We start from the raw sequence: 144,179 nt of genomic DNA on the forward strand, positions 1-144,179 counted from the left end.
TATGATTAAAGATAGCAAAAAAGAACTAAATAAATGGAGAGCTATTCCATGTTTACGGATTGGAAGACTCAATATTGTCAATATAGCAGTTCTTCCCAACTCAATCTATAGATTCAATACAACTGCAATCTGAATCTCAGCGAGTTGTTTTGTGGATATTGACAATTTGATTCTAAAGTTTATATGGAGAGGCAAAAGACCCAGAATAGTCAACACAATATTGAAGGAGAAAAACAACGTCAGAGAACTGACACTCCCTAACTTTAAAATTTACTATATAGCTATAATCACAAGACAGCACGGCATTGGTGAAAGAACAGAAAAATTGACAAATGGAACAAAATAGAGAACTCGGAAATAACCTACATAAATCTAGTCAATCGATCTTTGACAAAGGAGCAGATGCAATTCAATGGAGAAAAGATTGTCTTTTCAACAAATAATGCTGGAACAACCGGATATCTACATGCAAAAAAATGAATCTAGGCACAGACCTTACACCCTTTGCACCTTTAACTCAAATTAGGTCATAGACATAAATGTAAGCTGCAAAACTATACGACTTCTACTAGATATCATAAGAGAAAATCTAGGAGACTTTGGGTATGTCAATGACTTTTTAGATACAACACCAAAAACACAATCCATGAAAGAAATAATTGATAAGCTGGACTTCATTAAAATCAAAAACTTCTGCTCTGTGAAAGACAATGTCAAGAGAATGAGAAGACAAGCTACAGACTGGGAGAAAATATTTGCAAAAGATACACGAAGGACTGTTATCCAACATATACAAAGAACTCTTAAAACTCAACAATAAAGGAACAAACAACTCCATTAAAAATGGGCAAAATTTCTGAACAGACACCTTACCAAAGAAGATACACAGATGTCAAGTAAGCATATGAAAAGATGTTCAACACCCTACGTCTTTAGGGAATTGCAAGCAAAAAGAACGAGATATCACTACACACCTATTAAAATGGCCAAAATCCAAAACACTAGCAACACCAAATGCTGTTGATGAAGCGGAGCAACAGGAACTCTTGTTCATTGCTGGTGGGAGTTTTAAATGGTACAGCCACTTTGGAAGACAGTTTGGCAGTTTCTTATAAAAGTAAACATACTCTTACCATGTGATTCAGCGACCATGTTCCATTGTATTTACCCAAGTGAATTGAAAACATAAAACCTGCACACAGATGTTTATAGCAGTTTTATTCATTATTGCCAAAACTTGGAAGCAACCAAGATATCTCCCAGTAGGTGAATGAGTAAACAAACTGTAGTACATCCAGACAATGGAATATTATTCAGCGCTAAAACGAAATGAGCTTTTAAGCTGTAAAAATACACGAAAGAAATTTAAATGTATACTACTGAGTGAAAGAAGCCAATATGAAAAGGCTATATCCTGTATGAGTCAAGTATTAGATATTCTGGAAAAGGCAAAACTATGGAGACGTTAAAAGATTAGTGGTTGCCAGTGGTTAGGAGGGAAAGAGGGATAAATAGCAGAACACAGAAGAATTTTAGGGCAATGAAACTATTTTGTATGATACAACAATGGTGGAAACATGTCATTGTACATTTGTTAAAATCTATAAAATGTACAACACCGAGAGTGAACCCTAATGCAAACCACAGACTTTGGGTAATTCTGATGTGTCGGTGTAGGTTCACTGACTGTAATGAATATACCGCTCTGGTGTGGGAGATTGATAGTGTGGGAGGTTGTGCCTGTGTAGAGGGCAGGGCATATTATGAGAACTCTGCACTCTCCAATCAATTTCACTATGACTTTAAAACCGCTCTATAAGTTATTTATTAATTTTAAAAAAACACAAAATCATTGCCACTAGTGGTGAAACTAATTCCTTTGGTTTAAATCTTTGTATCTTCAAAATCTCTTAATAAAATGAAAATATGTCATTTGAGATAAAAGCCAATCATTGTAATATTAATAACCTTTAACATATAAGCAGAGATTGATTTTTATTATATTATACGATTTAATTGACTCATATCCAGATTTAAGGGATTGGGGATAATAAGCCATAATGAAAGGGGCTCCAGTTTCTCCAACTGGCAAAAGGAAGTACAGATAAAAATTATAAGATTGCAACACAAGGCTGTCCAAATTTAAATTAGCACTATTGCTTAAAAATTTTAAAGTTATTTAGGAAGTTTATAAAAGCCCATAAATTATTCATGTTTAGAATTCTATGTATATGTCTCTTAGAGAATGGGTGCTTTTACTCTGATTACACACTCTTATGTGACATGCCAGGCTTTTAATATATATATTCTAGTACAAGTCCTTGAATAAAGGTGTTAGGAACCCACAGTTCATATTTTCAAGTGTTAAAAACTAGTTATTCTCTTAGTTGTTTCAACAGTTGTATTTAGGCTACTTCAACATCAAAGGAGAGAGATTAGTTAAAATCATCAAAAGATGATTTCCAAGAACAAGTCGGTCTTTTTCTAAGGTTAAACAGGATTAGACAATGGAAAGATTCAAAGCAAAATTTGAAAATGAATGCTTTCATTTTAAATTTTCATTTCAGTGTATGGTAGATTTATAACTTCTTTAAAGTCTGTATTTTCTAATGACCCTGCTTATAGATATATACCTAATGTGTCCATCAGTTATAATTTTATACGTGTACATTAAAATAGTATGATTTTTAAAATGTGTTCGAATATTCAGTAAAGGGATGTTTGTGCTGCTTTTACTAATGTACGATTTTTTTCATTATTCAAATAGTGCTGAAAATAATTCATAGTTGTGAGTTTAAAAGATTGAAAAGTATGCCAGCAAAGAAATATAACTTCTAGAGTAATATTTAAAAGGTTACTGCATGAGCAATCACAGGATATTTACATGGTCTAATACTAAAAGTAAAGAATCCGTTTCATTTCTCACTCAGGGAAAATTTAAGCTATGCTATTGACCAAGAGGGTAGAATTTTTTCAAGATAACTTGACACATCAAAATAACCTCTTTACTGATAACATGTTAGTGGCTGAAAAGGTGAAACTGTTCACTTAATTAGTGGCAGAAAGAGAGGTGTAGATGTAAGACCAAAAAATATCGAAAGCCTGAGAAAACACATCACTTTGAGAGAAAATCAAAGTATGAGAAATGCGTGTGTATAGAAGTTGAAAAAAAAGTGGAAAAATGCTAGAACTTGACGAAAACAGTAAAGAAAGCAGAATAAAGTCTAAGATGCTACAAAGAATCTGACCCCAGTTTCCTCCCAAATTACTGAATTGTAACATTTCTGTAGCTCTGGATGACATGCTTGCTAGGGTGTTGAGGGATTAGCTAATGAAGTTACTGGAACCCTGGCAATTATTTTTGAAAAGTCTTCTAGAATTGGGAAGGTGATATGTTGGAGAACCACAAAAAAATAGAAGCAATTTTATTTCTGATAGTCAGAAAGCACAAGAGCAATAATCCATAGGCTTGTTGGCCGGTTAGTCCAACTTCAATTTTATAGAAAAAAGAAACAAAGACAGACCATCCACTACCTGTATTATTCTACAGTGTAAAAAAAAGAAAAGAAATTTTTGACAGTTAGCAATCTGGGTCCATGCAGGGAGCTAGGGATTAGGAAATTTTTGTTTCCAAATAAATAGGACAAAGAAAAATGATAAATGACATGACATCATTTCAAGTGGGGAGGGGAAGACCAGAGGGATTGTAAAGATTGGTGTAAGGTCTGTTTGAATGTGATGTCTTCTCAAATGATCCAAGAGTGAATAGAAGCCAAACATTAATAACATCTGCAGATGATGTGTAAGAGGAAGGTGTTATAAACGCCAATCAGGACTGAGGCAAAATAACAATTCTTTTAAGGCCCACAGAGAACTGAAAAATAGGCAGGACATAAAAAATGAGGTCCAACCTCAAAAATCTGCGCCGATACATCAGCAGAAAAATATTCAGAAGTGAATACCTGCAGAAGGAAAAGTCAGAGCTATAGAAAGGTATTTCCACTAAAGAACATTTTTAAAAAGCTACATGCCTTCAAAGGTGGCTTCTAGTTAGTTTAGTGGGAAAATCCCACTTTACATACAGCCTGTCTTATTCAAAACTTAGTATCTTAACAATTCTCTCAAGAAGGGTTAAGAGGAGAGTTTATTACATTAAAGATGAAGATGACGTGCACAAACAATTGATTGGTTGTTTTATGGTTTGACACCTTTCTCCATCACCTGAAAGATGCGCTATGCTGTTAGGATCAATACATAACTAAAGTACGAATGAGGTAACCCATCCAACACACAGTTAACTGAGTACAGATTATGTGACATGTCCCGTTCTAGGAACTGAAGATAGTAGATGATTACAACACAATCCCTAACCTTAAAAAGCCAAAAAGTCTACCAGTATATAGTTGGAATGGGGATGGGGGTAGAGGACAGGTATCAGAGACATTCACCAACCTATAAGCATCTCTTTGCCAACTGGTGGCTGCCTCTTCAATTTAGATTATGGATATGAAGGATCCCTACTCTATAGATGCATGGGCTAATTTATGCAATCCATGAACATGAACTCAACCAAGTACAAAGTCAAAATTTAAACCACAGAGGGTAGCTACATGTGACAATAAAATGGGTTAGGGTGACTATCTGTAGATCAATATAGGTGAAAAAAAAAAGTCATACTGTATTCCAAATCCCAAGAACCTTTGATGTTTCCACAAATTGTTTCCAAATAGGATCAAGAATACCTTGGGAAGAATCAGGAAGCAGTCAAAGCTCCTACTCCTTGATGAGTTGTTGGGTGGGTGAATAGACATGAGTGCACTGTAAGAGCATTATATTTGAAGTTAAGAATTCCTCTTTGCAAAAAGGGAATCACTAGTGTTCATCTTGCCAGGGGCATCATTCTTCCTCTGCATATAAGCCTGGGAATTTCCCAGGGGCAAAATTATTGACTCTGGAAATCAGGAATAATCCAGACTGTAGGAGCCAAAAAGGGCATCCTCAATTTTGTCAGCAATCTCCCCTTTCTTCCCAGGTCTCTTGATACATTTATTTTGTTCTGCTTTTATTAAATTTGCTCTTGAGCGTTTGGGAGTCAGGGTCAGATGACTCCAGAGGGCAATCAGGCATTCCCCAGCAGTCAGTAGACCACATTTTATTTTATGTCCTCAATCAAGCATAGAATGAATTTTTTTATGTGCAAATGTTCCTTGATTTCTATATTACTAAAAGAAGACATTGTGGGGAAATAACTGCAAAGGGAATTAAGTCTAGGAGATGTGTACAGTCCGTATAATTTTCCATGTACGAAGTCAGAATTGTTAAGTATTGGATTTACATCCCAGCACTAGAACTGGGAGGTTTAGTTTCACGGATGTTATCAAGTTGACCATTTTAACATACATGCCTTTGGAAACCACTTCTTTATTGTATTGGCTTATATTTGTTGAGGATACCAGTATGAATGCAGTTTTGTGTTAAGCGCCTGGGGTTGAGATAGAGTGGAAAAAATCTAAAACAAATAGAAGCAATCTATTTCTTAAGCTCATCAAGTAGTGGGTAAGAGAGGCACTACAAATAACAACACCAGCAATAATAATAATAATATTTCTCTTAAGTTGCACAACAGATACTAGCAAAGCGTTAGAGGTACACAGAGGAATCAGGAATGCAGTCCAAACGTGGGTGCTGAAAGTGGAAGAATCAGCTTGGCCCTTGTTTCAGCCATCAGGGTCCAATCAAGAGACAGAAATCCCTCATTATTTTAAACAGGAAAAGTTTAATATAAAGAAGTATTAACTAGAAAGAAACATTATCTAAGGCACAAAGAAAAATCTAAAGAATACAGGAGTAGCAGATACAGGGAGCAGTCATTATCCCCCGGGCTTAGGCAGATTACCTACGGCAGGAAGGAAGAAATCTATGAGAACCCCTCACTCTGCCTTCCTTGCTAACCCTGGACTGACAAACAGACCTTCTTGAGAAGGGGCAGCTGTGGTCCAATGTCCAAGCTCACTGAGGTACCACACCAACAGAAATCATTACAAAGCCACCCTCTGGAATGCCACAGTAAACCATCCATGGGGAGATGCTGTGCATTAGATTCACTGAAAAACTGCAATGGATCTGAAATGTGACCACTGTTTCTAATTATATAATGTAATCATAATGAAAATTAACATAGAGCTTAAACTTAGAAGACTTATGCTCAAATCCTCTCTCTGCCTCTTAACAGATGGCAATTATTGACCTTCTTTAAAACCTGGGTTTCTCATCTCTAAATAATGCTAGCCACCCTACTCTAACCTCACAGTGTCATCATAAGGATTAAACGGTGGAATATCTGCAAATGTGCCATTAAGGATAAAGCTCTATATAAATACTAGTTATAAAAGGAGAAGAGTAAGTTGTGAAACTCTGCAAATCCTTACCCGGGCCTTCACATCCACTCTGTGGAAAATCACCAACATCTTCAACATTCATTCCTTAGTGGCAAGAAGACTTCGCTTCTCCGTTTACTAGCCTTTCCGTTCATTTCAGGAGGCCCCCATGGTGTCCTGCCTCCTTCTCACGCCAGCTCACCAAGCCTCTCACAGACCACACAGCCAAGCCTGAGAAATGAGTGGACACTTCACTGATCCACGTCCAATCTGAGAACAACCTCACACTGTTTACCAGGCCTCCCGAAAGAACAACAGTAGGGAACAATTGTTCAGCACTTATTGTGTACCTTGAACTCTTCCCAGTATCCTTTACATCTTTACTCATCTAATAATCACAACAGCACTTTAAGAGAAGTATTATTATTACCATCCCCATTTTACATGTGAGAAAACTGTGGTTTAGAGTTATTGGGATATCCTCCCAAGAGCCCACTGCCAGTTCGTTGTATAGCTAGAAATCAAACCCAGGTTTGACTTCAGAGACCATGCCCTTAAGCTGCCCCCAAATCTGTCTCTCACCTCCACTGTGAACATTGCATACATTCCATGAACCTGTTTGCCTGGACCCTTGAACTCTGGACAGTTTTCCTGAGCCACCCCTCCCCCTCCAGCCGTTAAAGCTAACTCCTTCCATGCTAAGAGGCTAGAACTTCTGCAGACACCAAAGCCCCCCCAGTAAACCTTACTGTCTCCTGAAAAACTTGAGGGCTCTTTCCACAGTCCCAGTCTATCCAAGGACTTGATGTGACTGAGTATTTTATAACTTTAAGAGCAGTTAAGTGCAGCATCTTTGTTCTTCTGGCTCAGTACCTAAGATAGGATCCCAGAATCATATGTCCAATCTCAAATTATTATCTCCATTGTGTTTTGTGTTTCTCCTCTCCTCACTCAAACTCCATCTCCAGCTTTTCTCTGGTGTTGAATGGAATCTTAACTCATATATTCCTTTCCATCCTCTCTTTCTTCGTTAAACATTCCTTTCATCTCTCAGTGTTGACAAAAACTTGGCTCACTGCACAGGGTACAATTAACATATACTTCTGAGGGTCTGGCTTTAGGATTCCTCGTCTTCTGCCTCCCTTTCCAGATCATCTTTCCTCAATTCTTATGTAAAATTCGCTGCTCATTTTCAGTAGACATCCTTAGGTATACACAGTGCCCCATCCCTTTTCATTGTGCAATTTGAAGAATTTGGTCGCTATCCCTCATTTATTAAAGATTTTGATATCAGACTTCTGGTTTTCCTTCTGTCATAAGCTTGTCAATATCCCAAGGCAGCCCAGTGTCTATCCCACACTTCGGGTCTTCTACAATGACCTCTTCCATTTTCTTTGGACACCACTTTCCATGGCCACAGCCGAACCCACTTGAAGCCAGTCATTACTCAGGACAGCCAAGTTTCCCAGTACAATGATTATTCATACTGTGGAAAGCTCAGCATGAAACACTAAAAAGAGAAACTGCTTTGGCAAAATAGAACAGGAGATGTTTCCTCTTTGATAAAAGGACAATTAATTGTCAAATAAAGGGTTACTGGAACAGAAAGCTTTTCCCTTCCACTCAGTAACTTACTAGGAAGAGAATAAAGTAGTATCATATTCATACTGGTATATTTTTCCTTAAAGAGAAAATTAAAAACAACAATAACTTCATACATTTACCAGGCTAACTTTGAGCCTACTTAGAAAAGTAGGGCCTGTCTAGCAAGAGCTCTAAAAATAAATGGGAGATAAATTAAGATTCAGTGTTTAGACTACCTCACTAAAAAGCTTCTGCACAGCAAGGGAAACCATCAACAAAATGAAAAGGTAACCTAACAGTTGGAAGAAGATATTTGCAAACCGCATATCTGACAGGAGTTAATATCCAAAATATGTAAATAACTCATACATCTCAACAACAAAGGAAGAAACAACCCAATTAAAAGATGGGCAAAAGATCTGAATAGACATTTTTCCAAAAAGGATATACAGATGGCTAACAGGCACATGAAAAGGCGTTCAACTTCACTAATTATTAGGGAAATGCAAGTCGAAACTATAATGAGATATCACCTCTCGCCCATCAGAATGGCTCTAATTAACAAGACAAGAAATAACAAGTGTTGGAGAGGACGTGGAGAAAAGAGAACTCTCCTACACTGCTCGTAGGAATGTAAACTAGTGCAGGCACTATGGAAAACAGTATGAAGGATCCTCAAGAAAATTAAGAATAGAACTACCGTATGATCCAGCTGTTCCACTGCTGGGTATTTATCCAAAGAACTTGAACACTTGATTGAGTAAAGATATATGCACCCCCATGTTCATCGCAGCATTATTCACCATAGCCAAGACTTGGAAGCAACCTAGGTGCCTATCACGGATGAATGGATAAAGAAGATGTGGTACATAAATACAATAAAATACTACTCAACTATAAGAAAAGTTGAAATCTTGCTCTTTGCGACAACATGGATAGACCTTGAGGGCATTATGCCAAGTGACATAAGTCAGATGGATGGAGAAAGTCAAATACTGTATGATCTCGCTCATAAGTAAAAGGTAAAAACAAAGCGCCAGCCTCATGGCTGAGTGGTAAAGTTAGTGCCCTCCTCTTCGGTGGCCCAGTGTTTCACCAATTCAGATCCTGGGCACAGACCCAGCACCACTCATCAGGCTGTGCTGAGGCAGCGTCCCACGTAACACAACTAGAAGGACGTACAACTAGAATATACAACTATGTACTGGGGGGCTTTGGAGAGAAAGAAAAAAAAATCAGCAACATCTGTTAGCTTAGGTGCAAAATAAAAAGATAAAAAGAACAAGAATAACCACAAACCAACACATAGATACAGATTAGGTTGGTGGTTACCAGAGGGGAAGGAGGGAGGGAGGAGGGTGAAAGAATTGACAGGGCACATGTGTTTGGTGATGGATGGTAATTAGTCTTTGGATGGTAAACATGATGTAGTCTACACAGAAACCGAAATACAATATGTACGTCTGAAATTTATATCATGTTATAAACCAAGGTTACTTCAATAAAAAATAAATAAATAAGGTTCAGTGTTTCTGGGCATGATGTTTACTAGGCAGAACACAATATAATTTTCATTTCATTGGGGACAACTGTGAAAGGGAGATGGCACTATGAACAACTATACTCTGACTACAGGTGTAAACTGGGCCCCTCCTGAAAAAACTGGGACATACAGGCTAGGTGGTTTTTTAAAAAAACATAATAGTGTATATATTCTGGCCTTGAAATGTCCCAAGGTGTACACCCCCTCCCACTGGGCACCACAGGGACTGTGAAATTTGACAACTTCATTCTCTCACAATGCATTGGTCCACATAAAAACTTTCACATTATTCCCTTACTGGAAATCTGATCATGTTACTGCTTTCCTTAAGATCCTTCAATAGTTCCCCATTATCCCAGTAGTTAACATGGCTCACAAGGCCCCTCCCTAAATCTTCAGCTCTATTTACTATTTGTATTACTCATAGCCTGACACACTGTACTTAAGCCACACCAAACAGCCTTTCTTTCTAAAGCCTTTGTTGTCCCCTTGACCTCTTTGTTTTACATGGTTTTCCATCCAATTGGGCCTCTTTGAACTTCATCTTCTTCTCTCAGTCAATTCATCATCCATGTCCATCAAATCTCACCTTAAACATCACTTCTGCCAGGGACTGTTCCTGGATCCCCATCTGAACTGCTGTTGTCTCGTCAGTAGTCCCCCAGCACCGTATGTCTTCTCTCAGAGAACCCAGCACTCTTTATTGATATTGCGCATTTAATTTTTGTTATATTTATGTTCATTACACAGAAAACTCCATAAGGGCAGAGGAATTTGTTTCTCCGGTACCAGATATAAGGATGAGGCTACTGAAAGATTAAGTGTATGAAACACACATTTAGTTGAGCACTTACTATGTGACAGGCATTTAATCCTCTAACTGGCCCTATAAAAGAAGTACTCTTGTTATTCTTATTTTAGAAGCAAGGAAATAAAGGAAGGGAAACTTTTAAATTACCCGAGTTCACACAGCTGGTAAGCAGTGGAGTCAAAATTCAAGCGCCCACGTCTTCAAACATTTGAAGCTTTCTATGTTTGTATGTATCGCCTTAATTTGTGTGTGGAGAGGTTTAATTAGGACTCTAAGGTATAACCAGTTTGGTATAAGTTGTAAGTAAAATCAGTTCAATATAAAGTAGATCCTTCAAAAAATTTGTTAGAAAAGATCAGTTGCCTTGTGAAGTGGTGAGCTCCTCACCATTGGAAGAGTTTATACAAAGACTGGTTAGCCTTTTGTCAGGGATATTTACAGGGCATTCCAGAATTTGTTAGGAAGATAGCAAGTTGACCTGGTAGTACTCTAAGAGTCCATGAAAATAATGGTGACACTTAAAGGGCAATTGAATGGCTGTTCAGCTCAGAGATGAAGCAGTCTTAGAGATGACCTGCAATTTTAGCACTTATCAAGCAATCTTCAGTCGCTGTAAATCCTACCCAATCGCCTGGCATCATGAACCTTCTTTCCAGTTAGTTTTGCCGGCATCCAAACTTAATTGGACCCTCAATGTTTTCCCTGTAGGGCTCTTATCTCGTGAACCAACTGCCTAATCTATTTTGGCAGATCCAGGATTCACAGCTCTTCAGGGAGCCGTAAAATACTTTTTTAAAAAAGTCAGCCTACTCCAGGGGGACAGCCTAGTGACAGACTTCACTTTCTATTCTGAAATTTTCCTCTTGCATGGTTATTATATTATTATGCAGTACTTTCTAATGTCTTGGAGTTTACTGCCATTTTATGATGTTTGAGCACTCAAGATATTTTTGTAATTGTCTAATTAATCTAATCAACAAAGAGAGTATAATTGGCTCTTAAAAACTATACAATATAATACAAGAGTAATATTTTTTTCAAATGAGATGAAATATGTTGAACCTTCAGCCATGTGGACTAATGGTAGAATTCCACAGTGAGAAAAACACTTTCCTTAAATCTCACTTCCTGTCACAGATTCATTGGCTGGAAAGAAATTCTTGGCAGGCCAAATACTCTATACTCTTCAGTGTGCCAGGATTGATTTTACTAGAAATAACTTATTGCTATCTGATAACGTTTCTGCATAGATTTAGTACTTTTTGTAAAAGAAAAGAGTTATTTTTGTTATTCTTTGAGTCATGACTTTTGGATCTGAAGCATCTTCTTCTCTCCAGGTGCTTAAATTTGTAGGGAGATTATCATTCAGAGTTGAGTAGCTTTCTCTTTCAGAAGGAGACCAGCAAAACTTACAAAGTTAAAACCTATGGGTAGGAAGCATAGAAAGAAACAAGAGCTTGACATGAAGCAAACTAAATGTGATGGATTTTTCTCTAAAGACTATAAGTTGTAGATATTTTTCTCCTTTTACTTATAAAGGTACTTCATGGTATGACTAAATGTATGGTATGGATCAACATTATAAACTATATCTGAAACACTACGGACATACAGCAAAATTATGATATAATCTGCATTAGATAGTTCTAATTAACCTGAGGTTAGTCAAACTTTAGTTATTGTTTACTAGTACTTTGGAAATAACTGTTGAGTGAACAAATGATTATTCCATATATTGAGCACCAAACTCTTGCTTTCATCAGCATTGCAGATTTTGAGTAAAGACAGTCAGGCTTAAGCACAACATAAGTTTATTCCATAAAACAAAACATATGTAATGTTTGTAAAATTTAACAGTCACATACAGTTTCCAAAACAATTCCTTTGTTCTTCCTATTAGCATTGCTGCTTAGAATAAATTAAGGAGATAGTTGAATAATGGAAAATAACTAAATATGGGGGGAAAGTAGAATCAAAGTTGAAACTTACAAATATTCCTACGAAAATTATTATTTAAAAAAAACAGAGAAAAGTAGTTAATTTGGATTCAGAGGGCTTGTTCCTCCCAGCATACCCCCCAAAAATGTGCTATTTGAATCCAGGAGAGAAGTTCGTAAATTCATTCTCTTTCGTTCTACCAAACCTTGTGCCCACTAAAGAATCACTCTGTTGGGGCGAACCACAGAAGTGGGATTTACGGACAGCCTATAAAATCCTGTGCTAAAGGGATAATAAGATTATCAGGAAGTGTTGAAAATTTCAGTCAGGATAAAATATTTCAAAATCTAGAGACCTCTGAGAGGGAATAATAAAACGATCACTAGGATTTATAGCATCCTATAGCTCATGTCTACTTCTTTCCTGTAAATGTTGTAGATTGACTACGTTTTCCAGACTCCCTCAACCTAAAGCTTTACACATGAGCATTGGAAACAATTCCTTTACTGTAGGACCATTTTTAAGTAATAATAAATACATTTGTTTACACAATTGGCCAACATCAGGCTAAAAATTTTTAGCCTCCCAACTTCCATGAGTCTCTATGATGCAACCTATTTCTGTGTAATGAAAAGAAATGGTATTCTGATAAAATTAAAAGGGAAGATCTTCTTTAAAAATATGGAAAAAAATAAACTAGCATCTTTTACACATTAAATTTCATGTTTTAATGTAATTAATACTTGTTTTAAATACTTCCAAATCTCAAAATAGTTCAGCATGAAAAGAATTTTACACAGGTCCTCTTCAGTCATCAGGCAGCGTGTGCTTTTATTTTGTGTGAACTTTTCTGTTATCCTCAAAAGAGTAAAGTCACAGAATTTAAGGAAGAACTACTTGCCTAGTTATTAGAATAGTTTAAAAGCTGGAAATTCTTGCTTCCAATATTATTTATTATTTCTGTGTGTTTGTTGGACTCAACATGGATGCCAATGCTCATAGGAGAAGCCAACCTCCTTAAACACACTCTCAGTAGAACTATTACCTTTTTTTTTACAGCTTACAAAATGAATACAAACAATTCTTAAATAAACAAAGTGATTATTATAATTGTCAGAGCTATGACTCTAAAGGTCTACATACTTATGATATATTTTTACTTAGTCCATATAGATCTTCACTACAATACATATGTATAAGTATATATATGTATTATATATACATATACTGTAGCAAAAGTACATGAATGAAAAGAATGAAAGGGAGAGAGGGCAGGAGCAAACACGAAAGTTCATTTATTTAATATAGACCTATTTTTAATGGATTTATTATCTGAGATGTTCGAAAACCTTAGACATATTGTGTCCTGTCTCCTGTGAAGTGGTCCTCCGCTAAGATGGTTCAGACCCTCCTTAGACTTGTGGAGTAGATTAAAGATGCCCGATTTGCCTGAAGTCTACACATCTGCTCAGGTTACTCCCTACCTGTTTCTTCCCCAGGTCCTACGACAGTTCTGAATACATAAACGTCCACTTCTCTTCTTTCCTACAGTTATATGTGTACAACATGTAAGCCATGGTTCTATTTTATGTTTTTATGGAACTTTTTATGGGCCTTATTTTCTCCGAGTTCAACCAGAAGTAACATGGGTTGGAGAAGTGAGATGTTGCAAGAGAGGGGCCCTACTTGTGCCCTTCCCCAAATCATCTGCAGAGGAATTCCTGCAGGATCAGTTTTTTCCATTATTATCAGAAATAGATGACACCAGGAAAGAAGTGAGGGGCTTCCATTCTGCTTTCCCGCATATTTCAATGACCCCCAGATCTGACAGCTGTCCTAGCTCTCACTGCTCAGGGCCACGCTGCAATTAGTTGGATGCTCTCTGGGAAGAACCATAAACACAAGATTCTAGGGAGTAAAACAGTTTGTCAGACTTGTAGTCCACAGGATTTCCAGAAAGCACTAATGGCCCTTAAAGGCAGAAGAAAGCGGGTGGGTGAGAGGCATCAAAACACTTGTTATCTTAGAAAGCACCTTGGGAGAGGATAGGACACAGCGTAGACGAATTTTACGTAAGTGTTTTGCAAAAATCTCAATGTAAGCCCTGAATTCTCTACTCATGGTACTAAACAAACAGACAGAAAACAAAAACAAACCGCTTGCTGCCTCAAGTGTTGCTCGCCTAACTAATTAGTCATAGTACCCCAACATCTACCATCATTGAGTCATCCCACCGGATTTTGAACAACATACAAAGAGGCAATGGCAGTGGGTATAAATTGTAGTTGTTTACATTCCAATCTGTTTTGTTGACTAGGATTCATAAATTAAGATTTAATGGGATCAAAGGATGAATTTATCTTCTCATGAACAGGAAGACATCTATAGGGTAGAATTGATAGGAATGGCTGCCGAACGCGTGGGATAAGAAAGAAAGAGTTGTCAAATTTGAATGCATCTTTCCTAGTTTGGGTTTTTGGGTGAATCGTGATTTCACATAGGAGAAAAAGTGATGTACTGAGTTCAAAAATATAGTAAGAGCTTCAAGCCTTCCTGAGGTTAGTCAATTTCTCCCTGGTTCTCCTGTCACAAAAGCTAGCCGTAGTTGAGACATTTTATCACCTACTAAAAAGAAGTTTTCCAAAATGTTAAGGAGCACTGTCTGATTATTTCCATTCCCCTGACTAGAAATCACTCCTTCGAAATGACCTTTCACCATATGCTGAATGACCTTTACCTTATGGCCAAGCTTAGGGATAAAATGCCAACCAGTCCTATTGCCTACTATCTGAAATGTCACTGTTCTCATCATGAACAAGATCTAGGCAGCCGAAGAATATCATTGATTAAAAATAAACCAAAACCAATGAGAAAACATTGAGACTCTACTTCCGCTAAGTTAACTAAGAAATTCCCCTAGCGCCTTTCTGGCTATGCCCTTATTGCGTATACAGATAACACTGCAGTCCGGGGTCTAAAATCTACTAGGCTTACCCTGCAGTTATGGCACCATACATTCAGCCTTGAAATCTCGTTCAGTGTTTGCCCAAACATTCCTTACGAATATTAATCACAGCGTTCCACCCAATGCCTGCAATGCTGACCTCCAGTTTATATTTCTTTGCTGCAGGACCTTGGCTGTACTTTTCCGGTTTCTCATATGCAATTTTGTAAACCTCCAAAAACCCTTGTGGAAAAAAGAAAGTGTATAAATAAATCAATACAAATTAGCCCTCGCTTTTGTCTTTGAGGTCAAACCAAGAGCTAGAAACACAGCAAATATCTATATGTTCACAAACAGGTTTTTCTTTTCATTTTAATTTGAGTCTTCATGTGAAAACTTTATGTCAAACAACAACCATCTGCTAAAACATCTGGAGCTACTTGTTCAACTGAAAGCCTTGATATCGGAAAACCTCCCAACCTTAACTTGTGGCTGTAGGTGAATCCCACTCAATATTGGCATTGTTCTGAAGACTAGTCTGTCTAAAATGATGAAGTGAATGTGGAAGGTGTGTCCAGTCAAAATTTGGCTGACATAAATAAATTCCTTTACAATCTGTCAACTTGAGTCATTTGTCCACAAAGGATACCATTTTTGGAGAAATTGTATTGTTATCATGGAAGACAATAATCACATTGCTTTGCCATACCATGCAGAACAAAACTTAAAATGTCCTTATGGAAACATTGGCTAGGTGCCATCACATATGAATATTTGGAGTGTATTATGTGGGTAGACACACACACACAGATAGATATCAGTAGCCAGGCTATTCAGCATACATTTCGGAAATTACCTACTTTTCAACAGAAATACTTGAAAAACAAAATATCTCAGAATAAGTCCAAAGGAAAGGATTATTTTAGGTAGTTTCTTCTAAAATGTCTAAGTGATCCTCTGTTAAATCAGTTTATTCAACAATTACACTCCTGTGTCAGTTACGCGAAATAAAATAGCAGCCATTTTTATGATAATGGATCTTCATTTACCAAAAAGCTTTTAAAAATTTGTATAAAGAGGCATCTTATTTACACTCTCACCGCAAATAAAGAGCCAGTTTGAAATGAGGATAGAGATGACCAAGTACAAACATCAGTTACTTCTTCAAGGAAATTAGTTGAGACTACCCATATTTCTTGCTTTAGCCCATCTTTCTTGCTTAAACATAAAAGTCAGGGCCCCTGTATTACACAACTTCAAGAGACACATAATTCACACTGCAGTCTAAGTGAATGGCACTCCCAGAAGTTGTGCAGTTCACAGCCTGCACAACCATACAGGGAAGTTCTGAAAGTATTCATTGCTGCTGAATGAAATCTAAGAACTGTTCTCAAAAATGTCTATTAAAATGTCCATATATTTTATTATAATAAATTGCTAAAATACAAAATTTTATTTATTACATTCTTTTGATCTGATAAAACCATAAAACTAAACTACCATGGATTCGTGAGGTCTTAGAAGCAAAGCCCTCAAGATATGGTCCAATTGACCAAGTGTCTTCTCTTGGAGGAGGTCAAATCAACAAAAATATGAAAAAACACCTTCTTTACAGCTTTCAAGCACATGCTCCTTTGACAATACCCCTGAAGTCATACTGGAGCTGCAAAGTAAAGAAAGCAATAATTCTTCTCTGGTAATTGTTGGAGTACAGTCACCTATAGGACTCATAAAGCAGTTCTCAAATTTTGCATTTCAAACAAATTTCTACATAATACTGATGCTCCAGCCTGCAGACCACATTTTGTGAATGACTGCTCTGGTGTAATATAGAGATCATCTAACCAATGAGAATCCATGTGGACTGAAACATGGTAAAATATTAAGATAAAAGACAGGACAAAACTTTTATGCATAGTATATTCCCATATTTTGTCCATTAAACTTGCAATAAGCAATATTATTAATGGAATGAAGACTGTTTGAAGTGCATAAAGTTGTTAATTGTGGTTGTCTTTGGGTATCGAGACCATGAAAAATTACTTTATATTTTCCACTCCATTTTCCAAAGCTTAATAAATTTTAATTATACAATAGGACAAACAGTAGCAACTTTGTTTTACAAGGAGAGGCAATCAAATGAGTATTTTTGCATTTTGGGGAGTATGGGAACAGAGAAATTCCAGAAAGATACGAGGCATGAGAGAAGGTTAGGACACCTTGGAAATAGGGTTCATTGCACAGCAGAGAGAGGAGGCAGCCAGGCATGCCTGAGGCAAATTGCAACCAACAGAGAGAAACATTAGATACATGTATTTTAGCTTAAAGTGAAGGCACTAGGGTGCTCCAACTCATTAATAGGTTTACTCTTTACATTCCTTAGAATTTTAAACCACATGGTTTTTGGTGGGTGGTTGGAAATCATTGTGTATTTTCTGTTATCATCATAATACTTCCCATATCCTGTTGCTAAATAATCTTTCTAAACTACAGTTCTGTCCATGCCACATCCCAACTCAAAGACTTTCAGTGATTTCTGTCATCTACCAAAAGACTTCCGCACTTTCTAGTCTACTCACAAGGTAATTACGTCCTATCTTTAGAGTTTTATCCCTGGGCACCAGTCAATTCAGTTTACTCGTCATCCTCTAAAGGCACTTTGTGGTATTCTAGCTTATTGCTTTTGCCCATGTCCTTATTATGTCATCATATAGTCTTCTCTTCCTCCTCTCCATCTACAAATATGATCATCTTCAATATATATTGAAAAGTGTATCCATTTATGACAACTCAACCATAAATACTTGAATGATTTCTTCCTCCAAATTGTACGTGGAACCTGTCATAGAAACTGTTTAAGTCATTCATCTCTCCGAGAAATCTAAAGATTCGACCATATTTTAGAACTTAAAAAAAAAAATAGATTTAGCACCATTTAGCAATTCAGAATTGCTTCACCCTTTACACCTGCTTTGATCACAAAGTAATCACTGTCATTTCATACATTTGGTTGTCCTATAAACCATTCTCCCCTTGAGGTGCCCAGGCAAGAGGAACTGATATTTCTGTCTTTACTTTGGGAGACCCTACGCAGAATGGTTTGAGATGGGAGGCCCCTTTAATCATTCCCTTATTTTATAAAGCTAATGTTACTTTAACATGTTTACAGAGCTGTAAACAGCATCTATATTGTTATAATAAAGTTAAAAAATTATATTTATCATATATCATAGAAGTCAGCTAAAACCATAAAACCAAACTATAGTGAGTTCTGAGGGGCTGGGGATAAGAGCACAGATGCAGCAGTAAGGTATTGTCCAACTGACTGTATTCTTTTCAGAGAAACTGAAATCAACAAAAATATGAAAAGCACCTTCATTGCAGCGCCATGAGGCTGTCTGTTGGCTTCTTCACGGTCTTTCCCCTCAGTATGTAATGCCCTGGAAATCTAACTCTTGACAGTGTCTTTAGAGAATTGCAAATGGCACCCTTTGCTCAAATACTCCAAATTGAGAAATGTTGAAAATCAAAACATTTAAGCAGTCTTCTTCACAGATTGACTAGGAGGCCCCAAGGAAGAAAATTAACCATACTCTATTCTGCTGGAGGGCTCATTCAGAGCCCCTTGAATTGAGGATAAGTTTCACCACTTTGCTGGATCTTCACGTAGTGTTAAGGCAGAGAGAGTATGTCACTGCTTTCCTGTGATGTTAATAAGTATTTATCACGGGCAATAGGAAAAAGGCCCTGCTTTTACATGTCTCATGAATATAATCATGTGGGGGTAAAAACAAGAACACTTTTCTACTCTTGCCTTGACTCCACTACTCCGTAGTTGTATGACTTAAGCTCTCTGTGTCCTGTGATCCCAAAACTGACTTGCCTAGAGCAGTCATTCCTAAATCTGGCTGAAGACTAGAGATATTTAAGAAACTTGTCAAAAATATAGCTTCCTGGGCCTCATCCCTGGGTGTTTTTATTCAGTAGGTCAAGGAATCTGTATTATAAGAAATTTCTTAAGAGATTTTTGAAAATTGCATTTGAGAGAATCACCAGTCCATATGATTTCTAGAGCCCTTTCAAAAACGTAAAAAATCTTTTTAGTTTGTCTCCTCTCCATCTCCCAGTAATAATGAAAAATACATTGTTTACACTTGGATGTTTATAGCAGCTTTACTGATAATTGCCAAAACTTGTAAGTAACCAAGATGTCTTCCAGTAAGTGAAGGGATAAACTGTGGTACATCCAGGCAATGGAATATTTTTCAGCACAAGAAATGTATGAGTTATCAAGCCATAAAAAAGCATGGGAGAAACTTAAATGCATATTACTAAGTGGAAGAAGCCAATGTGAAAAGGCCACATACTGTATGATTCCAACAATATGACGTGCTGGAAAAAGGAAAACTATGGAGACAGTAAAAAGATCACTGGTTGCCAGGGATTGGAGAGGAGGGACGGATGAGTAAGTGGAGCACCCAGGATTTTTATGTCAGTGAAACTCCTGTGTACGATACCATATCTTGTATACCTTCGTCCAAACCAATAGAATCTACAACATCAAGAGTGAACCCTAATGGAAACTATGGCCCCCGGGTGATGGTGTAGGCTCATCAGTTGTAACAAATGTCCCACTCTGGTGGGGGACGCTGATAATGAGGGTGGCTATGCATGTCTAGGAGATGCGGGTAGAGAAGAAACTTGTTACTTTCTGCTCAATTTTTCTGTCAACCTAAAAATGCTCTAAAAAATAAAATCTATTAAAAATGCATTGTACAGTACGCTAGGAGTCAATGAACATGCATTAATTTTTCATAGGTTTTTAGGGAAAGATAAAAATGATGCTGTAAGGAAAATCTTGGGTTTTTTTTTTTTTTTTTTTTACATCAACTGTGTCAAAGTTAGGTCCCTTCTCTAAGTTAGAGAATAAACACTGAGTTAAGGCAATTGATCATGGTTACCTTCTTCAGTGTATGCGATAATTCCTTACAATTCTAAAATAATAAGGGCATGCTTTAAGGAAACCTTTCAGTAGCTCAAGCAATATGAGTGTGAGAGAAAAGAATAGAACATATTTTTCTTGACTCGGTTTTTTTGCCTCTATAAAATTTAGTTGAAGGGTGCTCATTGAGTCCTCTAACACTCTCAATATAAAGCACATACATTATTCTTAATCAGTATGTACAGAGAAAACGCATCTCCCAAACTATGGTATTTAAATTGTTTTTTTCTTTAAATCATGCTTTTTCAGTCACCTTGGAAATATGTGCAAATGCAAATCTAAATCCCATATGCGGTAATGATTTGGTTGAAACAAATACTATTCCCTCAAGCTATGTCGGTTTGGGGAAAAAAAATGACTCTTCTAATGGGAAGATTGCAATGGCTCTGCTCCTAAGGGAAAAAGAAAAAAAAGCCCTACAGATAAGATGTTCTTATTTATAACATGTAACAAGATACGTTGCAAGACACGAGCATCTTTCTGATGACTTATCCTGCTGATCAGAGTACAAAAGAGTTTATTTTCATAATTACAACAGATGGAAAACAATAAAATTACACTTTAGGCTAATGCACTCTCACCCTTATTATTCTTTTTTTTTGTATGTGTGTCTCCCCTGAAGCTATTTTATAACAATATAAAAATTGCGGAAATATGGCACCGCAAAAGCCTGACCAGATTTCCTAATTATCTGTCATGACTCAAGACTGCAGTGAAAAATTAGCTCTCCTGGGAAAGAAAAAAATTTGATGGAACTTAAAATAATAGAAAGAATCTTATGAAGTCTCTCCTCAACAAGTTGAGAAAGAAATCTATCCATTTTTAGTCGGATTACCCTAACTAACGTTCTCTTTTCTTTATATACATATTTTTTATTTCAGCTACAGAAAAGTACGTTAATCATATTCCTCAAGATATGACATGTTGTCATGGAAAGATTCACTTTTGTTTCATTAATTAAATTTTATTCACTCCCAATTCCATTCCATTCCTGTCTTCTAACCACAAGCATTAATTAATGTATATAATGAATAAGATGTGTGCAGTTGGAGATCTATCTATCTATATCTATATCAGTCAACACACTCATATTCTTTATCTCCATATTTCCCAGCCTCCCTTGGACTTAGATGTGCCCACGGGGTTAAATTTTGGCCAGTGGAACGTGGGCAGAGGTAATACACACCTGTCCCAATATGCTCTTTTTTCGGTCTTTTGTCATCTTTGGATGGATAGCAACACACATGGTGAGTGCAGAGGCCACACATTGAAGATGACAAAATATTCATCAGACTGGGTCCTTGAATAATTATGTGGATCTTAGAACCCGTCTCCCAATACATGCCAACGATTATATCCTTACGTAATTAAGAAAAAGACTTCTAGTTCATTAAGCCATTGTAATTTTAAAGTGTATCTGTATTCCATTTACCTCACCACTTATTTCACTATAAGGAACCATCTTATTGGGTTCACATGGTCTTTATGTTGCCAAATTTTTCCATCAATTTCTGTCTTTTGTAATTCAGGTAAAGTGCCAGGAAAGCCAGTCTATGGGGGAGAAAACAATAGCCAGCTTATTTTTCCCTCTTAACCTGGCTCACAGTGACAGCGTTGGACGCTTAACTTCTTGAGCAGCTTGATGTCCTATTGACCACTCAACCATTAACTCCACAGTCAGAGTACTGAGCCTGCTTTAGGAGCTTAAGGCAAACTACCTCAACTAAAATAAGTGGCGTCAATGTGGCAATGTCATGTGTATTGAGTACTTGGAAAGCCAGTAGGTAAAAATAAGTATCCACATCAGCATATATAATAGTACCTTAAAAAAAAAAAGCAAAAGCAAACAAAACAATCTTTAATAAAAGTAAGTCCTCTATTAGACTAAATCACAAGAGTTTCTGTCAGACAATATCTACCCTACCCTAGACCCCTTTATTGTGCCTGAGGACCCCCAGATACTTAGATAGTTCAGGAATGCACAGAAATGTTGGACATGATAGTACTAGGGATCTCCATGAGATGGAGCTGATAGTGTATTTGTTTTTTTTACTTTTTACTAGATTTTCTTTTTTAGAGCAGTTTTATGTTTACGCGAAAATTGAGCAGAAATTACAAAGTTCCCACAGACCACTTCCCTCCCATACCTCCAGTTTTCCCTATTATTAACATCTTGCATTAATGTGGTATGTTTGTTACCACTGATGAACCAATACTGATACATAATTATTAACAAGAGTCCATAGTTTACATTTAGGTTCACTGTCTTGTACAGTTGTACGGGTTTTGTCAAATGCACAATGTCTTGTATCCACCATTACAGTATCTAACAGAACAGTTTCATTGTTCTAAAAAGTCCCCGTGCCCCACCTGTTCATCCCTCCACTTGAACCCCTGGCGACCACTGGTCCTTTTGCTGTCTCTAGACTTTTGTCTTATCCAAAATGTCATATCCAGTCATGTGCCACACAATGACGTTTTGGTCAATGACAGACCGCATATGTGATGGCAGTCCAATAATATTAGTACCGTGTAGCCTAGGTGTGTAGGAGGCTGTACCATCTAGGTTTGTGTAAGTATACTCTATGATGTTCACACGATAGTCACCTAATGCACTTCTCAGAGTGTATTCCCGTCGTTAAGCAGCACATGACTATAGTTGGAATTATACAGCATCTAGCGCGTTAGACTGGCTTCCTCTACTTAGCAACATGCATTTAAAGTTCTTCCATGTCTTTTTGTGGCTTGATAAATCATTTCTTCTTCTTCCTTTTTTTCTAAGGAAGATTGGCCCTGAGCTAACATCTGTTGCCAATCTTCCTCTTTTTGCTTGAGGAAGACTGTCTCTGAACTAACATCCGTGCCAATCTTCCTCTATTTTTTGTATATGGGATGGCACCACAGCGTGGCCTGACAAGCAATATGTAGGTCTGTGCCTGGGATCCAAACCCATGAACCCTGGACCACTGAACCAGAGGACACAAAATTAACCACTACACCACCTGGCCAGCCCCAATCCTTTCTTCTTATTGTTACATAATATTCTGTCATATGCATGTCCTATAATTTGTTTATCTGTTCACCTATTGAAGGATATCTAGATTGTTTCTATGCTTTGGCAATTATGAATAAAGCTGCTATAAGTGTTCATGTGCAGGATTTTCCATGGACCTATATTTTCAACTCATTTGGGCAAATACCTAGAAGCTGGATGGTGTGGTAAGAGTATTTTAGCTTTGCCAGAAACTGTCATACAGTTTTCCAAGTGTCCATACTGTCTTGGCTTTCCCACCAGCAGAAAATGAGAGTTCCTATTGCTCCACATTCTCACCAGTGTTCGATGTTGTCAGTGTTTTAAATTTTTGCCATTCGAACAAGTCTGTAGTGGTAATTCATTGTTGTTTTAATTCGCAATCCCTAATTACATATGATGTTGAATATCTTTTCATATGCTTATTTAGCATTTGTCCATCTTTATGAGTTCATATCTTTTGCCTATTTTTAATTGGGTTGTTTTCTTATTGTTGAGATTTAAGAGCTCTTTGTATATTTTGGGAACAAGTCATTTATCAGATACACCTTTTTCAAATATGTTCTTCCAGTCTTTGGCTTGTTCTTTTATTCTCTTAATAGTATCTTTCATGGAGCAGATGTTTTTCATTTTAATGAAGTACAACTTATCAATTTTTTTCTTTCATGGAGTGTGGTTTTGGTATTGCATCTAAAAAGCCATTGCCAAATCCATGATCACCTAGATATTCTCTATGTTATCTTTTGGTATTTATTTTATTTTATTTTATTTATTTATTTATTTGGTGAAGAAGATTGGCCCTGAGCTAACATCTGTTGCCAATTTTCCTCTTTTTGCTTGTGGAAGATTGTCCTTGAGCTAACAGTTGTGCTGATCTTCCTCTGTTTTTTTGTATATGGGATGACAGCACAGCATGGCTTGATGAGCAGTGCATAGGTTGGCACCCAGGATCCGAACCTGCAAACCCCAGGCCACCAAAGCAGAGTGCATGAACTGTAACCACTGTGCCACTTGGCTAACCCCTGGTGTTTATTTTTAATATTAAAAATAATTATAATTGTCACACCATTGGGGGAAAGAGAGCCATGAGTTTGTGATTTACATACCAAGTTTCATACAATTTTGATTGGTTCATCACATTTCTGACATATACAATACTTCCTCACTCTCAGAAATCACGATATGTTTGTTGAGAAGGGAATGCATGTTTTTCTCTTGGTAGCCTAAATTTGTAAATTCTTTTCTAAGTCCTTAAGGAACCTCTTGGAAGTGAGGCAGTAAATCTTTATTCTTAGGAGGAGAGTGTTAAGTGTGCCTTAGAATCATGACATTGGTCATTTATTCCTACAGAGCCATGGCCATTTTATATCTGGTTTATTGAAGGCTTCCTTCTCTAAGAGGCGAACATATTCTACCTGAATCATTGATTGACACTAGCAGTGGAGAAACTCCTGACATCTGCCCCAAGGAATAGCTCAAAGATCATCAGCCAAAGCTGGAGAAAGGCAGAGTACACTCCTCTCCAATATGACTCAAGAGAGGAGGGACGTCAAGTTAAAAAGAGTGCTAACCCCTCCAGTGACAAAGTGAATCTTTAAAGAGGAAGAGGCAGATATTAGTAATTGGAAAATTTCTGTTCCTAGGAAGTTTATGCTTATCTTTGGAAGTTGTGACTGTATAACAAGGAATAATAAGCTTAATTTTTCAATGTAGCATTCTGAAAAGCTACCGAAAATACTGACTTATTTCAAAGATGCTGCCATTGCTTAAGACACTCTCAGAACTATTCTTTGGAACTATGCTTTTCAAGGCATTTATAAGAGATAAAAGAAAAATAGTTCAACTTGCTTTTTAATCATGCCTCAAAGCAGTGATTATTGGAAAACAAAGAAATCAATGAAGTTAGTACTATAACCTAAAATCAATAAATAATTAACTTGACTTTTCTAAGATTTGAAATAGAATAAAAAGAACCTATGAATGCACAACACCAAAAGTGAACTGTAATGTACACTAAGGACTTTGGATGATAATGATGCGTCAATGTAAGTTCATCAGGGGTAACAAATGCGCCACTCTGGTGGGGGATGTTAACAATGGGGGAGGCTGTGGTTGGGTGGGTAGAGGGTATATGGGAAATTTCTGCCTTCCACTCAATTTTGCTGTGAACTTTAAACTGCTGTGTAAAAATAAAGTCTTAACAACAGCAAAAAAATTTAAAAAGGACCTATTTACCACCATATGATATGATTAATGGTTAAGGAACTTTAAGTTTTGCAAATATATGTAAGAAAGTACTATTAATAGATTTATTGAGCCTTTATTTTCCACCAAGTGATATGATGTATGCATTTTTCCTCCTGGTTCGTCATATCTTGTATCACATTTACTTAATTTTTGCTTTTTCACTAAAACCAGCAAACGCTTTTCCACCTCACCAGTAACTACTGTATAGGACAAAGTTCCAGGGCCTTATTCCTCCCTTAAATAATTACAAAGAATCCAACATTCTGTGCAGTTACCTACTTCCATTACAACACTGAGCTATTCTCCTAACGGAGTCCGTGCTATTAGAACTCATTTCCCTGAGGTCTACTTCTCCTTTTACTTTTTCGGTAGACGTTTAATCTCCCTCTCTAATTTGGATTATAAACTCAGGGGACGAGACTGTGTCTTACCCTATATCAGCCGGGTGTTCAACAAACATTATTAATTATTATTATTAAAATTCATAATGATGTCAGGCTTGGCCTAATCAATTTTAATTTAGCTTAATCTAGTTCAATCGAGTTTAATTTAGGAGGTGCTGCCCTGCTATATATATATATATATATATATATTTTTTTTTATGTAGCCTTTCAATTTAGCTCTGCGATAGGCTCCTCATTTAATTCTTTTTTTTTTTTTTTTTGCCTCATAAATTTCTTCTGTTGGCAAGACGTTTTCTTTGTGCTATTGCTAAGGTGAATTTCATCTGACAAATGCTTTTAAAATATTCTGATTTCCTTGCCCGTTCAGAAATATTACCCACAGCTTTTCAGGTTAAAGCTAATTTTTCTGCCAGTGAATTGAAAGAAGCTATCCTAAATAAACTCACCTCTGGGTAGTCACAGTGAATATTAGGAAAGTGGGAAGAAGCGCAGGGTGCCATATAATTGTTTCTGTGCTTTTGAGAAAGCTCCCTGTAGCAGTGTGGAAGATGGATGGAGCTAAGCAAGAGTGGAGACAACAAGATGTATGGGGAGACTACTGAGATTATCCAAGTTAGTGATGACAAGGGAATGCACAAAGCTCTGACAGGAAAGATAAAGAGGTTTGGGTGTAGGTATTGAGAGGGGTAGAAAAAAGAGCAATTGCTGATGAGCAGAAAGTAGATATGAAGGTGAGAGAAGGGGTCAAGGATAGCCAAGTGGCTCATTGCTGCAGGAGGTGATGTGGGAGGGGCAGCAGGTCTGTTGTGAGTGTGATGGTGTGAGCAGTGGGTATGATCCATTTAAGAAATGAAGATTTGGAACAGTTGGGAGCTACCTTTCCTAAGGAAAGGATGGTAGAGCCCCAAGTGGAAGAGTGAATAGAATACAAAATAAAGAGTCAGGGTTTGGATACAGAAAATGCCAATATTTATGGAGACAAAGAAAGAAATACAAATCAAAGACATATACTGAGTGAGAGTGAACAGAAAAATAGGACAATGAGGAAAACATCAGGTTATATAAGCCATCTGTTGTTTCATCATCAGTGGCTCGTGAAAACGGAACAGCACGTGATTTTGACCTTCTGGGATGTGCTGTCTCTTTAATAAACAGAGCTGATGTGCCTCGGAGGGGGTTTATTTAGCTGGTAGGCACTGGTACATCTCTATAGTAGTTTGAGGTTAGTATCTTTTCTGATGAATTAGCCTGTGCAAAGTATTTAGAATATCACTCCTAACTCTAAATGTAGCTGTGTCTACTTCCTTCCATCTGCTCTACCCATTGAGTTTATTACTCCAAGAAGAAAGCAGTTTCCCGCCTCTTGTCCCTAAGTAAGACAGCTCTGAAATATTTTGTGAAGGCAGCATGATGTAGCAGAAAGAGGAATTACACTTAGAGTCCCACATATGCCACTTACTAGCTTTGTGAACTTGGGTAAGCTATTTAAACTTTGTGAATTTCAACTATTTAAATACAAATTACGAAAGAAAACCCAAGAATGTTATAAATATTAAATGAGATGCCATGCATGAAACTATTTAACATATAACCAACATGATATAGGTACTCAATAAATGTTCATTTTTCTTTTTTTCTGCCAAGTTCTTCCTTTCAAAGATGTCTTTGTACCCTGGTATTCCTGAATCCTAAAATTACTAGTCCTTGTTAGGGTAATTAAGATCAGTGCTGTATTCTTTTTTTTTTTTTTTCTGCTTTATTTCCCAAACCCCCCAGTGCATAGTTGTATATCTTGTTGCAGGTCCTTCTAGTTGTGGGATGTGGGATGCTGCCTCAATGAGGCCTGACAAGCGGTGCCATGTCCGCGACCAGGATCCGAGCCCTGGGCCGCCACAGCGGAGCGTGCTAACTTAACCACTCAGCCACGGAGCCGGCCCATAGTGCTGTATTCTTAAATAACTCTTGGAAAGAAGCAACTCTTTAAAGAGGAACACAAGGGAACTAACACCTATATGAAACAATTGTACTGCTAATCATTCTTTTTTACTCACTCTTTTAAAATTCTCTTGCTTGTGCTTTCTTAAGCAATCTGGATAACACTGAGTCCTTCACTGTTCACTCCTTCATCCATTTTAGCCGTTTTCTTCTTATTCTTTAGGCAAATATACAGTGATGGCTCAACTGATGAAGTGTTGAAATAAACATCTGCTCATACACATCCTGTTAAAATGCAGGCTAAAGCCTCAAGCATTTTTAGCTGACAAGTTCTCTGTACATATGCAGCATTTTACACTTATCAAGAAGAATTCTACGTGCTAAAAGCACGCAAAAACGTGATCTCCAGCACCATAATGTATGAAAATTTTCCTTTGGGTTCTGTAATTTCCATGATGTTGTAACCATGTATAGCTCTGATGTTACAGCCTAAATTATAAGGCTTTTCATCTTCATGTGAGTGGCCAAAATGAAGTCATTTTGATTTTGAATAAAACAAACAACAAAAATTTGTGAATTACAGGAGTGATAAATCTTCAATTGAAGATGAAATGGATGAGAGAATTCATAAAAGAAAGTTTCAAAATAAGGATCTCACTAGGTTCATCTACAACAGAGATGATGAGAGGTAACATGCAGTAGTGGACAGAACATGAGATCGGTATTGAGAGTTGCGTTTTACTCCTGATTCATGTGTAAAAAGTTGAATTAATGCTTTTGACTCCACTGTCAATATCTCTAAAATGTGGGTATTGGATGTAAGAGCTCTAAAAAGAAACAATCTAGAGATACCTGGAACATAAGAAGTAGTCAACAAATCCTAGTTGCCCTCCTCAAATTATAATCTTAACATGCTATGATTTCAGAGCTATTAGTCACTTATAAATGTTCTGTTTTGGTTGACTCCACCACAGTGCATTTAAACAGCAACTTCATAGTAAATAGAACAATTAACTGTTTCATCCTCATTCATTACCTAAGGTCTTCATAGTAACAATTTTGAATGTAATGTTTTGACTATTAAGGAATTGCTGATATTATCTAAAGCCAGGTCATAAAATGGGCAAGCTTTTTTTTTTTCTATAACACTGCCGGAAATAACACTGTAAATAGTCTAATTAATAATTTCATAATAATGCAACCTCCAAGCAGTGCAGCTCAACTGATGTTACATACTGTAAAATATAAAGCAAATGGGTTCAAAAACATGCCCATACATTCATTTACATTTATGTTATGAGGACATACAATGTGTAAGCTTCTGAGTAAGACATAATCTAGACATGGAGTTTAAAAATAGTCTTCAAAGAGCACTTTGTGCAGAGCGTAAACATTTTGCATCGATTTTGTTGAGATGAATTGGAATCACAGAACCAAGTCCTAGCCCAACAGGCAGTAGAAGGCTGGGGCTGATTAGCCCATTATACTTTTAAAGTTCAAAGAGAGATTGTGGGTGATGGCTTCAAGGTTGATTGGTGGAGAAAACCTGCAAGGCAGTCAACAAAGAAAAAAAGAGAGAAAACTTAATAACAACTGAAAAGTAAAATCAAAGGTAATGCCTTGACCTGAGCTTACAGAGGCTGGGAAACTCAGCAATGATGTTTTTTACTCCATCCATAACACTCTGTTCTTCTCTGGGCCTGAAAATAGCATGTGACCTATGAAGCATCCTATTAGCTGTTTCAGGAAAGCACATTTTCTTTGTAAAAGAAATCGGTTTAGGAATCAAAGAAACAAGTACAAACACAAAACCAAACACACCGGGGTCTATGTTGGGCACTCATTCAAAATGTCATGTCGTCTGAACATGTCTCAAGTTTTTAATGGTGCTTCACTTGGGTCTAATCACATTCAAACCCTGCTGGGTTGCATGCTATTAAATGCTTTAAAAATGTGTAGCCAAGACACAACTAAAATGAAAAGCTCATACAAGCCAGCAGCTGAAGCACAGAAAGAAGACCCCTTTGGGATTGTACTTTGCCGGGTGAAACCGACTTACAAGGTCATCTCTGACTTGTTGTCCACCTGTGTCTCTGTTCCCTCATTGTTAAAATAAGAGTTGATCATTAGAAATGATTGATGATCCAGGTCTGTCATATTTATTTTCTTTAAATTACATTTAGGAGCCTGCTTTAGAAAACCAGACCAATAGCTCTTACTGTCTTCTTTCCTTTCTCATTACAACATGAAAGACATTGGGAAGACATTCCCAAACACCTATTTGTACCAGAATGTGAGCTGTGAAATTTCTATATTTTCCAGGAATGCCATTCTTCTGAAAAGTTTCAAATGAAAGGATGATATAAAACTTTCTTCCCAAATATTTCAAATGGTGAATTTTTTTGTTCTGATCATTTTAGCTTTGTAGAAGGTCATATTAAATTGTATGTGTACATCAAACGGTATTACGTATCTTTAGGCAAGTACATAGGAATAACTGGTCCTTTGATTATTTTCCCCTGAAGTTTGAACATTGCTCATGAAGCCCTTGCTATGTTCTTATTTTTTACTGTTGACATTCAAATGGAATTGAACCAAGAGTTTTCTGGTCAGAAGAAGAAAAAAGATAAAACTGATATGAGCCAAAGGAGCTTGTGATTGCGTCTGACAATTTCCCAATGTGGTTGCTTCCCCATCCCAGCTGTCAGAGTGATGTAACCAGAAACAAAGAGCATCTTATGATAAATGCCTTGGGGCAAATGTAGCTCACAAAAGATATTACAGTTTTCCTCTCTTTTGCTTCCCCGAAAAAAAAAATCTTTAGCTTGAATTGCCTTAATATTAGCTGGTTCTCAAAAGAGGAGGGGAAACACATACACACAACACAGACTCATCCTCTTTGGCTGATGCAGCTAAAAGGTGACCACATTATGTTTTATTTTCCTAATCCCAGAACAACTAAACATTAACATCTTTCGCCCTGCGTAACCTGATGTAACATGAAATATGAAAGAACATGTTGGAGGTACAGACAGCTCTTCCCAAAGTAAATTAAATGGCATAGGTTTAAAAAACACACTCCTGTAGGAGACCACATTCCATCTACAGAATTCAATCTGCACCACTGACAAAATAAGCAGACACCAAGAACGAAGCTGTGACTCCGGGAGTGAGCTGCAGGCTGGAGGCCAGAGGCGTTGGGCTGAACGTGTGAGTAGACTGACGAGACACTGCGGATCTGTGGGTACTGGATGGGCATGCAGGACCATGTGAGATCTGCTAAAGGACCACACTGGGGCAGCAGGATTTCAGCAGATCAAAGGGGCCTCTGTGGCCACAGCAGTATTGATGAACGGGTGGACAGTGTTTGAAATGAGCTGGGCTGGAGTCACAACAAACACAGTGAATGGTCGTTATTCTCCAGCATTGGTCAAAAGTGTGAAGCCCACCAAGGGCCACAAACACCCCTCAATCAGACCAACAATGATGGAGCAATACCCTACCAACATCCTAAGAAACACAACATTAAAATAATACAGTGATCTGACGTAGAAAGTGGCAGGACCACCTACCCGTCTACTCCCAGTCAAATCCTCCCCTTCCCAGGTTAATTCTAGGTCAGATGAGAACCCAACCAGACTGGTCCGTTATTTATAAAACTCTACAAATAAACCATTAATCATTGGATAGAAAGATATGATGACATCTGCTTAAGGACCAAACCAGAAGACAGCAAGAGGTGTTCAGACAGTATTTTGGAAAATAATCTTTTAGTGCTACATTAAAAAATTTAGGGGCACACCATCAGTTGTGAAGTAAGCATAAAGCCTGGTCCTAAGTGATCCCTAACCTTTAGTCAGTCCCCCCCCCCACCCCCCCCCCCCCCTGCAACCCAGAACTCTTGTCCCAGGGCTGTTGAGTTGCTTATCCCCTTCCCATCCAGCCTTACTGTCCCTTTCTTACACTTGAATGAGGACAAATCTTGTTTAACTAACACCACTGTGGCATTTGCAGTGTGAGATTGGAAGCTGGAGCAGATCCTGAGATCCGCGGTTCTTGGCTTGAGCAGGTATCAGAATCACGTGGAGGGCTTGTTAAAGCAACGCATTGGGCCCCTTCAGCACAGTGTTTGAATCTGTAGGTCTGGAGTTGGGCCCCGGAATGCGCATTTCTAACAACTCGCAGATTATCGCTTACAATTATCACTCATACTTTCACAGTCTCCCACACTATGCTCTCCATTATATAAAAATAAAATTCTAGAGCTAAGAAGATTATAGAAAATATCTGGTCCAAATACCTCATTTTAGAAGAAACTTACTCCCACGAAGCCATGACAAACCTATGACCCAGGTTGCCTGATTTCCAGGTCAGAGATCCTGTCATGGTACCATCCTGCTTCATAGCTGCTTCTGTTTAATGTTTTCAAGGAGCCTTATTTCTGAAAAGTTCAACTTAATTTATACTGGCTGCATAAAACATTATGAGAGGCTTTTAAAAAGGAATATGACTCCTCCATGTTAAGCCCCAAATCAAGGATCAAACTCTCAAGTTTACAATGATCATCTTTGGATTATTAATTTTTAACGTTCTTCATTTTTGTATGAATCGGACTATCCCTGTGTATTTAGGAGAGAGCAAAACATTTGAATTTGTTGGGTCTGTTGGAATAAGGTGGACATTTTTTTGTTGTCTGCCGTCTGTTCAATTTTGCTATGAAAGAAAGCTAATACCTTCTGAATAAAACTGAGAGAACACAGCTCTCTCCACTAGTGTTGAATTTCAAATATATTTTTGAGACATCTGTCATTCCGTGTGTGTGAGATTGTGTGAGTGTGTGTGTGTGTGTTTATGCTGGAAGAGGATTGGTGGAAAAGGCTGTAGAAGAGCCAGAGGGATGAAGCAATTCTCTCTCTCTCTTTTTTGTTTTTTTTTGAGGAAGATTAGCCCTGAGCTAACATCCGCCACCAATCCTCCTCTTTTTGCTGAGGAAGACTGGCCCTGAGCTCACATCCATGCCCATCTTCCTCTACTTTATACGTGGGACGCCTACCACAGCATGGTTTGCCAAGCGGTGCCATGTCCTCACCCAGGATCTGAACCGGTGAACCCTTGGCTGCCGAAGCAGAACATGCGAACTTAACCACTGTGCCACCGGGCTGGCCACCAGTGCTGTCTCTTTTGTGGCTTCACCTTCCTTTCCCAGTTGACTGTTCTTGACAGATATCACTTCAACACTATTTCAATTTTTCCAAGACAGAGCTAGTTCCTTGGTTGTGTTTGGAAACAAAATTTGAGCTAGATTCATGTGATGGTTGAGAATGGATCACTTAGAAAACACAAATTCAAATTGCACGGGCAAAAGTCTAATGACCATCACCTACCTGAAAACCAGTTTATAGCTATGGACAGTTCCCCACATGTCTTATTCCAGATAACTGAGGCGGATTTTCGTGTAGTTGTTCTTGGGAAAATAAGGGTTTTCAGGGAAAAAGTTTGAAATCAAGAATTTTTGTTTGGCTTGGTTGTTTTTGGTTTTTGCTATTCTCACTGCCAAATCCTCCAAAGATGGACCCATCCCCAACTTAAGAGAGGCATGAGATAATATACAAACATCTTGCCACTCTAGGTAAACACCTGGTCCGGGAGAAGCAAGAATGGCAACAGCAGGAATTCATCAGGAAACGTGCTTCTCCTGGAACAGGGGCAGGTGTTTCCTCCAGCATCTTCAGTACCGCCTTAGAGTTGCCAATTATTTTCAGTCCATCTAACTGCTGGCATCCTGAGTTACCTGGCAGCTGTGAATGCTATTCCTTTGAGGTTATCCACAGATGCAGTGAATGAGATGCTAATTCCTGAAGCTACCTCTCTTATAATAAAACATTTTTAAAAGAAGCAGCAGGAGGACTTCACATGGTTTATGTTACAGATTTTGAAATGGGGGCTTCAACGAGACAGAGGGCTATGAATACTCTTTTTTACAGTGGAGTCACAGGTGCTCTCAGTGTGCAATTCAGTGCGAATCACTTGACCACCAAAGACAAAACTCTGTAGTCAGTTCGACTTTACATCTCTGAAATAGTCTGTGGGAAGGTAGCATTGCAAGAATGGAAAGAGCCTTGAGATATCATCTGGCTACAGACACCTTTGCTTATGGAAAGAAATATTTAAATAATATGAGACAAATGTTGCCCACTTCCTTTTGAAAGCTTACAAAAATAGGGCCAGTCCTGATGGCCTAGAGGTTTAAAGTTCCATGCGCTCTGCTTTGGCAGCCCGGGTTCGGTTCCTGGGCGTGGAACCACTCTGCTTGTCTGTCAGTGGGCATGCTGTGGTGCTGGCTCAAATTTTAAAAAACAAAGAGGAAGATTGACAATAGATGTTAGCTCAGGACGAATCTTCCTCAGCAAAGAAACAAAAAGATTACAAAAATAATGAGTTCTGAGTTTGTTCTTTTAATAAATAACGAAATGAATATATGAGAGGCATAGTGGCTCTTGGCCCCAGGAAGCTTATAATTTTATAGGAGAAACATCCACGTAACTACTAAAGTATAGATAATAATTAAATAAATATTCCAATATAGATAAAGTCAAAGTGCTTTGGAAGAGCAGAGGTAGGAGTGACTAAATTTACCCCAGGCCTTGGGAGGAAGGTGTCAGGTAGAGGATAGCATTTGAGCCGAACTTATGAGGATGAAAACAGTTCTGAGAGATAAAGAGAATTATGGGAAAGCCACCAAGAGTCAGGAATCTACATGGATTTGTCTGGGAAAATGGTGAATGTAAGCAGAGTGGAGAATTAAGCCAGGTGAAGAAGTGAGACTAAACTATCGGAAAGTCCAGTGTGAGCAAGACTGAATGTAATGCTAAAGAATTTCAAACTCATTCTTCAGGCAATTGCAACCCATTGATAGTTTCGAGCAGAAGCACACCACCATCACTATGCGTTAAGGAAGCTAGGTTTATGCTAACTACCTGCCTAAACACATCTCCTATACTCACTCTCATTCCGCTTCACTCCAGGAGTCTCGCTGCTGTTCCATGAATGCATCAAGTATGTTCCCATCTCCGGGCCTTTGAACTTGCTGCTCTTTCTTCCTGGAAATCTCTTTTCCCAGGTATTCATATGACTTTCTCCTTATTCCTCACTGTCTTTCATTTCTCTCTGCAAATGTCACTTTGTCATTCAAGCCTCCCTTGACAACTCGAAAATTTCAAACCCCCTCCTGTGACTTCCCATCCCCCTTCTTCGCTGTATTTTTTTCTGTAGTCCATGTCACAGGTCACCATCTAACATACATTATAGAGCGCCTCCCTACAATTTACTCTCCATGGGGGCAAGCATTTTTGTTTTGTTTCCTGCTTTGTTCATTTTCTAGCAGAGAGCTTGGAGCATACTTGAGGCTCAACAAATATTTGTTAAATGAATGAAAAAGAGACAAAGAAGGAACATGTCTTAATCAGCTCAGGCTGCCATAACAAAATACCAAAGACTGAGCAGCTTGGAAAACAGACATGTCTTTCCTCAGAGCTCTGGAAGCTAAAGGTCTGAGGTCAGGGTGCCAGCATGGTCGGGTTCTGGCGAAAATTCTCTTCCTGGCTTGCAAATGGCTGCCTCCATGCAGTGTCCTCACGTGACAGGGAGAGAGAAAGAGAGCAAGCTATCTTATGTCTCCTATTATAAGGACATTAATCTCCTCATAAGGGCCTCACCCTTAAGACTTCATCTAAAATTAGTTACTTCCCAAAGGCTCCACATCTAAATACCATCACATGCGGGTTAAGGTTTCAACATAGAAATTTTGCAGGGACACCAACCTTGAGTCCACAACAGAGCATTTAGAGAACAAAGAGGGAAAGTAGGAACGGGTGGGTTTCTGATTCCACGGGAAGAAATATTTCTCGGCAGCTGTTAGCCAGCCCTCCTCCACCCCAATCGTCCTGACAACTGATAAACCCAGAGGAAAAGTGGGAATTAAGAAGGATGACTACATGTCAGAAATTGAAAATGCCCTCTAGATGGAGTAAAGATGGGAATATAATGAAAGAGACTAGAGGGCCAACTGGAAATAAGTAGAGGTGACGTAGACAAAATCCCTACGCTCCTCAAACACCACTACTTTGGAAGGTGGAGGGACAATAAGCTAAGGGAGAGGAGACAGTCTCTGTAGGAATGCTCTGCTGGAGAGCCTGGCCAAGCTCCCCGCACTGCCATGTGATAGAAAGCCTGCCCATTGGCATGATTCCTGGTGAGGGGTGGTGACAATGTGGAGGAGGTCAGTCAGACTTCTCCTGGAACCAGGTAGGAACATTCAGCAGAAAGTTCAGAAGCGAGAGTACAGAGCAGAGAGAATTTGTTTTTTCTGGAAAGTGTCTATATTAAACCAAAACTAGCCCAGCCGTGCTTCCCACTAGATGGGAAAACAGTAAATACCATTACACTTATGAAAAGGTAAGTGGGTCAAAAAGAAGGATCCATCTTGCTAAGGAAGAAGAATTCAGCTCTCTGAAAGAGACATAGTGGATGAAGCAGAAAACATACATTAATTCAGAGATGAGTTCTAAAGAAACTTGAGAAAATATATCAATTCAACGACTTTGTCATATTAAAGAGAAAAATATCTGAGATTTGGAAGAGAAGACAAATTTGACTGCCAAACTAAAAATTGGGAGGGATACCATCCCAGACAAAAGATAGATGGAGGAAATGATTATTGAAATGGATGATAAACTTTAAAAACTCTCCAAGAACTCACAAGAAAAGGATGAAGAGAAAATGTGAGAGACATGGGAAATAAAACATAGAGATCCAATCTGTATACAAAAGAATTTCCAGAATTATAAAAATATTATTTGAAAAAGAATGGAAGGATTAGTTAAAATAACTAAAGAAATACATGAGACTAATTACATGTGGATCACAGTAGACCAGGACACATCTCCCATCACTTTCCCTCCACCCCTGCACCCCAACAGCCAGCATCTTGTCCTTTGACCTCCTCTTTCTTTTGAGACTTTCCCCTATCCACTTATCTCATAGTTCCTGGCTTCTCCTCCCTTCTCCTCCAAGAATTGTATTTTATCTCAATGGGATGTTCGAATATTCATAGCATCGCTGATGAAATAGGATGGAAGGTATGCAGTGTTTTATTATCCTTGATTTATTACTTATATGTTAAACTAAGAATTAAGAGCTCTAGCTGTGCTTGTTTTAAAAAAAGATAAACAACCAATGTCACCTTTCATTCACTGTTTTGAAAAGTGATCTGACTTTAAACAAAGCTAGAGTAAACTAAACCATCATGCTGTATGGCTTAAACATATTCAGTGATGTATATTAATTATTTCTCAATAAAAGTGGGAAAAAAAACTAGAAACAGGTCTTTGTCTAATGAAAGTGACTTGGACACTAATTAAACTCTATTTCCCTTAGCTTACAGGGCAATGAGTTGGAAGTCTTGATAACTTTGTTCAAACGATTTCTGGATTCGATCGCTTTTATTTTTCTCTCTCCTGAGTCTCAGTTTGGGCCACCTGTCTGACTGAAGTAACTTTTAGACTTTGAAAAACTGTACTGTGATCCTCAGATTAGAAACCACAACAAAAGCAAGAACAACTGGTAATTCTTGAATTAACAAAGAAGATAAAATTTCAGGGCCATGCTGGACTTTGAGCACAGATGTCTACTTGACCTCTGATAGTCAGCTGTGGGCCCTTGCCCAGATCTGGGAAGAAGCTCTGTAGAACCCAGCTGTGGCCTATCCCTCTGATCACGCCAACATGGTTTGGGGCCACTTAAGTCATCACATCCTTTGCATTCCTTGTTTCTCAAATGACTCGTATCAAGGGCCTAAGGATTATATCTATGGATCCTGTTATACACAGTACTAATTCTCTGATAAAAACAAACCACTGTGAATAAACAGGAAACATCCAAATACATACCTAAATGTACCATGCAGAGAAGCACCACTCCCTCAGTACCTCTCAGCCCAACCTAGCCCAGCACAGCTGTCTTCTGTCTAACTAAAAGGCAGTATTTTGCTCTACCTTGATCATGGGCAGTCTTTTGTAACTAGCAAAGGGGCTCCCATGGACACCCAGTCACTTCTTTGTTAGGCGAGCTTCTCGTTGAAGTAAAGCAATTTATTTTTGCTCCAGTGCTCAACGAAAACAATTATTTATGGAATTTAGTATAATATTCTTTGATTTTGTTATTCTCATATTTTCCCTTTTTATCTTGAACAAAAGAGGAGAGTATTAATGTAGTGAACTTTTCTTAAAATCCTCAAGCTATATCTGTCAAACGGAAAGCCAAATGGAAGTGTTCACCCAGTGCATGCAGGGTCATGGCATAGAAGAAATGCATGGGACCAAGGACGTCATACTGATCCAGTTTCCTCCTATTATCATCTTCTGGGTTTAGGAAAAAAGAGATAAATGTGGCTAATATTTGCTTTTGTCTTTGGATTTCAGTTTCATTTCAGGATTATCATTGATAAATAACACACATAGTATTTCCATTCATAATCCCTGCCGGTCTCTGTAATAGGCAAGGGTAATATTATCCTTAAAACTTCTCCAACAATGCAAACCTACAGCGATTTCTTCTCAGATGAAGAAAGCATAATCTCAAAAGCCCTTTAGCTCAACAAAATAAAAATAACTAAAGAATATAACCCCCGAAAAGAAGACAAAGATGAAGACAAAGATGAAGAAGAATAGAATAAAAGAAACTAAACACAACAAAACAAAATTTGTGCTACTTTTCACCTGGAGTCCTGTATCTTTTGACTTCTGAGTTCCTGGAAAATACAGGTGGATTCAATGGCTGTTTTGAGTGAATCCTTTTAACATGTTTTAAACTTTGTTCTGGAGAATGAAAATGCACCTAGAAACATTAATAAATGTTTTGCGGGAAAAAACGTTCCATGATTCCATAATTTTGGGAAATGTTTTACGCTATATCCTGTGTTGAAGGAGGGCGTATTAAAAGCTCAGAGATGTCCTAAGAAATATGTTTTTATTTGTTTAACTCAGAGTTACCCACATTTATTTTACCGTGGAAACCCCTCCTTTTATAATGAAAGTCTAGCTTCCATTAATAAGCACAAATCTGATGGAAAAAATGACTTACTTTTTTTAAACAGTTGTTTATTATTTCCATATGTATTAAAATTGCCGCTTGGATAACAATAAAACGGCCACACATGACCAACTTCCTTAAACCAGGAACACTCCTTATCTGCTTATTTACGTCTAATGTGGTACGAGAGTGATGATTTCACAATAGTAAACTTTTCTATGCTGCACTGCTGATAAAGCTTAGAGACAACCTCTTTTTTTCCCTAATAGCATCTCTAGTGGTATTTTTATTTGCCTTCTGCTTCCCTGGTTCCCAGAATATGACCTTTGTCTATTTCTGTCTTCTGATGATTATGGGCATGAAGAGAGTGAGATATGGAGGGGAAAAGATAATTGCCCTGGGCCACAGGAATAAGTAGTGACTAAGCGTAGAGGGAAGATTATACATCTTGAAATCTAGTTTCCCCTGGCACAGTCATTACTGCTCCACTACCACCCCAAGAGGTAAGGGAGCTCACTTATTTCTGAAACTACTTAATAACAAAACAAAGCTCAAAGAAAAAAATAAAAGATAACAAACAAAACCCTACCCCTTCCACCTTATTCTATGCCTGGCTAAGTATATTTGACACTACCAATTTGCATTCATTATATTTGATTTATATACCTATGCCCAATCACCCAATTTTAGCCTACTTAAGAATTTTGCCTACAGCAAAACAGTTAGAATTCATGCCTATAGCATAACTCTAGCTGAGGGTTCCTTGGGTTCCGATAATGTCAACATACTTAAAATTGCATTGACTGTATTATAGGCAGGTCCAAATATCACCCAGGCAAAACACCAGAAGAGAGAAATAACTTGAGAATGATTCATAGCTTTTGCTTATTTCTTTGTTCTTTGATGTTATTTTTGTGTGTGTGTGTGTGGTAGGAGTGTGTTGGTACAAGTCCGTGCTTTTCAGACATCAGCACTTAAGGAGACACTTGATATTGGGGGATCCTTTTTGCTTCCTTACAAAGAAAAATTGAATATTTCCAACATCCTTTTCTTAATCAATACTTATCTGGAGCATACGCTTTTCTTTGTTAGTGTAAGCAAGCTGGCAAATACATGAAGTGCTGCCCAAGCCAAAGCTGGAAACCCTTCACGCTAAATGTTATGGAGGGGAGAGAGCCAAATGAGACAGCCTGGCCAACATAGGTGGCAGGCATCAGGGCCACAGAATTCTTTTCCTCTGAAACAAAGCAACATACATTTTGAGGGGCTGGCATCTAATACCTTAGAATTAATTTGCCTCATGACTTCCCAATCTCTCCTCTCACTCTGATCTACATCGGAAGTGTGTCCTCTTCTCCCGAAATTCACAATTTCGTGTTTCCTGCACTCTTGTTCCGATCCGATGCAGGAGGGATGCTGGGTTGGTTTATAAATGGTCATTTGCTTACCAGGACTAGTGACACTCAGCCCATGCCTCTCAGGCAACTATTTTGGTTGTTTCGTTGGGTTTTGCCTCTATGGGGCTGTATCTTTGGAAGCTTTTTCCTGGATTTTCTGACTTTCCTTGATTACTACTAGCTGAATGTTTAGACTCAGATCTAGTGAGACCTGAACACCTTCCGTAGATGGACACAAACACCGTTGTTCAGCCACGGCAGCAGGAAGCCCACAAATCATCTCTCACTTTAAGAATCCAGTCACATCCTCCCCTACCCCAAGTCCAGGAAAGCCAAGAAAAACCAATAAACTCAAATAGTTGAATACAGGGGCCGGCCTGGTGACAGCAGCGGTTAAAAGTGCACATTCTGCTTCTTGGTGGCCCGGGATTCGCTGGTTCGGATCCCGGGTACGGACATGGCACCGCTTGGCAAACCATGCTATGCTAGGCGTCCCACATATAAAGTAGAGGAAGATGGGCATGGATGTGAGCTCAGGGCCAGTCTTCCTCAGCAAAAAGAGGAGGATTGGCGGTAGTTAGCTCAGGGCTAATCTTCCTCAAAAAAAACAAAAAGTTGAATTCACTGACTGTCTGGCATTTGGTAAATAGTTGGGAACAAAAGAAAAGATGCACAACCCAATTTTAGAGCTGCTCTGAATCTTTCCAAACAGTTTCTTTAAGAAAAGAGATGTGGCGCTCACAGAAACATATGCACACACACTTTAAAATAATTGAGTCAATTTGCTACTCCATGTGAAATATAAGGCCCTTCTAGACCATTTCCACTAAAGCAAATCCCATTTATTTTGATAAGTTACTTTATAACACCTTTCTCCTCTTAAACATACAACCCCATTCAGCTGCAAACTGTATAACATTAATTAGCAACCCTTATGGAGAAATTCTGCTTGCTTATTTATGGAATCCAAAATGGTGATCCATGTCCTAAATAGTTGATTTACTGTATGAGTTCCAGAATATCTACAGCCACCATACAGTTGAATCACATGCATATTTTTATAGCATTTAGGTAAAGGAAGATAAGAAAATGTCTGAAAAGTCTCATTCTAAATTGTACAATTGCTTGAGGAGAAAGAAATCGGCTAGTAGTTTCCATATCAGTGAATCAGGGTAATCTCAGGAATGCCTGAATAAAGTCCTGGGTTTGTTTCCAAGGTCTTTTATTTGGAATCTTTAAAAGTGGCAAGGGAGAATTGAAAAGCAATTGATTAGAAAGAAGGCACTAGACCTCAATCCCCCACCCGACTGGGTGAGTAAGTAGGATCAACAAATTGAAGTAAATGCTGGGGATTTTTGCACTCAGTCAGTTGTGAATCCACACTGCCCGAAACTTGGAAGTGGGGAGGCAAACAAACACTGGCGAAATGCCGCGCTCCACCCGAAATGCCGTGGCTGTCCTTGGAGTTGCTCATGAACTCTTCTGGGCAGATAAGGCCTTCCTTTCAAAAGAGCATGACTATATAATGGAGTCTATTCAATTCTCCACAGCAGGGTAAAGAACACAACATTAGTGCCATATCATTTTCCCCCATTGTCTATGAAATATTTGAAGTGGAAATGGCTTCTTTCAACACCAGAGACCAGGTGGGAAATGACCTGTGCAGACGATAAGTTGACAGGCACAGTGGGGAATTTCATTACACCTTAGAATTTGACTGGCACGAACAGCTCCTCGGAGCTCTGCCTAACCTCTGGCGAGTGCTTGGAATTGAATCTGTAAATGTTAATCAATATTTCAGGCCTATTAAATAAAGAAAGGTATTGTGAAAATCAAAGTACTAATGGCCAGTCTGGCTCTGGGAAGGTCTGTTCAGCTGTCAAAAGCATGATATCCAGTAAGAGAGAATATATTTTAATAAAATTCTTTCAAATGTATATAAAATGCAATGTCTTTGTTCTACCATGGTGTATATAATATCAGTGCCTCGGAATATTCAAACATGTTAAACAGGAATATACTTGTTCTTTCTAGAAACTAATATCCTTTAAGCACATTGAGAGAAAAAAATATATCATTTTGAGATAATCTTTCGATCATTTAACATTTCAGCAAAGAAGCCATATCATACCATTCATACATCCACTTGCTCCAAAAACAGCAGGAAAGTCCAGGCATATGTAAGAGCTAAATGTAAAACTAAAAAGTATAAAAGCATTAAAAGAAAATATATGCCTCGAGCTGGGGATGCTTTCCTAAGAAAGATACAAAATTGAATCCATGAAGGAAAAAATATCTGAATAAATAAAAATCAAAAATTTCCTTATGAAGAAAGAAACCATAATAAAACTAAAATCATGGGAGAAAATATTTATAAACTATATATCAACCAAAGAAATTACACCCAAAGATAAACAGTTCTAATCAATCAAATGAAATACATCTCTAAAGAAAAAACAGGCAAAGAATTAACCAACTAATGTAATATAGAAAAATGAGTTAAAAATATATATAAGAAAATACTTTTCCTCATAAGTAGTCAACAATTTATTTTAACAATGAATATCACTTATGTTTATTAAATAGACAAACATTAAAATGATTGATAATATCCATCATTGGCAAGGCTATGAAGAAATGGACACTCTGGTAACTACTGGTGTTAATGTAATTGACATTGCACTGGTGGACCATCAGAATTTAAAATGTCCATACTTTTCCTATTAATAATTTCACTCCCAGGAATCCATTTTACAGACAAATGCACACGTATAAACAAAATTAATGCATTAAAGAAATATTTATTGAATGAAAACTATGTTCTAGGCATGCTTCTAGAGGATACAGATACAGAAGAAAATACAAAAGAAATGCAGCAGAAAATACAACAGACACACATCTCCGCTCCTGCCTGGGTGGAACAGTCAATAAACAAGATGAATAAGTAAGAGACATGTATTACAAACAATATGTAATGTAGTAAGTGCTAAGGAGGAAAACAACGACACAGGAATTGAGGTTAGAGATGGTTGGGGACCTGTGCTGTAATTTTAGAAAGGATGGCCAATAGCATTGCTGTGATGCTATTTGAGAAAAACATTGGAAGAAGAGAAAACAAGCCATGTAGATATTGAATGATTGAGCATTCCAGACGAGAGTGCGATATGGGTAAAGGTACTAGGGCTGGAACATTCCTGTGCTGTTCAGTGAACGCCAAGAACACCAACACAGCTGAGTAAGGAGAAGTAAAAGAGGAGATGAGGTCAGAGGGGCAATGGAAGTCCAGACAATGCAGGGGCTGTCTGCCATCGTCTGCGTGACACAGGACGTCCATGCTCAGGTGAGGCTGTTACACGGTCAACCTGATTACTGTGTTAAGGAAGTCTAAGGGCTTCCTTAGGGGCAAAAGCAGACTCAGGGATAACAGTCAGGAGGAGTGTCCAGCATCTTTGCATGTCTGTTGCAACATTGTTATAGAGAAAGAAAGAAAAAACATCTAAAACTCATTAATATTGTGTTACAGATTTAGCTGAATTAGGATACTATAGAATATTATATGACCATTAAAAAGAATGAGGTAGACTTAGTCTGACTCACGTGCTAAATCCTCAAGACACATTACTGAGGGGAAAATGTATTCACATTGATTCCATTCATGCAAAAAAATCGCAAAAATTCCAAAGAGCAAATGTGTTTATCTACATGTGTTAGTAATGAAGAAGTTTGCAGTTACAGATACAACCAAGAAGGGGGACAGGCAAAAGTAAGGGTCTTTACATTCCACTCTATGCACATTTGTAATTCTTGGATCTTATACAAGCATCTAGTTATTATTGTGTAATTTTAAATATCATACTTGAAAGAGAGGAATAAAGAAATTTGTGAATGCAATGTCTTTCTAAATATGACTGCTAAAATTATGTCCTTTGCGCTGTGCCCTTAAAATTAAAACATCTTTATTTGTTCCAAGACAGAGGAAATATCTTAAAAGGATGTTCTCTTTTTGTTATTATTTAGCTACCAAAAAGGAATTCTAAAGAATAAAAGTAATCTCTAAAAGCACCAAGACTCAAAATGTAATGAATTTTGTATACCATTGTAGACATTCAGAGTTGCCAATGGATAACCGAAACAGAAAGAGAATATTCCATGCAGCATATTTCTTTAAACAGATGGGTAACTACAATCTAGGTCAACTTTCTAGGTGGCTTTTTAAAAGTGAAGTAATTTTAGTACTTCAATTGGGCTAAGAGAAAAAAAAAAAGTGAAGCAATACGCAGGTTGTGAATTAAGAGTCAACTTTTCTTGAGTGGGATCTTCCAAAAGCATGGGTACATTCACCCGAACACGAAACATCCAAAGTGACAAAGTCAGTTCAGCTTTTGACGTTACCTTTTAGACATTTCAAATAGAAGTTTGAAAATACATCGTATTTGAGAACTGCGTAAGCATTTGGGGGAAAAATCTAAGATTTCTATCACACACTGGAAGAATAAATACAAGCTGGATTCAAAATTCAAAAGATAAAAATAAAGTATTAAAAGTACTAGGATAAGATATATATAAATATTTATATTATTTTCATGTGGGAAAATTGTTTCTTTCCTTGGCACCAAAGTAGGAGACTAAAAAGGACTGGATGGATGCCCTTGATTAAATGACATTTTAAGATTTGTACAATGGAAACAAGAAAGGACAAATTAAAATGTAGAAAACATTTGTAATATGAATATAAATAAATATAAAGAAGTAGCTTTAATATATAATGTGTTCTCACAAAACAGTAAGAAAAAATGAGCACTCCAATAGAAAAAGATACACTAAGGACATTAGCAGGCAATTCATGTACAAAAAAAGTAATGCAAAAGGGTAATGAGTATATTAAAAGGACTCAACTAAACCGGTAAGAAAATCCAATTTCAAACAATGAAGTACCCTTTTAAAGCAGCAAAATTAATGTGTGTGTATGTGTGTGTTTGTGTGTGTGTGAGTGTGAAAGAAGACAGACAGACAGACAGAATGTAACATCTCACAGACACATTGTCTTTGTCCCCCCTCTGAATAGGCTCCTATCATCAGCTTTTGAGCATGCTTACTTCTCCCAAATAAAGAAATGATTGATCAATAAATGAACAAATAAATAAATCCCCCTTGGTCCTAATTTCCTCTCCTGCCACTGCCCTATCCTATTTTCTCCTTCATTTGATATACTTTTTGAAAAGTCTTCATCTTACTGAACATTTTTCTTCCCATAAGTTTTGAGGCGCCACACACTCCTGATTTTCTTCCCACATCTCTGGTGATGTTTCCTCTCTCTTTCGTTGGCTCATCAACTTTACTTGGCTGCTAAATGTGGGAATTCCTCTAGACTCAGTCCTGAGTTCTTTTTCCCTTCTTCCTTTATGTTCTCTTTCCAGGCCAACTCGGTTTTGTGACACCTGTATTGCAGGTGACTCCTAAATGTACCTGTTCTGTCTCTGGACTTGCAGATCGAAGCTCCACACTTAACATCTTCATTGGGACATCCTAAGACATTTCAAGTTCACTTGATCAACAGTAAATTAAGCGATCTTTGATCTTCCAATGTTACCTGTTTCAGTGCATGACACTTCCAACCACTCAGTCCAGAGAACCAGAAATCTAGGAATCATCCTTGGTCTCTCTCTTTACCACCCATAACCAAACCATCCCAAAATCCTGTTATTAAAGGGTAAATCACAAAACCTCTCTAATATGTACATTTCTGTCTTCATCACCATTGCTATAGTCCGAGCTACTTTCAGCACTTACTAGAGTGTTACAATAGCTTCCTATCTCGTTTTCATTGCCTTCATCCCATGCCAGTAATGAATGATGTCATCAAAACACACTGCACCATGTCAACTCCAGCTTAAAACACTTTAGTGCCTCCCATCGTTTTTAAAATAAAGAATGTATTTCCTAATGTGTCCTCGAAAGCTTTAAGTGGCCTGGCTCCTACGAAGCCTCATGCCATACCATATTTTCTCTAGATCAGTGTTTTCTTAAGTCTGATTTCAGAGCAGCAGCATCAGAACCACCTGGGATCTTAGAAATGCAAATTCTCATGCCCCACCCAAACCTACTACATCAGAAACTGGCCAAAAAGGAGGACCAACAGCGTGTGTTTTAACAAGCCCTCCAGGAAATTCCGAAGCATGGCAGTTTGGCAACCAGTGCTTCAGATCCCTGTGCTTCATCTACAGTGGCCTTTTCTTTTCTTTTCTTGGAATTGGCCATGCTCCCTCCTACCCCAGGGCTTTTGCACATGCTGTTTCCTCTGCCTGGCATTCTTTTTCTTTGCCCTTTAAAATAGTTGTCTCCTATTCTCCTTTCAGATCGCAGCGCATTTATGCTTCCTCACCAGTCAAATGCCTCTTTTATATTCTCTCACAGCATTTGTGATATGCTTGTCATAGCATTCATTCAATTGTAACATTAGATTTATTTTTAGGTGATTGTGTGATTATTTTCTGCTTCCCTCAACAGAATGGAAGCCAATAACAGCCAGACAGTGTCTTTTATTGCTCATCATGGTACCCAAAGCATTTGATACATGGCTTGGCACAAACTAAACTATCAATAAATATTTTAAATGAATGAATACTGTATAGATTGGCATGTCTATGGACCTCAATGTTCTTGGTATTATTCTCCAGGTGACTGAACTATTTTCTTCTTTGTATTTTTCTGTATACATGTTATTGTAAGTGAGGATAAATATGCAGTATAAACAAAAGACAAATATGTTCAAGGAGGGAAAAGAAAGTTATACATTATAATTACATATTACATGATCATAAAATTTAGACCCACAAATAATTTCTAGTTATAAAGAGAGATTTCATTTTCAACAGGAAATTTTATTCACCGTGATGGTTAATTTTATGAGTCAACATGACTGGACCATGGGATGCCCAGATATCTGGTTAGACATTATTTCTGGGTGGATCTGTGAAAGTGTTTTCAAAAGAGATTAACAGGGGCTGACCCTGTGGCCAAGTGGTTAAGTTCACACTCTCTGCTTCTGTGGCCAAGGGTTTCGCTGGTTCGGATTCTGGGTACAGACATGGCACCTCACTCATGCTGAGGTGGCATCCCACATAGCACAACCAGAAGGACCTACAACTAGAATATATAACTATGTAGTGGGGGGCTTTGGTGAGATAAAGGAAAAAAAAAGAAGATTGGCAAAATATATTAGCTCAGGTGCCAATCTTTAAGAAGATTTTAAAAATTAAAAAAAAAACTAAGGAGATTAGCATTTGAGCTGGTGAAGTGATGAAAACAGATAACCTTCCCCAATGTGAGCGAACAACAACTGATTCATGGAGGGCTTGAACAGAACCAAAAGGCCAGGGGAAGGTTGAATTCACTCTCTGCCTGAACACTGAGCTGGGACATCCATCTTCTCCTGCCCTCAGCACTCCTGGTTTTCAGGTCTTCAGATGTGGACTGGAATCTACACCATCGCTCTCAGGCTCTCAGACCTTCAAACTGTGCCACCAGCTTTCCTGGGCCTCCAGCTTGCAGACAGCAGGTTGTAGGACTTCTCAGCCTCCTAATCACATGGGCCATTTCCTTATAGTTAATCTCATTATACAGCTGTTCCTCAATTTACAATGGGTTGTGTTCTCATAAACCCATTGCAAATTGAAAATATTGTAAGTCACAAATGTATTGAATACATCTGACCTATCGAACATCCTAGCTTAGCCTAGCCTACCTTAAACACGCTCAGAACACTTACATTAGCCTACAGTTGCGCAAAATTATCTCACATAGAGCCTATTTCGAAACGAAGTGTTGAATGTCTCACGTAATTCATTGAATATTGTACTGAAAGTGAACAAAAGAATGGTTGTCTGGATATAGAAAGGTTGTAAGTGTATCATTTGTTCGCCCTCGTGATTGCAGGGCTGACTGGGAGCTGTGCTCGCTGCTGCTTTCCAACATCACAAGAGAGGATTGTACCGCATATCGCTAGCCTAGGCAAAGATCGCAATTCAAAATTTGAAGTACAGTTTTTACTGAATGAGTCTTGCTTTTGAACCATCATAAAGTCAAAAAATCATAAATTGAACTGTCATAAGCCAGGGACCATCTGTATGTATACAGATATATCTCCTATTGATTCTGTTTCTCTGGAGAACCCTAAAAGACTCACTCATGCTACTGAATTTAATTTTCATGAAATGATTATCAACTAGTGATTTTTCAGATGAAGCTATTGTCTTCCCAATGGACATCAGAAGTTAAATGATTTGATAATACTTTCTAAAACTTCATTAATGTGTTTATATATACGCATATGTATATATCACTAGAATTATACATTAATTACGTATGTAAAATTATATAAATATATATACATAATTAAGAACATAGATTATTATAACAGCACCCAGATAAAGGAACAAATTGTTACCAGCATCCCAGAAAACCCCTTCATGCTACTTTGAGTCAGTATCCACAAAGGGTAACCACTATTCCTGACTTTTTAAAAGCGTTTTCCTAGTTTTGTATATTTTGTATAAATGGAACCAGACGTATACTCTTTATTGTCAAGCTTGAACTGTATGTTTGTTAGGTTCACTCATATTGTTGTATGTAATTGTAGGCTATTCACTCAACGCCAAATAATATTCACTGTGTGAATAACTAGGATTTGTTCATTCATTCTACTATTGTTAGGCATTTTGGTAGCTTCAGGTTAGGCCTATTAAAACTAGCATGTCACCTAATATTCCACATGTGTTTGGACAAACATTTGCAATATTTCTGTTGTGTATATAGTGAGGATTGGAAATGCAGAGTCACAGAATATGGCTACGCTCAGCTTTAGTACATACCATCAAACAGTTTGGCAAAACAATTGACCCAGTTTACGCTACACACTCACCAGCCATGTGAGTCCTGGCTGCTCTACATCTTTGCCAGTATTTGTATTTTCCAGATTTTAAATTTTGGGTCACTGTTGTGGTGAGTGGTGGTATACTTAGTTAGTGTTTCTTCATTAAATTATAAAGCCAAATATCCTTTCAACATTTAATAGAATTTTAAATACTGAATTCAGCTTTCCAGGGTCTAATTTTACAAATGCAAACAATGAATTTAATATGCATAATACTAATTCCTTAAATCAATTAAAAATCATTAACTCTTTATATTTGATGGCTGAATCATATTCCATTGCGCACGCGTGTGTGTGAGCATGTGTATTGCTGGATCATACGGTAGTTCTTGTTTTAATTTTTTGAGGAACCCCCATACTGTTTCCCATAGTGGCTGCACCAATTTCCATTCCCACTGACAGTGCATAATACATTCAAAAGTTGCTAAGAGAATATATCTTTAAAGTTCTCATCACAAGGAAAAAAAATCTGTAACTTTGTGATGATGAATGTTAACCGGATTTATCGTGGTGATCATCTTACAATATATACAAATATTGAATCATTATGTTGTACACCTGAAACTGATATAATGCTATATGTCAATTATATCTCAATAAAAAATCACTAATTTCTTAACGTACATATAGAGAAAGTATACATCTAATCTGACTATATGTGTATTACGTGTGTATATATACATGTATACATGCATGCACACACACACATGTAAATATGCACTTACCGGCATTTTGAAAAATATCTTAGTCTATTTTTTAAACCAAAACCATTTATGGTTCATCATTTCATTACTTCCAATAGTGTCAGGACAGTATAATTATTTCTGCCACTGAAATCCTCAATAACTTTAGCAATGACAGCATCAGAAAAGACAGCCTCTATTCATTTAAAAAATTCCCATTGAAAAGGAAAATCATTGCTGTCTTCTCTGCTATAATTCTAGGAAGTCTGAGGCGAGTATCCCCTCTCATTTAGCCCTTTTTTAGACACCTCATCTTTTATGGCCTCTAGGCAAACTCCAACACTTCTTTTTTATTAAGCTACTGGAATTAAACTAATATTATGGGTTGGAATCATTTTCAAAATTATAATGGACACTAGCAAACAAAGGAGTCCCTCATATAGAGAAAAACTAGGGCAGAACTACGTTTATATAACACTAGGAACATTGGATTAGGGCTTAAGTTCATTCAGCCTGGTGTCTTGGTTGTCATTAAAATCCGTGCTTGGGAATTACTCTAGAGATGGGCTAGTTTTCCTAACCTCTCTCTGGGAAGATCAAAGCTTTCACTATTCTACTTATTAACAACAGAGCAGCAAATCTGCTTGGGAAAATTTTTTGCAACTGCGCCATCTTAAAGAATTCTGCCTCCATCGCCAACATTCTAACTGGAGCCCTGAGTTTTACCTGGAAAAAATGCGATAGCTTTCTAATAGGTCTCTTCATTTCTATTTTTAATTTATTCTTTTTTTTCTGTGGTGCAACTTTCAAGATCCTAATACAAAGCACATGGGATTTATCATAACCCATACTTTGGCTAGCATTGTATTCAAATTTTCACTCTCATAACACTGGAAATATGTCCACAAAACCCCAAAAACTTGTTAGGTTCTCAGATACTTACTGATGTTTTCCAGACTGGCAAACATCCCCAGGGGGAAAGTCATCCCCAAACGTCAGACACCCTTCTCTGGATCTCAGCTGTGTTCTCCTAGATTGTGGCTTGGGAGGTAGGTTTTATTCTCTCCAGCAGAATCGATCAAAAACTGAAATTCAGAACTTTTAGGTCACTTGCCAAGGTCACACAGTGTTAAGTGGCAGAGCCACAGCTCAAACCATGTCTTCAGATATTTATTTTGTGTGCTTGTCTCTAAACCGGACTTATTTCCATAATACTTTAGCTGCTCATTTGTTTGGCTAACTATGTATATGTACAATCTCACCACTAGACTTTTCTCAGTTTTCTAAATTGTAGTCACTCTATTACATATGTTTATTCCACGTCTTATTTACCTTTTTACTTATTTGTTTACCCAATTTTTATTGTGTGTCCATTGTAAAGCTGGTATAAGAATAACATCTAGTAAAGTGCTAGATCCACAATAATGTCAATAAATATTTGTTGAATGAATATATTAATAAATATAGGGGATATAATATGCTGATGAAGTCATTATTTTAGAGAATTATTCTGATTTTATGGATGGGTTTCCCAGATATATTGATTAGTATTGATTGATGATTAGTATTGCTTGAGCAAGAGGGAGGATTGGCCAGCAGGGACAATAATTAAATCACTTCAGCTTAATCTCTCAATTTGGGAAATGACAAAATATAATGGAATACTTATTCCCATAGGTCTGAAGAATGATGGGAAAATTAATAAAATGGTAGGCCAGATTACGTATCTGGAAATTGTGTCAAAAGATGTCAAAGCAATTGGTTGATTTCATCAGCTCAGTGAACCGTTCTATCAATGCAATTCATACCCCACAATAGAAGGATTTTCTTCTTTTCTTTTGCTTTATTGCCAGCACCTGCTTTGACCTTGTGGGTTCAGACCTGCAAACTCTGAGTGCAATGTTCGTAATAGTGTATCCAACTTAAAAATTATATAGAGACCGTGAATTTAAAATTTCAACTTTCACTAATTTTTACCCTTCTTAAGATAAAGCTTATGGGAACAAATATGTCTGAGCTAAATTTGTGTCATAGGTCTCTTCCCTAACTTTCTCTTCCTGGTGGATTTTAAGTCTTTTCCCCTAGGTATTTCAAAGTAATGTGTACTGTTTTAAAAATCAGGCTTTGTCTAATTACAGATTTTCTTTACATAATTTCAGTTTGGTGTTGTTTTCTATTCCACTCTTATCTCTTACTTGTTTTTTCCTTTTTTAATCACACATTTTTCCTTCCAAGATTTACTTGCCAACACATCACTACTTAATTCTTTCTAAGTGTTCTTTGTTGCTTTATTGTATATTTGCACTAGAAGTTTGTTGGTAAAACAAAACTCAGAAATCCAAAAAACTCCAAGAAGAAAGAATTAAAAATTTTATCTAAGAGCATCTTGTATATAGAGGTGATAAATTTCTCTATTAAGGGATTTCCTTTTAGGGAGGGCTAAACATAAGAACAGTTCATTTGGAAAACACATCTTGGTTTTATGCTAAATTTAGGCAAAGCTTTGATGACCTGGATTTATCTGATTTCTTATTTATCCATCTTTTTCACATTATTTGCAGCAATGATATTCAAAGTGGAAAGTGTTCATCCTAATGTGCATACAAGGTGAGTCATTGGTGTGCAGAAGGCAAACATGAGAACATCTTTTCATATTTTTATCTTTCATCTCATCCTTTAAATTTTTGTATTTTCTCTATATCGAATACTAGAGAGCACTGCACCTTTGCTCAATAGATTAAAAAACCCAAATATCATGAAAACCATTTCACTTGGGTAACCTTCAGAATGAAGGGGCAGTTGTAGAATATTAATATAGTTGGTAAAATTATTTAAACACTGCAAGAGGGTTTGTGTCTATGTAGGAAGGATATTTTTTGACTTCAAAAAGCTGTCAGTGGAACTGATAATGACACTTACTGTCAAACTTATCATGCCTCAATTATGTTAACACCTTCTTTTGAAGTTTTCTTTTTAACATGAAAAACACAATTTATTATAAAAGGTCTCTGCATAAGTTGAAAGTATTCAAAGGCCTCCCATAGGCCGCTCTTAAGAGAACTGTAGGCAGGGGAAACTTTATATTCATACTGTGAGCAACTTAGTTTCACTTTGCTGTGAGAATAAATCACAGGGAAAAGTGCACCTTGAAGGACGTGCAGCCCTCATGTGAGAATTTTGTAGCATCTGAACCAGTCCTCTTGAGGTTGCCTGAAATCCCTCCTCCATCTCCAGTAGAAGATTCTCTCAGGGTCCTCAGGCCTGACTTTGCCCTGTTTTACTAATCCAGCTGCAGTCCGTTCACTGGGCTCCTCTTTTTTATGCATTATTCCTGATCTTTGCTTTTCTAGCTTTCTATTGCGGCACACCGTTTGCTCTTTTCTTATTCTCCAAGACTTTTCCCAGACATTGGTGAAGACAGACTCTTTCAACATTGCTGTATTTTAAAGTTTCTTTCTCCTCCAAGTCTTAATGGCCAAGAGGCTGAGACTATGGTTTATATTTAGATTTGTGCATTTTCTGTGAATTATAAGCATTATATCTATTAATACCTTGAGATATGCTATGTTCACCAATCAATGCTGCTAACCTCATGTACCTATTTGCTACATAATGAATTCATGTGTGTGTGTGGGGAGGGTGTATTGTTACCCTTTTCTCAAGATAGCCGTGTTGAACAAGGAGATTGTATCTACTTCCTACCATTCCTTTGACTTCTTTTCACTTCCAGTTATGTTCTTCCTTCTCTTTCCTCTTCTTTGGACCATATTTATTGTGAATGTTTATTCCCTATGAATTATGTTCTCCATTCCTCTGGCAATTCTGTATTCTTTCCTTTGTTATCTGATAAAAGAAGAATGTAAATATATTAAATATAAGGAGATATTCCTCAAGCAAAGAACACTGTCCTCCTTATATTCTCCAAGTTGAGATAGCAAACATTGACACAGGACATTGTCTCATCATACATAACTGTGTTTGTGCTACACATCATACAAATATATTTTTGGCCTCCTGATCCAAAGCTTTGTAGCATTCTCATTTTGAGTTGGGCATAAGTGAATTTATGCTACTCTTCAAATTCAACCAAAAAGTATCACACCTCACAAATCTCTCCTTTGCCGGATCTTGTGTCATATCCGCCTTTTGGCAAAAGTAGTTGTGCATTTTTCAAAATAATTAAATTTCCTGACACTCCAATGAGCAAGCATTTATAAACCATTTTTGCGTTAGAATATCCATTTTCCTGTTGGTTAACCCCATTAACTTCTTGCAATTGATGACTTCTGTTTTCTATAAGTCTAATTCAGGTGTTACTCTCACAGAACAGAAATGACAAATTCTTAGCACAGCCATCCCTCTTGTATCAATTGTAGATGTAATTAAACATGATAATCTTTCACACTAGCAAAGACAGGTCTGTAACCCAACCTTGCTGGAGCCACTATCCATTTATCAGAGACGCATGTAAATTAAAATGTATTTGCCATTTTTGCCATAGACCTATATTTTCCAAAAAGGGGTCTCCTAAAGTACATAGTTACTAAATGCTAAAGTAGTATTTACATTTATAGGTAAGGGCAATTTATAGACCATATTATGAATTTTATTCCTTTTATGTTTTTGAAAATAAGTTTTATATTCTAGGTTTGTAAATAAGTAGAAAAGAGGAAGCAAGAGTCTTTCTCTATTTTGCATAGCCTTTCCTACACTTTCTATCAGACTAGTCTGAGGAGATGCAAGTTTCCCATTTTTAAAAAAAATTTCAAACAGCAATTAAACCAGGGAGTGGACCACCAGACCCAATTTTCATTTAAATTAATGCAAACACAAACAGAAAAAAGTAGGCAGAGCATTTGGATCCTTTCATCTCAGTGTTTTCTTTTCTTACCCCTCTTCCTTCCTCTTCCATATATTCCTTAAGAATAAAAAAACTTTTACAAATAATTTGACAATCAGAAGTTAGTTTATGGTGACAAATGCTAATACCGAGTCAATTGTTTTCTCCGGAGTAGGTGTATTTGCTTTAGGTTATACAGCTATGAAACTGAAAATACAGGAGCATCTGATGGAAAAAGGGTTACCACAGTGTCATCTGGGACATGCTTTTATTTTAGCTTTCAGGATAAATTATAAGTTAGAGGAGACTAGAGAAATCCTTTAACTTCTGGTTTTCCCTTTTCGTGAGAGCAATCGTGGGGAAAATTATGATCATTATCTAGGACACTCATTTAGATAACACAACTGCAGGAAGCAGCTCCTTGGCACACATTTTGCCTGAAAAAGGAAGATCCACTGGTACCTACCACACAACACTTTATTCTCTTCTCAAAGAAAAACATAGACAAGCAAAAATATTTTCACAAGAAGTTCAGGCAGCAGCATCAAACTGCCGCAAGGCCTTCAGAATGTTCCTGAAGCTTGAAGGGTGCCTGGAATATTTTTCCCCCTAGTTCTTCAAAAGGGAGGAATGAGGGGCTGGCCTGGTGGCCCAGTGGTTACCTTGCACGTTCTGCTTTGGAGGCCTGGGGTTTGCCAGTTCAGATCCTGGGTGCGGACCTACCCATTGCTTGGCAAGCCATGCTGTGGTAGGCGTCCCACATACGAAGTAGAGGAAGATGGGCACCAACGTTAGCTCAGGGCCAGTCTTCCTCAGCAAAAAAGAGGAGGATTGGCAGCAGATGTTAGCTCAGGGCCAAACTTCCTCAAGAAAATAAATAAATAAAGGGAGGAATGAGAGAGACTTTGTTATAAATAAGTCACCTAAGAACCGTGATTAGGGGTATGAATGATCCAAAAGCACAATTTATTTCCACCTTGTAAGGTTTTATGTTGTTGTTTGTTTTGTTGCAACCCATTTGTACTCAGTGGCATTTGCAGCTTAGCGGGTATGCTCCTTTTTATCTTTGGAAGACCAGTCTTGGGGACCAGCATGCTGAAAACATTCCTTAGTCGGGATTTGTTCGTGGTCTGTACCAGTGACCTACTGCTATGTAACAAGTAATCTCAAACCTTCGTGGCTTAAAACAGTGATGATTTAGTTTTTTTCTTATGACTCTGTGGGTCGGGAATTTGTGTAGTGCTCAGCTTGGCATTCCTTATGCCCCACGTGGTGTGAACTGTGATCTTACTCAGATACACCCTGACAGAAGCTGGGCAGAGCTGGAAACTACAAGAAGCCATTTTGGACTTTCTCTGTCTGGAAATGTCTTGAACCAGATTCACATGTTCGTTAGGTAGATCTTCTAGGATTTTTTGTCTTCTATGTTATTTTGCGGGTATATCCTTTCTCTTGCCTCCAGGAGCAATTTCTTTCCTCTATTTCAAGCCCCCGCTAACAATCGCCTCACTTTTCCTCCAGCCCGACACCTACCTCCCTACAAAGCCATTAGCACATATTTTAGGATTTGTGATTTCAAAGTGCAATTTATTTCTGAACAGCTAGTTGGTCTGTCTTAAAATATGTGCTCTTGTCCACCGTTTCCAGTGATGAGCCAGGGGAGGTGGCTGCACAGCTGTCTTTCCAGTTTCTAGGACCAGGGACCCTCCTCTCTGAGGGGCTAGAAGCCTGCTGCTGGCCAGCAGTTTGTAGGGGTGGTTGACAAGACTGAAATCAGAAGAGAAAGTGTAAGGTCAAGTCCATTGTGGCAAGTTTCATCCGTTTCGGAGGCATTGAGGAAGTTGCCACAGAGAACAGAGGCGTCAGAAAAATTCCTGGCTTGAAATCCTTTCTTAGTCTAAGACGAGAAATAAAATATTAGCTTTGCAATATGATGTATTCCGGCAAGAAGCTATCATCTGGACAACTGATAATGTTCCCGCTCTCCTTTCCTGCTTTTTAAAAGAATGTTTGATTGAGATATAATGTTTTTAGTGTATTCCCTGTGTTGTACAACAATCAACACAATCTAATTTTAAAACATTTTCTTTTCATCTCCCCTACAGAAACCCCATTCCCATTAGAGTCACTCTCCATTCCCCTCCTCAGGCCCCCTCCTCATCCTTAAGCAACCACTAAGCTATTCTCTCTCTATATAGATTTGTCCATTCTAGACATTTTATATGGATGGAATCACACAATATGTGACAGCTTCTTTCACTGAGCATAATGTTTTTGAGGTTTAACCACACTATAGCATAATTGAGTGTGTCATTCCTTTTTATTGGTAGACAGTATTTCATTGTACGGCTATACGTTTTTTTATTCATTCATCAGTTGATGGACATTGAGTTATTTCCACTTGTGTATTATGAGTAACACTCCTGTGAACGTTCATTTACAAGTTTTTGTATGAACATACGCTTTCAATTTTCTTGGGTGAATACCTCAGTGTGGAATTACCGGGTCCACATTGTTGGCTATTATGGACAATGTTGCTACAGACATTCACGTGTAAATATTTGTATGGACATGTTTTCTTTCTTGGGGGAGTATGTACCTCCCAGCGTGACTGCTGAGTCATACGGTAACTCTATATGGAACTTTTTGAAGAACTGCCAAGCTGTTTTCCACAGCAGCTGCATCCACTTACATTCCCACCAGCAGTGTATGAGGATTCCAATTTCTCCACCTCTTTGCCAATACTTGTTATGGTCCACTTTTTTTTTTTTTGCTTATTTCCATCCTAGTGGATGTTAAGTGATGCATTTTATATTAAAATTCTGAAAGTACTTTTTTTCTGTCAAAAAATGAATGAGATGGTTCCTAGTGTATTTAGATTAACTTCCATAGCAGCTCCCAAAATAACTTCGGCTCCACAAAATGAGGGTTTATTTCTTGCTCACATCAGAGTGTAATGTGGGTAATGAAATGGCAGGGAAGCAGGCAATGGGACAGCAGTCACCCAGGAAACCCCATTCCTATTACTAGTTCTGCCTTCTTTTCTGCAGAGAAGGCAGACAGCCAGCACGGATGGCTATTTGGGAAGCTTCAGGTAATGGCCTATAAATGACGTGCACCATCTACCCACATGTCATTCCTCAGAATTCAGTCATCTGTCTCACCTCATTGCAGGGGAGATGAGGAAATATAATCTTGTTAAGTGCCCAAAAGGTAGAGGGAATAAAGTTGAAGAATGCATTAGGTTTTCTCTGCCGCCACACACGTTATAAATAAGGACTCGACAATTTTCCTTCAAGATGGTCTTGATGTTAGGAACCTTGGGGTCTCGTACTGACTGATAGAAATTCATTGTGTGATCTTGGGAGAGTGGCCAAACACTTCTGGCGACAATTCTTCATCCTTAAGTTATCTCTGATATTCACATGACTTATATTCCCAATTTTTACCTGCCTTTTGGTGTAAAAGATTCTTTAAAATCTACATTGTTGTAATGAAATTTAATGGCCTCTGGAATTTATTCTTTAATAATTGCACATGCTTTAAAAAACAAAATCCTCTGTGATATGTTTATGTTTTTAAAGCTCCCTCAATCTGGTGTTTAAACTGTTATTATAAGGGGAAGTAAGATTACATGCCCACATTTAAAGTTTATTGGGTTATTTCACACTGAACTGCTGTTTGCAATACAGACTGTCACCTGAGTGTGTCCATAAATATATTTGCCAAGCTTTTAAACTAGTCTTATTGGCTTCATAAATACTGAAATCTTCCTTGGCATTATAATAGTCTGCGGTGTAAATCTTGTATATTCAAATTTTATGTGCTTATATATTGTATAGATCACAATGTTATTACCAGAAACCTAGGCAGTAACAGTTGGATGTAAATTTTGCTCTTTATGGAAAGATTCAGATTTTAATTCTTTCAATTTAAGAGGCTTTTTATTTGTAGGTAGACAAATTAAATTCTGGTTTTTTTCATATGCCACAATTCATATGCCACACATAGTTTCAGTATGTTGTACTTTTGTTTTTTAAAGATAGAGGTTCATATTCATATTTCTGCTGGAATGACCAGCACTTGCTAGTCCATCTTTTTTGATTTTTTTGGTTTTATTTTTTTTGAGGAAGATTAGCCCTGAGCTAACATCCCCCACCAATCCTCCTCTTTCTGCTGAGGAAGACTAGCCCTGAGCTAACATCCATGCCCATCTTCCTCTACTTTATATGTGGGATGCCTGCCATAGCATGGCTTGCCAAGCGGTGCGCAAGTCCGCAGCCGGGATCTGAACCGGTGAACCTCAGGCCGCTGCAGCAGAACGTGTGAACTTAAACGCTGAGCCACTGAGCTGGCCCCCGATTTCTATTTTTATTCCTTTATTTAAACTAGTAGATTTGCTTAAATTTTTTTTACCTTTTCTTTTTACCTTGTCTGCTCAATTCTACTTTTCCATGTTATATTATATTCTCAGAAGTTATCCAGGTAGCAAAATAGTGATCCACATAAATATTGATAAATTATCTATAAAATAGAGTGAGGTGACCAAAGGCCAAAAACAAATAAAGAGAAACATTGAATTATCCTACACAAAAAGTATATGCTCCTGAATTACATATGATCTAGTCTAAATACATACAGAAGGTAATACTGAACTAGGAGATGGCCCATTGTAAAGTTTATTGAACAAACGCACTAAGCGTTATTGTACACAGTTCTGTGGCTTGTACAATAGATCTCACACTCATCCACTAAAGGAAAACTACATGGAAATTCAGCTGTGACTTAATTTACCATCTATGTGTGTTAACAAATAGTTTGCAACATTTTAGTTGCTCCAGAGAGTTAAGGAAAGTGAGGCAAACCTGAACCTCCAGCGTCATTCATAAGACACTTCTTATCTTTTTGTTAACTGATGCCCTGATAGTTTATAATAATGTAATATGGTTTGAACATTTTTTCATTTGTGATGATGAACACTCAGTAGAACTTGGGAATCTAGGAGTGTATACCCTTGAATTCTGAAAATTTTGCTGGCATTATTTCTTTAATGATTGCTTCTCATCTGTTTTCCATGCCTTCTTTTCTGTGATTCCTTTTAATGGGATGTTTACCCCATTATTTAGATCCATGGTTTCTATCTTTTGCTTCTTATTTTCTATCTTTGTTTCTCTTACTTTTCAAGAGCCTTCCTTAGTTTTATGTTAAAGCTCTTTTCTTAAAAGTGAGGGCACAATTTTTCTTAACTTTTATTTTGAAATATTTATAAATTCACAGAAGTTGCAAAGATAGCACAGAAAAGTACCATTCACCCCTCTTCTCCCAATGCTTACATCTTACCTAGTGAAAGTACAAAGCATCAAAAGTATCCAAAAGCAGGAATCTGGCATTGGGACAAGGTGTACATACAGCTCTATATCATTATATCATGTGTAGATTTGCGTAAATGCCAAGACAATCAAAATACAAATTTATTCCATCACCGCAAAGATTCCTCTTGCGCTACCCATTTAGATCTTTACCCTATGACTCATGCCCTTCTTCCCACCATCCCTAAGCCTAGCAAACATTAATCTGTTTTCCATCTGGATAACTTTGTCATTTTGAGAATGTATTATAAATGGAATCATACAGTATGTGATCTTTTGAGATTGGCACTTTTTTAACACAGCATGGCGACCAGGTAAGTTGTTGAGTTATTCTTTTTTATTGCTGAACAGTATTCCATGATACAGGTGTACAATCTTGTACAGCTTTTTGTGTAAACATAAGTTTTCATTTCTCTGGGATAGCCCAGGAGTGAAATTGCTGAGTCCTTTGGTAAGACTATGTTTAGCTTCTTAAGGAACTGCCAAAATATTTTCTACAGTGGCTATACCATTTTACATTCCAATCACCAATACATGATGGATCCCTCTACTTTGCATTTTTTCCAGCATTTGATATTTCATTCTTTTTTAGCTATTTCATTATTGCATTTATTTATTTATTCATTTACTTATTTCATGGGATTTTTCTATGGAAACCATAATGTCATCTGCAAATAGGGACAGTTTTATTTCTTCCTTTCTAATATTATTGTGTTGGCTATTAGTTCCAGTACTATTTTGAAGAGAAGTGGTGAGAGTGGACATAGTTATTCCTGGTCTTCCGGGGAAAGCATTCAGTCTTTTACCATTAAGCATAACAGTAACTGTGGGTATTTTGTAAATGTTCTCTACCAAATTAGGGAAGTTTTCCTCTATTCCTATTTTTTTCAGTTTTTGTTTTAATCTTGACTGTGTGTTAAATTTCATGAAATGATTTTCCTGCAGTAATTGATATAATCACATGATTTGTCTTCTTTAGCTTGTTAATATGGTAGACTACATCGATTGACTTTTAAACATTCAATCAGCCTTGTATCCCTGGAATAAATCCCACTTGATCATGATGTACAATTCGTAGTATATGTTTCTGAACTTGCTAATATTTTGTTAATAATTTCATCTGTATTCTTGAAGAACATTGGGCTGTTATTTTCCTTACTTCCTCCTTCCCTGCTTCCCACTCTCCCTTTCTTGTCTTTGTTTTGTTTTGGTACGAGGGTAATTCTAGCTTCATAAATTCATGTGGGAAGTTTTCCTCCTCTTCTGTTTCCTGGAAGAGGTAGTGTAGAATTGGTGCTACATCTTCCTTTAATGTTTGAGAGAATTCTCCAGTGAAATTACCTGGGCCTAGTGATGACTTTTTTGGGGAGATTTTTAACTACAAGTTCAATTATTAATAGTTATTGGAGTATTCAGATTAACTATTTTACATTGGGTGAGTTGTGGTAGTTTGTGCTTTTTGAGGAATTGGTCCATATCATCTAAGTTATGAAATTTAAGTGTATAGAAGTGTATGCAGTGTTGTCTTCTTATTTTTTGGTATCTGTAGAATCTGTAATGATATTTCATCTTTCATTCCTATTATTAGTAATTTGTGTTGTCTCTCTTTTTTTCCTTGTTCATCTTGCCAGAGGTTTTATTAATTTTATTGGTATTTTCAAAGAACTAGATTTTGCTTTATTGTTTTTCTCTGTTTTTCTGTTTTCAATTCCATTGATTTCTGCTCAAATCTTTATTAATTCCTTTTCCTGCTTGCTTTCTATTCATTTTATTTTCCTTTCTAGTTCCTTGAGTTGGAAACTTAGATTATTGATTTGATACTTTTCCTATTTTCTAATGCAAGCATGAATTGCTATAAATTTCCCTACCAGTGCTGCTTTGGCTTCATCCCATAAAGATAGTTTGTGTGTGTTTTTATTTTCATCCAGGTCATTATATTTTCTTTACTTCACTTGAGACTTCCTCTTTGACCCATGGACTACTCAGGAATGTGGTGTTCAGTTTGGACATGTTCCTGTTATCTTCTGGTTATTGATTTGTAGTCTGATTTCTCTATGGTCAGAGAGCATACTCTGTAAGGTTTCAATTTTTTTAGTTAGTTACTATTTGTTTAATGATCCAAGGTATGGTTTATCTTGGTATATGTTCCATGGGCACTTGACAAGAATTTGGTTTTTGCTATTGTTGGGTGGAGTGTTTTATAAATGTTGTTTAGATTCTGTTGATTGATGGCAATTAAATTCTTCTACAACTGCTGATTTCTGTCTAATTGTTCTATCAATTGTTGAGAAGGGAGGTATTAAATCTCCAGCTACAATTACGGATCTATTGACTTCTTTTTTCACTTCTAGCAGTTTTCTTCACATATTGCAACTCCGTTTTGGGGGGCATCCACATCGAGGATTGTTATATCTTCTTGGGAGATTGACCCTTTTTTATTGTGCAATGTTCTGCTCTGTTGCTGGTAATTTTCTTCAATCTGATGTCTATTTATCTGATATTAACATAGATATAGTTGCTTCCCTTTGATTAATTTTTGATGATATACTTTTCCCAACTTTTTACTTTTAACTTACATATATCATTGTGCTGAAGTGTTGGTGACATATAGTTAGGTCATTTTTTTAATCCACTCTGCACATGCATCTGCATTGGCATATTTAGACCATTTACATTCAATGTAATTGTTGATATATTAAGGTTTAGGTCTGTTTTCTGTTTACACTGATTTTTGTTTCTCTGTTTTCTTCTTCCTGTGTTCCAGTTGCTTACTTGAACATTAAAAAGAATTTCATGTTGATATACCTATGGTATTTTTGAGTATATTTCTGTGTGTAGCTTTGTAATCATTGTTCTAGATATCATATCATATGTTCATAACTTATAAAAGTCGTCTTGTATTGACATTTTACCCACTCAAGTGAAGCATGGCCATCTTACTTCTCTTTATGTTCCTTTATGTTTCCCCATATATAATTAGTTTTAAAAAATATGACCTCTACATACTTTGAGAATCACATTTGAGAGTGATAGAATTTTTGTTTCAACCTTCAAACATCATTTAGAAAACTCAAGAAGAGCAAGAAAACCTTGTATTTATCCATATTTTTGTTCTTTCTATATTTTATCTTTCTTCCTGAAGTTTCAAGATTTCTTCTTTGTCATTACTTATTTGTTTAAAGACCCTCATTTGCCATTCTTTTCAGGTAGGTCTGTTGGCAAAAAATTCTCTTAGTTTTCCTTCATCTAAGAAAGTCTTGATTTCCTCTTCATTCCTGAAGGATATTTTCACCAAATATGGAATTTAAAGTTAATGGTTCTTTTTGTTTAGCTCCTGAAAAATATTGTGGTGCTTCCTCTGGTCATCATGTTTTCTGATGAGAAATCCGCTGTCTTGGAGCTGTTTTTTTCTTATAAGTAAAGCATCATTTCTCTGGCTTCTTTCACGAGTTTTCCTTTGTCAGTCATTCTCAGAAGTTTCACTATAAAGTGCTTTGGCGTGGATTCCTTTGGGTTTATTCTGTCTGCAGATTACTCAATTTCTTGAATCTGTAGGTTTATACTTCCTACCAAATTTGGGAAGTTTTGAGTCATCATTTAAAAAATATTTTGCAATTTCATTCATTTTACTCTCCCCTTCTGGGATTCCAATGACGCAAAATTTTTGTTATAGTCTCACAGGTTCGTGAGGTGCTGTTTTTTGTTTTTGCGGTCTAAATTCTCTCTGTGGTTTAGATTGATAATTTCTATTGTTCTCTTTTCAAAGTAACAGATTGTTTCCTCTTTCCTCTCCATTCTGCTGTTGAGTCCATCCACTGAATTTTTGAATTTTGATTATTGTATTTTTTTCTAAAATTTCCTTTTTGTTGTTCTTTATGTCTTTAATTTCTTTCCTGATGCTTTCTATTTCTTTGCAGAGACTTCCTATTTTTTCATTTGTTCAGCTGTGTTTGTAAATGCTCTTTGAAGCATTTTTGTTATGGCTGCTTTAAAAACCTCATCAGGTAATTCTAATATTTATGTTATCTTAATGTTGAAATCTGTTCATGTTCTTTTCTCATTCAGTTCTAAATTTCCCTTGTTCTTTGCCTTGCTACTGCTGAACAGGATGAAAGTAATTACTCTCCACTAGCTCTTCTCTGACACCATCCCAACAGAGAGAAGAAGGGTACCTCATTACCACTGAATGGGGATTGGAAGTCCAGTCTCCCAGGTTATCTCCACTGATACCGTGGAGGTTGGGAGTACTTTGTTACAGCCTGACAAGGGTGGAAGTCTAGGCTCCATGTGGCATTTGCTGGCAGTGGTGGGAGTAGGACTAAAGTTTTTCTTTGGTGTTTGTCTAGAGTAAGACAGTTACTGTCTAAAATTTTTCCGTTTTGTTAGGGTCCCTCTTTCTCACCTTTTAGTTAGAAAGAAAAGGCTTTCCTTGTTTGTGTGTGTGTGTTTTTTCTGCACCTGTTGATATTCTCCAGTCACAAGCATCTCTGACACCCAGTCTGGGATATATGAGACAAAAAGGAAATCAAGGAATTTCATGACTGTATTGTTCCTTGGGTTCCACGGTCCTTAGTCTATCTGCCTTATTTCTCCACCTTTCAGAGTCTCCTTTCGTTTAACTTATATATAATGTTCAGGTTGTTTAGTTGTACTTAGCAGGAGGAACTGGAGAAAGTATATCTATTGCATCTTCCTGGAACCAGAAAACTGAAGTATTCTATTTTTAATTGTCAAGAGTTTATTCTTGTTCTTTGATTCTTTTTTGGAGCATCTTATATTCATTTCATATCTTGTCTCTCTAAACAGTAATTATAATTGACTTTTTTTTAAGTTGTCCTTTCTTCCCACCATTTTCTATATTTACTCTGGTTTTTTAAAAATTCTTCTCTCTCTTCTGTTTTTCTATACTAAAAATTCTGGGAATCCTTTATTTGGTATGTGGAATTTTTTTCACATTATATCATAAGTATTTTCCATGTCACTATGCAATTTTCATAATTATAATTTAATACCAATCCCTCTACTTGTTCATTTCTCATTCCCATGAATATTTTAGAGCTTATAGCATTTTCATTTCCTTTCTTTTGACTTTATTTTTTTAAAGCAGTCTTAGGTTCACAACAAAATTGAGAGCAAGGTACAGAGATTTCCCATATACTCCCTTCCCTACGTATGCATAGCCTCCTACATTATCAACATCAGAGGCCGCTGTACCTCCTTGCATCCCTATCAGCACTGGATGAGAGTTCCTGCTGCTCCACATCTTTGCCATCATTTGGTGTTGTTAGTATTTTGGATTTTAGACTTCTTAATGTGTGATAATTTTAATTTGCATTTCCCTACTGACATATGTGGAGCATCTTTTTATATGCTTATTTTTCATTTGTATATCTTTTGGTGAGGTATTTGCAAAGGTCTTTGGCCCATTTTTTAATTGAGTGGTTTGTTTTCTTAATGCTGATTTTTAAGAGTTCTTTGTATATCTTGGATAACAGTCTTTTATTGGTTGTGTCTTTTACAAATATTTTCTCTCATTCTGGACTTGTCTTCTAATTCTCTTGACATTGTCTTTCACAGAGCTGAAGATTTTAATGAAGTCCAGCTTATCAGTTATTTCTTTCATAGATCGTGTCTTTGGTGTTGTATCTAAAAATGCATTTCCATACCCAAGGTCATCCAGGTTTTCCCATATGTTATCTTCTAGGAGTTTTATAAGGGAAATCCATTTTTAAGAGTGAGACACTAAAAATTTGATTGGAATTTCTATGTAAGTGGTCAACGCTTATCGATCATTGGGTTTATTGTAGTGTGCATGCTGTGATAAGCTAGTGTATTTTTTATTGAGGATAAAATGCAATTGTTAATATATAGAAGTCTCTTTCTCTGAGATGGTTTAGTTTCTCTAGTTAGGATGAGCTATCTTCCCAGCTACTTCCATTCTAGAAATGGGTAGAGCAAGAGAGCTGGATGCCCAATTGTCTACGTACATTTTCATTTAATCTTGACTTTCAAAACATATCTCTTCTTCTCCCTACCTGCAACATGTCTTCTCCCATGTCCCTTCACTATCCTGTCTGTCATAGCACCAAAGTCTCTTTGCTCAATTTTTCCAGTCTCCCACTAACAGAAGGGAAGATCTGGTCTCATCATTCCGTATCCATATTTTCAACCAATTTCTGTGTTTTCAGTTTAGCATCTGACCTACTCTTCCTGGGGTGAATTGGGTCTCCAATTCCTGAGCATTTGGAAGATTCTATGGGAAAAAGTAAATTTGCCTCTTATTGGTATCAACCTCTGTAGCCACTCAAGTTAAAACTTCCTCCTCTATCCAAGTGACTGATTGCTCTTCCATCTTATTTACATCTTGAAAATTGTTATGACTTATGTGCTGCTGTCTCTTTTTCTGTTTACCTTTGTGAATTTATACCCTTATCACCTTACTGTCATCCTAATGGAATTTAAAGGAGAAGAAATAAGTATGTATGGTCACTATGCCATATTAAGAAGTCTCACATTACCACTGTTTACATCTATAAGATTTGCACTATTTGTTAAAGATTCCTATCGGGTCACTAAATAGTTGATACTATATGCTAAGTGAGGTCGATTAGCTGTGATTTCCCTAACTTATCTGAACACTTCAGTATATTTTCTTAATATTCCATGTTTGAAACCATTGTACTTTAACTATATATTAAACTATGTGTGCCAGTCTTCATGAATAACACAATCACTCATGAATAATTGCATTTTACCTTCAAAAGACACTAATAACATAGAACCATAAGTTCATTTAAGAATAAATTATTAAAATGAGGAAAGACAACTCCATGATTTACTAAGAAATTTTGAATCCTTCTTGGTAGTCACGAAGTATAGTGAAGAGTCACTAAAATTTTTTCTAGAACTTTAATTTTTATTACTAGTTTGAATTCCTGAATTCATGTATTTGTAGCACATAAGGTGCCTAAAAACATTCTTTTTAAGTGATAGTTCATTGATTTGCACATAATCTTATTTTCCTTAGTTCTCACCAGCCTAAGGATTCAAATGATCCTATTTTAAATTTTAATGCAAATTCTTGCTATTTTATTTCTCTTACTTACTCATTCAGGACTTAAGCCTTTTTTAAGGTATCTTCTCCCACCCCTTCAAATATTTTTGGGCTATTTCAGGAGCTGAATCACTTGTCCTTAGTATCGATGCAAATCATTGCTCCTTACCCCCTAAGCACTGCTTCTCCTATAAGTCACCTCTTGTGATCTAAGCTCAATTTGGGATCAGAGCTCACTCTGGCCATTTAAGATGCTACCAACCACTATTATTTCTATGTGCCTTAGATATTTAGCTTTAGGCATCTTCCGTCCATGTGTTAGTTGCTATATCCCAGTGCCACTGTTAATACTTGCTTCTGTAGCTTCTGACTCCTTGCTGCTGATTACCAGTGCTGCTGTTAGTCCAGGGTTTGTCCTGTACCACCTCCCCTCCTCCTGTTCTGAGTAATCCATGGGTGTACATCTCTGCTGACCACTGTGCTCACTGGAGCTGTCAGTTCTCAGTCTGTGGTGAAGGAAGAAGCAGTTGGATTCCTCCCCTGTGTGTTGAGCACTTTAAGATTCCAAGGGGAGCTTTGTTTGGTTTCCAAGGTGTTACAGAACTTAATAAACAGCTTTCTCATTTCATTCATAGACATTTTCTCTCTGTGGCTAGAACACACCTTTTAGATTGCAGTATCAGAATAGAATCAAGACCTAAAACCATCATTTCCTTTTGATGCTAATTTTCATATAGCAGTGGTTTTCACCTCGAGATAATTTTGCCCCCTCCAGGGACATTTGTCAATGTTTGGAAGCAATTTTTGTTGTCATACTGGTTGGGGGAGGAAGGGAGTGTATAACTGGCATCTAGTGGGTAGAGACCAGGGATGCTACTAAATATTCTACAAAGTATAGGACAGCTCAGCTCTCCACAACAAGGAATTATTCATCTCTCTCAAAGTGTCAGTTTCATCAGGATTGAGGAAGCCTGTCATAGAGAAATTTGATGGAATGGGCAGACACAACACAGTTATGACAAAGAAATCCTGAAAGTTCTTATCTGTCTGTGGGTGATACAGATTTTTTCTGCAGAAATGAAAGCTTTTGGAAGTGGTCCAAAGTGAACTCACTGTATACCTAATTCTGCTTTAAGCACAGGAATGTGATAGCAAATTTCCCATGCAATAACGGCTGCAGAATTTGCGGAATGACATGAGAGGACACAATGGTCCAAATCCTAACTTTTTAGAAGACATTTCATATAAATTTTGACCATGGACAAAAACATTTCCCTTGATTTTAAAAATAAATTCAAATAAAGGGAAGTAACTGTATGTTAATATGATATAATCGTGATTTATGTGCCTCCTTTCAGATTTCCATGAAGGTGTAAATTTTTTAAAGGATGAAAATGTACAAGAGCACTAGGAACAAAGGCTAACAAGAGACCTATGGTGGCATCTTAAAGAATTTCTAAGTGGGAATGGACTGAGGTTGAAAGCAACAGTATGTGAGATAGAAGACTCTGGCTGATGGGGAATGAATTAAATAAGCCTCTGGCTTTCCTCTACTGAATGGCACAGTTTTGGAGCACAGTGGCTATATCAAACAGAAATCCAAGAATTTCCATACCACTTCTGCCCATCTTCATGATGTGAGACATAAACTGTGAAACACTCAGAAATATGTCTTCCTTCTACACCGTCATCTCCACCTACTTGAGCCTTTCTTATTTACTTTCCATTCATAACTTTCAACAGGCAGTATTGGAAGAGGGGGTGGAGGTGACAGCACTTTGCAGTCTGAAATGCAAATACACCCATGCAAAATACTGCAGATAGAATCAGACCTACAGAGTGAGTCCCAGAAGCACTGCATGCTTTTAGTTCCATCATATGTTACATCTGGACAAAGAAGCACGTGAGACTTCCTCTTTGGCAAAGAATTTGACAATCTGGACCCTAGCAGACTTTAATTCTGCTCTAAAGTATCACACTCGATGAGTTCCTGCTTGGCCATACAAATTATATTTAAGGTTGTGAAGAGCAATCTTCTACCTATCTTAGATGTTAGAAGAAAAATTATCTAAGACATCTGAGTGGACCCTGAAGAAGGCTGAGGCCATTGTGTCTGCTGACATGCCCTGGGATAGAGAGGGTGGCTTTTCTTAGTTTCGTGTTGCTGCTTACCACAAACTTAGAGCCTTAAAGAAACACACATATTATTTTACAATCTCAAGGTCAGAAGCCTAAAATGGGTTTCACTTGGTTAAATTCAAGGTGTTGGCAAGGTTGCATTCCTTCTGGGGTCTCTAGGGCATAATTCATTTGCTTGTCTTTTCTAGCTCCTAGAGGCTGCCCACATTCGTTAGCTTCTGGCCCCTTTCTCCACCTTCAGAGCCAGGAGTGGCTGGTCAAGTCCTTCTCATGCTGCATCACTTTCTCTGCTTTTGTCTTTATATCTCCTTCTCTGACTCTGATTCCCCTGACTTATTCTTTCTTTTATGAGAACTCTCGTGATTGCATTGGGCCCACCTGGTAATTCAGAGCGATCTCTCCATCTCAAGATTCTTAGCTAAATTACACCTGCAAAGTCCCTTTTGCCATGTGAGGTAACATACTCACAGGTCTGGGGATTAGGACTTGAACATATTTGGGAGACATCAAATGCTTATTATGTAGCATTTCACCCAAGGTTTATTTCACACACAGAAAATCTGTCATCAGTAGCATCTAAATTAATCAACCTGAAAGAGCATCCACTGAGGAGAGTCAAATATGAATTCCTATTTTTCCTTGCTCTAGAGTTAGCTGTACTTTCCTACACGCTCACATCGTTCTTTTACCCTATCTACCATTGCTAGGCCAGACAGCGCTTACGGATGGGTGCTGTAAAAGATAATCTGTGGTCATAGAACATCCAGAAATTGTTGTGACTCAGACTAGAAACAGAGAGACTCAGTAGGAACACTTCGCCTGGATTCCCTCGAGGCTTTCCTTCTACTTCCCTTGACTTTGCTTTCTCTGACCAAGATGCTTTCCCAGCTTGTTCCTTTAGCTCTTGTTCCCCTTTAAAAAATACCAATTGTTTTTGAGAACCTACGTTGTGCCGAGTATTCCTCCAAACACCGTATATGTATCACCTGATTTTCACCTCTTAAAAATATAGGGTAGATATTTTTATCAGACACAGTTCAGAGACACTCTGCTTCCGACTCTGCCATCCCTCGTGGGTTAGCCCAGCAGAGACTGCACTCTCCTGGTCTATCCAACAGGGAAGAGCAGAATCAGATACCAGGCAGAGTGAAGATATTCAATATGTGTTAAATAAATTGAATGAAACGCTAATGTTTCATTTTTTTCCTTGATAAGACTGAGATGGTGGGGCAGAATTGAGTATTTCTATTTCAGTTAAAATTCTTATCAGTCTAAAATCCTATCAGTAGGTGTCATTTAATCAGAAATGAAAAAATTTGTGACTACTTTTAAGAATCACCATGAAGATATGTCTTTATGTCATTTTAACTGGAATTTGTCAGCGCATACAAAAACATACTTACGAGACTTTGGAAGCCCAAGAAGAATGTGGATGACAACAGCAAAGCAGAAAGAAAAGACTCCTGTTTTAGAAAAAGAAATCACAATACTTTCCCCTATTGCCATTGTTTTTTTTTTTTTTTGCTCATTAGTTCTTCTACTTTTATTGGCTTCCTGGTTTCTACTTTCTATCTACACTCGTAGTGTGCATTTGAGGAAATGTGGAACAAAGTCCACTTTAGTGTCAGACAAACCTGGGTTCAAATCTTGGCCTTGGTGGGTATAGCTCTGTGATTTTGTGCAAGTACCTTCTCTATACATCAGTTTCCCATTTATAAAATGGAAATAAACTGTCTTCAGAGGTTATTTCTGAGGTTTGGTTATGTTACAGAATAGTCAATAAATGCTAAGTCCTTTTGCTGATATTTTTAATATCGTTATTATTATAATGATATTCAACTCATTGTGTTTGAAGATTTAATGAATAAATGCATTGAGAGGTCTTAGGACAATGCCAGGTAAAAAATTCATTTCATATACCTTTTAGCTATTAGTGTTATTTTTCTTAACAATGATTATTTTATTAATATTGGCTTATCTTTGTTTCATGGTTCCTGCCTTTTTAAACCAAAGTTTTCCCATTTCTCATCTAAGCAAATACCCAGACTTTATATTCAATCTCCCTGCTTTGTGCAACTGGCTTGCTTCTCCTGAAATTATTTAAAACCCTTGACCCGATCAATTCCATCTAAGCTCATAATATCCAAAAACATCCTTCCACCTAAATAACCTCCTGGAGTTAGCTTGACCTCTGCTGACTTTCCTTTGTTCCACTGTAATGAACATCCCCGTATGACAATACCCAAGGCCCTATGAATATTATGAAATCATAAAGTGAAGATATTATTTGATAAGTTGTCACTCTGAACTAAAATACTTCTCTACGTCTAATTCTCAGGGCCTGATGCTCTACAGCTGGGCATGACAAATATTTTCTGTAGATGGCCAGATAGTAAATATTTCAGGCTTTGTGGGCCAGAAAGTCTCTGTGGCCACTGCTCAACGCTGCAGATACAGCATAGAAGCGGCCATAACATTATGCAAATGAATAGGTGTGGCCTTATGCCAATGAAACTATCTCCAAAGGTAGTGAGAGGCCAGATTTGACCCATAGACCCTTCTTTGCTTACCCTGTCTTACGGCATGCATGTTTTATTAGGGGCTACATTACCCCCAGTGGGGTATAAATTGGATCTTGAGGAGTCACAAAAAATGTTACTCTTTATGTATAAGCACAGATATACAAAAGAGAGAAAAACAGATTGTTCTGGGTTGAATACTATCTCCAAAAATTCATGTCCACCCAGAATGTCAACATGTGACTTTTTTGGGAAATAAGGCCTTTGCAGGTGTAAGCAAGTTAAGAAGAGGTCATACTGAATTTAAGGTGAGCCCTAATCCAATGATTAGTGTCTTGAAAAGAAGAGGGAGATTTTGCCACAGAGACATGCACAGAGGGAGGATGGTGTGACGACACACAAGGAAAAGCCCTTGTAATTGGAGTGATGCTTCTACAAGGCAGAGAACGTCAAGATTGCTGGGAAGAACCAGCAGCTAGGAAGAGGCAAGGAAGGATCCTCCCCTATAACCTTCAGAGAGAGCGTGGCCTTGCCAGCATCTTGATATCAGACTTCTAGTTTCCAGAATTATGAGACAACCAATTTATGTTGCCATGTAGTTTGTGATAATTTGTTATGGCAGCCCTAGAAAATTAATACACAGATATATAGTGTATCTTTGGTATTAAAATTTCATAGAAAGATGAAGGTGATTAGGGGAAAAAATGTTTTAAAAGGCTCCTGGGGGGATGGTAACTAAAAACAAGAGATGCTAAGAATCATTGCTTTAGACATATCATTTTCCTTACCAGTCTGGCAGGGTTTCAGACAAGAACCAAAATTTATTTTGAAAATATTTTCTGCTTTTCTAAATCTGGCCTCCTTTCCACTCCTTCAAATACTGTTGATTGTATTTCATCCTCAATCTTTTTCTAGTGTTGTTCCAAATCCAAGAAATGATAACTTTGTACTTCATCAGATGGACTTGACCTTTGTCCTTCTCACCTTTATCTTCAGGGATGAAGACACGGAACGAGCATAACTGAATGGCAGACCCAACGTCACAGCAGATTCCTACTATCTAACATGCCAAAGAATTTGGCTATTCCATCTCTAACTTCCAATAGTATGTGGAAAGAGACATAAAAGAACTCTAACAACCTCCAAATTCCAGGACACTACTAAACTTGCATTCTTATTGTGGACTAGATTAGGAACTAAACACTTTGAGGTCAATATTGTTTAGGTTGATTTAAAGAGAAAAAAAACTGAAGCTTAGAGATGCTAAGAACCATTCCCAAAGTCGCAAATATCTAAGTTGTCAGGTACAGATTTAATGAAAGTTGTTGTAGTCTTAATAGTGTGTTACTTTGCATCTGAGATCCACAGAAGAGAAAGATCTAGGGGAGCCCAACCAAAATCTGCTATTGGAGGGGTTACCATTCTTTTAATTAGATGCTTATTCCAGAATGGATGATACTCAGAGGATGAGCAACAGAGCTTTCTTACCTAGGAATTCTCTTGTCTGGTCAGCCAGGACACACTTGATGGCCAGCCACCCATGCAATTGGGAAATACCTCACTCCAAACATCCTAGTTTGAGCTATGTTGGCCCTAACTCTTGAGAATTCCTGCCTCTAACATCACCCTCCTATATCCCAAAGAGGCAGCAGGATTTATTCAGTAAATGTTGATTAAGATCCCTCAATATGCTAGGCAATCTTCTAGGCCCTGGAAAAAGGCAGTGAACTAAAAAAATAAATAAAGGCAAAAATCTGTTCTCATGGGGGCCAGCCTAGTGGTGCAGAGTTTAAGCTCGTGTGCTCTGCTTTGACAACCTGGGGTTTGCCAGTTTGGATCCTGGGTGCGGACCTAGCACAGCTCGTCAAGCCATGCTGAGGCACGTGTCCCACATATAAAGTTGAGGAAGATGGGCACAGATGTTAGCTCATGGCTAATCTTCCTCAAAAAAAAAAAAACTGTATTCATGGAGCTTACGTAGTCAGAGAGAGATTAAACAGATAGTAAATAAAATAAATAAGTAAAAATATATAGCATACCATATGATAATACTAATTTGCATGGTTAAGAGCACAGAAGACACTGCGTGGCCCCACCACACACTAAGCGTGTGACCTTAGCCAAGTCACCTTTCGGTACCTCAGTTTCTGAAATCTGTAAAATGAAGAGAATAGCAGAACTTGCCACTCAGGGTTGTTGGAAGGATTGATAGATGGAAAACTCTTAGAACTCAGCCTGACACATGGATTGTTAACTCTTATTATATGAAGAAAAATAAAGCCAGAACTAGAGTTAGGAAGTGTGGAGGTGGTGGTGGGGGTGATTGAGGACACAGCTTACATTTAGAAAACTCTGGTTTTGAATCTTGGCTCTGCCACTTATTCTGTTACCTTGGAGAAGATATGTAACCTCTCTGAGTCTCAGTTTTTGTGTTTTTTGTTTTATTAGGCTGTAAAATAGAGATCATCATACCAACCTTGTGGGTTGGAGATCGAAGGAGGTGAATAGAATGAAGTGACATTGGTAAAGCTCACGGTGGTCCTGGACACAGAGTACGTAATTCCTGAATCTTTGTTTTCTTCTCATCCCTCAGCCTGGTTCACAGGGAGGTCTTTCTCAACCTCCTAAGTGGGAATATTGAGATGGCTACTGGCATTCTCATGTGGCCCAACTCTCTCCAAAGAAATGTTGAAGGAGTTGATATGAGCGCTAGTCTTTTACTTTTGTCATTTAAGATGGCTCTCCTCTCCAAAGAACATTTTCTCAGAGTATCCATGAATATCTCTTTTTGTGGGTAATTTGGATCTTGCAATATGCTTTAGTCAGCTCAGGCTGCCGTAACAAGAACACCATTGACTGTCCAGCTTAAACAACAATCATTTATTTCTCACAGTTCTGGGGGCTAGGATGGCCAAGGCCAAGGCACCAGTAGGTCCAGTGTCTGGGGAAAGTGTTCTTCTGGTCTGCAGACGGCTCTCTTCTCCTTGTATCCTTACAGAGTGGAGAGAGAGAGAGAAAGCAAGCTTTCTCTGTGTCTTTTCTGATAAGAACCTAATCCCATCTAGAGGGCTCCACTCTCATGAAATAATTACCTCCCAAAGACCTTGTCTCCAAATACCATCACACTGGAGATAATGGTATCAACATATGAATTTTGGGGAGAGACAAACATTCAGTTCATAGCATATATCCCCATGAACCCTGGCTCCACATTCACAACCACACCACCACACATTATATGAGTCTTCAATCTTATCCATAACCTTAAAACTAGATAACGTGACTACATGACATGACTGTATGATCCAACACCAGAGACTAATTTTGGGAAGACCCCCACCACATTATCTGTTACTTTAGCATAGTGTGAAGTGTCATTTCAGTGGGTTCACTTGCTAAAACTCAAAAATTTTTTCTGTTGAATTTTTTTTTAAACAAGTCAACATATTTCTTTTAAAAGTTCCTATTTGTTGAACCAGTAATTTTCTTACCAAAGATGCAGGTATCCTGTGATATAACCATTTCTTGTTAGGTCTGGAATCAGAAAATCAGCCATTATGCCTTCATTCTATCTAAGTGGAATGAAGTTGTATGTTTAAATCAGTAATAATGACAAAACATATAATTTAATTGTCCCAAAGTCAGTTCTGCATGAAAAAAAAGTTACCCACCCATTCCATCTTTGTCTCAAAATTGTTTAGACATTTTAGTTAAATTTGCCCTCAAGCAAGGTTATATAAGGATAATGGAAAAGAATAATCCAGAAAAGGTATGGATACTTTTGAATTATGTAGCACTTAATAAACTCCCAAAACTCTACCGAAGTAAATCTTTGGAATTTTTCTTAACCATTTCACAATAGAAGTCTGGGACTTAAGCGTATGTATATGAGACATCAAGCTATGGCTCTCTGAAAACCAATTTTATGTTCAGAAAAAAATGTATACATACACAGTTTATGAAGGCATTGACTGAGAGCTTATAGATAAAGTACTAGAAAATCTCTCTGACAGAAAGCTACCTATTAATATAGCTAAAGTTCAGGAATTTATCAACTTCATTGAGATTTATTACTTTCTATTATGGTTTTCCAAAGTTTTAACGACCTTTATGACTTTATGTTTAACAAATGGCTATCCAGTTCCAAAGGATGCCTATTTCTTACATCTCCTTCAACTAGTTCAGCAGAATCTTTTTCCTCAGCCACCTTTTGATTTACATTGATGGGGCCAACTATTTGTGATGTAGGTAACTATGACCTGGCAATTAGGACAACTTATCAGTAATAAATGTTTTGGGCTCTTAGTAGCAGAAAATTGCATGAAAAGTAAAGCAAGAAGGGGGGTATTTTTCTTGATATAAAAAGAATTGTGGGGTCAGTCTGCAACTGACCTTGGTTGAGCATCTCAACAATGCCACCAAGACTGGTAGTCTTTGCATCCTTGAAGATTGAGTTTTAGTGTTCATGTTGGTTGCAAGATGGCTGCTGCAGCTCCAGATACCACTTTTGTGTTCCAGCTCAGAATACAAGAAAAGGAATAGCACTAATACATTCCTCCTGCATCTGTCAGAAAAGGAAAAGCCTTCCAGAAGCCCTTCATCACATTGGCCAGAACAAAGTCTCATTAAATCAACATGGAAGTATCAAATATGGTATCGTAGATCATTCCTTCAGAATACTCTTCATTGTTTTAATTTTATGTTTCCGTTTACTGTAAGAGTTTTCTATACATCCATGTTCCCATGAAGACTGTCACTAAGACAGTATGCTCCTGGATAAATGGAATCTTTTAATATTTTCTTTTTGTAAAACATCTACATGAGTAAGAACTGCAATGAGGTGCTATATGAAAGCTTTTTACAAAATGTAGATGCTTAATAATAAAGAATAATTGGATTTGTTTAATGTATTCAAAAGTCACATCACTAAATTTATTTAGCATAACTAAGTATTTCAGTTGCTGAAGAAAGCCAAAAATCATACTTATAGGAGAAAAAGAATGTAGCTGAAATCTGGACTCTCTCCTAGCTGATTCATTTATTCACTTAATAAATATTCATTATTTATGTGATAGAAAATGTGTCTGTTTCTGGAGATAAAATTGAATAGCATGAGGTCTCTGCTTTTAAGGAGCTTATATTCTTGGAAGCTCCATAAGGGCAGCAATTTTTTATGCTTACTCTGTATTTTCAATGTCTAAAACAGAGGTTCCCAGTCCTAGCTACCATTAGAATTAGCTTTTTAAGTATAACATTTTATATTAAAATTATATATATGTTTATACATTATATATAAAATATTTAATAAATATGCACCATATTATATATCCATTTAAAGGGAACCTTTAAAATATGCAATGCCCAATCTCTAACTTGAATCATTTAAATCAAGATGTCTAGGGGTTGAACCTGGACATTGTTATTTTTTTAAAAATTCCTCCTGTGGTTTGAGAACCGCTGTTATAGAAATAAAAAAAATGTTTTATTGAGTGCTTACAAGTCTAAACACTGTTTTAGATTCTTCATTCTTTCACTTACTCATCAGAAAAACCCTGTAAGATAGGTACAATTACTATCCCCATTTCAAAGATGAAAAAAGTGAGACACAAAGAGATTAAGTAACTTGCACAAAGTCATATAGACAGAACGTTTTGGAGATAGGATTGAACTGGACAGTCTGGCTCTCGTTCAATGTTATGCTACCTACTGTGTGCCTGGTCCACTAAAGCCACCCAAATAATACTTGTGTAAATGCATGCATCAAAGTGGAGTCAACAAATAGTTAAATCCGAACTCCCACAAGAATGTAAGAGTGGTGAATGCTGTTACAGAGATGGGTGCACAATGTTGTGAGAGAATGGGGGAAGCCACCTACATCAGTTTGAAATATAAATTAGGGCTCAAGGACCAACTGAAGAATTTTAGGTAGCCAGAATGGCCTTTTTATTCCTTTCCTTGATGATTTGAAATACTGACAGTTGGATTTTAGAAACAATAGAGTTCACAGTTTTACACAGTACAAACTCATATTGAAGACCATATAATATGGAGATGCCCAAGAATTTCATTTATTCATGGGGTCCTCCTATACATTTATTTAGGACTTACAGTACTCTAAGCATTATTTTAGGAAGAGAAATAACAAAGCAAAGGAATTATTCCTTTTGATAAATCAACAGAGAGAAATTCTAATCCAAAAAAATAGCATAAGTAAAGCGAAAATATGTAAACAAACAGCATTTTCAGAAAAATGCAAGAATTTTGAAATGATTGAAAGCAGCATCACCGATGTCACTCTTACAGAGTTCAGAGCAGTATCTAGGGACCAGCGTCCCTGGGCCCGGGCTTCAGTTTAAGCAGCTGCAGCTCTTCAGTTCTCTTCAATTCTGCTTGCAGTGAGCCCAGCTACTGAATGAGAGAATTTATGGGAGGCACAGGGCACTCCATATTTTCCTCAACCCTTGAAGTAAACACTCATCCTCGCCAAGCACAGAAACACGGGACGTAGCGTTCATGTCAGAAATGTATTATATAATAACAATCAGTTCTTGGCTTTCTGCAACACCGTTTTAGCCCATTGTCAATGCTTATGGTACAAATTTAAATAGAGATTATGCAAATACCTATAATACAAGGACGCCAACATCAATTCCATGGTGTTTCTCAAAGCAGAGCAGTACCAGAAAACACACGGCTTTCAATTTAATTGCATTAAAATTGGTCTCTTTTGGCATATTTTCTTGGAAGTAAAATTATATGCTCTTTTTTTCACTTTTTGGCAGAACTGCGTAATATTATAGAAACAACTCAGCACTAATGGAAAAAGACCCAAACTAATTTCAGAATACTTCATAGATATTAAATACTAGAACTTGAATCTAAGTTCCATAAAATGGTCAGTGAAAAATATATAGAAGGACATAAAATGATAGCCTATATAAGATAAGAAATGAATCCTAATAACTAAATTCTGTGTTGACAGCAAAAGTAACCAGCTCTTATAAAAGTTACAAAGATCAACTAGTCAACATCTACGTGCTCTTTTTACTCTTCTGACCATTTATAAGTTTTCTCTTCCCATATAGTTGCCTCTGTAAATATGTTTTACAGATATAACGGTTTGCATAGTTGTAAGTTAACACCCTAATACAGCCGTGCACACAGACTTGCCAGTATGCTTCAAAATGCCATTTCAGTTCTAATTTCTTAGGGTGTCTTTCTGCAATCAAACATAAGTACATTTTTCATCTGCCCTTAGTAAAGCATTTAGCTATAAAGGTTCAGACTCACCAAGGAATTTCATGATAGAACAATAAGAATATCAAAAGATAAGAATCTACTCTTTTCATAATACCCTCAGAAAGATTTTCTTCATCTACAAAAATACCATCTCATAAAGAAAGCAAGCAATAGGTTATGCTCTTGTATTGCTCTCAAAATAGGAGGAACTGGCGGACAAACGTAGTGGCAGTAATTTATTTTTGAAACATGGCTAACATGTGATTTTCTTACTTTTTTTTTCCAAAAGAAAAGATCAGCAGAGGTTTCAGGGCATAGAATTGAAATCTTTTTTTCTCCTGTTGAAAATATAACGTAGAAATTGAGACAGAGGTGTACCAACCAGGACACACCCCATCTTTTAGAGAGACAATGCCTTCCTTTTACAAGGCCAGATGTTAAAATGCAAGCACGCGCGCACACACACACACACACACACATATATATGTATGTATATACACATACACACATATTTTTGCCAAATGCTACCAAAAATGGCTATGTTATTTTATAAAAGACCTGATTTGTCCTCTTTCTGAAGGGTGAGGTGTCCCTTGTGGTTGCATCACTCCAACATGTTTTGATTCATTCAGCAGGAGAGTTAAATCAAAGAAAATTTTACCCACACCATGCCTTTGCCTTCAAAATCCATTTTCTAGCCCTTGAAATTTCAGTGAAAAGTGTGCTTTCTCTCCTGTGCTGTCAGGGAAACCTTGCTGTAGTTACATTTCTAACTTCTGCTCCTTCAGTGACGGGGCCTTGCTGATGGAACCATTCTAACTGGACTAGAAGGCACGGCCTCTGAGCCTCTGTGCTCGTTTGCTTGGTGACCCCCCTCAACGAAGGGCAATGAATTGCTTGTTACTTTTCAAGTTGCTCAGAGACGGAGAGACTACCATAAGCTCTTGGGAGATGGTTTTAAATGAAGTTATTTTAAAATCACTATAACTGCACACACACACATACAGCTTGGCTTTAGTAATGCCAGGTGGTATTACTTCAAATAGGAACAAACGTAACAGAGATAATGATTTTGTGACAAACAATTCTTTCCAATTGGTCACACAGGTAATTTATTTTAGGAACAGTGGACAATGTCCACTACATTACACATCCCCACTGGAATGAGAGCCCCAAATGAGACTGCAACTTACAGGAAATCAGACGTGTTCTGTCTTGTTCACCATTGTACCAGTAGCACCTAGAACAGCAACTAGCACACAGTAGGCACTCAGTAATTATACACTGAATCGTCATATCACAATTCCATTAACGAATTGCAAAATCCTCTATTAAACTATTCAGGAATATATTTGGTGTTATTTAATTTATTTTTCTATGACTTCACTACCTACAAGGTGAATTTCTTTTGGTCAGCTATGGCCTTGAAAAATATTTCTCTCTCTCTCAGTCTTTTGCTTTTCTGATGATTATTAAAATTCTTGTTAAAATACATGCTAATTTTTAATAACAGAAAATGAAAATAAGTGAAGAATAAAATATATTACTTTATTCTTAGTGCACTCTACAGACCAATACTGTCTTTTCCTATAGAGCTATAGTTGATAGTCCAGCTTTAAGATTATTCTTATGCATGAAATGTATGAGTCCAGGTGAAATGATTTTAAAGACAATAGATTTCCATGTACTGAGGTAGTTAATTAAACATTCACTTACTCATTAATATATACTGCTTACTGCCTGTTAATGAGACAGGAAACAAGTATTGGAGAGGATGTAGAGAGAAGGGAACCCTCATCCACCGCTGGTGGGAGTGCAAATTGGTTCAGCCACTATGGAAAACAGTGTGGAGATTCCTCAAAAAAGTAAGAATAGAAATACCATATGATCCAGCTATTGCACTGCTGGGTATTTATCCAAAGAACATGAAAACATGAATGCATAAAGATACATGCACCCCTATGTTCACTGCAGCATTATTCACAATAGCCAAGACTTGGAAGCAGCCTAGGTGCCTATCAAGGGATGAATGGATAAAGAAGATGTGGCATATATACACAATGGGATACTATTCAGCCATAAGAAATGATGAAATCTGGCCTTTTGTGACAACATGGAGAGATCTTGAGGGCATTACGCTAAGTGAAATAAATCAGAAGGAAAAAGTCAAATACCATATGATCTCACTCATAAGCAGAAGATAAAAACAACAACCAACAAACACAAAGAAACAAAGATTGGATTGTGGTTACCAGAGGGGAAGGGGAAAGGGAAAAATGTGAAAGGGGTGATTAGGAACATGAGTGTGGTGATGTGTTGTAATTAGTCTTTGGATGGGTGAACATGACATAACCTACACAGAAATTGAAATATAATGATGTACACCAGAAATTTATATAATGTTCTAAACCAATGTTACCACAATAAAAATAAATAAAATTAAAAATAAAAAAGGAATCAAAGAGGGGCTGGCCCAGTGGCACAGCGGTTTAAGTGCGCATGTTTGGCTTCGGTGGCCCAGGGTTCGCCGGTTCGGATCCCAGGTGCAGACATGGCACCGCTTGGCACACTGTGCTGTGGTAAGCATCCCACATATAAAGTAGAGGAAGATGGGCATGGCTGTTAGCTCAGGGCCAGGCTTTCTCAGCAAAAAGAGGAGGACTGGCAATAGTTAGCTCAGGGCTAATCTTTCAAAAAAAAAAAAAAAGAAAGAAAGAAAGATGGGAGAATGTTAATGAGCTCAGAGAGATAATGGAAGCCACAGAGATAGTAAAATGTGGTTAGATTCTGGACATTTTTTGACAGTAGAGTTGAAACGTTTGAAAGAAAGAGGAGTCCAAAGTGTTTGGCCTATGTACTGGAAAGATGGACTTGAAGTTAATTGATATGAAGAAAACTACATGTGAACTAGATTTGAGGGGAGGATTTTCTGGTAGATTGGATGTGGGGGTGGAGGGGAATGAGCAAAGAATGTAAAAATGGATGCATGTAAAACTAAAGAGGGTCTAAATAGGGGCTGGCCCCGTGGCCGAGTGGTTAAGTTTGCGCGCTCCGCTGCAGGGGGCCCAGTGTTTCGCTGGTTCGAATCCTGGGCGCGGACATGGCACTGCTCATCAGACCACGCTGAGGCAGCGTCCTACATGCCACAACTAGAAGGACCCACAACGAAATATACAACTATGTACCGGGGGGGCTTTGGGGAGAAAAAGGAGAAAAATAAAATCTTTTAAAAAAAAAAATTAAAAAAAAAAAAGAGGGTCTAAATCTATAGTGAACTGCATTACATTCACTCCACTGGCTGTGATAAATGATGCAAAAAATAAGCAAAGATTGCCTCTTTAAATTATTTAAATTTATTACTGAACTAGTCAATATAGTAGGAGATTATGTAATATAAAATTGTTTAACCTATGTAAACCAAATTTTCTTATTAATACACATCACAGGGGCCGGCCTGGTGGCAGAGTGGTTAAGTATGCAGGTTCCACTTGGGCGGCCCAGGGTTCGCTGGTTCAGATCCTGGGTGCGGACATAGCACTGCTTGGCACGCCATGCTGTGGTAGGCGTCCCATGTATAAAGTAGAGGAAGATGGGCATGGATGTTAGCTCAGGGCCAGGCTTCCTCAGCAAAAAGAGGAGGATTGGCAGCAGTTAGCTCACGGCTAATCTTCCTCATAAAAACAAAAAATACACATCACAAAACACACATTTCTTTGTCATAAGGATAGAAGGCCATCTTACCTTAATATCAAATTGAGTGTCTATGGCAATTGAGTGATCACTTGATGTATGGATGCTATCTCTATTTCTAGAACCCTCAGATTGGATAATTGAAAACTTTGGAAGTAAACTTCAGACATGATGATACGTTGCTCTCAGAGATTTCAGTGAGCACTTACTAAGAATAACGGCAGTCTTCAGCACAACCACAATACCATTATCAGAACCAAGAAATGTAATAATAATACCAAAATATTGTCTACTAAACATCCTCTATTCAAATTTCCTCAATTGCCCATAACTACTTGTTTGTTTATTGTTTCAATCTAGGATATAGTCGAGGATCCTGCTTTATTTTGGGACCTTAATCCAAATAGCTCCTCTGCAGTTCATGGCACTGAAATGCTGTAGAGTTCAGAGAAATTGTCTTACAGAATGACTTTGGATTTGTCTGACTGTTTCATCATAATTCTACCCCAGCTCATATTCTGACAAGATGACTACATAGGTAACATGATGTGATGCTAGTTTGCCACATTGATGACGACAGCAAATGCCAATAGTACATGAGAAAGGTGGTAATTGCTAGATTTTATAATTATAAATGTACCTTTTCCCTTTCTAGTTAATACATCATTCATGGGTTGACCCTTTATGGATGTGTAAATATTTTCCTACACAACAACTTCTTGTCCAGTGCTCTTAGCAAACACTTGACTATCTGAATCATATTTTAGATCAGTAGTTGCACAATGGTGATTTTCTAATCCTTTCATTCAGTCTACATTTATTAACTGGCATTTCTCTTCTTTTTCTTTGGCTCTATCACTATGGACGTCTGTGTTACAATCCATTAACATCACAATATTATTCTTTTTTCATGCTCAATTTGTCAGAAAGTTGAGGCCTGGGAGTCCTTCTAACTGGTTCATGTTCTCTTGACATCCCCCCACCAATTGCCAATAGTATCTCCAAGATTCATCTTCAGATGGAACAACCTATTTCTCCAAAGAGCCCACACTTCTGATAAGAGAGGGATTTTGGTTAGAAATCACAATCTGGATTTGTTTGTTAGATCTTGTAGACTAAGTAATCAAGATTAAGATGTGATGGCCTGTGATATCATTACACTAGGGCTCTATGAATAGAGTTAAGAAATACAGTTTTAAGAAATTATGGGTTCATATTAATATCTCAACTTCAAACCCAACATCATAGGATTCTTTCTCAGCATTCCACCTTTGAATCTTCCTTCTCCTATAGCAAAATTTCACTATATTCATTTATTTACTCTGTCTTAAAATACACACAAAATAGTTTTGGTTATTTAGAAAAGTGTTATTTAATATCTGAATATTTGATTTTTTTTCAGATACTTTGCTGTTGATTTCTAACTTAATTCTATTCTGAACAGAGGAACACCGTTTTTTTTCTAACTTCATTATGGATTGTTTCTATTGCTATGTGCTCAAGTCTACTGATCTTACTTCTGTAGTATCTCCTTTTTTTTTCAATACCAGCCAGTGAATTTTTCATTGCATTGCAAATTTTCTCCTCATTATGTTCATGTTTTCCTTTAAATCCTTGAGCATGTTTATAGTAGCAATCTAGAAGTCCTCGTCTGCTACTTCCATTATCTCTGTCGTTTCTGGATCTTTTACTATTTATTGATTGTTCCATGCTGAGTCACATTTTACTGCTATTTTTAAGTGCAGTGTTTTTTGGTTTTTGATGCTGATTATTGTGAATGTTACCTTTTTGAGTGTCTGTCTAATGTTGCCTTCCCTCGATGAATAATGACATTTTTTTGTTAATCAGTTAAATAGCTTGCAGATCAAACTGTTCAAGTCCTGCTTTTAAGGATACTTAGCCAGGGTTTGGAATAGCCTTAATCTAGAAAAACTTTCGCTCTACTACTAAGTCATGACCTTTCTGTGTTGTCTATTTACACATCAGGTGTTCAAAACCATTTCTCAACCCTGGCTTTTTGAATTTAAAGTCTCAGAGCCTTATGAGAGGTCTAGAAATTGTTCAGCTCACAGCCCTTCGGTAGTACTTTGCCTAACTTTGTGGAGGTTCATTCTACACACGTGCAGCTTAATATTTAGCAACAAACTCAAGGGAAACTTTATGCAGGTGTCCAGAGCCCCTTCTCTACATAGCTCTTTACTCTCCTGAATTATGCCCTGAAAATTCCATCTGCTTCAGCCTCCCTGAATGCCAATCTCTATCTCCTCAACTCAGTAAGGTCATCAGGGTCAGCTTGAGATTCTTCTCTCTCTAACCAGAAGTCTCAAATGGGCCTCCAGGAAGAAGTCAAGTGATCAAATGCATTGCTTGGTTCCCTTATCTCAAGGGTCACAACCTTAAGCTCCCTATTCTCCAATTTCTGAAAACAAGTGTTTCATATTTTTTCATAAGCAGTTGTTTAGGGTAAGATATACCAGTAAGTTTAAGATGATTGAAATAGCTCTTTTTATACTATTATTTTGATTTAATGCTTTAAATATTTTGAATGTGTAAACATTTCATTTCAAAATTCAAAACTACATGAAAATGTAAACTCATGAAAGTATCACTTTCATCTCGATTCTTCCAATCCTTTCCTGACTATCCATCCCCCATAGGTTAACATTTTTATTAGTTTCTGGTTTCTCATTAGTTACTACTTTATTTTGTTTCTCACAAATATAGGCAAATATGCATTTTTTTAAACTTTCCCTTTTTCTACACAAAATTTAGCATACTTTACATAATCTTTGGACTTTTCTTTTTCAGTTACCAATTCATGGAGATATTTTTCATTTTGTCACTTTTTGTATCCCTCTCTCTTTACATCTGCATAATATTTAATTGCTGGTAGATGCCACAGTTTATTCAACAATTGCCTCTCTCTAATATTTTGCTTGTATGAGCAATGCTGCATATGTTGTTTTGTATTTGTGGAGAAATATCTTCAGGTAAATTTCTAGAAATGGGTTTTCTGAGTCAAAAGGTAAATGCAACATTAGTTTTGTTATGTTTTACCAAATCCCCCTCCTTAGATGCTGTTGCCATTTTGTACCCCAACCAGAGAAGTATGTCAGTGCCTATGTACTCATAGTCATTTAAGGATTTTTCTTCATACGTTATGGGAAAAATAGCTTATTATATAGCTTATTTGAAAGAACAAGCAAGTAAGAGCAACTGGAAATCATTGAAAAATAAGGGAAACGATGAGGTAGAGCACTAATAGGTATTAAAACATATATATCCTCCATAATTTAAAACGTTTGGTTTTGCCACATGAATAGACAGACAGATCTCTCTATATGCAGTGACCCTTAAAGATGAACATGGATTTACCTACTCTAAATAACACTATTCCTCAAGGTACACCAGAACTAAATTGTTTTGCATGTGTACAAGGATGTGCATAGCAATGTTATGTGAAGTAGCCCAAATCTAGAAACATCGAAAATATATATTATAATCAAAAATGTTAAAAAATTTATATGGCAGAGAAAATGAATGAGCATGCATTCATACATGGAATAACATGGATAAATTTTGAAAACAATAATTCAAACAATGTTAAATGAAAAAAACTAAACTCAGAAGACTATGATGGCATGATGGCATTTTTATAAAAATGATTTTTATATAAAATTCAGAGCAATAGTTATCTTAAGGAGATGCAAGGAATCAGAAGAAAATACTCCAATAGTTTCACTGGCATAGATAATGATTTAATTATTAAATTCCGTGGTGGGCTTATCAGTAAATTTTATTATTATAGCTCATCATTTTTGCATATATTATGTAATGGGCATTACTAGTACTTTATCTATTTCTCTTCAGATCCTATTCACTGTTTATCTATGCTTCTTTTTAGGCTTTTGTATTTTATTGATTACAAAAGCTCTTAAGTATACATGATTGCCATTAGCCTAAGAGAATCATCTCAGCTTTTGCACAGAGAACCAGAGTACCTGAGAGGTCATTTCCCCCGGGATGGCTCTTAGCTGATAGAGAAAAATCAATAAAAAGAGAAACTGGTTCTATTGGAAATTTTCTCTATCTCCATTGCTCGCTCTCTCTCTCATATTCCTGACCTCCAATATTGGGGAAGATTAGGTTCTCAGTGTTTAGTCTTCTTCCCTTTGTTATCTATGTTTAGTACTTCCGTGAAAATATAGACTCTTGTGGTTATATGATCATGATTCTCAAAATTGTATCTTTTGCTTAAAACTTTACACCAAACTTCAGATGTGTTTATCTGACTGCCTAATTAACTTCTCCTCTCAGATGTTTAACAGGACCTTCAAATTCAACCAATTTCACATTGAGAACCTAATGTTCCTCCTAAACTTATTCTCCTACAATGTTTCTATTTCAGTATAGTCTCCCAGCTTCTCAGGCCAAACCATCAGAAAATTTTGCCACTTCTCTGGGCAGGAAAGAGTTAACTTCTGAAACCAAGGTCATTCAAACCCTACACATTCCAAAGAAAGCCTTGTCTTCAGGATTGGCCCTTGGCTAGCTTTGGGGAGATGAGTTCTGAGGTTCTGAAATATTCTGCTTGCTAAGATTGTTTTCGTATACCTGAGACCTTGGGCTCTGCCGTGCTAGTGACCAGACAAATTTGTCCTAACAAGGTGATTTATGGTATATTAACCAGGGTTCTCCAGAGAAACAAAACCAGTAGAATATATAGAGATAGATACAAGAGGAGATTTATTAATAGAAATTTGCTTGCACAGTAATGGAGGCTAAAAATTTCCATGACCTGCCGTCCACATGCTGGAGAACCAGGAAAGGCAGTGGTGCGATTCAGTCTAAGATCGAAGGCCTGAGAATCAGGGGACCCATGGGAGAAGTCCTGATCTGAGTCTGAAAGCACAAGAACTAGGAGCACTGATTCTGAGGGCAGAAGAATGTTTCAGCTCAAGCCCACAGAGTGAATTCACCTTCCTCCCCCTTTTGTTTTGTTAAGGCCCTCAACGGACTGAATAATGCCCACTGGCATTGCTGACAGCATCTTAACTCAGTCTACTAATGCAAATGCTAATCTCTTCCAGAGACGCTCTCACAGACACACCCAGAAATGTTTACAAGTAACATATCATAGATTGAAAGACTCAATATTATAAAACCATCATTCTTCTCAAATTGATCCATACAGTAAATGCAATCTCAATCAAAATCAAAGACCAAGAAGAGCCAAGATAATCAAGACGAAGAAGAAAAGCAGAAGAGTATAGTATAATGAAGTTATTATAAAGTTACAGAAGGACAGACACTGATAGAGAAACAGATCAATGAAATAGATCATCAACAATGAGACTCACATGTATATGGATATAGTCATAATGAAATGATGGTGTGTTCAATAAATGTAGATTGGATAACCACATGGAAAAATATTTTTTGGCCTATACCTTTACACTATACTTAAAAATCAATTCCAGATGGATTAAAATCTAAATGTGAGAGATGCAACAACATATCCTCTACAAGGAGAAAGTCTTCACGACTTTAGAGTAAGAAAAGTTGTCTTAAACAGGAAAATATTAATAATTTGGAAGAAATTAAAATTAGGAATGCCAGTCCATCCAAAAAATACCATTTATAGGCTGAAAAGGCAAAAATGGGCCAGGGACTTAAACAGAGTATATTCAAATGGACAATAAATACAGAGTTTGGAGAAGATGTGGAACTGACACATTCATGTCCTGCTGGTGAGAAGATCAATAGGTTCTACTACTTGGCAGTACCTACTAAAGCTGAATATAAACTCACTCTATGACCCAGCTAGTGAAGGGCGTATCTAGGGAAAGGCATTCTAGGCAGAGGGAACTGCAAGTTCTTAGGACTGTTGAATACCTGATGCATTTAAACAACAACAAAGAGGCTGGTGTGTTTCCTTTTTTTCCCCTCACTCCCCTCCCATTAGAATGTCAATGACTCAGAGAGAGATCTGACCTGTCTTGTTTGCTGATGTGTTCCTGGCAGTTAGGCTTGTACCTGGCCTAGAGTGTAAGAGCTCAATAAGTGTCTAAGGAATGAATGAAGGAATGAATGAATAGAATGAATAGTTTCCTGGCTTTTCATTAGCACATCTCTTTTATTAATGGCATAAATCTTTATAATGGTCCAAATAATTAAGGGATGGCAAACTTCTGCCCAGGATCATATTTCCTAAAGTGTTTTTGGTGGAGCGTTAGTTCCACAAATCATCTATGGCAATCTGCTTACCATGTCTCCCACTGGGAAAATCGCACTGTTCTTTAGCATATTAAAATATTTTCAAAAGCATATGAAAATATAAAATGCAAAAGGTGCAGAATTCAGAAGTTCTGCAGTTTAAAAATACTCTCGTTAGAACTTTTCAAGTATTTCCCAGATTGACCTGACTCTGGAACCCTTTTTACTTAATGTCTGTTAACACCCTGAGAAAGCCAGTACTCCACCATACGTACCTGGGGAAATTAGGAGAACACTGATAAACAAGCCTTACTGTCAAGAGTTCCGTTGAGGCATTGCAGAGGAACGGTCAAAGACGCCTCTAAGGAGGAACTCGTAACGTGTTGAGGAGTCCAGAGATCTCCTCTTCTTGTCCTTTTCCTTTGGCCAGGTTTTAGGTAAGAACCACGTGGCTTAAAAGTGGGGAGACGGGTTAAGGCAGCACAGAATAAAAAAAATAAATAAAATGAAACATAGTGGCAGGATTCCCACAGGACCAGTTCCAAAACTCCTGCTGCCTTCAGCGACCATAAAAAAGTCTAAATTCAAAATGAAAGTGCCATGTTCCATTGAGACAGCACCAAGTGCTTAGCATCGTCTCCCGCAGTCCTTGCCTAACACACAGAGGAGGCAGTTTTTTTTTTTTATAGCCATAATAAAACATAAAAGTAAGGACAAACAGAAGGGGGGGAATCACTGGGGGTTATCCACATATCTGAGTATTTGTTGTGTGACTGAGAGAGTATTTGGTGGTCTGATAATGAGTCCTATATTTCCCCATTTCTCATAATGTAACTTTGAAACTGGTCCCACATTTCACAAGTGTTCTACATATATTTTCAAGTCCAATATTGCCTTTTCTGAGCGGTGACGCTGGTGACATTAAGGATCCATGCCTTCCTACAAGATTAAGCCTTCTTAATAGCAAGTTTCCCTACCAGAAAAAAAACGAAACAACAACAACAAAACCTTTCTCTTTTACTCAGCATTACACAAACAAGTCAGATGTAATTCTCTGAAGTGAGAATGACATAAAAGATACATACATATACATTCTTGCAGCTAAATTGGTGCCATAAAGTTGTATTACAAATATGAGTAATGCTTTTCTGCGGTGATGTTTAGGACTATACAAATACAGTTTAGAGACGTTTTGGTTTCTTCTACCTTTGCAGGAACGGACATTAAAAGAAGTCATTACTAAATATTATTGAAGATAAAATTGTTGGTTTATGGCATTTTTTAATATGGTGAACCTAGGCCAAAGATTGAAGCTAGCATTTATTTTATTGCTTCTGACATCCCTTGTTTAAAGGCTCTCAGAAATGAAAAAATTCCAATGAAAGCTATACTGAAGTTTATTGATTTAATCTCTATAAAGTAAAATCTCAATAAAAATTTATGTCAGCTCATTTAATGAGAAGACAGGAAATGGAATCATTCTTGGAGGCGTTTTTAAATGGTCAATCAGGTATAATTTAACTATCCCCTGGATATCTTTACACAATTGGAGATTACAGCATGTCTTTTCAGGAGAAGTATTTTGTTGATGCCTTTTCATTCTACAGAGAATGTAATGACAGTTATTACAACATGCCACACTACACTGATTGTGCTAAAACAACTCAATAATGCAGAGTCAAATTGGTATCAAGATCTATAAAGAATATATTAATTCTCCTCCCATCTTCCCAAGGTTCAATGGTTCTCAAAGATCTCTAAATGTTAGAATACATATGTGATAAGGAAAATTGATATATCATTAAAAGCTCTGTAGAGAGCTGTTGTTGTAATCCTATTAAATGTTGGATGTCTATTATGTTGAATTGTATTAAAGGTTAAGTTTGGAGACGTAAAGTTTTGTTTTGGCTTCTCTCATACTATATATGTGAATAAATCAAACCTCAGATGTTCTCATCAGTAAATAAGAATAACAGGCTCTAATCACGTGGATATTATGTTAAATTTATCACAAATAACTTAAGGGAAATATACATATATATATTAAATATTAAATTAATATTATATTAGTAATAATAATTAACATGTTAAATTTTATAAATTGAATTCTAAACTATAAATATATATACACACAATGCTAGTCAATATCAATAATGTGTGTCCTCTAAAATTTTAGAAAGAGCCTCTTCCACAGTGCTCTTCCAGTCAAACTTATTGTGCCTTTATCTACCAAATAGGTCATTTCTTTTCTTCTTTTTCTTTTTTTATTTGAGATAGATTAGCCCTGAGCTACCATCCGTCACCAATCCTCCTGTTTTTGCTGAGGAAGACTGGCCCTGAGCTAACATCCGTGACCATCTTCCTCTATTTTATTTGTGGGACGCCTGCCACAGCATGGCTTGATATGCGGTGCACACGTCTGAACCTGGGATCCAAACAGGCGAACCATAGGCTGCCAAAGCGGAGCATGCGAAGTCAACTGCTATGCTACTGGGCCGGCCCCATCAAATAGGTAATTTCTTGTTAGCCAATAACTAGCTACCTTTCTTAGTAAGGCGAGCTCCCTTACATACCTGCCCAATGATAACAGCATCTCCTCAGGATCTATGTCTTCTTCTCTCTGTGTATGCTCTTTCTGGACAATCTTCTCCACTATTTTGACACAATAGTAAGGTCTCCAACATTTCCTGACTAGATCCTTACCGTCAAATCCAAACACCACATGTCTAATTTCACCTGGCAATTCCCCTTGGTTGTCCTATAAACACATCCAGTTCAACTTCTGATTACCAGAATTCTTAAGACAATCAGTGCTTGGCCCAGATGTTGGAATGCAGTCATTGGTCAGACAGTTGATGCTGTAGAGGGAGCCAGCTTGCCCTGCCTTCTAAGGGGAAGGTGCACCCTTCTGTGCCCCAGCTGGGTCATTAGAATGTCCTCATATTAGAAGTATTTGCCCCTGAGTTGTGTTACCAGATTTGGCAAATAAAACACAGGACCCCCAGTTAATTTTGGATAAATAACAAATATGTATACACATAGTATTTGTCACATAATATTTGGAATATACTTATGATAAAAATATTTGTTGTTTGACATTAAAAATTACCTGGGCATCCTTTATGTTATCCAGCAATCCAAACTCTGGAGACAACATGCACACATGTGCTTGGGTTGGTCTCCAGGTAAAGCAGAAATGAAGAAAGAAGACATTAGTTTTCTTGATTTGGGTTATAAATAGGGTTAACCTACAATTCAAATCCTGTTACTGTATTTTGTATAACAAAATCTTTCCTAAGTGTTACTGATTAGTTTTTGATAACAGTTTGGATAATGGTTATGAAACACTTTCCATCTTAAGATTGCATTTGACTATTCAGGGAGGAATTTTATTTCCTTTCCCACGTTTATTCCTCTCTCAAGTTCATCAGAAACTGAGAAGCAGAAGCGTCCCCAGCATATTTAACAATCGATTTAACTCCATCACATTGGACATCATTATTTCATAAATAGGAATCAAAACGTGCTGATATAAAACCTTAACCCTGACATTCAATTCTCTACATGTAACTTTAAAGAAATATTTTAATATCCTTAGAATAAATTCAACATCTATTTTCTTTTTGTTCTTTGCTGCCATTTTTATAACTTTTAACATTTTAATCATTATGCTTTTACTTTGGTACAACCTACTTGCTCTAGTATTTGAATAATTCCTCCTGCAACAACACACACTTCTGTACAAAGTTCCGAAATTCTAGCCACTGATACTCTCCTCGTCTCTGAATGGTTACTGTACCTCTAGCATCAACCGCCTACATTAACATTTGAAACTGCGTCATCATTGAGTTTTAGTTCCTTTCTCTGTGGAATCTCTCTTGTACATCTATTTACAAGATCATTCAGGGGGGTCTAAGCTCTCTGCTTATTATGCAACAACACAACAGCACAATGTCAACTCCAATAACTTCTCAATGAATGAGCTCCTTATTCAGGTCTTGTGACCTTTTGAAATAGAAAAACATTAGAAAAGGTAGTTAGGAGTTCTATCTTGCTTTGAGATTATATTTACAAATATGTACTAGCCACAAATTAAACAGTAATGCACTTGAAGGACTGCTGCCTTGGTAACTTTTCAGTGATTCTGTCATTCTGCTTAATGAAAGCACAACACATCCTGATTTTAGAAAATTTTTGAAATGAAGAAAGCGCAAGAAAAAATAAAACACTCATAATCCTACTCCTCCGCTCTATTCAACGTGAAGTAATTGATCAACTTCTTTCTTCTCTAAATATGCAATATTAAGATCAGAGCTTATATAAAATTCTGAATCTGACTTTTTTTCACATGGAATTATACTGTGAGCATTTCTCCATTTTATTAAATTATTTAGATACTTGAGGCAGAATAATTATGTAGTGATCTTTAATAAAGATAAATAACTGTTATATATAAGATTTCTTAACATGTAGCCATGACTACAATTCTGAATAATTCTTTGTTAGGATTAGCAATACCTGGTCAAAAGTCACACTTTATTTAAATCTTCTAATGCATATCTCTAGTTATTTGCAGAAGGTTTGTGGCAATTACATTCTCATTAGAAGTCCATTTTAACACAGTCCAATAAATAATACTTTTGTTGAAGCTTTATTGATTTTATATGTGAAGAAGCATACTATTTTTGTTTAACGAGTTACTTTGATTATACTGTAAATTAAATGTACATTCACACATTTTCATCATTATTTTTCTCTTTACTCGCTTTTTTTTGGAAGTACTGTTAATTCCTAAGGTACAATTGAAATTTGGGATTTATTTTACCTTTATTTCAATGTAAGAAATCTTTACAAGTTAATTAAATAAAGTCTTTGGCTGTTGTTAGTGTTGCAAATAATTTCTGTATTTGGCATTAGCTTTTCTTTTCCGAGCTTTGAAAGAGGTTGTGTAGCATGATGGTTAAGAGATGAATATGAATAAACCATGATCACTTGCACATACAAGTTGAATTTGTGCTTGCATTTTTCCATCTATAAAAGGAGGACAATAATAATAATACAAATTTCATAAGGTTTTTTTAAGGGAAAATGAGTTAATGTATACACACAGTATCTTTGTTATGCCTGGCATGTTATAGTGTTCAATAAATGCTATCCATTATAGGCACACAATTTTTTAACAGCTGTATTGAGATACAACTCACAGACCATATAATTCACTCATTTGAAGTGTGCGAAATCCAATGACTTTTAGTATATTCATAAGATTGTGCAACCATCACCACAATTTTAGAATATTTTCATCACTCCAAAAAGAAACCTTGCAACTCTTAGCCACAATTCTGCAACACTCCCTGGCCCTTGATCATCACTAATGTACTTTTCATCTCTATAGATTTGCCTATCATACACAGTTCATTTAAATGGAACCGCAAAATATCTGATTCTTTATGTCTGGTTTTTTTCACTTAGCATATGTTTTCAAGTTTTATTGATATTCTACCATGTATCAGTACTTAATTCCTTTTGATGGCTGAATAATATTCTATCATATAGATAGACTACATTTTATTTAGTCATCAGTTGATGCATATTCAGTTGTTTTCCACATTTTGGCTATTACGAATAGTGCTTCTATGAAGATTTGTGTGCAAGTTTTTCTGTGGATATTTTTACACTTCTCTTAGATATATACCAGGATTTGTATGGCTGGGTCATGTGATTGCTCTAAGTTTAATGTTTGAGGAACTTGTTTACTAAAGGCATTGTGCAATTTTGCATACATTTGCAATGTATGAGGATTCTAATTTTTCCTCATTCTTGTCAACATCTGTCTTTTTGGTTACAGACATCCTAATGGATTCCAGGTGATATCTCATTGTGGTTTTGATCTGCATTCCCCTCAGGGCTCATGATGTTGAGCACCATTTCATACGCTTTCTGTCCACTATATATCTTTGGATAAATATTGATTCAGATCCTTTGCTGAGTTTTTGGTTGGGCTATTTGTCTTTTTGGTTATTGAGTTTTAAGAATTCTTTATATATTCTAGATACAAGTCCTTTATCAAATATATGATTTGAAAATATCTTTTCCCATTCTGGAGGTGTCAAAATGGTATCCTTTGCAGCATAAAAGTTTTTAATTTTCATGATATCCAATTTACCTTTTTCTTTTGTTGTGAGTATTTTTGTGTCATAGCTAAGAAACCACTGCTTAAGATTTGAAATTGGAGAATAAGACTCCTCCAGCTTAGTGCCCCATTTGTAAGATTGTATTGGCTATTCTCCTTTGATACTCTTCATGAAGTTTAGGAATGGCTTATCAATTTATGCAAAGAAGACAGTCGGATTTTGACAGGGATTTGGGGAATTTGTACATCAATTTGGGGAGTATTCCTATCTTAATATTGAATCTTCTGATCCATGAACATGTGATGTCTTTTCGGTAATTTAGATCTTTAATTTCTTTCAACAAAGTCTTGTAGTTTTCAGAACACATGTTTTGCATTTTATTTGTTCATTTTACTCCTAAGTATTTTAATAATTTGATGCTATAATAATTTGGATTTTTTTCTTACTTTCATTTTTGGATTGTTCATTGCAAGTGTATAGAAATGCAATTGATTTTTTTGTATTGCTTAGGTATATGGAAACCTTGCTTAGCTTGCTTATTAATTCTAGTAGTTTTTTTGGTGTGTGGATTCCTTAGGATTTTCTATAGACAAGATTACATGTCTGGTATTTTCACCATGAGCAATTTTGTTGTAGACATCTTTGCTGCAACATTTTTGCTGTATAACTAGTTGGCCTTAAGGCAATTTTGCCATAAAAGATCAGACAACTGGTTGACAGTTTGGCTTGACAGTTTGGTTTCAACTAGAAAATCCGGTGATAAAACTTAGCGTAAGTGTGAAATAAGAATGCAAAGCCAGATTGCATACTATACCAGAAAATGATAACACATCAGTTTGCAAATCCTGGAGCGAGTACAGTCATCCCTCCCACCTGTCAAAACCAAAGGTTTCCCAAGCTATGGTGAACATGAGGGTCGACAAGAAATTCACAACAGTCCTCTACAGCATTGATTGTCAATTATTTAGCTAATTTCCATACAACAGCTTGTTCTCTCCCTTTACCAAATGTATCGTGCAATATTAGAAGTTGGAGCCAAAATAAGAACTAAGCTCCTCCTATTCCCCCCTAAAAAAGAAATGATTATGTGATTCCTGATGAGTATAAGTTTTTTCAAACTGGTAAAATTTCGTTGCTACTTGATAGTGGAGAGCATGATGTAGACAGAATTTTGGGCTTTGCCACAGAATCTGGCTTAGATGTTTTGGTGAAATATAAGGACTGGACATGTGATAGAACATGTAAATGTACTCCAGGTGTGTGCTACATGTTTCTTTATGTCCTTTTAATGTCACTCTTTTATTTTATTTTCATTATTTATATTTTTATGGCAAAATTGCCTTACAGCCAATTAGTTATGTGATGGACATGTTTGTGGTAAAAATGCTTGTGGCAAAGATGCTTACGGTGAAAGTATCTAGAACTCTGAGATTATGTTATCCAAGAACAGAGATAGGTTTACTTCTTATTTTCCAATATAGAAGATTTTATTTGTTTTTCTTGCCTAATTTCCCTAGCTAGAGCCTCCAGTACAATGTTGGATAGAAGTATCAAGACCAGATATCCTTGCCTTGTTACTGATCTTAGAGAGAAAGCTTTCAGTCTTTCACCACCAAATACCATGTTGGCTGTGAGTATTTAGATACCCTTTATCATGTCAGCACAGTTTCCCTCTATTTCCAGTTTGTTAAATTTTTTTTTAATCATGAAGGAATATTGAATTTTGAAAAATTTTTTATGTCTATTGAGATGATCATGTCACCTTTGTCCTTTATTCTATTCACATTATGTGTTACATTAAATGATTTTTGGATGTTAAACCAACCTTGCATTCATGGGATAAATCTCACTTGGTCATAGTGTATAATCCTTTATATGTGTTTATGAAGTCGGTTTGCTCATATTTTATTGAGGATTTTTGTGTCTATATTCATAAGATATATTCTTCTATAGCTTTGTTTTCTCTCTGTCTTGTCTAGCCTTGATATGACGGTAATATTGGTCTCATTGACTGAGCTAGTAAGGGTTCCCTCCTCTTCTAGTTTTTGTAGAGTTTATGAAGAATTGGTATTGTCTTCTTTAAATATTTGGTAGTATTCACCAGTGAACACATCTGGGCCTGGGCTTTTCTTTTTGGGCAGATTTTTAATCACTAACTAAATCTTTTTACTTGTTATAGGCTGCTATGGAATGCACCGTGTGCCCCCAGATCCACGTGTTGAAGCATTAACCCCCAATGTGATTGTATTTGGAGATAGGGACTGTAAGGCGGTAATTAAGGTTAGATCAGGTCTTAAGGATGGGACCCTGATACAATAGGATCTGTCCTTATAAGAAGAGACACCAGAGACCTCTTACTCTCTCTCTTTCCAGGTGTATACAAAGAAGAGGCCATGTAAGCACACAGTGAGATGGCAGCTGCCTACAAGCCAGGAAGAGAGGCCTCATCAGAAACTGATCATGCTTGCATTCTGATCTCAGACTTCTGAACTCCAGAACTGTAAGAAAATAAATATCCATTGTTTAAGTCATCCAGTCTATGATAATTTGCTATAGCAGCTTGAACAAAATAAGACACAGGCCTATTACAATTTTCCATTTCTTCATGATTCAGTTTCAACAGTTTGCATCTTTTAATGAATTCATTCATTTCATCTAAGTGATCTATTTTTCTTTTTGCATTCAGTTCATTATATTCCCTTATAACCCTTTTATTTCTTTAAGATCAGTAGTAATGTTCCTTTTTCTCATTCTTGATTTTAGTAACTTAAGTCTTCTCTGGTTTTTTTTTTGGTCAATTTATCCACAGGTTTGCCAATTTTATTGATCTTCAAATTTTGGTTTGGTTGACTTTTCTTTATTGTTTTCTATACTTAATTTCATTTAATTTGCTTATAATCCATTTGCTTTCTTCAATTTTAGATTACTCTTCTTTTTTCAGTGTCTTAAGATAAAAGATTAAATTGTTGATTTGAGATACTTCCTCCTTTTCTAGATGCCTTTACATCTATAAATTTCCTTCTAGGCACTGCCTTACCTGCATATCATAAGTAATAGTATGTTATGCCTTCATTTTCATTCATCTCAAGGCATTTTCTAATTTCCCACATAATTTCCACTTTGGCCCACCAGTAATTTAGTGGTGTGTTAGTCTACATATTTGTAGGTTCCCCAAATTTTATTCTGGTGTGAATTTCTAATTTCATTCTATTATGATCAAAGAACCTAATTTGTGCAATTTCAATCCGTTTAAATTTATTGAGGCTTGTTTTATGCCCTACCATATGGTTTGTCCTGGACAGTATTTCATGTGCACTTAAGAATGTACATTCCACTCGTACTGTGTGGAGTGTACTACACATGTCTGTTAGGTCTACTTTCTTCAAGTCTTGGATGTCCTAGTTGATCTTCTGTCTAGTTTTTCTAGCCATTATTGAAAGTGAGGTACTGAAGTCTCCAAATATTATTGTTGCATTGTCTATTTGTTCCTTCAATTCTGTCAATTGTTGCCTCATATGTTTTGAGGCTCTGTTGTTAGGCACATGTATGTTTGTAATTGTTATATTCTCCTGCGGGATTGACTCTTTTATCATTATAAAATGTCCTTCTTTACCTCTAATAGCGTTTTTTAAAATTATAAGCCTATTTTGCCTGATATTAGTATGGGACTCCAGCTTTCTTGTGGTGGTTATTTACACAATATATCTTTTTTAATCCTTTTACTTTTCACCTGTTTGTATGTTTGAATCTAAAGTATGTCTCCCACAGACAGCTTATAGTTGCATCTTGTTTGTTTTTATCCAATCTGACAATATCTGACTCTTTAAATGTTCGTGCTAAGAAGTTAGCTATTAACCTTATTAGAATCCTCTTATAAGTGATGTCATCTTTTTCTCTTGCTGTTTTCGAGATTTTCACCTTGTCTTTGGCTTTCAGCATTTTTACTATGGTATACCCATTTGTGGACCTTTGTTCATTTATCCTTCTTGGAGTTCACTGAGCTTCTTGGATGTGTGGATTAATATTTTTAAAAAACTTTAGTGGGGCTGGCCCCATGGCTGAGTGGTTAAGTTCACATGTTCTGCTTCAGCAGCCCAGGGTTTCACCAGTTTGGATCCTGGGCATGGACCTAGCACTGCTCATCAAGCCATGCTGAGCTGACGTCTCACATAGCAGAGTCCGAAGGATCCACAACTAGAATATACAACTATGTACTGGGGAGCATTGGGAAGAAGAAGAAAAACAACAACAAAAAACTTTGGGAGGATTTTGTAATTATTATTTTTTGGAATATTTTTCCTTTTCCTTCCTCTTCCTCTTCTTCTTCTTGTATTCCATTACACATATTTTGGTTCACTTAACAGTCTCCCACATTTCTCTGAGGCTCTGTTCATTTCTTTTCATTCTTTATTCCCTCTGTTCTTTTTTTTTTTTTTTAAAGATTGGCCCCTGAGCTAACATCTGTTTCCAATCTTCTTTTTTTCTATTTTGTTTTTTCTTCTTCCTCACCCCATAGCCCCCCAGTATGTAGTTGTATATCTTAGTTGTAGGTCCTTCTGGTTGTGCTATGTGGGACCCTGCCTGAGCATGGCTTGATGAGCAGTGCCATGTCTGTTCCCAGGATCCAAACTGTGAAACCCTGGGTCACCAAAGCAGAGTATGCAAACTTGGCCACTTGGCCATGGGACTTGCCCCCTCTCTGTTCTTCTGATTGTATAATCTCCACTGATCTTTCCTCAAGTTTGCTAATTCCTTCTTCTGACAGTTCACATCCAGTAGTCAGCCCCTTTAGTGAAATTTTCATTTAAGTTATTGTACATTTAAATTCAAAAATTTCTATTTGGTTCTTTTTTAATAATTTCTCTCTCTTTCCTGATAGTACTTTTTAATGTCACATTGCCATCATACTCTCCTTTATGTCTTTAATCATGGTTTCTTTTCTTTAACATATTTATAATGGCTGTGTTGAAGCCTTTCTCAGATAAATCTGACATCTGGTCACTCCCACTGTCAGTTTTTATTTTATTTTTTCACCCAAAATACAGACTATACTTTCTTGTTACATTGCATGTCTCATAATTTTTTGTTGGAAAGTAAACATTTTAGGTGATATATTGTAGCAATTCTGAGCACTTATTTCTTGCACACACATACCCACCACTCCACCCATGACTCCAGGGCTCACAGTCACCCTCAGATGACAGAGGTTTTGGCAGACCTCTCTTTGGTTGTCTCTTTCCATGACCACACACAGCTATGAAGCCCCACTAACTGCCAAGTGACCACTTTATTTGGCATAAAATGCTTTATAGACTAATCCAAACAAATTAAGACTCATTTGACAGTTCCTGAGTCAGTGCTTGAGTTTTTTCTAAACTCAAAAAGACTCTTTCCCACTGTCTGCTTTCCCATTTGTCTCTGGCAAACTAGCTGGCCTACAATTTTGCTTAAATATTCAACGAATCAGTCAATTTCCTCTCAATTGCCTTTCACCACAACTTCCACTGTTTTGAGAGTGCCCTTAGGCCCGAACTTGTCTACACTCTTAGAAATTAAGTCACTTCCTTTGGGAGGGGATTTCGAATTCTATATTCTATGGCCTGCTACTGCCACTGAACAGAATTTTGAGCAAAGCCTCTGATAATGGGGGCAGGGACTGTTGTGTGCTTCCCTCTGAGTGGCATTCCTCTTTAGGAGCTAAGCACTTGGTTGGGGAAAAGGAGGAGCAGCACAAAGATCTCCTAGGCTCACCTCTTTTAGCCTTGAACTCCCACCTTACAAGCCAGAGCAAGGGCTATTGGTTCCTAGTAGTCTCAGTTCTGCTACACCCAAGGTAGACCCTCTGTATCAGAAATGGGCACTAGACAGAAGAATGAAGCCCTTACCTCACAGCTGCATTCCCCCAGAACTTAGCCACAGCAACAGACTTTGGCGGAAGGATGAAAAGTGCTGATGACAATAGTCCTGGGAAGACAGTCCTCCAACTGGGACCTGGGGGCTAGTGAGAGCCCATTATTTTTGGATGTACCTGTCTGGAGAGAGTTTTCATCTTTCTGAGCTGGCAAGTGGGAGGGAGGGCATGGATCTTGGGTCAAATATCACAGATCCTTACCAAGTTTTAATACCTTTTATTGAATTTCTTTTCATTTGTTGTAAGCTTAGGCAATGCAGAGAAACATTTTTTTTCCAACGGTTTCATTGGGGAGTGGGTCCACAGAGATGTTCACACTGTCATTCCAGAAGTGGATCTTGAAATCTTATTTTAATCTTAAATGTTAAAATAGTTCCCTAAGTGAATACATTGTTTTCTCTGGCTTCAAACATCTCTGTAGTACTAAATTTCACAAAACAACGAAAACTTGTGGGCTCCCAAGTTTCTATGTGATAAATTGTTATCCATTACAAGGGTAATCACAAGTCATTTTCAGACATAGAAGACAGCAACACTGCCTATGTATTCTTCCAAGAAAATTACATGAATATTTGTTCCAGATAACAGGAAGACAAGTGAAGAGAAAATCTTGCTATTATAGGTCTGGTGCAGAGTATAGAAAATTAGATGTAAACAATTACTGTTAAATTTGTAGTAAACCTCAATGCAAAGGTCTAATATAAAGACTGGTAGTGGCGGTTGTGGTATTATTCGTAGTAATCCTCATCTTACACAAGGGAGAACTTGATAGATAGTATTTCATTCTTGAGTTGATAATTGGATGAATTTACACACACATGTGTACATCCACAAAATCTTTCTTGTTTGTTCTATAAATGAGATTTTAATATGCATCTTACACAGCTTACTTCCTTTCACTAAGCAATGGCTCTGGGTCTTCCTCTGCAGCATGCGTAGGTCCTCCTCATTCTTCGTAACAGCTGCTTGTTCAACAATTGTGTGAGGCTGTTATCCTCTAGAAGTATTTGTACTATTGGACAAACTTTCCCTAGGAAGGTTGGCCTTTGTTATGGAGAACACCCTGGGGGGGGGGGTCTTTCAAAATTGTAATTTTCCTTCCCTCTGTCTTAAACACAAAGGGATTTTTCTTGGAACTTCACTGTGAAATTAAACCCAAATATATCCTATCATTTCTTTATGAGGTTTTGCTTCCTGTCTTTGTAAGAAATCTCTCACGTCCCCTAGACAGCACTTATAGCTTATAAATATTTGTCTCTTTAAACTTTTAGGACTTTTTTAGGACTTTAATACATTTGAACATTATGCTTTATGGATATCCCAATGGTTAGTTATTTTAGTACTACCTATTAAATTATTCATCTCATTGTAATTGCTTTATACTGTCATCTATATCTTATATTAAAATTGTATTTATTATTGAGTCAATTTCTGGTATCTCTAATCTTTTCTATTGCTTTGTCAATTACTATTCAAACATTATGTTTATTTGATTATGCTAGCTTTTTCTTATATTTGATAAGGTTAAGATTTTTGAATATATACTCACTGCTGTTCTTTTGTAATTTTTATTTATTTATTTATTTATTATTTATTTTGAGGAAGGTTAGCCCTGAGCTAACATCTGCTGCCAATCCTCTCTTTTTGCTGAGGAAGACTGGCCCTGAGCTAACATCCATGCCCATCTTCCTCTACTTTATGTGTAGGATGCCTGCCACAGCATGGCTTGATGAGCAGTGTGTAGGTCCACACCTGGGATCTGAACTGGCAAACTCCAGGCCACTGAAGCAGAATATGTGAACTTAACCAGTGCACCACTGGGCCAGTCCCTCATTGCTGTTCTTTTAAATATTTTTCTTGGTTCTTCTTGGCTACATGTATTTAAATTGTATTGCATAAATAAATACATTTATTATATCGTAAAATATTAAATATATTCTCAATCCAACAAGTGAAAACAAAGATATTCTAATTAAAATTGCATTAAATTTATATAATAATTTGGAAGAAGTCAATGTTTTATTGTCTTTCTATCTACCTTTCAAAAATATGAAAATGAAATTGCTTGCATAATCTAGATCCTCAGAATCCTGAAATGGGAATGAAAATGGTCCCACTAATAATAAAACCATTATCAAGCATAAATAAGTAAATGATAAGGTGAAGCTGAATATCTATTGACCAGTCTGATGGCTGTGGGGCAAGGGAATTGATGGAAAAGGAATTACGGAAGTTACAAAAGAGAGGAGGGGAGAATAAGGGTGATAACCTTTCCTGCTACTGAATCTCCATCAGAATACAGCTAGTTTGGTATTCCTTGAGTATCTAAGAAAACAAATAGCCCTCTATATTTATTTATTTATTATATTTATTAATTAATTTATTATATTTATTTATTTACTATATTTATATGTTATTGTATTTAGTTATAAATTAATATATTATGTGTGCATATAATAATTATATACACACAAATATTATATATGTGTTTATATATAATTATTCTTTTTCCCATAAATATCTACAGAGGATGTGCATGTTTGAGTTTACTTTTTACTGTATATAACAGAATTAGAAGAGGAACGTACATCCCTCAGAGATTAGGTGAAATTCCTAGAAAAAAATATAACAGACCTATGCTCACAATAAACTAAAATAATAACCAATTCATTTTATAGTCATTAAATAAATTGAATTCACCGTTAAATATTTTTCCACAAATAAAGGAGGAAAACAAAATAACAACATCAATAACAACAAAACAAACAATAATAATAGAATCCAGCAAATTCTAATGTTAGATACTTTTTTTTAAGGTAGCCTCTTCAACTCTATTTATGATGTAAGTGAATTTTATAACAGATTAAAATTGGTTTGGTACCAAAATAAAATTACATGCCAATCTCAGTCATCAATACCAAAGTAAAAAAAGAAAGAAAGAATCTAAAAATGCACGAAAATGAGCCTGCATTTTGCCTAAGTTGGGTTTATCCTATTAATGATGGATAGTTCAATATTACAGCATTAATCAATGTAATTCACCACATTAACAGATTAAAGCTAAAGAAAGCATATGATCCTTTCATAAGACATAAAAAAAGAAAGCTATAAAAGCAAAATCAATAAAATTCATCCATTCAAGGGATAAAACAACTTTTAGCTAACACAATAGATGGTAATTTCCTTAGCTCAATAAAAGTTATCTGCAAAAGATTCACATGAAATATTATACTCAACAGTAAAATCTTTTGGACAGTTATTTAAAATCAGAATTCAAATGTGGACGATTGCTGTCACTGCCTCCATTCCACATTGTGCAAGACTCTTTGTCAGCTCCCTAAGTTAAGGATACAGAAACAAAGTATGTAATGATAGGAAAGATTTTATTTGCAGATGATGTGAGCATCTACGTAGAATTCTAGATGAACTCGGTATTCTATACAATTCAAAGATTATATAAGACAAATGATGAGAATTATAGAGAAAGTTTTGGCAACATTGTTGCATATTACATCATTTTGTGAAAGTAATCAGCATTTATAGCGGCAAAAGATCTGATTTTTATGAAATATAACTTACAAGAGCACAAAATATATAAGGCATAAGTGATCTACGTGCAAATAATTTTGTAAAAATAAGTTCAAGAAATAGACTTAAATCCCCAAAAATGAAGAACTATAGTGCATTTATGAATAAAAAGATGAAATATTTACTCCTTGTCAGTTTCCCCAAAATTAATCTATTCAGTACAATTTCAGCCTAAATATGATCACAGTTTTCTATGGAACTTGATAAGTTGGTTCTAAAATTTACATGGAAATGCAAAATTCTAATAATAGCTAAGACCCTCTACAGAAGAACAAGCTGAGGAATCTTACCCCTCAGACATAAAGGCTAATAATCAAGTTAAAGTTATGAAGGTAGTCTGAAATGCAGTAGGGTTAAACAAGACTAACGACGCTGAATAGAGAGCTCTGAAGCAGACCTATAGATTTATTGTATTTGATATTTGGCAAAATCTACATTTTAAGTCAAAGAGAAAAAAACAAATTTTCAATAAATACGGCTGAACCACTGATTATCTATGAGGAAAAACATGAAATTTAATCTCTGCCTTGAACTATATTCTCAACCATATTCCTAGTAGATTAAGGATTTAAGTATGAAAAAGAAAACTTTAAATTTTCACAGATAATTTAAGACTATGTCTCATATAATCAACTATCATTCATCACCATAAAGAGGGTGAAAATACTAGTTACACCCTTGGAAGAGATCATCATTAAGAAAATGAAAGAACCTCAATGAATCAACAAGAAACAGAAGAAAAATCAGCAAAGAACTCGAATAGGCATTTTACAGGAGAGGAAATGGGAATCAATCATGTGAAAAAGTCCATCTGGGGGCCAGCCCGGTGGCACAGCAGTTAAGGTTGCGTGTTCCGCTTCAGTGGCCAGGGGTTTGCCGGTTCGAATCCTGGTTGTGTACCCACACACCGCTTGTCAAGCAAGCCAAGCTGTGGCAAGCATCTCACATAAAATAGAGGAAGATGGGCATGGATGTTAGCTCAGGGCCAGTCTTCCTCAGCAAAAAGAAGAGGATTGGCAGCAGGTGTTAGCTCAGGGCTAATCTTCCTCAAAAAAATTAAAAATTAAAAAAAAATTAAAGCATCCATCTGACTGATAATCAAGGAAATTCAAATTGTGACAGCAGTATAATTTTATGCATAACAGATTGGCAAAAATTAAAATTTGATAATAAGTCTTGGATAAGATATCCAACACATATACTCTGCTGGTAGGAATGCAAATTATTTATCTTTCAGAAAGCAATTGAGTATTCCCAAGTAAAGCTGAACAGATATGCACTCTTTGACCAGTAACTTAACTATTAACTGAATATCCTGAAGAAGCCTTTGTTCCTTTCATCAAGAGACATATTCAGCATTGTATATAGTTACATCATTTATAAGACCAAAAGCTGAGAGCAATTCAAATTCCGGCAGCAGAGCAATTGGTAATCACGTAAAGGAATAGGATACAACAAATAAACTATAGTTACACACTTTATGATATTAAAAGGAAAAAACAAGTCAGAATGTATATATATACATTTTTATCTAAGTCACAAATGAGCAAAATTAAACAAAAAAGTCATCAAATTAATTTTACAGAGAATTATTAACACAAAATCAAGATGGTAATAACTTCCAGAGAGTAAAGACTGGGAAAAGATCCAAAAGATGCCTACAGGGGATTTTTCAACAATATTGACAATGTTCTATGTATTTAGCTAGACAAAATGCATGCACATGTATTCGTTGATGACTATTCTTTACCCTGCACATAAATGTCATATCTATAGGCCAGAATAAAACAATTATAATGATATTTTAAATTAATTGTGCCTTTTCTATTCTCACAATGTAAATAATATACCTAATATTTTTTGCTTAGAATGAATTCTTTTTGGAGAGTTTGTTGAAACTACCATCAGAAAGATGTCTTGAACAGCCTGGAACAGCGTCTTAAAAGGAGGTGAGTGGATTTTATGATAGGTAACCTTTCAATTTTTGTGCCTTTAGGGGGTTTCCGCCCTGATTCTACTTCGAGAATCTTTATGTCTCTCTATAAGCCAACTTTTATAAGTATAAAACTCTTATAAAATTCCATTTATGTATTTTTGTTTAATTCTGATGTATCTTTATTTTATGAAGATGCCTGCCTCAAACATAGTGATCTGCGGAAGGGACTTAGCCCTCACTTTAGAAATCCCTACAGTGAATTAGGAAGTTGTTTTGCCCTAAAGAGGCAAAGCAAGCCAGAGGAGAAATCAAATGCTCTCTGAATCAAGAGACAAAACTGAGCTAATCACTTTAGATAGATTCCATCGCTTTCACAGCTGGGAGTATTGTGCTCATTTCGTAAATATGCTTTCCTATCTTCTTGGTATCAGTCAGTTTGCTTGAATGGATTAGAAATGTGAAAGCTGCTTTGTCTAATGTCATGGTAAATTCGTATCCTGTTATAAGAATGCTTATATCCTGATAAGCATTGATATCTCCCCCTAGCTTCCTTTGCCTGGTTTGTGAGGCAAGGGGTGAAATACCACATAAAGGTCTAAACCCAAAGTTCTTAAGCTCTTGTAGCAGCTTGCAAATTGTTAAAAAGATATTTAATCCACTGAATTAAGGGTCATATTCAAGCTGTTCGAAGAGTTGGGCACTAGAACAGAAGGGAGATTCAGGAACAATACATTCTTTCTTCTCCTTGCAGAGGCCTTACCTACAGACAATGTCCCCCCCGCCATGAGCAGTGCAGCTGGATCGGGTAGTCACCCGAAATTTCTTTAGAACACAGGATAAGATCCTACAAATATTCTGAGTACTATATCTCTGATTAAGAGGGTAAAAGACCTTTCAAAGGCATTTTAGTGGCCCAGAGTCGGGTTGAAGGAAAGCCCAGGGTGTTCAGAGTATAGAAGTTTGAGACAACTTTTACAAAACACCTGAACTGCCTTAATGGGTAACAATTGCTGTAATGAAAACAGAGAATGAGTGGCAGTTTGCTCTTTTCCCAAAAGGGCCATAATAATATCTATCCCACTTGCTCTTCCAGACCCATGCCATGCCTCCACCAAGGAGTGGAGTCTGAATCTCCTCCCCTTGGAACTGGGTAGATGTTTGCGACTGTCTCCACTAACAGACCCAGGGAAAGTATCACCATGTGACTTGGAGACTAGATCATGAAGGCGGCACAGCTTTCCACCTGGCTCTGTCTTGGGACGCTCACCTTTGGAAGCCATGCCAGAAGAAGCCCAGGCCACACGGAGTTGCATGTCAAGTAAAACAAAGGCCTCCAGTCCTCAGCCCTTCTCAGCTTCCAGGCAACAGCTAGTAAGTACCAACTGTGGCTATGCGGGTGAGCCAAATGGGAAGCAGATGCTCCAGCCCTTAGCTGAAGCTGCCTGGAGCAGGGCTGAGTACTTCTCACCAAATCAGCCCAATTGAAAGCTTCTGAGGAAAATAAACAATTATTATTTTAAACTACTCAACTTTAGGGTGGTTTGTTATGCAGCAATATATAGCTGGAACAAAAGTCCACAAATTATGGCTGCGTAGGAACTAATAAAGTGACTCAGAAAGAAAAACATTGGTGGGCTTTGAAGGAACTCTAAAATCAAAAAAGTTTCTTTAAGTTCTTCAAAGAAAAAATTCTGTGGGGCCATTGGAAGAGGTTCTTCAAAATAAGCTTTGAATTAAAAAGATAATTGAGAAAATAATTAGATTGTTTAATTTATGCTTCAATGGAGTTTCTTTGGATGAATGGCTGCCCTAAGTTCTCCTTTGAAGTAGGGATCACCAGTGCAGCCAAAGCCTTCTAGAACTTCTTGGCAAAAGAGATGCCAATAACTACTAAGATGGAATAAAATCCTCAACTTCTAGGGGCCGGCCCAATGGTGTAGTGGTTAGATTTGCGCACTCTGCTTCGGTGGCCCGGGGTTCGCAGGTTCAGATTCCAGGTGTGGACCAGCGCACCACTCATCAAGCCATGCTGAGGCAGCATCCCACATGCAAAAATACAGGAAGTCTGGCAACAGAAGTTAGCTGAGGGCCAGTCTTCCTTACACACAAAAAAAGAAAACCCCCAACTTCTGGAGGGCTGACGTTGTGAAACTGCTGAAAATAATGTGTAAATTCTTTTTCTGAAAGTCTTATTCTATATGCACTAGTAATTTAAAGGTTTTTTTCTTCTTTTTTCAATGTGATGCCTGGAGCTCCTTCATTCTACTTGATTCAACTCAACATAATACACAAAGGATAGAATGGAGTTGTTCTTTTTATAGGTAGTTTCAAATGTAGAAGATGTGAGAAATAGAGGAATATCGGGATGGGATATCAAGTAGATCAGTTACACAGGCACAACATCAATGTCCCTCATTCACCCTTTGAGGATCTTTTGTTTTATTTAGATTAGGTTTGTACAGTAGTGATAATCAACGATTTATGCTGTTCCATCCTTGTTTTCCTGGGCATGTCATGTTAAGATACGAGTGATTTTGGTGGCACAGTCTAGTTCCACAATATAGAATGAGTTAAACAGGTCTTCATGAGAATAAGCCCTTAATCTCAAAATCATTAGCATAGAATTTTAGCTACCTGTACATACATGGGATTTTGGAAGGATCTTCGATAGAGTCAAATCCATTACATAATATTCTTTTAGTATGAGGTTGCCTATCTTTCTCTCTCTATTTTTTCCATGTTAATGAACCGAAAATCTAATAAAAGACTACATTTCTTGAAAAGCAATTCTTTTTCCTTAAAACAAGAATTGAAACATGGCACATCTGATTAATCAATGTAATTTGTTCTAGGTAGTGGATTACCGTAACGCATTTTGGAAAAAGACATTTGTATACAGTTGTAGACTGTGTAGCATTCAGATGTGGCACATACCATTGAATCCACAAAGAAGGTGCTTTAAAATGGGTGTATTCCTTTGTATCTTTTAATTTCAGAGGGTGTCTACCTTGAAAAGTATCCCTTGGTTTAGTGTAAGAGAGGTAAAAGGAAGTATTTTAAGTTTTAAATTGAGATAGATGTATATTCACACCAGACAATATATAAACAAATTACAAAGTATTAGACATGTAGTCTGCTCACAATTGCATTTCATTTACTCTTAAAATTTTGGCTAACTGAGGTCAACAAAGGTCAATTATTTGTGAATGTTGTTTATTTTCCAAAGGAAACGTGCTAAAAAATATTTTTTATGTTTATGCAATTTTCAAAAAACTTCAGTTAGCTGATTTATTCATGAAATGTTGTGGGGACACAGACAAATCCCCAAAGTGATGCTAATTTTTAAATTAAAAATACATAAAATAATCCACATAACTCTGGGAGCAGAATAATTCTTACAAAATGCATGGAATTCATTATGAGCCATTAAAGAAGCATTCAGTAATTATGAGCAGCAAGAACAATTTATAAAATAAACTTGCACTTTTTTTCTGTTTTGTAATGATGAAGCTTACTTAGATTTGGAGAATCCAATTGCTTCTTGCAGTATTTTCTTAAAAGAATAATTTCAAATTTTCTGCTCTTTTTGTAGGAAAAAATAACGTGAAAGTTTCAATACGCAGAGCTTTGAACAGAAAACTTTTGATATGAATATCATTAAAGCTGAAGTTACCTTATAATCTTTACCTTTTTTACTTAAATAATTAACTCGCTCTCATGGACTTGCCTAAAGACTATTGTATGAGTGAGCTTAAACATTTGCCCCCATCACAATGATAGTATATTTAATGTCTATAATGGGCTACATACTCTCATGTTATTTACATTGTCTCAGTTACTTCAAACCTATGGGCTAAACTCTGGTGCCTCCATTTTACAGGTGAAAATGTACCATAATTTGCTCTTCATCAGAGGTCAGCAAACTATGACCTGAGTTCCATATTTGCCCATCACCTGTTTTTGTAATTAAAGTTGTATTGGAATATGGTTACACCCATTCATTTACATCTTGTCTATGGCTGCTTTCTCTCTACAGTGGAAGAACTAAGTATTTGCAACAGAAACCACACGTACTACAAGGCAAAAATATTTACCATCTAGCCCTTTACAGAAAAAAATTGGCCAATCCTTGCTCTAGGTCACCCAGCGAGAACCGCCTTTCAAGTCCCAAGTCCGGGGCCTTCAGATGCTCAAGTCAGAGCTCTTTTCACTATACCATGATGCATGTCAAAAGAAAAAAGTATTAAGGAGAAAGGAGTAATCAATGACTTACCCATCTTCTTTTAACTCTTTGCCTTGATAATGATCTATGAAAATAAAATGAGGGTTGTGAATTTAAATTCTGCCTCAGAAATGTATCACCATTGTGAATCTAGCCCATGCAGGTAAATGTTCATGGACTCAGACACATCATTTAATAAATGGGAATAATGGTACCTGATTCCCATGCACTCAAAGGTCTGTGATGGATGGGCTCTCTCCGACTCTATTATCTATCATTCCGTAATTCTGACTCCCAGGCCAGACCTGTGGCAGGCTTATTCACTTAACTGGAAACAATCTAAAATAGTTCAAAATATTGTTTTCAACCTACAATGCAGATGAACTATGCTCATACATACAAAGTAATAAGTATATCACATTCTTGTGATCCACAGTGGTTCATTCTGAGCAATTATGAAACATAACCTATAGTAATTAAACCCAATACAAAAAGTATTTTTGAGGATTTTTCCAGCATTTTGGAAGGCCCCCAGGGGGTGATAGAATTCACAATTGCATAGCTACTGATTTAATGTTAGAGTCACTTTTACACGTATTGCTTTTTTTGAATTACCCGTATACACAAACACAAGCAATATACAAACAGGCATGGCCTACTTAATTCAATTAAAATTTAATAAGCAGCTACAATGTACGAATTATTATGCTATGTGTTAGGGATCAAATGCTTATATTCTTGAGAGGAAGGCAGATCGTGAAACATTTTTTTGTTTTTTTACAATATTACACAAAAAGTTTTATAGCAAAGGTATTCAGGTCACCATGATAGACCCATTTAAAGAAATTTGTATAGCAGATCTGGATGGTGAAAGGGTGGAATTGCGTCCCTGTACAGCAAAGGTCTCTCAACCTCAGCACCTCAGCACTATGGATGTTTTGGGCTGGATAATTCTTTGCTGTGTGTCCTACGCACTGTAGGATGTTTATCAGAATCCCTGGTTCTGTCCACTGAAGGTCGTTAGTAGCCCCATGTTCCCCAACTGTGGCAACCAAAAATATCTCCAGATGTGATCAAATGTCACCTAAGGGACAAAATCATCCCCAATTCAAAACCTCAGTGTAACGAATGGACCAGAATGAGCAAGGTCAAAAATGGAGGTAGGAAATGAAATGAGATTAAATGGCTCTTTTAGTCGTTCAGTTGAAAAATGAGCAGAAGAGGGAATGAGATGAGGTATTTCTTGGTGGTAGAATATGTAGCACTTGATGGATTGAAAGTGGACATAAAGCAGCTTTAAACCTTAGTGGGAAGAAGCTTCGCTATGTGAGGAAGTCTCATGTACAGCTCTTCTGATTCCTTTGTATGAGAGGGACCAGGAACGTAGGTTTCAACCAACATCACACTTTGAGAAAACATGGATGTAGATAGTGGAATGCTTGGAAAACAGGGCTGGAAATAATGAGAGAGTAGCGCAGTTAGAGGCAAACCATGCTACGATGGTTGACCAAGAAATTGTAGCAAAGTGGGTTATATCCGCTTTGAGGATTGGGAATGTAGGGCTAAGCTTTGGCTTCTTGGTAATTAAAACAAGGGACACTTTTATAAAGAAGCTTACTGAGCAGGAAAAGGCAAGAATATGTCTCTGTTTTCCTCTGAATGAGGGTCTTTGCTGCTTTCTCAGAGGTAAACGTCTAGAGGCTATGGCTTATAAGATGCTTCTTTCTGGAAATCTGTAAAGTTATGCCATCTCTAAATTTGAGCAGAGGATTCTCCAGGCTTGGGTGACTATGCTGGTTAAACAATTACAGGAAAAAATATATATATATAACCTATAATTGTCAAAAATGATTATATGGCCTAAGAACTTTCTAAGGCATAGGACATGAGGTTATCGGGGGGACTTTTCACGTTCATGATTTGTAGGCTTTAAAGTTCTTGTTTCTGAGAAGCAAGGAAGAGAAGTGTGCTCTTCAGTTTGCTGGAGGGGTAGGCTGGTGCTCTATCAGGCCCTTTGTCATCTGTGCTTACCAAGTTGGAAGCTGCTGAGGGCTTTAGCTCCTTAGAGGGAAGATTCCTGTCACAGACCACAGTGCCTCCCAGCACTTTCTATGGTTTATTGTGCCTGACTCATGTTCAAGAGCACTGTGGTTGATGCTAATGAAATGAGATGACTTTGGAGAAGTACAAGAATGAGAAAAATAATCTTAGAAATCAAGTGTTCTGCTCGCATGACCTCGATTCTTGATTTAAGATCTCATTTGGCCATCCATACTTATTTATGTTGAATATATTTGTTTTTATATATTTTATATTTTAGGTACTTACATAAAATGATATTTTGTATATTTATATATTTAATTATGCTAAAAATAACTCTTTTGTACAAAGGAAAGGGGGCCAATTTATTCTCCTAAAATATTGACTGCAATTTTAAGAAAGAGTTAAAGAGAAGAGTTTTTAAACATTTTGTTCAACATTTGCTAGTATTTAGTGAACTAGAGATGCTGAGCTACAGAGGATGGCATATCCACCAGCCATGCATCTCCATTTTGCTCAAGAAAAGACACTGATCAAATTATACATCTCTTGTACTGTCTGTAATTTCTTTAAAATTCTTCCACATCGATAGTATGCAATTTCTCTTTAAATTATAACCTCGTAGAACTTAGCTAACATTTGTACTCTAAGTTGATATACATACGCCAAGGCAGTAATGGTATTTTCATTACTGTGCTGGATGATAGAAAAGATTTTGTGTGTGTGTGAGAAAGATTGGCCCTGAGCTAATATCTGTGGCCAGTCTCTCTCTTTTTTTTAGGTTGAGGAGGTTTGTTGCTGAGATAACATCTGAGCCAATCTTCCTTTATTTTATATGGGATGCCACCATAGCATGGCTTGATGAGCAGTGCTAGGTCCCTGCAGGAGATCTGAACTTGCGAACCCCAGACTGCCGAAGCAGAGTGCACGAAGTTAACTACTACACCACTGGGCCAGCCCCTAGAAATAATTTTTTAATTGTTGAAATTTAGTGATGTTAAAGATATGTGGTTTGGATAGAAATATTCTAGAGGCACTACTATTCTGGTGACAAATAGAAATGGCAAGCAATAGGATATACTGGAGTATACAAGTATGGAGTATTACACCATTTGGTGTACACCTAATTCAGCCTGACTTTGTTTTTCCAAAAGGGCCTGACATGGCCATTGAGCATGCATTGTATATTTGCTTTAAGCATTTGCTGTGTCCCACAGACAAGAACAAATGGTCTTAAGATAATGGTGCAACTTCCCCTACATTGGCATTTCCTTAAGGATAAGCATCTCTCCCTAGGCTAGAAACTGATTGCTGTGCTCACCTGTGACCACTTGGCTAGAGACAACAGACCTGCCACCCTGCTGTGTCCACTGAGACAGCAGACCTACTTGCTGTGTCCATCAATCGCTGTGCCAACAGAGCAGTCTTGTGACTATTGTAAAAGGGACATTTCAATCATATGTGAAACATGCTCTTTGAGGATATATAACCACTCTGTACACCCCACTTCTTTGGTGCTTTTCCTTCCTTGGGGAAGGAAGGCCCTGGGCTAAGCTAGTCCTCACATTTTGGCTCAGAATAAACTCACCCAAATTTTCATTTATAGGTTGGTTATGGATTATTTACATTGACACTCATCTGAATAATGTTTAAGAATATGTGATTCATATTCTCTAACCTTTGAAGTGGAGGCCGAGGTAGGAATTCTTCCCTCCTGTGGCCTATGTATAGCTACTTATCGGAGGATTTTGTCTCATGACTTGTCCAAGAAAGTCTGCTGAAACCCAAGGTACCTTATAGGGCTTGATTTTGCTCATCTTTCCTTTGCATGCATTTTTATAAATGTATGTACTTGTGGAAGAATCAGTCTGAAACTTCTTTCTTTGAACTGCAACACCTCATAGCAAAGATATCAGGAAGGAGAGATAACACTACATTTCATTGATTCTGTAGGGGAGGAAGACAATTCCTCTGCCCTCTCTAGGTCCTTCTGGCTGGACTACAAATTAAATTGACATGAGACAGAATGACAGGAGGAAATCAAACAGAACCTTATAACATATACAAATGGGAGAGACCCAGGAAAACTTAAGAACTTGCTAAAATGGCAGAGCTGCCAGCTTAAATGTCATCTTCAACTAAAGACAAAGGAGGATGTTGGGGGTGAGGGAGTCAGTTATGGGAGATTACCAGACAAGCACAGTAAATAAGGATAGGGTTATTACGCAGATGTAAGTCCTTGCTTTCAGCATTGATAGGAGTTTCTAGAGATAAGGTCATCTCCCTCTTCCTGGTACAGAGAGGGAGACATATTTACAGATGGAGATTTCCCTTACAAATGTAAATGTCTTTTACGAAGGGTAACTTCTACTTTTCAGAGCTTCTCCCATGTCTGCGTTTTCTTGAGAGTAACCAACCCAAAATAATCCTCATGCCAAAAAGATACATTTTGGGGTGGCCAATTCTGATCCCCTACTATTCTAAAATGATAGCATTTCTGAAATTGGGACATATTTTACCAACTTGGTTAGCTAGATGGCAGTCAGGATATAGTACTTGTTATCATCAATGGATTCTGGCAAGATAAAAAAAAAGTGCCAGCATTTCAGCTTTCAGAATAGGCACCAACCTGGAAATTAGAGATCTTTTCACCACCCAAGGGAGGTCATCTGCTTGCGGAAAGACATGCCAATAGTCAGGAGGCAGTGGTAGGAGAGGAAAGGTTTCTTTATTACAGCTGGCTAGTGTAGGGGAGGAAGACATTTCCTCTATCCAAAATGTGGGTTTGTCTGGCCAGAGAACGAATTAAATTCACATGAGACAGAATAGCAAGAGAAAATTAAACAAAACTTTATGAGGAACCATGGCCCGGGGCCTCTCTCCCCGAAGGAAGAAAGGGCACTGAAGAAGTGGGGTGCACAGAATGGTTATGTACCCCCAAACAGGATATTTCACATATGATTGAAATGTCCCTCCCACAATAGTCACAAGATTGCCCTGTCGCACAGCGCTTGATGGACACAGCAGGTAGTGGTCTGCTATCTCAGTGGGCATAGCAGGAGGCAAGTCTATTATCTTGAGCTGGGTGGTCACAGGTGAACACAGCAATCAGTTCCTAACCTAAGGAAAGATGCTTAATCCTTAAGGAAATGCCAATGTTGGGAGCGGGAGGGAAGTCAGTTACAGGAGGTTACCAGACAAGCACAATAAAATGCAGATTTAAGTCCTTGCCTTTGGCATTGATTAAGAGTTTCTAGAGAGAAGGTCATCGCCTTTCTTCTTCCTGGTACAGAGAGGGAGGCACATTTTACAGATAGAGACTTACCTTACAAATGTAAATGTGTCCTAATAAAGGGCAAATTCCATTCCTCAGAGCCTCCTTCCCTGTCCCAGTTTATCAAAAGCCATCAGCCTCAAATAATCCTGATGCCAAAGAGACATATCTTGGGGTGGCCAATTTCAGGTCCCCACACTAGCAACAGGGAAGATAGCCAACTCACGTCCTAAAGAACCATCTCCCAGAAAAAAGACTACAGGCTAGTTATATAAGGGTCTGGTCTCCAGATGGGGGCAGACTTCTTGTCACAGTTCCTGATAATCCTTTATTTTACTGGATATGCATCAGAGACCAGAACAATGCCCTGTGCCCTGATCTTTCAGTGTTATTGATGATGGCTATCAGCATAGACTTTCTGCCCTCCTGGGGGTCATCACATTCCTAAGGAACTCAAAAGAATAAAGCTATCATTGTACAGCAGCTGGGAGGGGCCACAAAATCTAAAGAGCATGTCTTGGCCAGTCAATCAGAGGTCATTCAAAGTTACAATATGGTTTCTTTTCTACAATATAGCTTTTCTTATGTCAACAGTGTGTTGAGTCAGTATCAGTCATGGTATAGATTCATTTAAAAAATGTTGCACCAATATTCTTAACGGCAATATTGATGCTTCTGGGTCCCAAGTTGATTTAGAAGAGTTGAATTTTGCATGTGAATAAGTCTTAGACACCCCCTAATAAATGCATTTTCCAATATTTCCCTTTAATGTATACAAAAGAATATTATGATAATAGTAATAGTTATAAACAACTCATGCTTAAATTAAGTAGCTCTTTGACTAAGCGTAAAATAAAAATTCTAAGTGGTAGGAAAGATTTATTCCACAGTGGTAGCAAATGATTTTTTCTTAGCCTTACAAAAAATAATAGTTTATTTTACAATGGATAACATTCTAGAATTGATGAAATCTGGTCATTTTCAACTGTGGAAATGTCTCAGTTTATTTCTCACAACAACCTGGTGCAGAGTGACAGCTCCATGCTTCCTCTCAGAGGACTAGCCTGAAGAGTCTGTAACTCACTTTGGGGAGCTCACAAACTCAAATTACAAAGACACTTGGAAATAGTCTCAAATTTCCTTTCAAGTCCTACCACATTCCCACTCCAGGGCATGTGTATGACTTTAGCCCCAAGGACACTAATAGCTCCTCAAGATAAATATGCATACGAACTCTAACCCTGACCCTGGGCTACAATAGCTTATGAAACAATTCTTCAAATTACTTTTTGGGTGTAAATTTAAACATAAAATAAACCCAGAATGTTCATAGGTTAAAAGGTATATTGCATGATAAAAGAACTTTAATAAATCAGAATCTTAATAATTTATTAATTAAAAAACTTTGTGCTTTAATATATCAAAAATTTTGTCAAGCTTAATAAAATATGAAATGAATCCAAACTACTGCCCAACAACTAATGTTTTTCTATCCCTCATATCTGAATATCTAATATGAGATCATTATGTTGGATATCAACATTTAAGTGTCTTTACTATAGGATGCTCATTTCCCAATTATAAGGAAGCAAAATCCTGTTATCATGTTTTCTTTTGTTTTTGATATGAGATTTTTCTTGTTTTTCTCTCCTTTACCTCATTCCTTAGATATTTAGATTTTGCACAGCTTGTGATGATTAAAACATCAAAACAAGATACAAGCTCACAGAAGAAAAAGTCCTTAAAATGTTCCAATAATTAGTGCACATTTTGTTCATACTAAGAATGAGCATGAAGTCATAAAATATTGTCGTGAGTCATAAAGTATTGCGAAAGACACAAATAGATATTTCAAGTCATTTTGTAGCAATTAGAAAGAAGTTGCTAAGAGAAAGTATGCTGAAATTGGAAAAAAACCCCATACATCAACAAAGATGAACTTATATCAATTAAAGAGTACTGCATTTTAAGTCAACACAAGTTGTGAAAAATCTAAATTTACACAGAAAAATTAGAGAATGAGCTTTGTAAACAAAGTCTTCAATTTGATAAGCAATTCTCTATATAATTTTTCATGTGCTAATTCCATAGAGTGTAATGTGGCTGCAGCTCAAAAACTTTCCATCAGTGTCATTCCTGGAAGACTGACTGGGTGGAGGGACTATTGAAGGAAAACTTAAAAAAGAAATAAAAGGGGCCGGCCCGGTGGTGCAGCAGTTAAGTTCACGTGCTCCACTTCAGCAGCCTGGGGTCCGCAGGCTCAGATCCTGGGCATGGACCTAGCACTGCTCATCAAGCCATGCTGTGGCAGCATCCCACATATAAAATAGAGGAAGATGGGCACAGATGTTAGCACAGGGTCAATCTTCCTCAGCAAAAAGAGGATTGGCAGCAGAAGGTAAATCTCCCTCAAAAAAAATTAAAAAATAAAATTAAAATAAAGATTAAAAAAATTTATGAGAAAAAAAGAATAAAAGGTTCAAGTAGAAACTGAAAATCACTCTTGGGCTTTCACACAAAAAGAAAGTAAAAAGGAAGAAAAGGATTATGAATTGGTAAGGCAGAATAAACGAAACTAAAACACCATCTCTTTCATCAAATTGGAGGCAGCTCTGTATAGAACGTGTGTGTTTCTGGAATAAGAGACAGCAAGTGGCTAAAGGCACCAACTTTGTGGTTTGTGGATTCCTCCCATAAGCCCCGGCATCTTTCCTTTCCAATCTGTTCACAAGCTGAATGGCTTCCACAAAGAAAGGTCACGAGAAAGAGAAGGGCCGTGTGCTCCGTGAGGTAATAAGCAGAACCTATGCTACCAATATTCACTAACGCATGCATAGGTTTTGGCTTTAAAAGGCGAGCCTCTCCCTCATTCAAGGAGATGTGGAAATTTGCCGTGAAGGAAATGAGAACTCCAGCGTAAACATAGACATTAGGAATAAGGTATGTCACTTATGTATGGGCAGTATTGAAGCCCATGAACCAAACACCACCAGGAGCAGATCTGTAGTCACATAAAGTCCAAAACAGTTTCATTTGGTTGCTAGAAAAAGGAGAATGCAATCTAGTAGAACCTTAGGAGTGTCTCAGTAAGAAAGATGGGAAGGGCTCCTTATGGGATGTGGGGCGTGTGGATTTGTGCTAGATGATTATGAAGAAGAATTAGGGAGGTGGGGTCCTATTCAGGATTGGATGCTGTCAAGAAGCAGGGACAATTCACTAATGTGGTATTGTAATAAATTTTGTCCTTGAGGTATGAAGATTAAAGTGGGGCCTAGTGTTGTAAATGGTAAGGCGGTAGTGATATTTCAAAATTGGGTATGTTAGTCATTTAGAAGATTACACTTTGGTCTGGTCTATGTTCTATCAGTCTTGCTGGATGCATCGTTATGTTACATTGGGAACACTGCAGTTTGATCACCAGCTGGACAGATTTTCACTTCCTCTATAAGAGAGACCAGAAAACATAATGAGGCTGAAGATTTACCAAAAAGCTCTATACACAGCTTACTTATTAACTGTCAACAGTTAACAAAACAAATAGATGGTCAATGTGAATGAAAGTAGATTATCCTGATAATATTATAAATAAATAAACAAATATACGACCCAGATTGGACCCCCATTGCATCACAGGCACTGTGAAACTCTGGCAATTACAAGCCAAGGAAAAGAATCATAAGGTCACCCAGTAAGGCAGCCTTAATCATGAAGGATTTGAGGGCAGGAGAAGAATGAAGGGGAAGTTTGGCAGCTTCATATCATTGTCTGACACTGATTTAATAATAATCCATGGAGTAATGTTTTCTATAACTCTGTGACTATAAATGGTGTGCTCACCACTTGCTTCGAATGATAGGCATTCCTAAGTGTTATACATATGAAATTAAGAGAGATGCTTATAAAATCCTTGTTTGGGACCCACTGGCCCTGTAAGAGGAGTAGCAAGAGAATTAAGTGGAAGAAGTCTAGACACCAGGATTGGAATCACATATATTGCGTATGTGACCTTGCAGAAAGAACTTAACCTTTCTGAGTTTCTGTTTCCTCAGTGTAAAATAGGGACGGTAATATATACCTTTTAGGATTGCTAATACTGTTATCCAAAATATGTGAAAATGCCTAATCCGCACAAGATATTCAATTAATGTGGGTAAATTCTGAGTACGAATCTGATTCCTCTTATTCCAAAAATTTACTTGCAAATTTTCAAACTATCTCTTGGTTAACTAAGAACTAGCTATCAGACTGTTGTGGTTGCAAGTAACACAAATTGATATAAATCAGCCTTAGCCAAAAAAAGAAAAAGAAGAAGGAGAACGAAGCAGTAGCAGCAGAATCAGAAGAAGGAGGAGGAGGAGGAGAAAGAAGAGGAAGATGAGAAAGAAGAATAAAAACAATGGCTGAGGGTGGAGGGGAGGGCGTTTGTATGAAGCGAGCGCTTCATTTCCGGGCACTCGGGAGGCACTTTGAGATCTAGATGCATGCATCAGCAAAGCCATTAGCAACACAGCCTGCACTTTGTCTAAGTCTTGATTTTGCTTCTCCCTGTGCTTTTAGCTTCTTCATCACTCATTGAAACTCAGATTTCTCAATGTTTCACATTGTCTACCCAACAATGTCTACCCGGCAATTAAAGGACTGCATATTCACTGTTCGAGAGAACACCACAATGTGTGACTATCATTCATTTCAGCTCCTCAGGGAAGAGAATCTGATTGCACAAACAGTGAGGCAGAGGATGAGATGTAAATATAGCAGACGCAGGCTCAACTTTGAGAAGAAGAAATTGCGGTTGCTCTTGAATAAAGGATGTCAATAGATTATTAGGGGTTGGAAAGAAATAGTAAATGATATTTACCATGAATATCTAGTATAAATATTTATTATTTTTCTACATCATAGCGGCAAGAGTGGAATTTAAATTTTGTTTTCATTTAAAGATTAATTTGATTAAAACAATAATAGCTATCATTTATGAGCCCTTACTATCGATGGGGCAAGCCTTCTTACAGGCATTATCTTCTTAATCTCCACAAACTCAATTAGAGATGAGGACATTTAGGCTGAGAAAGGGTGTTCAAATTTGCATGCTTTCAAGATCTATAATTGAAAGTAGACTGACTCCAAACTTCTTAAACAGTCTAAAATAGATTTGAGGCCTCAATATCAGAAGTATGCCCATAAAAATCGGAATGAAAATGGAAGATATTTTCCATGGATATTAGGCACATTTTATGTTAAGACAAGAAAGGTGAGAGAAAATTATCTGACTTTAGAATAACAAATGTTTTGAAAGTAACACCAAAATGCTTCGCTTTAATGACTATGATCAACCTTAAAATAAGAAAATTGACACAGAAATTTCAACTTATGATTTCAAAGAATCTATTTTAAGTTTTTAAGTCCTGAAATATACAATTTGAAATGTATCTTTAGATAATACAAAGACATATGCTAAAGTGCGATGGTACTAATTCTTAACTTTATAAATTACAACCATTCAGCTGATGCAGCTCAAGAGGACCTTTGTCAGGCGTATGTCAGCCATACTTAGAGGACCATGCCACTAAGAGCCAAATCCAATACTGTACTGAAGGACAAGGTGAAAGAAAAACTAGCCCTCAAAGAAAAACAACCCACATGAAACAGGATACAGCGCAAGGATAAGGGTGACAAGGGCAAAGTTAAAAACAGTAATTATAGCCTCTTGAGGGAGAACTAACTTTGAGAGTTAAAACTTGTCTTACAATTTTGTGAACATGGAATGTTAACCTGACATAAAGGGAAGCAGCCCATCAACTTGCACTTTACAATTCAAACACACACAGATTTTCAGCAAACACGTCTTCATACAGGAAATAAAAGAGCCCAGTTTTATATAGGTTGCAGTTCCTGTGCCAGTTTTCTATAAATATCCCACTGATGTCAAGTGAATTACAGTCTTCTCCAGCTAAGGAAGCTGAAGGCAAACCTAGAAGCCTGTTACGAACGAAATGACAAGCTTCAGGCATCTAATTGCATTAGCTCATCACCAATAAGACACCAGAAGTCTAAGATGAATCTGACTGGGGATTGACTGGAATTGAATTTACTCCAGGAGGTTTTTTCCTCTCTTGAAAGCCTTGCATGTTTACAGAGAAAAATCTGTTTACTAGTTTGGTCAAAGGCAATTTTATTCTCCCTTCCAGTAAATGAGATAAATTTATGTGTCTTCATTACTTTTACTAATATTTATAAGAATATTTATAAGAATAAGGATATAAAAGTATTTGGGGAAAAAAGCAAAGTACATATTTACTATCTACTGATGAGTCATTGGTGGCAGTCATAAATTAGAACTGGTGTATCAGTATGCACTGACTCCATTGCAAAGGCCTCTCTTTCCCTACCTTCGCGCTTTCAAAACTTTTCTGTCCTCTCTGTTGTGCAAAATGGGCGTTTACAGTATCTGATGTGTTTCTTTTTGGGTTGTCAAGTAACCATTGTGACTTGAAGCATGTATGATCCACACTATGCCCAGATTGCTCTGGAACACTTACTTCTTCTGTAGGCTTCGTTCTGGTGCCGCTGTGCCTTGGCTTCTAATAGCTCATGCCTGAAACTCTTTTAGGAGTCCTTCCCTTGAGCTATGGGAAGCACTTAGCTTTCAGACAAAGAGCTGGCCGACACTGGAGTTTGCATCCCGGACCCCTTGAAGGATTCAGTTACAGGAGTTAGAGCACGAAAGCCCAGCACACTTGCCCCCAGTCAGGAAAAACCCTGAAGCATGATTTATGTTCCAGGGCTCTCCAGCCAGAATCAGGCTGAGACTGAGATCATACCTGAAATCATGCCTTTGCCTGACTTCCTTTTCTCCCCTGCCCTGCACCCCCAACTCCCTAATGGCTTCCCTCAGAGCACTTCTTTAATAAATCACTTGTGGGGGAATTCCTCTCTCAGGGTCTGCTCTGGGCAACTTGACCTAAGATGCCACTTTTCTCTCCTTCCTTGGTTTCTTTGTTATTATCCTTACTGATGAATGTATCCATTAGATTAGCACTCATTCATTAGACATTGCTTAAACACCTAGGGTGGGCCAGGCAATTTCCTATGCTTGAGGAGCTCACAGTTTATTGGGATAAAGACGAAAAAGTTGGGGGCGTCAGGGCGGGGCTTGTTTTGACCTATCCACAAAGCACCTTCGCCTACATTCCCATACCCAGCATGTGTCACGATGATCTCTTCCTAGGCTGTGTGGCACTTGATTTACAAATGCAAGGAGCAGGATGTGGTTGGAAAATCTTGGCTTTTACAAAAGTGGACAAGCTAATCAATTCCCAAAATACCTTTTCATACATTGTGTGAAAGAAGGCATATATAGACTGCAGGAGATCCAATACCTCACCCGGTGTCTCTAGTATATTGATTAATTAAAGAAATAGAAGTGAAATTTGATCCATCAAATTGTTAAATGACATTAAATTGAATGTTCTAATTGGAATGTATTCCAAGTTTTTGCTAACAGCAGATCAGAGTAAAGAACCATTATGACATTGGTAAATCAGAACTGATTTATTAACCTACAGATTGCAGTTAAATAGAAATAGAAAAAAGGAACCACTATTATTTTATGAAATGTAACCATACATGGACAAGATAAAGATGCTAAGAAAAAGGAAAACAAAATTGGGTTATTAAATATTAAAAGGCTAATATAAGCCATGTAGTTTTATTATTAAGACTAGTATCCCTATTTTATTATTAATATTGTTATCATTATTAATTCTTGGCAGAGAAAACGGTTTTACCACAAAGTGTTTTTTCTCTTCCTAGCCACACAAAAAGACTATTTGCCCAGCTAGAACCACGTGATTGAGCTCTGACCAAAGCAACGTGGGTGGAAATGACTTAATTGACTTTGAGACTTAGTTCTTTAAAAACAGAGTTAGATACTAAAACTTTGTCTTTTGTAGTAATTTATGATAGACAGAGCTCAGAATTCTGAGTCATTGAGAAAACCATCCCCCTACTTCTAAACAATCGTTGTGAACCAGAAATAAGCCTCTGTTTACGGGAGACACTGAGATTTCAGAGTTTATTATTTACCTAAGCATAGTTTAGTCTATTCTACTATAGTATCCAAAATTTGGTAATACATTTCATCAATCAAAGAAAGATTGAGTAGGCCCTTAAGTATTTTTTGTTTATAATATACTAATGTATGTGCATTATAAAATTTGCAAATGTAAAAGAAAAATGAAGTGTTAAAAATACACTTTGCCTGCATAGGATATAGAAAGTCTCAAAAGAATATCACTACCAATATAACAATGATAATCAGCCAGATAATGTACAAAACCACGTATTTTTTAACCCATCAGAGAGCTAAGAACACAAAGATACCAAGGATCTAAAATCTAGAAAATGAAACACCCTTCTAGGAGAGAAGATACCCATGGCTGCCATCATCCTTGGTGGAACATTGGGAGCAAGAAGGAGCTACTACGGAATATGGGTAAGGATAAAACAGCTGAACTTTTCATGAAGTTTAAAGGCCAAGGATGAGCTGGATTAATAATTTATGATTCTTTTGACCCCCACAAACAGAGAGAATTTGAAGCAAACTGCCAAATATTCTCCATGGGCTTTCCCTAAGTACTCATGATCATGATGGGGGCAGGACAGAAAGACAGAGAGACCCATCCTCACATGAAGTGTGGGTTCATGGGGCCCACTGAGGGTGGGCAGAATAAATCAGAGAAACTTTTTAGGCATTCTGGTTCCTAAACTGAGCAGGCAAGAGTGGTGTTCCAAACTTAGACACAAAGAGAAAAAAATGTTAAAAATGGAAAAGACCATCCAAGATGCGTGGGATAATATCAAAAGGTCTTTTGTGTTTGTTACTGGGCTAGCAGGAGAAAAGTTAGAAACGGGGCAGAAAAAATATTTGGAGACATGACCAATATTTTTTTCTTTAATCTGATGAAAGATAGCAAAAGAACCAGGAATTTCAGGAAAACCAAAGTGGGGAAAATGCAAAGAAAGCCACATCCAAACATAGCATAGTGAAACTGCTGAAATCCAGAGATAAAGGGTGATGGGGATATTCGTCCTGAAGAACGATAAAAATGATGGCTGTCTTCTCTCCAGAATCAGTAAAGGTCAGAAGATAAAGATACCACATATTTAAAGAGAAAAATGGTTGCCAACCTAGCATTCTATATCCAGAAAAAATGTCCTTCAGAAATAAAGGCAACATATAGACATTTTCAAACAGACAAAAACGGAAAGATTTATACCCTGCAGATGTCAGTTACAAAAAAGGCTAAAGGAAGTTCTTTAAGCTGCTGAGAAATAATAGCAGAGAGATTCCTGGTTTTGTAGGAAAGAATGGAAGTACAAAAAAGTGTAAATATGCTGGAAAATAGAAAGAACTTAAAATATTTCCCTGTTTTTATAAAGATATCTTTAAATCTCTTTAAAAGGCTATTGACTACTGAAAGTTAAAATAATAAAATATATTGTGCAATTTATAACACATTTAGAAGAAAAGTATGTGATAACAAGAGTATAAATATTGAGAGATTGGTAATTGGAAGCAAACTGTTGTAAGATTTTTACATTTTTAATTAAGCAACAGAATATTTTTTGAAGATAGACTATGATAAGTTAAAGTTGCATATTATAATCTCCAGAGAAACCACTAAAAAACAACAAAAAAGGCATAAGAAAAAAGTTAATAGAGGGATACCCAGTTCTGGCTAAGTTGGAATAGCTCCATTCCGTGCTCCTCCTCTCATAAGTAAAACCTCCTGGCCATAAAGAGGAAACAAACACAGGAAGACACAAATGTGGAAAGAAGAAAGCAGACTGGCCAGGCACCTCAGGACTTCAGGAATGACACACTATATCCCAGATGGGTGCTGGAGAAAACCTGCAACATGGAACAACCAATAGGTGGGCAGAAGCACAAACAAAAGAAAGCCTCAAGAAAAGCTTGCTCCCTGGGACCAGCTTGCTCCTCTGGGGGAAAAAGAGTGGTTTAGCAGAATGGAAAAGCACTTTGGTGATACCCATTCTGCTCTAACCAAACAGCAAAGTAAAACTTGCTTTGTCCTGTGAGATCAGCATGAGTGTTTGGGATGCTGAGCTTTCAGCCCCATCTGGCTGTAGCAAGTTGGGGAGTCAGCCGTCTCCTTCCTTCGTTGAGATGATGTCAAAGGGTCTAGGGAAGAGCTGAACTCCACCTCCTCCACCCCAGGAGCACTGAGGTGCTACAAGTCGTTCCTCTATTCACTCCTCCTTGATGGTGACATGGCCCAATGAGGAGCTGAACTTCAGCCCCAACCGGCAGCAATGGGTAGAATAAGGCAGTGCAAGGTGATGCTGAGTGGCACACTTCTTCCCCAACCGACCCTGACATGTCAGTGGAGTCCAGTGGGATGCTTAACTTTCACCCTAAGCCAGCAATAATGAAGTGGAATGAGCAGAGTAAGGCTCTGTTAATTGGCACTTTGCTTCTGCCCATCCCTGCTTATGTCTCTTGGGGAAAGAGGGAAAGTGAGGTTCTTCTCACATTTCACAGCCAAGAGTTCAAATGAGACAGCAGGAGATCATGGGATTCAGCAGCCCACTTTGCCCCTACTGGTGTCAGCAAGGCCCAGAATGGAGTGGAAATTTCACTCTCGCCTAAGAACAATGATGCAGAATGAGAGGATGTGAGGCAGTACTAGTTGACATTTTATTTCTATCCCACCTCCTGTGTCACTGGGGCCCAGTAGGGAGCTGAATCTCTACCTTCACGTAGCAAGGTGAGATGGTGCCAGTGAATGTTCTGCTTTTGCTGTGGTGGTATCATCAGGCCTCAGTGGGTGGCTAAACATCTACACCAATTTGGTCCTGCTCACTTCTCCTGAATAGGATGACTGCCTCCAAAAGGGATTAGATATGATCCAGAGTCTCATGATGTAATACCTAGAATATCCATTATCCAGTTGAAATCATTTATCTACCAAGAACCAGGAAGATCTCAACTTGAATTAGAAAAGTCCACCAACAGATGCAACACAAAGAAGAGTCATGTTTTGGAATTATCTGTCAAGAACTTTAAAGCAGACATCATAAAAATGCTTCAACAAGCAATTATGAAGATGCTTTAAAAGATGAAAAAATAGAAATTTTAGCCCCAAAATAGAAGATATAAAGAAGAACCAAATGGAAGTTTAGAAACTGAAAAATACAAACAAAAAACTCACTAGTTGGGTATAACAGCGAAATGAACACAACAGAGGAAACAGTGAGTTTTTAAGATTAAAAAAACTAGAAACCAGCCAATCTGAACAACAGAGAGAGAACAGATTGAAAGTAAATGAACAGAACCTCGGGGACCTATTGGAGAAAAACAAAAGGTCTAATGTTCATACAATTGGAGCCCCAGAAAGAAAGGAGAAAGAGTATGGGGCTGACAAGTATTCAAAAAAATAATAGCTGAAAATTTCCCAAATCGGTAAGGTTCACTCTTTGTGTTGTACTGTTCTGTGGGTTTGACAAATGCATAATATCATGTATCCACCATTACAGTATGGTACAGAATAGTTTCACTGCCCTAAAAATGCCCTGTGTTCCATCTTTTCATGCCTTCCCCTCCCCCAACCCCGGCAAGCACTGATCTTTTTACTATCTCCATAGATTTTCCTTTTCTAGAATGCCATATAATTGGAATCATACAGTATAAAACCTTTCCAGACCAGCTTCTTTCATTTAGCAATATGCATTTAAGGCTCCTCCATGTCTTTTCATGGCTTGATAGCTCATTTCTTTTTACCACTGAAAAATGTATCTCATTGTATGGGTGTACCACAGTTTATCCATCAATTCACCAACTGAAGGACATGTTGCTTGCTTTCAAATTTTTGAAATTACAAATAAAGCTGCTATAAACATTTGTGTGCAGGTTTTTGTGCAGACATAAATTTTCAACTCATTTGGATAAATGCCGATGGGTGTGATTGCTGGATTGTTTGGTAAGACTGTATTTAGTTTTATAAGAAACTGCCAAACTGTCTTCCAAAGTGGCTGTAGAAGTTTGCATTCCCATCAGCAATAAATGAGGGTTTCTGTTGCTCCACATCCTCGCCAGCGTTTGGTGTTGTCAGAGTTCAGGATTTTTGTCATCCTAATAAGTGTGTAGTAGTATGTCATTCTTATTTTAATTTGAAATTTCCTCATGACATATGATGAGGAGAGTCTTTTCATATGCTTATTTTTCATCTGTATATCTTCTTTGGTGTGGTGTCCGTTCAGATCATTTGCCCCTTTTTAAAACGGAGTTGTTTTCTTGTTATTAAATTTTAAGAATTCTTTGTATACTTTGGATACCAGTTCTTTATCAGACAGGTGCTTTGGTAATATTTTCTCCCAGTGTATGACTTATCTTTTCATTCTCTTAACAATGCCTTTTTCAGAGCAGAAGTTTGTAATTTTAATGGAGTCCAACCCAACGTTTTTCATTAATCATGCTTTTGGTATTGTACCTAAAAAGTCCTTGAAAGTCCCACAGTCATCTAAATTTCCCCAATATTATTTTATAGAAGTTATTTAGTTTTGTGTTTCACTTTTAAGTCTATGATCCATTTTAAATTGATTTTCATGAAAGGTATAAGATCTGTGCATGTGGATGTCCATTAATGTTCATAGCATCTTTATTCATAATAGCCCCAAACTGCAAGCTAATTAATTATAGGTCAAAGCAGAAGTCTTAAGGGAAATAAAACATACATAGAACTGAATAAAATTTGTGGGATGTAGCTAATGCAATACCGAAAGGAAAATTTATTGTACTACATGCTTATGTTAGAAAAAAGTATTTCAAAATAAGAATCAAAGTTTCCATCTTGAGACTAGAAAAAGAAGAGCAAAATAAGCCCAAAGCATGCAGAAAAAAAATGACAGTGATTAAAGTATCAGTAAAATAGAAAACAAAAAAAAACAGAGAAAATTACACAAAACGCTGTTCTTTGAAAAGATAAATAAAAGAATATTTAGGTGTAAATCTAGCAAAATATGAATAAAGCTGGTATGCTAAAAACTATAAAATGCTGAGGAAGAAATTATAGAACACATAAATAAATAGAGGCACATCACATGTCCATGGATTGGAAAACTCAACATAGTGAATATGTCAATTCTCTTCCAGTTGATAGACTAGTTTAATGCAATTCCTACGACAACCGCAGAAAAATTTTTGTAGATATAGGCAAATTTATTTGAAATTTCTCATGGAAAGGCAATGAAGCTAGAATACTTAACATAGTTTTGACAAAAGAAGAAAGTGGAAGGAATCAGTCAACCTGATTTCAAGATGTATATATGGCTTAATTAATCAAAACAGTGTAGTACTGGTGAAGTGATGGATACGCAGATCAATGAAACAGAATGGAGAGTCCATAAATAGATGCACAAATACAGTCAACTGACTTTTGTCAAAAGTACAAAAGCAATTCAATGGAGGAAGGACTGTCTTTTCAACCAATGGGGCTGAAGCAATTGGATATATACAGGGGGAAAAAGCCTTGACCTAAGCCTCACATTTTTTACACAACTTAACTCATAGTGGATCTTAGATTTAAATGTAAAGCATAAACTATCAAACTTTTAGAAGAAAACAAAGGAGAAAATATTCAAGACATAGGATTCAGTAAAGAGGTTGAAGACATCACCAAAACCATGATCCATAAGAGAAAAACATCAAATTGCACATTATCAAAATTAAAAACTTTACCTCTAGGACATACCATGTGATGAGAATGAGAAGACAAATTAGAGACTCGAATAAAATATTTGCTAATCAAATATCTGACAAACGACGCATTTCCAGAATATGTATACAGAATTCTCAAAATGCAACTGTAAAAGCCAAAAAGTCCAGTTAAAAAATGGGCAAAATACGTGAACAATTTACCATGAAAGACAGTCAGATGGCAAATAAGCACAGAAAGATATGCTCAACATCATTAACCATTAGATGCATACAAATTAGGACCACAATGGGGTGTCACAACAAACCTATCAGAAAAGCCAAATTTTTTTAATGTTACATTAGCAGCTATGAAAAATCTAATTTCCCATATCATTGGCAGGAATTTATAATGGCACAGCCACTCCAGAACATAGTTTGGCAGTCTTACACTTTCCATAGAACTCAGCAATTGTGCTCCTGGGCATTTATCATTTAGACCAGGAAATGAAAATGTACATCTACACAAAACCTGTACATTAATGTTCACAGCATCTTTATTTTTAATAGCCCCAAACTGGAAACTATCTAAACATCCTTCAATGGACGAATGGTTAAACTGTGGCACATTCATACAAGAGAATATTACTCAACAATATAAGGAATGGACTACAGATAGCAAAACAACTTGAGTGGATCTTCAGGAAATTATGCTGAATGAAAAAAGTCAATTCTAAGAGGTTACATACTGTGCGATTTAATTTATATAACGTTCTTGTAATGTCAAAATTATAGAGATAAAGAACACAGAGGTTAGAGATAAGGGGAGAACGGGGTGGGTGTGACTATAAAGGAACAGCATGAGGAATCTTTGTGGTGACAGAACAATTTTGTATCTTAAATACAGCAGTGGTTAAACTAATCTGCATATGTGATAAAGTTGCAGAGGATTACACATGCACACTCATGCATACACACAAACACACACACAGGAAAAGCTGGTGCTCTCATTGGAGAAAATCAGATCATGTTTAGATGGAAACTAGCTATTATTTTTCAACTTCCCGTGTATCTATAATTATTTCAAAATTTAAATAAAAAATCAAAACAGGACATAAAGTAGAATATTAAACAATAAAACATTAATTCATCCATGAGAAAAGAGAAACAGAGGAAAAAATAGCAGATGAGACATAACAAAACGATAGACCTAAACACAAATATTTTAATTATAGATATATGACCAAGTTGAGGTATGTTATGCAATGCTATTCAGCAATATAAGGAACAACTTTTGATCTATACAACAGCAGTGATGAATCTCAAAAGAATTATGCCATGTGAAAAAAAATGCAAGGCATAAAGAACAGAGTCCATGGTTCCATTTGCCTGAAGTTTGAAACCAGACCAAACTAATCTATGGTAACACAAATTAGAAAGTGGCTACCTGGGAGGGGGTATGTTTGACTGGAAATGGGCATGAGGGAGCTCTGTAGGGTGATGGAAATGTTCAACACCTTGGTAGGTGTGTGGGTTTCACAAGTGTATGTGTTTGTCAAAACTAATCAAACTGTGCATTTAGTATGAGTGCATTTCTATGGATGCAAATTATACCTTAATTTTAAGATGTTCTTTAAAAAGAACTTTAAAAGTTTTCCCACACCTGTCTGACTCATTCAGTGTACTTCCTGGGAAGCCCACACTCCGCTTGGCTGTCACCAGAGCAGAACAGTAATACGGTCTGGTCCTTGCAGGCACTTGGAACTTCCATCTCAAGGGCTGCGCATCCGTTTTTATATGGCTACATGTTGGCCAGATGCTATTCAGATACTTTATTTTAACGTCCACATTTTAAAGAGAAGACAAAATGCAGAAGCTCCAAAGCGTTTTTAACCAAAGAAATGGAGATTTTTACATCCGTTTTGAAGAACATTATAAGGAGAGTGCTGACAACTTTTCTCCGTTTCCTTAAGGGGTAAAATGTTTTTAAAAAAGAGCCTCAGAACAGTGCAGTGGAAACTTCAATTAGATTATAGGAAACACTTCACTAATCAATAAGGATATTAATCTAGTTATAATGTTGTATCTATGAAAGAAAGCAAATATACTGTACACAAAAACCATATTGTAAAACTACAAATTTAAGGTGAAGCCATCCTCTCAGATGCCACCTTTAACTCCTTAAGAATTTCTTGCCCGTCATTTGAAGAATTGGCACTGCATAATCTTTGTCTTATATTTACTTAAGGTGAACCGTTTTAGAAAATGATCTGCAAGACAAACATGGGTTGAAATGCCTCCTCCCTCCTCTCCAATACATTTTTATTTAAGCTGACTCAAAAGACTAAAAGATAGTTCAACTAAACAATAAAATGGACACAGTATGACGTCAATTTATTGGAATATTATGAAAAGGGTATTTTCTGAGAATATATAAAAATCAATAAATATGGAAAATATTGTACTATAGCAAGCCCAGAGTTGTCTTGTTAGCCGATTCAGAACCAATAACTATATTAAGAAGCAGTTCATATCAAGCTCAAATAAAGTACACCTGAGATAACAAAAGAATGCAAGTTAGGTGTGTAAGGAGATACGTTGACGGGTTTTGTCATACCACAGGCCAGTTTAAAAGTGTCAACTTTCCATTGTTGCTATGTCTTTTGTCTCATAAATAAGTAATCAGTGTTTTACTTTTTCCTCTTAGGCATTTTATTTTATTTGTGTTTTTTTGGTGAGGAAGATTGTCCCTGAGCTAACATCTGTTGCCAATCTCCCTCTTTTTGTTTGAGGAAGATTGTTGCTGAGCTAACATCTGTGCCAATCTCCTCTATTTTATGTGGGATGCTGCCACAGCACGGTTTGATGAACGATGCTAAGTCTGTGCCTGGGATCCGAGGCAGAGTGCACAAACATAACCACTATGACACAGGTGACCCCTCCTCTTACGCATTTTAAGTTACCACCCTCAGTATTAGTGCCTGGCTCTCTTTAAAGCAAATAAATAAGCAAGCCTGTTTACTGAACAGACTTGTGCAGAATCCAACAACTATTCTCTCCTTGGAATTCTAAAATGAAAACACAGGTCCCTGCCCTCATGGAGATTAGCATCCTGTAGGAGTTCATAAGTATATGTGGGATAAGCTAGTGAACGAGTACCATTTCTATGAAGGGAGATGGGTGAATGAGAACTACGATTTATTGTGTATACACACCTCCTCTGCTCTGTGCTAAGCCTTTTACACATCATCTCATTTAAGCCTGAACCCCATCCTGCCTCTTTTTGGAAATGAATAAGGACACTCAGAAAACTGAAGTCAACTGTTCGAAGGCACACAGCTGGAGAGCAAAGCCGTGATTCATAGCTGCTAAATTCCCTACTCAGACTGCCACTCTCTGATACTACAATTATTTTAGTTATTTAGTGGTGACTACAAAACTTGAGTCCGGAAGCACGTTACTTTGAATTCTTGTGTTTTAACTGTTCATATTTTGTTTTCTGACAACTCTTTAAGTTTTCCACCAGCAAAATTCAAATGTTGTTTCCTCAGGGAAGCCTTCCCTGACATCTCATGCCGCTCAAATCCTTTGATTATATACTCTCCTAATGCCAAATAGCTTTCTTTCTATTTTTTTATTATTTATTTATTTATTTATTTTGGTGAGGAAGGTTCACCCTGAGCTAACATCTATTGCCAAGTTTTCTCTCTCTCTCTTTTTTTTGCTTGAGAAGACTAGCCCTGAGCTAGCATCTGTGTCAATCTTTGTCTATTTTTTGTATGTGGGATGCCTCCACAGCATGGCTGATGAGTGGAATACATCAGTGCCTGGGATCCAAACCTGTGAACCCAGGCCACCAAAGTGTAACACGTGGAACTTTAACCACTCAGCCCTGCGGCCTGGCCCCACCAAATACCTTTCTTTCATACCACTTACTATGTGAATAAATTTCTACCTCTTTCTCTGGATTATAAGCATGAGAGTGGGGCAGGCGATATGTCTGTTTTTGCTTAGCTGGTACACTGCTTAGTCAATATCATGTGCTAGACAATAAACTAGAGTTATTGAATAAATAAACATTTTAAGGGGCACTCAGAGGAAAAATAAAATGCCTTAGGCCTAAAATGGATAGCAAATGATAGGTAAAATTCTCTGAGGGGATAATTTAAGAGATAGTCTTGGGTTCAGAAGAGAAAGAGAGGAGCCACTGGATGACACACTAACTCAATCCATCTACACACCTTAAAAAAAGTCAGGAGGTAGGGGATCTCTACATGGATGATGAGCTGCAGCTCTGTACTTGATCAGCTGGGAGAGAGACCCCTTAAAGTCTCAGAGTTACCTAGACCAGAATTGTGACTCTCTCTTCTCCAATTCCCAAACACTGAATTGAAACAACATTAATGAGAATTCCATCTCTCAAATTTTTTTTTTGAGTCATCCAAAAATTCGATTCAGAACTAGAATATTGAATTTAGTGAATTTTATAGATATAAGCAACAGTCAGCCAAGGAGTTCAGGAGAGGAGTTCAGTTCCCTTCACTCTTTCTCTCAAACAAATTTATTGGGTGATAACGTTGTCAGTGATAGAAGGAACTTTTTGGAATTGGTTCACTGTAGATCCCATGCAAGCGCTGAAAGGGGATGCTGCATGTGTGACAAACACGTTGTAAGAGATTTAAACAGAATAACCATTAAACTCCTTTGCAACCCTTATTTTATGGTGACAAAGCAGGGCAAGTAAATGACATTTGAAAAATTTTTAATGTCTGCTTTGTAATTATAGTTTTCAAGGAAAGTTTCTAAGTTTAAAAGCATGGACTACTGGAAATGCTTTGAATTGTCACCTAATTGTTGTAACCAGATGCATAGGTTCAGTCTCCTCAAGTCACATCTTCATTCTTTTGCATCCCTTACTGACCAGCTCAGCTCTGCCCATATAGTTGGTAGATAATAAATGCTGGTTTGTAAATGAGCACATTTCATTGCTACTAATCCTTGTGTGTGTGTATGTGAGAACATGCCTTGTGACCCCAAGTAATCTCTAAAATGCAAAATGATTTTAAAATTTTACAATAATACCACCTTTTTTTTCCTTTTTTTTTTTTTTTTTGCTGAGGAAGATTCACCCTGAGCTAACATCTGTTGCTAATCTTCCTCTTGTTGTATATGAGCCACCATTACAGCATGGCAACTGACGAGTGGTGTAGGTCCCTGACTGGGAATTGAACCTGGGTCACCAAAGTGGTGAGGACACCGGACTTAACTACTAGGCCACCAGGGCTGGCCCAATAATACCATTTTTTGATCCACAGATAATATATATTATAATTACTAGAATCTTGGAAATAAAGAAAATTATAAAAGAGCTGAATATTTTCTGAGATATTAATCTATGTTTACTTTTCTTATATTTTTTCCCATTTCCTTTCTATCCAGTCAAGAGGTAAGAGCAATGTGAAACACAGAAACTGAGTTTCATTGCTTCAAGGAGCTACACATGGGCTGGTCTGGCGCAGCAGTTAAGTGCACATGTTCCACTTTGGTGGCCCAGGGTTCGCTGGTTTGGATCCCAGGTGCAGACATGGCACCATGTGGCAAGCCATGCTGTGGCAGGTGTCCCACATATAAACTAGAGGAAGATGGGCACAGATGTTAGCTCAGGGCCAGTCTTCCTCAGCAAAAAGAGGAGGATTGGCAGCAGATGTTAGCTCAGGGCTAATCTTCCTCAAAAAAAAAGGAGCTACGCAGGGGCCAATTCAGATGTTTACTAGAATACTTTCTGGATTTTGTTTTTCAAAAATCCCCTTCAGCCACTTGGGGTTGAGACAAGTAAGAAACTGATGGAGCAAAGAAGGAGAGAGGAGCTGCCTCCAGACAAAATGAGTCTGTGGGTCTTGGCTCTTGGGGACGCAGCAACCCTGGTCCTGCTCCTTGGCAAGGTTGTAATGAAGAATCAAGGTCAGATCCCTCTAAAGAGATGGAGCCCCAGGGTGCCCAGGCTGACCAGAGAGTTCTGTGTCCCAGAATAACCTACACCAGTTCAAGGGTCCCTTCTAGGCTAGACTATGAACATGCTTTGGAACAACTGGTTTTTCAACATCTTCCTCCCCACAAAAAGAAATATTTTCCTGATATTCTCAATCTTGCCATCTGTCCAGTAATAATTATGAAAATCTAGGAGTCATCCTTGATTTCTCCCTTCCTTCTCCCCACCAGTATGCTCCCTAATCAACTCCAAAGAAACTCCTGGCATTTCTACCTCTCAAATATATTCCCTGTCCACTTTTGTCATCTTCACTGCTCCTACCCTAGTCCAGCCACTGTCTGTATTCTCTCCAGGAGCCTCCTGATGTCCTCCTTGCTGGCTTTCTGTCAACTGACTCTACAAGGTAGATTTAATCCTGCTTTCACATCAGGCTTTGCCATGTTCTATTTTCTGTCTGAGACAATTTCCCCTACATCTTTCTGTCAAAGGGATCTTCTTATTCACTCTCCATCTCTAATTTAACATCTTCGAAGAGATTTCTCCTGGCTTTCCCAAGAAATCCAGCTCCTACTCCACTTGACAAGCCATGTGCCATATCTGCCCACGGGAATGAATTTTATTAAGTTTCACAATGTGTCATTTGGACTACCTGAACTAAAACTGAGAACAAGAGAAATTCAGTAATTCATCCAAGGTTATCCAGTTATTTGGTGCTAAAGTTTAGATTCAAAGTCTAGAAGAATTTGCACGCTTAAGTTCTGCACTATATACTAACGGGCACTAAAATTATTCATTGAAAGAATGAAAAAATTAATGTCAGCAGAAAGTGTGATGACCTAGAAATTTCATTCATTTCCCATTTCTAGGTTCCATATTGGCTTCCTAGAGCTTGACCTTTTATAGCGAGAGGAGACCACAATAATAACCAAGATAGAATGTCCTTGAAAATGGGTAGGATGGGATGTCAGAGTCAAATTAATTTTATTTAAAATAAATGACAAAAGTGATTAATTTTTAAAAAAAGATTTAGGTATATGTGTGTATGTATATGCATATATACATACGGTTAACGCATTCTCAGACTCTTGAATAGTATATTGAACATAATTTTATCTTTTCTTACTGTTTTAGAGGAACTATAGTAAACACTGTTATTTTGGGGCTGGAATACACTTATGTGGAACTTTTTGTCCTAACAGTAAATGATTCTAAATCCATGTTTTTAAAATTCTTGTATCTGCTTATGAGTGTCTATCTTGAGTCAGAAACAGTTCTGAGTTACCTGCTGAGGTACAGAAATTATGTCTGACTTCTATACTAGCTTGTAGTTATCTCTACTTTCCAGTGAAATACATGATGCAATAAAAAAAAAAAAAGATTTAGGTCTGTGGACTGAGATTCCAATCATTTCATAGTGCACTTTTGGATATATTCTTACACATTATTAGCTTCGGGATTACAAAATTATACTCATGCTATTATTCTCCATTTACCTCTCAAGTTTGTGTTCATATTTAAAAAAAATTTTTTAAACACATGATATTAGACAGTTTAAGGATGTTTATAAACAGGAAAGTATACCCAAAGTTGAACAGAAAAACTGATTGAAAAATAAGCCCAAAACTGCAGAATCCTGAGAAGTTTGATAAAGAAGACCTACATAGAATCAGGTAAGTGGTCTGCAAGTGCTTTTCCAATGCTTTTTATTTCTCTAGAATCTTCTCTGAAGTGGTGCTTTAGGAATCATAAATAACTTCCACCGTCCCTGTGAAGGGCAGGATTAAGGCCCCATTATTACAAGGAAATGAAGGCTTAGGCAGTTGCAGCAAATTATATGAGGCTTTGGCAAAGTGGCGGTGAAAATTACCTTCTCCGGGTTATAGTGTCTGTGGGCATGAAAATAATTGGGAACCGCTAAAAGTACCCAATAGCATGATAAAGTTTCTTTCTAGGAAACTAATTCAACTCTCAAGCCACATCATATTCTCAAGGAGCCTTTTTTTCTAGTTACAAAAGAATTTTTATCCTCAAAAATAGACACACTGCTCCAGAAATCCATTTCATTTGGAAACATTCCTGTTCATAGCACAGTTGTGAGGTTAGACAGGTGGCATAGTTTGGTGTTCCGGATACCTTCTTGTGTCTGAGTTCCATCCGTCAATGCAAATTTTGTTATACAAAGCTTTCGTGATTTTTCCCTTTATTTTTGTCTCCCTCTACTCCACTTGAGAAATAATCAGAGTAGCAGGGAGCATGTCCAGGCAAATTAGCTAATGTTGCAGTTAATGTCCAATCATAAAGTCAATAATTTTCTTCTTCACTCAGGTTGAAGTAATTCTTGTTCATGGTGTCATCATGAATCCTTTTTAAAAGTCATTCCACTGGTTCGGGGAGGTGGTACAGATGGCGATGGTGGTGGTGGTTGTTTTGGAGCAGTTGTAAAAAGCTGTCTTAAATTTACTTGTGCCCAACAAATGTATGTCACTTGCTTATTGGATTTTTCCATTACTTTGTTTGCTTCTGATTTTTCCTCTACAGACATGCATTGCTTAACAACGGAGATGCATTCTGAGAAATGCATCTTTAGGTGATTACATCATTGTGCAAACATAATACAGTGTACTTACACAAACCTAGATGGTATAGCCTGCTACACGCCTAGGCTATATGGTACCAGTCTCATGGGACCACCATCAATATGCAGTCCATTGTTGACCAAAATATCATTATGCAGTGCATGACTATATTAAGCAAATATATCTTGCAAGAATTACTCTCTGTTCTGCCAACAGTTGTGCACATTTTGAAGTCAACATTATGGCACTTATAAATTGAGGAATTAGATTGTCGATTAAGCAATAAGTATCCAATTAATCACTGATATGAAGGTTTTCCTAACAACCACCCTTCCTTCCCAGGTAGAAGATAGCTCTGTTTTGTGGACCTCCCTACTCTGTACATATTTCTGTCTCTTTTCTATTATTGCTTTTTATGAGTTTATATATCTGTAGTTTACTATTGTCTTTTGTCACAAGGAAGATAATATACTGTTACAATAATGGTTGAAAGGGACTTGTTAAAGTTCACAGCCATTCTTAATTTTAAGGAGACTTAGCATATAGGAAGAGAAGGAAGTGACCTTAAAATTACTCCTTAAAATGTTATCAGAAGCAATCAGTATAGAGTATGTTTACTGATAAATCATTTTATTCACAGTTTGGAACAAGAATGAAAGACCTGAATTAATACTATCATTTATTTTTCTGGTTGTTCTCAGAATTTGATTTAACAGGAAAAAAGACAAATATGCTATTATCTTCAAATGTTGTGTTTTGATACTGAGAACATGCAAGGCAATCTTCTGAAAAACATTTAGAAAGTGTACAAGTTTACTAAGATAATGAAATTGCTACAAGACAAATAAGAAAAAATTAATAATTTATCTATAGTGATGCAAAAACCAGTAGAAAAATGTGATGTAAAAATAACACATTTACAAAAGAAAAACTAATTTGGTATTTAAGAAAAATTTCAGAATCCAGTGGTAGTTAGTTCTTTCTTTTGCACTGTTTATTCGCGAGCAACCTTTCAGAATTTGATACCCACTTTGAGATCTTGTTGAATATACTCCAAATATAGGATCTTTGCATTTGCTTCATTCACAGCCCACCCACAAAGTGTTTTGACATTTTATTTGGTTTCTATAGTTCTTAATGATTTTAGGCAAAGCTGATGGGTTACATAGATAGGCACAGGCAACTGAAAAATATAGATTTCTACAAAACGACAAGTTTTGTACATACGTGCATGCATGTAGTCAAAGCCAGTGCACTCTTGCCATTTCCTGTATCTCCTTAGTGAATGCATGATTTTCTGTGCTGTTCTTTGAATTTATTTCTCACAAATCAACTTCTGATGCACAATTCTTTGAAATATAAAGATATATTAGGACAAATTTCAAAAGGGGCCATATGTGACATGCCAGAGACACGGAGCCTGATTAGAATGGGACTTGGAATCTTTTTATGGTGCTGAATATAATTTAAGACACCATGTTGTTACTTAGGAGGAGGCCTTATTTATAACAGCAGTACCATGCTGCATAACAGATGCCAGGAGAAAGTGAAACTATGATGAAATTAATTTGACCTTTCTCAAGCCTGCAGAATGTAAATCAGATATATTTAATAAAGATCAAGTTTGCAAGACATAGCTTCAACTTCAGACATGTAAATGCTTCAATGAAAGAAATGAAGGCAACACTTTGTACCATTCTGAATATAGCTTAAATTAAGCAAAAATGATGAAAATGTAGTTTGGAGATGTGCAACTTTTCCTCATTAGATATATGTGGCATACTGAGGAATTCAATCATTTCACTGCATTTTTCAGGCCATTAGGCACAGTACAGGTATCAATCTCTTGTGTATGTAACAAAAATTTAATTTTTAATGCCTAACTAGGATAACTTCATTAAGTAGTATTTTAGCATCTTAGGGGTATGAGTTTGTTATCAAATCTCCTTTAAAGTTTATGATTTAATTTTTAATAAGATTCTGGGAGTTTTAAATCTTTATATATGAAAAATGAGAGAGCAATTCTTCCTCAAAATAAAAGCAGAATGATTGAAGTATTTCTGGCTAGGAGAGAGGGCAAAAGTTTATTCCGAAGACAAGATTTTTAAGATTAAAGTCAGGTTTGGCAGGAAGCCTGCTTTATTTTAATAAAGAATGGACAAGGGCCAAACTCATTACTATTGGAACACCTACCAGCCCCCAAGCATACAAGAAAAAGTAGGAAGACGCTACAGGCCTTTTAGCCTGCCAAGACCAGGATAGAAAGCAATCAAGTTCATCCACCCATTCTGTCATTCATTCATTCATTCAAAAACCAATCCCTACTATGTACAGACTCTAGAAAGTAAAACGAGTAAAAAGAAGATAGTTTTTTTGAATCTTTTTTTTAAGATTGGCCCTGACCTACCATCTGTTGCCAATCTCCCTCTTTTTCTTTTTCTCCCCAAAGCCCCAGTACATAGTTGTATATCCTAGTTGTAAGTCCTTCTAGTTCTTCTTGTAGGATGTCACCACATCATGGCTTGATGAGTGGTGTGTAGGGCCATGCCCAGGATCCAAACTTGCAAACCCCAGGCCACAAAGCAGAACATGCGAGCCTAACCCCTACACAACCAGGCCAGCCCTGAAGATACTGCTTTCAAAGTGCTCTCATCAGATGGACTGCACCCATTTGCTTGCAGCACATCTCTTTCAAATGGCTAAATGCTGTAATTATGGAATGTGTAAGATTCCAAGGAGCACAATTCTGCCTGTAGAGTATCAAAAATGGATCTTTAGAGGACCTGACTTGAGTCTTTGAATACAGACAGGAATTTATACGGCTGAGAAGGGGAGAATGCATATTCCAGGCAAAGGAAAAAGGATGATCAAAGGCACAGACTGTACAGTGAGTATTAAGGGTCTTGGAAGTCATGCAATGGAGACTGAATTCTATCATAAAAGCAATGAAGAGTTTAAAAAAATGAATTAAGCCAGAGGAGTTATATGGCTATATTTGCACTGTAGAAAGATAGATCTGATTGCAAAGTGATTCTGAGCATGGTGTGGGTGAGCAAGAGTGAGAGCATTAGAGTCAGAGAGACCTGTAGGTGGCTGCTGTAATGAACTAGAAGGGATGCGCTTCAGCACAATGGTCATGGCAGTGACGGGAGAAGATGGATTCAAGTGATATTTAGGAGGTGTGATTAATAGGATTCACGTCTCATTAGAAATATGGGAAATCAAGACAAAATTAAACGCCATTTATATTAGAATACTTGTATTTGGGGTGCCTTAAGGAAATCCAGTAAGATGTCCAGGAGGCTTCAGAAATAAAAGATGGACCGGGAAATATTTGGTCCAGAGATAGAGTTTCAAAAATCATTGGCACAATAAAATTTTGAAGCCATAAGAGTAGATGAGGTGGGCAGAAAGTGGATACAGTGTAGGAAAAGGAGAGTACAGAGATGAAATAAGAAATAGAGACATTTGGTTGCAGGCACTGGCAAGTGTGGCTAGAAGGAAAGGCCAGTGTGGCAGTGCAAGAAGAAACTCATAGAAGAGAACAAATTTAGGGGCACCTCCGTGTGCCAGGTACAGTGCTAGGTGTTTCACCAATAGGTTTTCATTACTATTCCCAGTATTTCATTTCCTCTTCACAACATTGTGCCTTCTTTATAGTGAAACTCAGAGAGGTTGAGTAACTCCCTGCTCACTAAGCTATTAAGGAGCAGAAGCTGGATTTTAATCCAAGTCTTTCTGATTCCAAAAGCCTACAGTCATTTGGAATAAAATTAAATGTAGTATGCATTTTTGTTCTATGGGATATGTTAAAAATGGTCTATCTTCCTTAACAGGGTATGGTTTTGTGATAGGATGTATCATCTGTGCTAACAATTATTGTATGGTAATATTTGTATGTTTCGAACCATCCAAATTTGAAATATTTTGTAAAATACTGATGTAAACATTTTATAGCTCCATTTGACATATAAATTCCATAATTTTAAAAAATTAAGAACTTCATAATTTCATAGCGAATTATAACCTGTGCTTACATTTTTGTGGTTCCACTTTAGTCAGTAAATAGAAATTCTATTTTCATAACATCCAGTGTTGGTAGCTGGTGAAAAATCCTGTTGTTAGCGTGAAAAAGTCTGAGCTATTTTGGTGATTATCATGCCGTTATTTCAACATTCTGTTATTATAACTTACAATATTTTTAATGTCCTATAAAAATATCCTGCAAACATGAGTTAAGTTGTGGACCTTGTGCTGAAAAATAAGCTGGAAATCGGTAAGACTAGAACATAAATTGGAAGCAACAAAATCACTATGAAGATGGCCAAACAGCTGCCATGATATGCTGCTGCTTTAGTACAAAGCACTCTATGAAATATTAGAGATAATGTTGAGACAACAGGCAAGAATAGAGCAACTCAAGCTTTATATCTGCAAAAATTATCATATAAACAAGCAAAAATAACAAAAAAAAGTAAAAACGAATCTTGGTAAGTATAACATAATGGAAACGTGATCCTAAGTGGGATGATTAGAAATTAATATGCTCCTAAAATACTTTATCCACTTTCACCCTCCCCACAAAACTTACATTTAGTCTTTAAAATTCATCTTGAATTAAGTGTTTTTGCATAACCTAAATTTCTGCTATTGTGCCTGTCCTATAATACAACCTATGGGGCTATGAACACAAAATGTTGGGTTTAAGAAGCTGGTTGAAAGGGAAGAGGAAGTTCCAAGCATACAGGACATTGCAAGGAGAGGAGTAGAAGAGCAAGCGATTTTGCTGAGAAGGGAAGGCAAATAGGGGCATGCCAGAATGCCCCTGAGCATTGCTCACGCGTGCCCGCCCGCTTCCAGGCAGAGCCTGCATTCCATAGCCTCATCCAGTCAGCAGCTTCTCCAGGAAATGTCAAAGAGCAGACCATCGCCTGTAGCTGCTTCTCTGCTGCCTGCCGGCACGGCCCTTAGACTAGTTCTTGGGAGGCAGCCATTCTCTGTAAAAAGTTTGTTTCTACTGCTGAAACTCGAAGGGATATAAAGAAGTCTTGCTTCCCACTCAAGTATTCGCCAGAATGCTGGGAGCACTAGAACTAATTAAGAATCCAATTCAATCAGCACCCAGGTTTCAACTCCTAACTGTCAGCACTGACGGCTTTCGGATTTGGGGAAAAGTCAAAGAGTTTTGGGCACGTTCAACTGTGAACTGAGAATTATTCTATGGTTCAGTTTTCACCAACATGTGTGTATATCGAAGCAGGTGCTTTGCTCTATCTGACTCCATAGCAGCTGAGTACTCACCTGAAGCTGAAAAGTTTTGCTTGTAATAACGTGTCACCTTGTCACTGTTGTGTATATCTTAGGTTTTCAGATTATGATATTGACCAGAAAATGGATAAGTTCACAAACCTGGAAGAGATCATTCAGGTGATGGATAAAGACCCTTCTCCACGCAGTTTACAACTAGCACATCTGATTTTTAAACGTCTAAGTTCACATCCCATTTTATGAAATAGAAGTTTATTAAAAAATCTTCCTCTCTGAAGAGATTTGGTATTTTATTTGAAAAAGAACCATCTGGAAATGCCTGTTTCCTGTTTGAGCTACCTCAAAAATAAACAAAATGAAATTTAATTTTTACTGGGATTTAACCTGATGTTTTTCCATACCCAAATGTCTTTTACAGTGTGTTCTATTATACAGGTGCCAAAATAATAAAGAAGCTAAAATATTTGTATCAATAAGAATGCAATCAATTTCTCAAACACGGTATATAAAAAATCCATTATTCCAGCCATGATTACCTGGAACTG

The sequence above is a fragment of the Equus quagga genome, chromosome 12 (assembly GCF_021613505.1).
Source record: "Equus quagga isolate Etosha38 chromosome 12, UCLA_HA_Equagga_1.0, whole genome shotgun sequence".
NCBI classification, from domain to species: domain Eukaryota; kingdom Metazoa; phylum Chordata; class Mammalia; order Perissodactyla; family Equidae; genus Equus; species Equus quagga.